Consider the following 142106-nt stretch of genomic DNA (forward strand, 5'->3'; position numbering starts at 1 on the left):
TCACATCCAGGTAGGACAGAGCGGCTCCCCGACGCTCACCTACACGCTTAGAGCCAGCCCTTCCCGACTGATGGCAGTTAGTGTCAGAGCCGTGAAGGTGACGGCCGCTCGTCCAGAGGCGGGGTGCCCCGCCACTTTTTTTAAGTAACCTTTTTTACAAGTTTTACTTATTTTTAAACATTTGTTGGCTGTACCCTTCAGCACGTGGAAACCTTGCTCCCCGACCAGGGACCAAACGCACACCCACTGCATTGGAAGCGGGGAGACTCCACCACCGGACCGCCGGGGAGGTTCCCCTGCCACCTCTTAAGACGGTGCTTTCCCACAGTGACGTGGAGCCTATTCACTCGGTAACATTCGGCTGGAAATAAAGAAGTCTGTATTCGGACGGGGGCGCCCCCGGCAAGCCCAGGGTGGACACGCGGGGTGAGGTGGGCTGTTCTCTCTCTCTTCTACATGAACAAGCATATTTTTATAACCATAAAAATGCCAATTAAGAAAGTTTTACCAAAACACCCTCTCCTTCATCCGTTTCAGGCTGCAGGGCCCAGAAGGAAGTGGGCTGACGGGAGAGACGGGGACGATTAGGGGGTGATTCTGGGGCCGGGTGAAGGCCAGGCCAGTAAGGCAGAATGCCCACAGGTCGCCCCACCGGACTTTCTGTGCCTGGGGTCTCTCTGGGCAAGAAGGCCAGATGGCAGGCTCCAAGGGGCACAGAGAAGGTTCCAGAAGCCTAGACCCTTGGCGTGATCTGCTGCAGGCCTGTTCTTAGTGAACAGAGAATGGAGACCATGTCCCGCAGGGCCCACCAGCTCCGCCACGCTCTCCTTCCCACCTGAGAACTGCAGGAGTTCGGGATAAAGCTGCTGGCTCCCACATGCCAGCTGGCTTTAAAGCACCCCTCTCGTCGGATTCACGCTGTTAGGTGTCCTCATGTGCGGCTTTTCCATAGAAGACCCACTGCTCTGGCCTCAGAAGGGCCGTGGGGCCGGGGCCGGACGCCCAGCAGTGGCCAGGCCTCGTGTACTCAGGTTTCATACCAATGACAGCCCCTGGGTCCTCAGACCCTTGCATACTTGAGAGTGAGGCGGAGATGCTGGCGGGCGTGGGGAGGTGAGTCCGCCTGGCTCCCCCGCAGGGGTGGCTGTCCTGCACCAGGCCAGATGCTGCACAGGGGCTTCTTCTCCCCCAAAAGCTTTCAGTCCATGTAAATGGCTGGGGTGACCCGTGTGCCGTCTCAGTGACCAAACACTCGCTGTACCTATGTGGACACCCCCTCTCCCCACGGATCTGGGGGGAAAGGAAGAGCTTATACACAAAACACCAGGTTGGGATCTGAGCACCTTCATGTCTTCCATACAAATGAAGATGTCGATCTCATTTTGAGAAGAGAGAAGCAAATTAACGCATTTTAAAAACGTCTTTTTAAGGCCTCGAATCTCAGCTCCTTCTCTCCTGCGGCCTGGACCTTGCTTCATCCGGTCACAGCTCTGCGAGCTTATTTGGGGTTCACTGTCCAGTGGCTCCAAAAACGCTGGGGGCAGAAAATGCTTTCCGTCCTGCGGCCTGGCAGCACCCTGTGCCTGCAGGTAATCCGTCCTACAGACGGGGTTTGCTCATCTCCTTTCTGCAGCCTGTCTTCTGGCCTCGTCTGTCCAGCCTGAACCCCTCGCCCATGACTGCACACCACGATCGCCTACAGATCAGGCTTCTGAATGTGGATGCTGCGGGCCGGCTGCTGGCAGAGGACACGGCCACGTGGACGGCCCAGGAAACACGGAGAGCTGGGTGGGAGGGGAGAGGGCCTGTGAACAAGCTGCCACCTGGGGTTTCGCTGGGACCCGTCTCGAGGTGACAAGGGCATCCTGGAGGAGCCTGCAGACCCCAGGGAGCACGCCAATCTCCACAGTCAGACCAGACACTGAAAACCCGAGAGAAGATGAGAAACTCCCATTTTAATATAAAAGTGGCCCTGCACCTGGTAACTTCAGTTGGGGAAATCACACAGAACAGATTGGATGCTAACATTTAGGAAAATTCAGTGTAAAATTACAGAGCATTTTCAATATAAAAATAAGACTTTTAATTTAAAAAAGAGCACATAAGCAGCTCTGGATACACCCTCAAAACAACAGAGAAGTACGGAGCTGGGCTTTCCATTTGGACGTGGACTCTCAAACCGCACACGACGTTTGATGCCGGATACTTTCAACTCTCAAATAAAGCCATGACCTTCCCCAGCAGGCTGCGCTGGGAAGGCAGCTGCGGGAGGAGCGAGGTCTGCAGGCTCTCTGGCTCTGGAGTGAGGAGGCGGGACCTCCCGCCGGGAGCATGGCGGCTGCTGTGGGGACAGGGGGTGCCAGGTCCAGCCAGGGGAGCACATCTGCCACTGCACGAGGGCTCGAAACCATGACTGCGCCCTTCCTCTCCCGGCGCGGTCCTCTACCGGTCCTCCGTGTGGTTAAAGTGTCCCTACAACGAGAAAACAGGGTGTCGTGGGAAGGAACCTACCTTGGCTTCAGGTTCACAACACTGAGCTCTGCCTTTCAATCGGCTGAGCTGACACACACTCTGAGCTAAGCACGTATTTACAGAACATATATAAAATACCATAATTAAGATATTTAAAGTGCTTCCTACAGTGCTTGGCACATAGAATGTTCTCGATAAATGTTACTTCTCTTCTCTCCTACAGTTCTATGAGAGGGGAAAAAAGAGAATGAAAGAATCATTTATAAATCCATAGTTTTTTTCTAATGACATCTGAATACTGAATATGGATTCAGCACAAGTGCACTGCAGCAGGCTCCTCGCAGGGGGCCCGGGGCGGGAGGTAACCCAGCTTCGCGAGGATCCCACTCGGGCCTGGCCTCCCTGCCCCTGGAGCAGACTCCTGCCTCCCCACCTTCACGCAGAAGTGCTGAGATGTCTCGTTGAGCCAGCCCACCCCACCCCACCCTGCCTGGACGGGGTTTGTCTGGAGACACACTGGAGGCAGAACAAACAGGACACGGGACAACCAGACACACGGACACATCAAAGAGAGGACCAAACCTAGACTCTCCTCCACAAAAGAACCCGCAGGAACCACTCACTCAAACCTCTCACCCAGTCTCCATCCCCTGACACGACCGCATTTTCCAAATCCTCAGGCTTTTCTCCCCAGGGCCCAGTTTGCCGATGTCCCTCTCCAAGCTTAGACCCCTGTCCCTGATGCAGAAGTGAGGTCTCGTGTCCCCAGACTCTGAGGCGGCCACTGGTGGGGACCAGCCACTGGAGCCACGTCCGATGGAGGGTCTGGGCACTGAGCCCGATCTGATAAAGTCACGAAGGAAGAGGACAGCTGTGCCTTAGACGTCAGTCTCACTGTTGGCAAGCCGTATGTCCACTGCCTGGCTGAGCAGGCTTGAGAAGATATTAACGCAATGGTGGGAAATACGACACTTCTGATAAAACAGTTTCAGTATTTTTCCACCAAGCAAGAGAAGAGTGTTTTTTTTTTTTTATTGAAGAGAGTTTTGTTTTGTTTCTAACACTGGGATCAAAAGAGAGTAAGGTCCAAAAAGACACCTAGGTACTTTAGAGTAACACTGTCAAAACCCAAGGAGTCTTGAAAGTGGGAACAAAGAAATGCCACATCAAGCTGAAGGGATCCTCAACAAGATTGACAGCTGATTTCTCAGCCCAATTCAGAGTGCTGAAGGTCAACCAAGGATTTTGTATCCAACAAAACTATCCTTCAAAAATGAGAAATTAAGACACTCCCAGATAAACAAAAACAAAAAACCTGTCGTTAGCAGACCTACCCTACAAGAAATACTGATGAGGCTCTTTCAGGTTAAAACTAAAGGACCTTAGATGGTAACTCAAGTCCACAAGAATCCATGAAAATGGCATTTTTCCCCTAATTACCACCTATGAGTCCCCCCTCCACTGAACCTGTCTCATTTCAACAGCACTCTCTCTGCCTTGGGTCGCAGCTTCTGAAGGACCTCCTCTGGCTGCACCTCTCCATGGACGCCCCCCGCCCCACCCTCCAGGTCCCGTCCCCTCCGGAGCCTGTCCCCTGGCTGGGAGAGCCTCCCCACCAGGTGTCCTCTCCTAAGATCAGAGACCCTCTCTGACACACTTGCTGCAGGCTGAAAGGTCCACTGCTGGGAGGTGGGAGTGGAATGCGGATGGGAAAGGACCCGTCTGTGTGCCTAAGGCCTCCTGTCAGTCAAGACAGGGCCTGGGCTGGGAACAGGGTGGGCCAGGGGCCAGCTTTCCCTCACTGCACCGGATCCCAGCATGGAGCTCCAACAGAGTCCACGATTCTCTATTTGAACCTCGCCTTCCACCTTGTTACGAAGGCTTGCTGGTCAGTGTAAGTCTGCAGCAGCTGGAGGCGTGCAGAGCACACACCAGGGAAAGAGAAGACTGGAACCCTGAGGGCAGGTTCTGCCTCCGCGCCGGACGGTCCTGACCCTCCCAGGCGCTGGAGCCCGTCCCAGCCCAGTCCACAGACAGCCTTCTGGGGCGGAAGTGGATGGTGGGGACAAGGCTTAGGACTTATCGGTGCCCAGCAGCAGCTTCTGGCGAGCAGCTCAGAACAGCAGCCAGCACGCTGTTCTCAGTCTCCTACCAAGTATGTCCAAAGGGATCAAGCCTGGGAAGCGATGCATCTCGACCAGGGGAAGGACACGTGGGTGGCACGGGAGTCAGGGGGAGGTGGGCTGGAGCAAGGGGACACCCCATGACCGTCTCTGCTCCTCGGAGGCTGAGTCAGGGGCTCAGGCTGGGAGGGAAGAGGAAAGCACGAGCCCAGGCCCGGGATTCTGAGGGGTGGGCCCCCCTGCCACAGTGCTGTGATGGGCAACACTCCTGCCCCAGACACGCAAGGATCAAGAGCTTCACAGAGGAGCTGTGGACAAACAGGCAACTCTAAAAATAGGGTATAAACATGCATGTATATTCCAGGAAAAGCCTTGAGTTTAAAACTAAAAAAAAATTGTACACACAACTTTCCTGGACTTCCAAGGCAGGCCCGGAGGACACTCTCCAAAATCCACTCAGGCTGTTCTTGTGCATAAATTCGTGTTATCTCAAACTCACCACCGTGGGCTGGAAGGGAGGGACGGCCTGGCTCCTCAGCAGAGATGCTGACCCTTAAGAGGTCTGAGGACCCTGCTCTGCAACGAGTCTGAGGGGCTTAAAGGGCCCACTTACCCGCTGCTGCCGCCGCTTTTAAAACAGATTCTTGTTGCTGTTTTCATTTTTACCTTTTGACTCCCTTCACCAATTGCTCCCACCCCTCACGCACTGTCGCTGGCAACCACCAATCTGTGAGCCTTTTTTTGTTTTGAAGATTCCATGTATAAGACAGAATCTGTCTTTCTCTGTCTGACTCATTTCATTTAGGACAACGCCCCCAGATGCCATCCACGTTGCTGGAAATGGCAGCATCTCCCTCTTTTATGGCTAATATTCCACTGGATAAAGAGCACAATTTCTCTATCTCCTCCTCCATCCTATTTTTGCAAGCTCATCTTATGGTCAACAATCTTGCTGAATATTAGTTTTAATAGTTTATCTGCAGATTTGCTTGGATTTTCTATGTAGATGATGTCAGGAAATAACAATTTAGTTTTCTTCCCCTTCTAATTCTTATAACCATTGTTTCTTCTTCCTTGTTTAACTGTCTGAGTTAGAAACCCTACTAAGCAGAAGTGGTGATGGCAAACAAATCTGCTTCTCTCTTCATCCAAAGAAACACTCCCCCTAAGTGCAGAGACCTTTCAACATCACCAGGATAAGCCCTCTATTTATGGTTTTATCTTGAGTGGGATTTGGAGTAACTGAGCAGTTGCTGCCTCTATTAAGATGACAGTTTGATTTGTTTCTTTTTTTCCTCCTTTGATCAAATAATGTAGTTCTTTTTCTAAAGCAAGTCATCTGTATGTTCCTTTATGTAGAATTTCTTTTAAACTATAAAACCATCTGGGATGGTAGCTTTTGAGAACTTTCCCAAATTATTCCATTGGGATTCTCTCTTCTGGAGTTAGTTCTGGCAACTGAATTACCGTGAGGGCAAGGGAATTCCCACTGCACTGGTCTCCCAGCTCTGAGCATGTTACAGACACGTATTCACACGGGACAGTCCCCTTAGCATCGCAGAGCATTATTCCAAGGTCCTTGGCGTCTGTGACTAACGGGTGGTCTGCTGCCACTCAAAGCACTGTTCCCTCATGGCCATCAGTGGTTTCTCTCCAGCAGCTCTCCAGAATCCTCTTTCACCATGATACATCAGACATGCAGATACATCAGGTCCAAGACTCACCAGGCCTTTTCAGGAATACAAAAAAGTATAGACAGCAATGTAACAAATATACACGAACCATCACGTGGCTTATGAGATAAAATGCCACAGGTGAAATGTCATCCATTCTCACTGAAGTGTATATTTACTGAATAAATACATGCCAATCCACTTACGTTGGCTCAGTTGGTAAAGCATCTGCCTGCAGTGCAGGAGACCCAGGTTTGATCCCTGGGTGGGGAAGATCCCCTGGAGAAGGAAATGGCAACCCACTTCAGTATTCTTGCCTGGAGAATTCCATGGACAGAGGAGCCTGGCGGGCTGCAGTCCATGGGGTCACAGAGTCAGACAGGACTGAGCGACTGAGCCACTTATCTCTTCTCCTGACAGGTGTGGATGTGGTTTCTGGCTTTCTGCTAAGCAAACAGCGCCCAAGCGTTCTGCACACATCTCTGCGGGCCGACTGTAGGACCAAACCCAGAAAAGCCAAGTCCTGACAAAGCCTCAGGAGAGCACGTCTGCATCTGCTGTCCTGCTTCTCTCTTCATTTATGACATGATTAACAACGTACTTAATGTCCTTATCTGTAGCATACATTAATTTAGTCCCACACGCTTGCAGGAAATCTAAACTCCATTTAAAAAAAAATATTAGCTTTTCTGTGAAAATCCGTTTCACTGTCTCCTCATAGTATAACATTTTATCCCCAGAGAAAAAAGTTTTAGTTTGGTTCTTTAGTCACCTGAAGGCTCTCTACTCCTTCAGAACCTGAAATGATCTCAACAACACAGTAAAAAAAAAATTTTTTTTTAACTAATTTTCTGGCATCCATATTCAGAGGAAACATTTATTGTCAGAGATTCTATCGGAAGATTCTGTCGGCAAGTCTATGCAAACTCCTCTATTTGACTACACCAACACAGCCAGACTCCTCCTTGGCCCACTGCCTCTCCCACCGTCTGGAGGACTCAGCCCTGTCTTGGCCACAAAGCCCTCACGGTTCTGGGAAGGACGTCCACGAAGCCCTGCGGCCTCACAGCTGTCTGAGCGCATCAGAGCGGGCCGCCGCCGTGCCCGGTGCAGAAGTGACGGGGCCACAGACCAGCCGGGACAGCGGGCACAGGAGGCCTACACTGCGGGCTCAGGGCCCGGCCTCCCCACTGACCACAGCGTGGGGCGGGCCGGTCACCCGGCCCCGTGGACCGCGTTCCTTATCAGCAACCTGACCGCTGACCGCTGGGGTCCCTGCTGAACCTCGGGGAAGTGCACTGGGCACTCTGTTTCCTAAGGAATGATCAGTGAAATTCCCGGTGATCCCTCTGTGACTGTTGTCTTCTCTCAGGACGTATGGATAAAGGGCTGATTAGATCTAGCTGCTGCTGAAACAGAGAGAGTGACCTGCTGCACACGCATCTGTGTTAATCCACGTCAGAGTCTGCCGTGCCCACCCCGGCCCTGGCTCTGGGCCTGACCCCCAAGCCAGGTGGCACTGCCCCCATCACCACAGGCAGGGGGACAGAGACTCCTGTCTGCACCGGCTTCTCCCCCACCCCTGGGTCAGGGCAGTATTTATAGATGCTGCGGATGCAGGGAGCAGTTGCTAATGAGACAGACAGGTAAATAAAATAGAGCAAATACTTTAAAGGTCACCTGTTTGGAGATAAGATGTAGTACAGGGGAAACAGGCATCCATCTGGAATCAGAATGACCATCCTGGGGCACCTCCCTCCGCCCCCAACGGTAGGCTGGGGACCCCTCCCCGGGACCACCCCTCCCGCCCCCCGCCCTCCACTTCTGTCCCCGCATCGCCCACCTCTCTTCTCCCAGCCCTCGTCAGCACCCCTTTTTCTGAGTGGCACCTCCCGCTGGTGTGCTGCAGCTCCTCAGGGAGGGGCCACCCCCAGACTTCACGGGTCAGCGGGGCAGTCACCCTTGGCGCCGTTCCCTCCCCTCGTCTCCCCCGACCCCAGGCAGCCTCCCCGCCCCTCCTTCCAGGGTCCCAGCTCCTGAGGACTTGGCCCGTTGTCAGGAAATGGGTTTCAGTGTCAAAAAGGGAATAACGTAGAAGCTCACTGAGATGCTCCCCTAGTTTTTGCCCTCAACACTAATGAACAGGCTGTTAGCCAAACCAATTTGTTGGGGATTGGGAGCAGCGGGGTCCCCAAAACCAAAAACATCATTTTGCATGTTGGCTCTCACGTAGTAACTCACTATCGGCTTGGGTAAAAACTCAATCAGATCAGATCAGTCGCTCAGTCGTGTCCGACTCTTTGCAACCCCATGAATCGCAGCACGCCAGGCCTCCCTGTCCATCACTAACTCCCGGAGTTCACTCAGACTCACGTCCATCAAGTCAGAACCTGAGATAAACTCCAGCAGAGGGGACCGGCTCCCAGATGCTGAGCTTGCTGGGCGACCAAGACCCCAGGCCTAGTTAAAGACTGCAGGCTTTCTGTTCTCAGGAAGATCTGTCCACTCCTTAGCTGGTTAGCCCAGGTGGGGTCCAGTCAGAACAGAGACTCAGGTGAGGAATGTGGGCTTCAGCGTCACAGATGACGGAAGAAAAGAGGATCCACGGGGGCAGGGAGGCACGTGTTCCCCCAGGAGGGGCCCCCCTCCCAGCCTGGGGGCAGCTGGGAGGATAAAGGGAAGAGATGGGGTGACCGCAGAGCCCGAGGGCTGCCACCCAGAAAGAGCTGGGAGCGAGGGGGCCAAGTCCTCAGGAGCTGGGACCCTGGAAGGAGGGGCGGGGAGGCTGCCTGGGGTCTCGGGAGACGAGAGGAGGGAACGGCGCCGAGGGTGACTGCCACGCTGACCCATGAAGTCTGGGAGTGGCCCCTCCCTGAGGAGCTGCAGCACACCAGCGGCAGGTGCCACTCAGAAAAAGGGGTGCTGACGAGGCAGCACTCCCCCTTGGCCAGCATCCTGAACCCGTTCTTCCTGTGGCTTCCAGCCTGATAATGCCCCTTCCAAGCATTTTCATGTGGTTATCCTGCAGACCTCTCACAGCCTCACGAGGATGCATTTAATGGGAAGAATTTCTAAGAAGAGCATGATTTCATGGCACACTTGGCTACCATGAGCCCCCGGGCCAAGACTGCTGAGCTGAGCAAGGAAGGAAGTAGGCTGCATGGCAGGCCCAGCCTTGGGAGCACTCAAGGAAGGAAAGGAGCCTCCTGCAGGTGGAGACCAGCGCCCTGACCCTGTAGTCTGGATGGTGCACAGCAGAGGGCCACCCACCGGGCGGCAGAGCGGACACCCTGAATGACATAACACCACGTCCCAAGAATCAGGGATGGCCTCACCCCAGCTGTCAGTACCATGAGCGGGGTGACGAGGAGCTGCTTCTTAATAATAACGTGTACTAGGAGCTGAACCTGAACACTGATCACCCTAAGACATCATCAGTGAGCTGCAACGGGCCAAATGGGAGGTTCGTGTGTCAGCCTGGGGAGTGAGTTGGAGAAGGTCTACAGGAAAAGTCCTTGCAAGGACTCACAATAACAATCAGGAAAAGCTTCGTGGGAGAAAGACAACAGGCCCAGGCGGTGAGCTGAGACGGCCACGTGAGAATTCTGAGCAGAACCAACTGGGTCAGCTGATACCTGCTGCGGTCAGAAACACAGCAGAGAAGGGGGACCCGAGGAGGTTCTCAGGGAAAAGCGTCCAGCTCACCGAGAAACCAAAGCAAGCTTCCTGTCAGCGACTCCCCGTGGGGTTCTCAGGGGCGCCATGGTGAAGAATCTGCCTGCCAATGCAGGACACGTGGGTGCAATCTCCGGGTCGGGAAGACCCCCAGAGAAGGAAATGGCAACCCACTCCAGTATTTCTGCCTGGAGAATTCCATGGACAGGGGAGCCCGGTGGGCTACACTCGCTGGGGTCACGAAGTCCGACGCGACTGAGCACGCACACACAGGGCTCCCACACAACCCCCAGCGTGACCCCTGCTGCTCTCTGAGCCAAGCTCACCAGCGGCATCAGCCACGGGAACGGCGGGCCTGGACAGGCAGGCTTCCGTGTGAGTAGGGCGCACCCGTGAGCGGAACCCCTCGTTTAATGAAGTCTTCTGAAATTTGGAATTGCTGCCCATTGGTGATTTACTGTTAAGCGCTTCTCCCTGGGATCTTGCATTTCTAAAAATACTATTTGCTTTTTATTTAACACTGAGCCTCTTGATGTTCTGGAATACAAAAATAGTGTCTTATTATTTTAAAAGCTTAAGAGAGAAACTAGCCATATTATTAGAAAAAGAAGATATATGCAGCTATAGTCTGTTCAAATATCAAGAGGTGTGACTTTTCAAATTCACATTTCAATCTTTATTTACATAAGACTTTTAGAAATAGTGGGTGTAAATATTAAATCACCCAAGCCTGGGTGAAATTTTATTGAGAATAACTACAAATAAAGGGAAACTGATTTTTTAAAGTCACTTTCTGAAAATTTAGATGAAAAGAATATCGAGCATTAGAGAGAAAAATTATATATTTACATATCAATATAGGTTTTCCACGCACAGATTCATCTCCTAGGAAACATACAGAGGCAAGCTTGGGGAATCACAAGGGAAGGAAAACCCTAATCAAATAGGTGCTGTTGTTCAAACAGAACATTAGCTTAAATGATCCAATCAGCTGCTTGAGCCAAATTTTTTTTTCCTTTAAGCTGTTCATGCCAGAAGACAACCTCTTGGAGCATTAAGAATCCGTATTACGTTCCAACTGTTTGCCCAACAGATGGGGGATTTGAAAGACACATTCCATGGAAATGTGACGAGAACGAGGAAGGTTTGGAGTTAGTCACCAGCATAATGCACTCTACCCATAGTGGGGTCATAATATTAATTATCACAATCCAGGGCACGTTTGGCAGTTACATGAATCAACCGAAATACAGTTTACGTTGCTGGATCTTAGTTTTAACATTATTCAGGATTATTGGTGGCTCAGTCGTTGAAGAATCACCTGCAATGTAGGAGACCTGGGTTCGATCCCTGGGTCGGGAAGATTCCCCTGAAGGAGGGCCTGGCAACCCACTCCAGTCTTCTTGCCTGGAGAAGCCCATGGACAAAGAAGCCTGGTGGGCTACAGCCCACAGGGTCTCAAGAGTCAGACATGACTTAGCAACTAAACCACCACCACCTCCACACCACGAAATGCAACAGGACCTGCGGAAATTTTCCTGAGGATGGAGTACGAAAGCAGGAAGGCACATCTCCATGGGCGGGTCTACCTGGCCTTGGTCTTCGTACTTATCTAAGGACTTCAAAGGCTCCATGTTGGCTGGCCTTTGTTTAAAACAAAATCACTGCCTCCCCTACAAAACAGTCACCCACAATGCACCACATGAAAACTCTGCAATTTACTGACTCAAATGTTTGCTGATCAAAAGCAGCACAGAGTTTCCTCTAAAGATCTTTAGGGGGAAATCCTGAAAACACTCACTCACACACACACACACACACACACACGCTCCTGGTTTCTATGTGGAAATTAAACACAATTCTATTTTATTGCAATATGAAGACTGCAAGCTTAAAATTAAAAAAAAAAAAAAGAATTGTAGAGGTTTCAAAGCTCTTATTATTAGAACAAGCCCAAATTTAGGAACAAAGGTATCATGATGCTAATGTGAAGGACAGGAAAGCTTGGCGTGCTCGGGGTTCACAGGGTCGCAGAGTCAGACACGACTTAGCAACTGAACAGCAGCATCGTACACTTCCTGATCTTCTGCCCAGCACAGGGGACTGAGAATCTGACTCTGGCGACACTAAGACGTCCCATTCCTTTGAATTAATGGTGTGAATGCTGTTTATCCTTCTGAAATTTTGGGTTTATGTGAAGTGTATGCAAATAGGAAAGAAAAGCTTAAGGAGGGGAAAGAAAAAGCAACACCGATTCCCATTTGGGTAAGTAAATGAGTTAAGGACATTTCTCTAAGATGTCCGCAAATTAGCTCTATTTTAACCATTTCCAGGACCTGTTCCCTTCTCTAAACCCTGTTTTTAGAAAGAATTTAAAATGTATATTCAATTTGTAGTCTCAGTCTGAAGCTGGAAGAACATCAGTTTGCAGCCGAGTAGAATGCTCAGAAAACCAACCTGTACCTTTCAATTTACACCCCTCTTCCTTAGGAACGAAACGGCCGTTTCTACCACCCTTGTCCTACGGATCCAGGATTTAAGGACAGGTCTTTCACGTCACAGCGAGCAGGGGAATGCACTTACAGACTCTCCTGCGATGCACCTCGGGCAAGGCTGGGCCCGGATCCTTCCGCCATCCAGAGGACCCTGTTCAACAAATCACAGCCACGGATGAGCCAGGGCAGCGGTGATTCACACTGAGCAGGTAAAGGCTGGTCTGGTGGGAGCAGGAACCTACCCCCACGCCTGGTCGGCCCTGGCCGCTGTCGGGCCATGGTGACAGCAGGCGGCCTCTGCGCTGGGCATCCAGGCACTCGGGCTCCTCGCTGCCCCCGGACACTGGGATGCGCACCCTCAGCTGGGGGCAGTCCCGCTCGGGCACCGCGGCGTCCAGCCTCCTGCACACCCGCTTCTGCAACGACAGTCTCACTTTAGATGGCCTCGGAAAGCACACGGCGCTCTGACTGAATCTGCCTCTGAGAACCTCGCTGCAAACACAGACCCCCGAGGAGCTCAGAAAGTTTACAGGATGTTGGGAGAGACAACTTCCAACTTTATCTTCCAGGAATAACCACCATCACTTAACCTCATTACTTCCAGCACAGTCTGATATTTACTTAGCTTTACAAGTTTAAAATAATCATTTGAAGCAATTTTGGTCAAAATTCTTATAATAAACTGTTGTGACTGGTTTATCAATATCGAGAATGTACAAAACCTATAAATTTTTGTTCAAGAATCTAGTCATGCGCTTCGATACTTTTGCCAGGTAGGTACTTTCTTAACACAATATCAAGCTATGTGCTTCCTTAATACGATATGAATAATCCCATGTGGATAATTCTTTGTCTTCCTGACACTGAGGAGTGGGGTGGTTTTATTTATTTCACAAGCTGCACACACAGCCCATAAGGGATAACCTGCAGGAAAGGCATGTGACGTTGGCATTCCCGTGAACTAAAGACGAATTACAGAAGCAGCCTTCCAAAGCTGAAGGAAATGGCTGACTCTCCACGTTCCCAGTCTGTGCTCCGCGGGGTAAGGATGTGTTCCGCGACACAGAGCAGATGGGTAGGAGGCCTCTGTAGGGGACAGAAGGTCCACCCTGTCCTGGGTCCCCGCTGCTGGGCGGTGCCCGCCAGAGTCAGGAAACACCCCTGGTTCACGGGTGGTCCCACACCCTCCTCAGTCACCGGCAAACCATCGTCATGATTTGCACCAAATCTGTTCACGATCCATTCCATTATATTCATTATTTTCTAAATGGGCTTTTTATTTCATGGATTTATCTAATATAGAAACCTGGTGTCGAGTGCTAGTTTTACTCCTCCCTAACTAACATGTCTTAAGATAGATACCTGAGGAGGAAAATGGTAAATGCTGACCTCTGAGCCCCCAAACCAGAGAATATGCCCTGGGGTAAATACAGTGCAGGCTCCGGGAGGCTGAGACAAGGGCAGGGCAGCCAGTCCCCCATCACCCAGCGCCACAGTCCTTCCCAAACATAAGGAAGTCCAGAAAGGTCACAGTCACTGCTGCAGAACCACACCCGGGCACAACCTGAATCGGAGAATGCAGACATTGGAGAATATGGCCAGGGGGACAGAAAAGCCAGGATCCCAGCGCAGGTCCCCTCCGCTCCAGCCCACACCTCCAACGTGGCCCTGCCCTGAGAAGGGCAGGAGGAGATGCTGTGAGCGGGACAGGACAGGGTCACCAGCGAGGGAAAGGCGCCCGGATGCGCAGCGAGGAGGAGCCCGAGCCCCCAGAGCCCAGAGGCGGGCAGGGGCTCCAAAGTCTGCACAGTGAAAATGGACAGAGCACTTACAGAGGTTCTCCTCCGAATTCAGCTCCTGGGAGGGGCATGGGCAAAGGGGCGGGCCAGTGCCCCTGGGGCTGGGTGGTGGCGAGGAGAAAGAGAGAGAGGGCAAGTTTGGGGTCTGGCAAGTGAGGGTGCCCATCATACCAGGGGGCTCACCGCCACCCCGTCCACCAGCAGACGCCTGCTCCACCTGCGCTCAGCCACACCCACAGCGGAGGTGCCTAACGGCAATCTGTAAAAAATACCCCAAAACACAAAAACTCCTCCTGAAAAAGACATGAGTCAAAAGGAGATTGTAATACTCTTAAAAACATAATTACACACTCAAAAAAACATGTGAGGATATGAAAAACCACCTTGAATTAGCGATGTAAAAACAGAAAGGACAAAAATGGGGAGAAGCCAAGAGAGACTTGGATGATTCGGGAAAGCAGTGGAGGGAAACGAGGTATAAACTATAAAGTGCACTGAAGGGGATAACTTCAAGTGAAAACTAACAGAGGACACCAAAGAAGGGCAGGAGCACAGTCAAGAGAAGGAGAACGGCATAAAGAAAACAGGGGGGCTAAAAAAGGGCAGCAGCAGGAAGGGAAGAAAAAGCAGCAAGAAATGTTCGCTGAGTCAGAGTTCCGCAAAGAGGAAAGCAAAGTAACAGCAAAGCTAAGGCTGAAAACTGTAGCCCGAGAAAGCTTCGTGGAAAGAGGAGACTGACTGAAGCTCAAAATGGAGGCTCACACGGCGCCTGGGAAAATTAACCCGGAATGAGCAACACGGAGACGTCCTAATAAAACCAGGAGACTTCAAAGATGAAGACGAAATCCTCAAAGCCCCTGGGCGCGCAGGTCCATGAGGGTGAAAAGGAACTGGAACGGCATCAGGCTTTCCAAGGCAACACGTGAGTGAGACGATGGAGAAACACGCTTTTCAAACTCAGTGAGAGAAAACACAGACCAAGAATGTAAAATCTACACGCTGTCCTTCAAATGTCAAGGTTACAGAAATAGCATTTCAACATAGGTGAATTTAGAGACCACTACAGCCGTGAGCCCTTCCAGAGGATTCTATGTGAGGGTAAGCTTCATCTAACTAACCAGTGATGACTGGGGAAATTCCAGGGTAAGGATTTTTCGTAAGCATCTGAAGGTACTAAGATGTACATCTCAGACTAAATTTAAAATAAAGGTGGAATTAGGCTGACAGACAAATGTGCAAACGTTATGTCCTCTAACATGGTGGAAGTAATTCCACTAAAGCACGAGAGATGAAGGGAGAGGGAAAGTGGAAAAATTCTGTAGTACAGGTCAATACTGTACAGTGACAGTCGTGTATCAAAGGGCACCAGGAAAAAGATTAGTAAGTGTTAAATGAATGAGGGAAAGACAAAATCATCATGAAGTAAACACACAGTGAAATGTATTTTAGGCAAGATTTACTAATAGATGCTAACTCAGAAGGCAAAGGCTTAAGAAGAAATATGCTTTCTCCCCCAAGGTATTTATTAATTTACAAAGTTTCAGTTTTATACATAAAACTGTTTTACATATAGTTTCAACAAATATTTTCATGTTTCAACGTATCTCCCCCAAGGTATTTATTAATTATAATAAATAATTATAATAGTTATAATTTAATTTATAAATTAAATATAATTTAAGTGCAGTTTCAACATATCTCCCCCAAGGTATTTATTCATTATAAAGAAAAGACTGGTAACTTTACAGGGTATGAAACCATCTTCATCCAGAGACAAGGTCAGCATCACGGTACTGAGACATCTCGGCATCACAGTCCCCATAAGATGCACGAAGAAAGCATAACATCACCTCGCGATACTCGTGCCAGAAAGGACGAGGTCTTAACCTCATCACAGAAGATGCTGGACAACCCACATGGACGGAGAGTCTTCTGCCAGATAGCTGACCGCTGCTCCGTAGACGTGCCAGGGTCAGGAAACCAAGGACGTGTCAGTGGCTAGAGGGGTGAGGACTCAGCACAGTGTGGAGTCCTGGAGGGACGAGTCAGTGACTAGAGGGGTGAGGACTCAGGGCAGTGTGGGGTCCTGGAAGGACGCATCGGTGACTGGAGGGGTGAGGACTCGGCGCAGTGTGGGGTCCTGGGAGGACATGGTGACTGGAGGGGTGAGCAGACTCCGCGCAGTGTGGGGGGGTCCTGGAAGGACATGTTGGTGACTAGAGGGGTGAGGACTCGGCACAGTGTGGGGTCCTGGAGGGACGCGTCGGTGACTGGAGGGGTGAGCAGACTCAGCGCAGTGTGGGGTCCTGGAAGGACAGGTCAGTGACTAGAGGAGTGAGGACTCGGCGCAGTGTTGGGTCCTGGAGGGACGCGTCGGTGACTGGAGGGGTGAGGACTCGGCGCAGCGTGGGGTCCTGGAAGAGATCCAGGACAGGAAAAGGGTGCGAGCGGGACATCAGGCGAGGCTGGAGTATGGCTGGAGGCCGGGCGACGGCCGGGGACGAGGCGAGCCTGGCCGCCTGCCAATCGTACTGTGCCCACGTACGTTGTTCACGTGAATTCTCTATATTACAGTTGCTTTTCCCCAACCTTTCTGTAAGTCTAAAACTACTTGGAAATGAAGTTTTAAAAATGAAGATAAAAAACCTCCTGCACCTGCTTTAGTGTATACCACACATCTAGAATGTGGATATAAGCCAAGTCACCTTTCCACAATCTTAATTTTTCCCTCCCAAGTGACATAAAGACTGACGTGTGTAAGACAAAAGTCCTTCCCACGTGTGAAGATGGTTCTTGGATACCTCTGAGGCTGCTTCTCTCCGACCAAGCATTCCTGCTCTCTTTCACTCTCCCATATCCGAGAGGCTTTCCAGAATCTTCCTCTTCTAGACACCATGTCCTAGAGTTTCTAAATCGTCATTATTCCTCCTGAAATGAACCATGTAAAATACCCCCAACACGCTGTCACCACCGCGGAGGAGAGCAGAGCTCCCCGCTACCTCCACGACGTGGTCCCAAGTCCGCAGGGAAAAACTCCGGCTGAGGGGCCCCAGCAACCTGCCACCTGGGTCCACACGAGGCCGGCACCCCCCAGCTTACGTCTGTCTCCCCTAGAGGACGCACAGCCCGTTCCTAGGGACCACTGAGGGTCCTTCTGGTTTAAGTTTAACGCCAGGCTCTGCTACGTAACCCTGACGTTGTTTCCAGGTCCAATCTGATTTCCTTGCTATTTTCCAGTATCAAAGCACTGCCAAATACCGCCATCACCACACGAATCGCCTTCGTAATGGGAAATGGTGCCGCCTTCTGCGTTCCGCCTGAGTCGGATGGAAGGGTTGAGGAAGAAAAGACCAAGGACCACGACCTCCGGTTACTCAGGATCTGCTCAGCCTTCACATTGCAGAAAGGGGCATGCTGTGTAAAGGGGTGTCCTGCCAACTCCCAACTATCTGGGCGGGACTTGCCTGGTGGCCCAGTGAGTAAGCCCCTGTGCGACCACCGCAGGGGGCCTGAGTTCCATCTTGGGTCGGGGAATAAAGATCGTGCATGCCACGCAGTGCGGCCAGAAAAAATCGGGCAAAGAGAAGTGGGGATACTGGCTGTGCCCCGCGTCATCCACACGCAGGATGTGACTCTCCTGCGGTCACATCACAGCCCCGTGCTCCTTTCTGAGGAACATCGCTTGCCAAACAGGAGGGCAGAGGGGCGTGGACGGGCAGGAAGTGTGCTTCTAGAGAAGGTCTCACACTCCATGTTTCTTGATGAGTTAGACGGATTCTAACTTCTTTGTGGGGTCAAACAACACCTGGCACAGCGGGTCAGCAGACCTGTGGCCACCCACAGTGGACACTCCTCAAGAGGCTCCGGTGGCGGGGGCTGGGTCCCCACGTGGTGGGGGATGGGGAGCCACACTGACCAGTCAGTCATTGAGGGCTGGGCTCCTCCAGGGAACATGGGGCCCTCCGCTGGCCGAGGGGATGAAGTCATTCATGTTTTCTGCTTTAAACAGGGATTAGTGAAAGCTGGCTATATGTGACACTGACTCACATATTTACTCGGCAAATATTCCAATTACCATGGACTGGCCTGGACCACGGGAAAACTGGGGCTGAGAGGCACTGAAGTCCAGGACGCGTGTGTTACATGCCTCGCTCTCCCCCACTCCCTTCTAGAGACGCTTCAGTCAGCCTTCATCAAGGCACGTGAAGATTTACCATCTGGCCGCAGACAGTGACTGCAGCCATGAAATTAAAAGATGCTTGCTCCTTGGAAGAAAAGCTATTTAGACAGCGTATTAAAAAGCATAGATATCACTCTGCCGACAAACATCCACCGTCAAAGCTATGGTTTTTCCAGTAGTCATGCAAGGATGCAAGAGTTGGACCATAAAGAAGGCTGAGCACCGAAAAATTGATGCTTTCGAACTGTGGTGCTGGAGAAGACTCTTGAGAGTTCCTTGGACCTGCAAGGAGATCAAACCAGTTAATCCTAAAGGAAATCAACCCTGAATATTCATTGGAAGGACTGATGCTGAAGCTGAAGCTCCAATACTTTGGCCACCTGATGCGAAGAGGCAACTCAATGGAAAAGACCCTGATACTGGGAAAGACTGGGGACAGGAGGAGAAGGAAACGACAGAGGATGAGATGGTTGGATGGTATCATCAACCCTATGGACATGAGTTTGAGCAAACTCTGGGAGATGGTGAACGACAGGGAAGCCTGGCGTGCTGCAGTCCATGGGGTCGCAAAGAGTCAGACATGACCAAACAACAACAAATGGCTCTGGCGCCGTGTAAACAAAATTCAAATCCTGAATAAACACAAAGACCCCGTTACTTAATACCTACAGAAGATCTATCAAGCAGCAATCTCGCCAGAGAAGAGCTGAAAAAGAAACACAGCTGAGTAAGAGAAGACCCTTGACAGGACCCCCCTCTGGAAACCCGTTTCCCGACTTTGCACACAAACAGAACGTGGAGGGTAAAGAAAGAAGAGGCCAACTTCCTTGAGTGCTTTGACAGAAACACCCTGTGAATTCTCTTCAGTCGGCACAGCAAGGAAGTGGCAGGTTCTTGAAAAGCCTTAAGTCAAGCACTTGTAATATATACGCTAATATATGTTAAGCACATATACTCTAAGTTAGAATACCAATGTAAATTGTCAGAGTTGGTAATGCAATTAAAGGTAACTCTCCAACTACACACATACACGCACAATAATCTCATCTTTCATTTGAAGGTATTTTAAGGATTTTTATTGACCAGTGGAATTTATTCTAAAGATCACTTGCATCATAAATGTGTGATGCTGACTGAGTCCCAGTTATCAGAAAGTTGCTGAGTGAGGTATTCTAGTCTAGTTTAATCTCTGTCACAGTAAAGAAAGTTCACTTTGGCTGGAGCAGCTGACACGGACATCCACCAGCTCTGAGACAGAACCGCTAGGGCTGAAGAGCAGGATTGAAGAGGCCTGCAGACTGTTGCCGAGAAAGAAAGCGTGCAGAGATCCCCCCTCGGGGACAGTCGCTTGGAAATGACCTTGCGCTCTTGGGGGTGTTGCTTTCTGCAGCACAGACCGAACCACAGAAACCAGCAGAAGCAAGGGTGCCTACTCTCAACCCCGTGTGGCCAGGTGCCCTGGGACTTCAGCCACAGGGACCATAATGTCGGGACGCTGTGCATCATCAGCTGCCCTTTCCAGGAGACTCCTCCCCGTCCCGGGCATGGACCTGCGTCCACACCCCAGACCAAGTCCTGCTCAGGAAAGAGAAAGCAACCGATGAGGAGACAAGCGAGGTAAGCCGTGGGCACCACTGTGACTCCATGAAAGCTGGCTCCCCAGAGGAAGGTGGTGGAGGAGAGCGAAGAAAAACCACTCTTTGACTTCCAATGAAAATGAAAAGACATAAACACACACTCTAGACTGAGCACTAATTTTGCATGCATGATTTACAAGGACAGTATAAACCTAAATTATAAAAAAATCTATTTACCACAGGTGGGACCTAGTAACTGTCCTTGCAATGATTAAAAAAAAACTACAGCATGGAGTGTTTCTATATTTGTTATTTCAGTAGCAAAGTAGAGCCCTGTGCTGCCAAAGCAGGGCATTTTACTTCTATTCTGCACGTGAAGAAGGTGAAGTCCACCAACCCCAGCTAACTTGCCTGAAGTCCAATGACTGGAAATGCCAGACCTGGGGCTCAGCGTGCGTTAAGTCAAACTGGGGAGACAAGACTGAGACATGTATTAAAGAAGCACTAAAAACTGAAAAATGCATGAAAAATATATCAAAGCTTAACATAAAGCTACAGTAATCAAGATAGTGCAGTAACGGCACAGGACACACACAGAGACCAATGGAACAGAAACGAGAGTCCAGGATAAACCCTTCCGTTTACCGTGAACTAACTTTTGACAAGGCTGCTGAGACAACGCAACGGAGAAAGAAGAGCCTTCATAAGAAGTGGTGCTGGCGTAACTCTATCCACATGCAGAAAGAGGAATTCAGGGCCCTAACCACACAGAGATGAACTTGGGATGGATCAGAGAGCTAAATGTAAGAGCAGAGAACATTAAATTTTTAGAGGAGAACATAAGACAAAATCTCTGTGATCTTGAGCTTGGCAAAGATTTTTTAGATACGACACCAAAAGCATGACTCATAAAAGAAACAAATTCATAAACTGGATTTCGTCAATATCCAAAACTGCTTACTGTATGCACGCTAATGGACTTGTCTCCAGAATATATGAAGAAGTCTTTCAACTCAACAAGATGGCACAATTTTTTAAACAGGCAAAGGATATGAATAGGAATTCTGCTGACAAAGATATACATATGGTCAGTAAGTACATGAAAAGATGTTCAACATCATTAGTCATTACAAAAATGCAAATCAAAACCACAACGGGATACCATGTCCCATCCACTGGAATGGTTATAATCCAAAAAAGTGTTGGCAAGGACGTGGAGAAAACAGAACCCCCATTTGCTGCTGGTGGGAATTCAAATAGGGCAGCTGTTTTGCAGAGCAGTTTGGTGATTCCTCAAAATGCTAAGCACAGAGTTACCTAATAACTCTGCAATTCCACAGCGAAACACCTGCCCAAGGGAGATGAAAACACACGTCCACACGGAAAGCCTGTACCTGGATGTTCACAGCAGCCTTCCTCAGAAATCCCTGAAGAGCAAGCAACCCGAACACCCATCCACGGAGAAATGCTTAAATAAAACGTGGCATTATTCATACAATGCAATATTTAGCGACAAGAAGAAATAAAATACTGATATGTATTTCAATATGGATGAACCGCTTACGTTAAGTGAAAGAAGCCAGTCACAAGAGACCAAATATTGTGTGGTTCCATTTACATGAGATGGCCAGGACAGGACAGTCAGCAGAAGACAGAAAGTGGACTGGTGGCTGCTCAGGGGTGGGGGAGCAGCAGGACCGGGGACCAGGCTTCTTTTGGGGTGATGAAAATGTCCTGAAATCAGGTTGTGATGGTGTTTACACAACTCCATACTACACTAAAACCACTCATCTGTGCACTTCCAGAGTGAACTTCACTAGGATACAAATCTGCAAAACTCCCATTTATTATATATATACTTATTTATTTATATAGGTATATATGTCTAGTCAAGACTATGGTTTTTCCAGTGGTCATGTATGGATGTGAGAGTTGGACTGTGAAGAAAGCTGAGCGCCGAAGAACTGATGCTTTTGAACTGTGGTGTTGGAGAAGACTCTTGAGAGTCCCTTGGACTGCAAGGAGATCCAACCAGCCCATTCTAAAGGAGATCGGTCCTGGGTGTTCTTTGAAAGGAATGATGCTAAAGCTGAAACTCCAGTACTTTGGCCACCTCATGCGAAGAGCTGACTCATTGGAAAAGACTCTGATGCTGGGAGGGATTGGGGGCAGGAGGAGAAGGGGACGACAGAGGATGAGATGGCTGGATGGCATCACTGACTCAATGGACTTGAGTTTGAGTGAACTCCAGGAGTTGGTGATGGACAGGGAGGCCTGGCGTGCTGCAATTCACGGGGTCGCAAAGAGTCGGACACGACTGAGTGACTGAACTGAACTGATATGTATATAAAAAATACGTACATTACACACAGACACACACACATATATACAGTCATTCAGGTGACCAAAATGTATTTTTAAGATACATCAGGTTTCTGGACTGCAGGTCCCCAAACCCCTGGAATTTCTAAGCAACCAGGACAATGGGGGTATTTTCTGTCGCAACACGCAGTCTCTAGTCCTCGGTTCCTGAGGTCACTTCAGAGCCATAAAGGTGAATGGGTGCCCTGTTACTCACGCGAATGAAGTGACTTTTGGCAGGCACCTGAGGGGGTTGGGGGGACTGGCTGCCTGAGGAACCAAGAGGAGCTGCTTGGGACTTTCAGTGCCACCCTCCAATTTCTGGGGAGTGGGGAGGGGACAGAAGCTGCATCACAGAGGCCGCCGTGCAACCCAAGAAAGAGGGGTTCCGCGTGCTTTCAGGACAGGACCGGGAGCCGGTGCGGCGTGTGGCCGGGCCCCAGGAGGACAGAGCTCCTCTGGGCCGGACCCCGTCTTCCATGTGCCTCCCACGGCTGTGGACTCACATCTTTCGATACCCTTTACAGATAATTCATCATCTGGTGAGTCGAGGGCTGCCGCAGTTCTATGAGCGGCTCCAGAGGTCACTGGATCTAAGGAGGGGGTGGTGGGGACTTCTGACTTACAGCCGGTGGTAACAACCTGAGCTTTGAGAATACTGGAGTGGGTTGCCATTCTCTTCTCCAGGGGAACTTCCCAACACAGAGATCAAACTCAGGTCTCCTGCATTGCAGGCAGATCTGAGCCACCGGAGAATGTATGTTAAAGTAACTCCTTCAGGAAGAAAACCAAAAATTAAACCAGATGGAAATAAGAATATACAAAAGACTGAAGTGCACTGGAAATGGTAACTCTGTGGGCAACCAGTACTCTGCCCAGAGAGCCTACTCTTTACAGAGCTTTTTTGGAAAAAGAGTCTTTAGGGAGATAGAATGCTGAGGCGTAGACATGAATTTTTGGGCGTCTGGGTTGACATTTCTATTCTGAAAGGTGCGGTGAGTGTGGTGGTTAGGGACTGCAAGGAGCCAGGCACTGGATGCCCAGTCACAGGGTCAACCTAAGCAAGGCCTCACTTCTCTTCTTCCAGAGCCTAGAACAGTGCTGGTACACAGTAGGTGCTCAGAAAAAGAATTTGTAAAAAGTCTATGCAACAGAAAGGATAAGCACTACTGCTATGTAACTGCCACCACATTCACTGACCTCACCATCATCAGGACACTCCCCAGAGGACAGGAGAGACTCCTGGCCCTGGCTCATGAGAATCCTCATTCCAGAGACGGTCCTGGTGGCCGCAGCTCCTGGTCTCTTCTGCTGGCTTTAGCACACCGGGTGCAGAGCCACTGGGCTGTCACAGAGGTACGAAGGGACTCATGCTTCCCGAGTAACCAAACTCTGAACAGGTGTGTATGAGAGAGACGGAGAACGAGAGTGGAAAATGGAGGGAAGAACATGGCTACTTTATGAAGCTCAAGCCAGATTGTCAGATCAAAAACTAGGACAAAAACAATGTTGCAAAAACAATGCAACGTAAAGGAGGACTCTATCAGGTCAGGAGACAGGACACACCCCAGCACTGCACGCCCTCATCCTGTCTGGTAACAGTCTGGAAGTGCTGGAGCCTCAGCCTGGGCACCTCATCCCACCAACTTCAACCTGAAAGATCACTCAAGGTTTCCTCTACTAAGCCTTTCCTGTTTCCTCAGATCAACAGTGACCTATGGCTCCCATCCCTGACAGTCCGGCGCATCATACCTTTCATCAGTTTACGGCCAACTTTGGACTTCGTTTTCAAGTCTCACGTTGTAGTTCCACAAGCCCCCGGAGGAAGCTGTATAGCCCGGTGGTTAAGAACACAAGCTCTGGAGGGCGCTGGTGGGGTTAGGGCCTACGACCACTTGCGGTAGTTACAACTGCACTCACCTCACACGCTAGTGACGCCATGCTCACAATTCCCCAAGCCAGGCTTCAGCGGTATGTGAACCGTGAACTTCGCGATGTTCAAGCTGGTCTTAGAAAAGGCAGAGGAACCAGAGATCAAATTGCCAACATCCGCTGGATCATGGAAAAAGCAAGAGAGTTCCAGAAAAGCATCTATTTCTGCTTTATTGACTATGCCAAAGCCTTTGACTGTGTGGATCACAATAAACTGTGGAAAATTCTGAAAGAGATGGGAATACCAGACCACCTGACCTGCCTCTTGAGAAATCTGTATGCAGGTCAGGAAGCAACAGTTAGAACTGGACATGGAACAACAGACTGGTTCCAAATAGGAAAAGGAGTCCGTCAAGGGTGTACATTGTCACCCTGCTTATTTAACTTCTATGCAGAGTACATCATGAGAAATGCTGGACTGGAAGAAGCACAAGCTGGAATCAAGAGTGCCGGGGGAAATATCAAAAACCTCAGATATGCAGATGACACCATCCTTATGGCAGAAAGTGAAGAGGAACTAAAAAGCCTCTTGATGAAAGTGAAAGTGGAGAGTGAAAAAGTCGGCTTAAAGCTCAACATTCAGAAAACGAAGATCATGGCATCCGGTCCCACCACTTCATGGGAAATAGATGGGCAAACAGTGGAAACACTGTCAGACTTTATTTTTTGGGGCTCCAAAATCACTGCAGATGGTGACTGCAGCCATGAAATTAAAAGACGCTTACTCCTTGGAAGGAAAGTTATGACCAACCTAGATAGCATATTCAAAAGCAGAGACATTACTTTGCCAACAAAGGTCCAGCTAGTCAAGGCTATGGTTTTTCCTGTGGTCATGTATGGATGTGAGAGTTCGACTGGGAAGAAAGCTGAGCGATGAAGAATTGATGCTTTTGAACTGTGTTGTTGGAGAAGACTCTTGAGAGTCCCTTGGACTGCAAGGAGATCCAACCAGTCCATTCTGAAGATCAGCCCTGGGATTTCTTTGGAGGGAATGATGCTGAAGCTGAAACTCCAGTACTTTGGCCACCTCACGCGAAGAGTTGACTCACTGGAAAAGACTCTGATGCTGGGAGGGATTGGGGGCAGGAGGAGAAGGGGACGACAGAGGATGAGATGGCTGGATGGCATCACTGACTCGATGGACGTGAGCCTGAGTGAATTCCGGGAGTTGGTGATGGACAGGGAGGCCTGGCATGCTGGGATTCATGGGGTCGCAAAGAGTCGGACACGACTGATCGACTGAACTGAACTGAACTAACCACCACTTGCTAGTTGATTCATCTCTCTGTACCTCAGTTTCCTCGTTGGTCATATGGGCATCCCAACAGGCTGTTGTGAAACTGATAACCACATGGTGGCCACTGGAGGACTGGCAGAATCTGCCACACCTCAGCTAAATGTCTCCAAGATGTCCCCTCCTGCGGTGACAGCACCACTGCACACCCAGGAGCTCGAGCCACAACCCTGGGGGTCACCTGGACTCCCCCATTCACACTCCCTGCCACACCCACTCACCAGCAAGACCTGCCGGCTCTTCCTCCAAAACCCACAGCCACGTGTGTGTGCTGCCATTACACTCCCCTCAGGCTGAGCCTCTGACACCTCTCACCATCTATATATTGTGCCTCCCCTCTGACCACCATCCCCTTCATTTCCCACAAAGCTGCTCTGGGGAAAGGGTGGCCCTTTAAATGTCAGGATGATCGTGTCACTTTCCTATTTACTTCCCACCGTCTGGAGGATGGGGCTTCCCAGGTGGCTCAGTGGTAAAAAATCCACCAGCCAATGCTGGAGACACAAGAGACATGGGTTCGATCCCTGGGTCAGGAAGATCCCTTGAAGCAGGCAACCTACTCCAGTATTCTTGCCCAGGAAATCCCATGGACAGAGGAGCCTGGCGGGCCACAATGCACAGGGTTGCAAAGAACGAGATACAGCTGAGAGGTTGAACACACACGTGTCTGGAGGACAGGGGGCTGCTGAAGCCACGGACAGAATGAGACTGGGTGCGTGGATGTCTTTGATCTGGGTACCACTAGAAGGCATGAGGAGAAGGGGATGACAGAGGATGAGATGGTTGGATGGCATCACCGACTTGATGGATGTGAGTTTGAGTAAACTCTGGGAGTTGGTGATGGACAGGGAGGCCTGGCCTGCTGCAGTCCATGGGGTCGCAAACAGTCGGACACGACTGAGCGACTGAACTGGACCGAACTGTTCCACTGCCCTGGGCTCACCTCCATACTGCTATGCACAGAACCAAACTCCCCTCAGGTCTGAGCCGGGATGGTGTGAAGTCTCCCTGTTACAGAAGCTTAGCCTATGCCCTGAGGTGGCACCAGGTGGAGGGGTGCTGCATCAAGAACATAAGTGAGACTAGCTCACGGTCAGGCAGCGGGCAGCGAAGAAAGAGGCTTCAAGGGAGAAAGCGCCTCACTCCTGACAGGCTGTGCAAAACACTGGAGAAAAAGGTTGCCTGTACTAACTGGGAAGGCACACGCCATGCTTATGGAGCCGGGAGGAGTCGAAGAAGAATATAAATAATTCTGTTGCTCGGTATGGCGGCACATGGCTGCTGCTCTTAGAGGGATCCCTGAAGTAAACAAGACGAAATCAGAACCGGCGATTCGCAGGCAGAGTTGTTGGACAAGAGCGCAGCTCAGAGGCTCTGCCCTCATCCCAATCCCACAGGGCTTCTGTCGGTTCCCTACGTACTTCCTACCCACACTAATTTTCCCTTCAAGCCTCGCATAGTCTCGACGATGCACCCACCCCGAGCTTGATTAGGGACCCTCCCATTACCCATCACCTCTTACCCTGCTCTTTCGCAGCAAACGACTGGAGTGTCGGCTGGCCTGGCACCCATACTACACCCAGCCCAGCGCCTGCACGTGGCGGTTTGACTCAGGAACAGCTGCGCGCAAAGGCGGGAGGACCCTTGACTTTGGACACTGAACCTCTGAGGCCTCCGCTGCAGCCCTGAACCATGTGACCAGCCCTGGGTTTCCAGGACACCAAGGTGCCCGGGTCTGCATCTCTGCGCAGGCGCATCCTGAGGGGCGACCCACCCAGGCCCCGCCCAAGCGGGCGCACACCGCCCGCCCTGGCCCGCATCTCTGCGCAGGCGCAGTCTGAGGAGAGGGCCGCCTCATCCAGGCCCCGCCCACTGCACTCCGCCCAAGCGGGTGCGCTCGGCCCGCCCGGGCCCGCAACTCTGCGCAGGCGCGGCCTGAGAGGCGGTCGGCCCCACTCAGGCCGCGCCCACTACGCTCCGCCCAAGCGGGCGCGCGCAGCCCGCCTGGGCCCGGCCTCCTCCTGCTTCAGGCGCCAGTAGTCGCCAGACCCGGTGGGCGTTTGCCCAGCGCTGCCGTCTTCCCTTTCGCAAGGCCCGGGCCCCGGGGGACTCACCGCGTCCCCCGGGACCTGCAGATCCTCAGGCCTCCGCCGTCGCCATCGGCCCAGCGCCAGGGTGTCCATGCGACCCCAGGCCCCAGGCGGCCGGGCCTTCCAGCCGCCGATAGCGGTCAGGTGCCGCCCTCCCGGCCCAGCCCGGGCTGCCGAGGCCACGCCCTCTTAGCGCACGTGCCCCAAGGGAGCCAATAAAGTGCTGGGGGCGGGGCGCCGCCAGGAACTCGCGAGCTCTGGCTGGCGCGGCGACAGGCTGGAGTAGCGGAAGCCAGAAGTTTGAGGCGATGAGGGGATTTCCTCCCTAGGTCGTTGGTTCTGTTACTTTTCTAGTCACTGTCACTCCCCTAGGTCGTTGATTCTGTCATTTCGCCGGTCACCGTCACTGCCCTAGGTCGTTGATTCTGTCTCTTCTCCGGTCACTGTGTCGGCCTTGGGGCTCCAGAGAACCTGTTTAGGGTTTCGCCACGATTCGACTTCGGGCCTGCGATCGGCAGGAGGAGCGCCCGCCTCTCCTCTTGTGATTGGTCCCTGAGCCCCGTCTGCTGTCGCTGGTTGGCTGATAGGTGGCGCAGCGGACCTGTCAGAGCGGAGGAGCGCTGGCGTCTCTGGGAGTTGTAGTCCTTGGGAGTCCGCCTCGCTTCCGGGCGGGAGCCACGCTTCAGCGCGTGGTGTTCTCCAGCCTGGTATTGCCCGGTGCACGGTGGCTTCTCGTCCAGAGGCGCTGGGAACACCCTCGGTTATCTGAAGCCGCAGCTCTGAGCTGCCGGGGCCCTCGGGCCGTGCGGAAGGAGCAAGCGAGGTCGTGCTTCCCGCGGCCGTCGTGCGGTGTGGGATTCGGGTCTTGTGCCGTCCCACCCGCGGAGCCCTGGGCCTAGCTGCGCCTCCCTCTTCTCAGAGGGCCGAGGCGCAGGAGTCCGCCAGTATGTCCAGGCTGGACCGTGCATCCCACCGCGGAGCCCCCGCTACGTTCTGCACCAAAGCGTCGAGCCTGAGATCCTTTATGCTTCATTAAAGTTGGTATAAGCTAATCCTTTGACAGTGATGGGCTGATGGGTCTGTTGGTGCACGGCTGTCTCTAGGACAGATGTTCTTCCCTGTTTAAAGAGGGATGTGCCCCCAAGGTCCCCCACAGTCTATGTACTGAGCTCTAACTGACTTTTACTGTTCTGTTAGTTTACTGTGTACAATGCAATGATCTGATATATGTATATACTGCAAAATGATCACTAGAATGAGGTACAGTTAACATATCCAACACCTCACACAGTTACAGTGTGTGTGTGTGTGTGTGTGTGTGTGGTGTGAAATGGTTTAGAACCTACTTTTAAGCATCTTTTAAATACACACTACAGCAGTGTTAACTATAATCACCATGCTGTATATTACAAGCCCAGAGCTTAATCACCTTGTAAAGACCGGGAGCTTACTGTGGCACGGATCATGAACTCCTTATTGCCAAATTCAGACTTAAATTGAAGAAAGTAGGGGAAACCACTAGACTGTTCAGGTGTGACCTAAATCAAATCCCTTACTATTATACGGTGGAAGTGAGAAATAGATTCAAGGGATTAGATCTGATAGACACAGTGCCTGAAGAACTATGGACGGAGGTTTGTGACATTGTATAAGAGGCAGGGATCAAGACCATCTCCAAGAAAAAGAAATGCAAAAAGGCAAAATGGTTGTCTGAGGAGGCTTTACAAATAGCTGTGAAAAGAAGAGAAGCGAAGGTCAAAGGAGAAAAGGAAAGATACACCCATCTGAATGCAGAGTTCCAAAGAGTAGCAAGGAGAGATAAGAAAGCTGTCCTCAATGATCAATGCAAAGAAATAGAGGAAAACAACAGAATGGGAAAGACTAGAGATCTCTTCAAGAAAATTAGAGATACCAAGGGAACATTTCATGCCAAGATGGGCAAAATAAAGGACAGAAAAGGTATGGATCTAACAGAAGCAGAAGGTATTAAGAACAGGTGGCAAGAATACACAGGAGAACTATACAAAAAAGATCTTCACCACCCAGATAATTATGATGGTGTGATCACTCACCAGACATCCTGGAATGTGAAGTCGAGTGGGCCTTAGGAAGCATCACTATGAACAAAGCTAGTGGAGGTGATGGAATTCCAGTTGAGCTATTTCAAATCCTAAAAGATGATATTGTGAAAGTGCTGCACTCAATATGAGAGCAAATTTGGAAAACTCAGCAGTGACCACAGGACTGGAAAAGGTCAGTTTTCCTTCCAATCCCAAAGAAAGGCAATGCCAAAGAATGCTCAAACTACCGCACAATTGTACTCATCTCACATGCTAGCAAAGTAATGCTCAAAATTCTCCAAGCCAGGCTTCAACAGTACGTGAACCGTGAACTTCCAGATGTTCAAGCTGGATTTAGAAAAGGAAGAGGAATCAGAGATCAAATTGCCAGCATCCATTGGATCATCAAAAAAGCAAAAGAGTTCCAGAAAAACATCTACTTCTGCTTTATTGACTATGTCAAAGCCTTTGACTGTGTGGGTCGCAACGAACTGTGGAAAATTCATCAAGAGATGGGAATACCAGACCACCTGACCTGCCTCTTGGGAAATCTGTATGCAGGTCAGGAAGCAACAGACCTGAACGTGGAACAACAGACTGGCTCCAAATCAGGAAAGGAGTACATCAAGGCTGTATATTGCCACCCTGCTTATTTAACTTACATGCAGAGTACATCATGAGAAACGCTGGACTGGATGAAGCACAAACCGGAATCAAGATTGCCGGCAGAAATATCAAACCTCAGATATGCAGATGACACCACCTTTATGGCAGAAAGCAAAGCACTCAAGAGCCTCTTGATGAAAGTAAAAGAGGAGAGTGAAAAAGCTGGCTTAAAACTCTACATTCAGAAAACTAAGATCATGGCATCTGGTCCCATCACTTCATGGCAAGTAGATGTAGAAACAATGGAAACAGTGACAGACTTTATTTTGGGGGGCTCCAAAATCACTGCAGATGGTGACCGCAGCCATAAAATTAAAAGACACTTGCTCGTTGGAAGAAAAGTTATGACCAACCTAGACAGCATATTAAAAAACAGAGACATTACTTTGCCAACAAAGGTCTGTCTATTCAAAGCTATGGTTTTTCCAGTTGTCACGTATGGATGTGAGAGTTGGACGATAAAGAAAGCTGTTCAGTTGCTCAGTCGTGTCCTACTCTTTGCGACCCCATGGACTGCAGCACGCCAGGCCTCCCTGTCCATCACCAACTCCCAGAGTTTACTCAAATTCTTTTCCATTGAGTTGGTGATGCCATCCACCCACCTCATCCTCTGTCGTCCCCTTCTCCCACCTTCAGTCTTTCCCAGCAGCAGGGTCTTTTCAAATGAGTCAGTTCTTCACATCAAGTGGCCAAAGTATTGGAGTTTCAGCTTCAGCATCAGTCCTTCCAGTGAACACCCAGGACTGGTCTCCTTCAGGATGGACTGGTTGGATCTTCTTGCAGTCCAAGGGAGTCTCAAGAGTCTCCTCCAACACCACAGTTCAAAAGCATCAATTCTTCAGTGCTCAGCTTTCTTAATAGTTCAAAAGCAGCTTATGAACCAACCAAAACCAGCAGCCCACCAATCTTCAGATTTCTTGTCTCATCTCTGATATTTGAGTCACTGTAAGTTTACTATTCTGCAGTTGGAAGCTGTTTTGTTACAAAGACCTATCCTTATCCATTGTGGTGAAATGCATGAAGCCCTACTCAGCTGGGCTACTTGCTACATGATATTCAGCAGATTAAATAGCTAATTACCTCAGTTTTCTCGTTTGTAAAAGAGGATGGGCTTCTCTGGTAGCTGAGTTGGTAAAGGATCTGCCTGCAGTGCAGGAGACCCAGGTTTGATGCCTGGGTTGGGAAGATCCCCTGGAGAAGGAAATGGCAAACCATTCCAGTATCCTTGCCTGGAAAATCCCATGGGCAGAGAAGCCTGGTGGGCTGTAGTCCATGAAGTCGCAGAGTTGGGCACAGCTGAGCCACTAACACTTTCACTTTCACATGGTATTGGGAGGATTAAATGAGGTACTTACATAAAGTACTTAGAACAATGACTGATACAAACTAAATACTCGATAGTACCGGTAATATTTCTAGGACTACTAGTTAATCCTGTACCAACAACCATTGGGACCTTCCAGTGACGAGGAAATTAAGTTCTGGGCTTGTAATATACAGCATGGTGATGGTATGGTTAACAGTGCTGTATTATATGTTTCAAAGATGCTTAAGAGTACGTTTTAAAACATCTCACACCACACACACAAAATGTAACTCTGTGAGGTGCTGGATGTGTTAACATACCTTGTTCTAGCAATCCCTTTGCAGTATATACGTATATCAGATCATTGCCTTGTACACAGTAAACTAAGAAAATAAATGTCCACTGCTGCTGCTGCTAAGTCGCTTCAGTCGTGTCCAACTCTGTGCGACCCCATAGGCGGCAGCCCACCAGGCTCCCCGTCCCTGGGATTGTCCAGGCAAGAACACTGGAGTGGGTTGCCATTTCCTTCTCCAATGCATGCAAGTGAAAAGTGAAAGGGAAGTCGCTCAGTCATGTCCTACTCTTAGCGACCCCATGGACTGCAGTCCACCAGGTTCCGCCATCCACGGGATTTTCCAGGCAAGAGTACTGGAGTGGGGTGCCACTGCCTTCTCTAAATGTCCGCTAGAGCTCAGTAAATATGCGTGTGGGGGACCTTGGGGCCAGATGTGGTTTTGGAATTCAAAGTTTTTTGGATTCTGTTTTAAAGGGCAGTATATATACAACAAGAAACTTTCAGTGGGGTCTGGAACCACATATAATCAAAGACAGTATTTCTGTAGCAAAAATGTGTGAATAGTCACAAATATTACCCGGAAATGGGATATATAAAGGCTGTAAATAGTCTCAGTCTCCATGTTAGTTCAAATGAGTTTGCTCCAAACTTAGGGCCTCCCTTGTGGCTCAGCTGGTAAAGGATCTGCCTGCAATGGAAACCTGGGTTCGATCCCTGGGTTGGGAAGATCCCCTGGAGAAGGAAAAGGCTACCCACTCCAGTATTCTGGCATGCAGAATTCCATGGACTGTATAGTCCATGGGATCGCAAGGAGTCGGGCACGACTAGGCGACTTTCACTTTACTTTCACTTAGGGGAAAACTTCTAAGTCTTAGAACGTTTTGCATTTCAGAATTGAAAGTAAAGTAGTATTGTAGACCTATATTACTACCTCTACTTTAAAAGCTTTGTATGTGTCTTGCAGTTGAGATTAAATGACCTGCTTGGTCGTTCAGTTTCACTGCTCTTTGCACCTAGGGCTGCTTTTTCAGATGCTTGATCCAAACGTTGGCTAATAGGGGCACAGAAGCTTAGTCCCTGAGGAAGGAACAGGTGGTCTCCTTGACCAAATTCTAGTCAGGCTTCTCTGAATCCTCTTATCAACTAGGCTGTGACCTTCAGGCTCCCAGGTTCACCCCTGCATTTTCCAATTTTGGCACAAATTCTGCTGAGTCAACTTAGCTGGAAGCCCTCGCCCCTGGTCTCTGATCACCCTTGGTCTCTGATGGGGCTCCTCATCCTCCACCGTCCCCCAGGGGATGTCTGATCATGGTGCTCTGCGTTCAGCAAGAATGCTGCTAGGTTAACTTAGCCAGAACCTCCCCTTATACATGATGTTTCCTCTTAGAAAGTTTCCATCCACAACCCCACTCTCCCTACCATGCTCCTTGGCTATAAATTCCCCCTTTCCCTTGTGTTTAGCGTTGAGCCCACTCTCTCTGCGCTCACAAAATTCCATTTCAGTAGTCCCTATACCTGTCCCAGTGGTCCCCCTGCATTAAGGCCGCCTTATTCTTTAACAAGTGTCACGATTCTTTTTTCCTTTAATACAATTGGTATGTTTGGAACGACACAGTTTCGTGTAGCACACTACCAAACACGGGCCATCTGGGTACCAACCAAAAGATGTGCACTAAACCTCTCCTGTTATTTACCTCATATATTTAGATTCTTGTATCTTAAAACTTAAGACTTTAAAAATACAAAGTATCTAAAAAGTGATAGTTTGAAGTATTCACTATTCTAATGTATTATATACAATAACAGAATAAAACAGGAGAAAGCTTCATGACATTGGATTCTTGCATATGATGCCAGAAACAGTCAATAAAAGAAAAATTAGGTAAATTGAACTATATAAAAATGTAAAATTTTTGTGAAAAGATGCTATTGCACAGTGAAAGGCAACCCCCAAAATGGAGTAAATATTTGCAAATTATATATTTGATAAGGAGTTAATATCCAAAACACATAAAGAACTCCTACAACTCAGACAACTTGATTTAAAAAAGGACAAAGTACTGGAATAGATGTTTCTTCAAAGGTAATATACAAACGGTCATGAGAAGATGCTCAACATCACTAATGATTAGGGAACATGCACATCAAAACCACAATGAGATACCTCTTCATACCCATTAGAAGGGCTATTATAAAACTAATAAGTGTTGGCTAGAATGTGGAGAAATTGGGGCTGTTGTGTGTTACAGATGAGAATGTAAAATGATGCGGACACTATTAAAAATAGTATGGTATGTCCTTAAAAAGTTAAAGATAAAATTACCATATCATGCAATTCCATTTCTGAGTATCTACACTGAATAATGAAAAGCAAGGAGCAGCACCACTCACAATGGCCAAGGGGTGGAAGCAACCCAGGTGTCCGCAGGTGGGTGAAGGAGCAAAACGTGATCCAGCCATACAATGGAATATTATTCAGTCTTCAAAGAAAGGAAATTCCAGCACCGGTTTACAACATGAATGAACCCTAAGGACATTATGCAAAATGAAATAAGCAGGTCACAAAAGGTCAAGTGCAAAAGAATTCTACTTCTGTGAAGTAGTAGAGTAGTCAGACTCACAGAGACAGACAGCAGCGTGGTGGCTTCTGGCGACCAGGGGAGGGGGATGAAGAGTTTAACTGGGGCAGAGTTTCAGTGCAGTTCAGTCGCTCAGTTGTGTCTGACTCTTTGCAACCCCATGGCCTGCCGTACCCCAGGCTTCCCTGTCCTCCACTATCTCCCGGAGTTCGCTCAAACTCACGTCCATTGAGTCGGTGATGCCATCCAACCATCTCATCCTCTGTCATCCCTTTCTCCTCCTGCCTTCAATCTTTCCCAGTGTCAGGATCTTTTCCAATGAATTAACTCTTCAGTTTATGCATGTGTGCGCGCGCGCACGCGCGCACGCGTGTGTGTGTATTTGCCAGTTCATGGCAAATAGAAGGGGAAAAAGTGGAAGCAGTGACAGATATTCTTTTCTTGGGCTGCAAAATCACTGTGGATGTCGATTGCAGCCATGAAATTAAAAGATGCTTGCTCCTTGGAAGGAAAGCTATGACAAACCTAGACAGTGGGTTAAAAGGCAGAGACATCACTTTGCTGAAAAATGTCCATATAGTCAAAGCTATGGTTTTTCCAGCAGTCATATATGGATGTGAGAGTTGGACCATAAAGAAGGCTGAAGTGAAGTGGAAGTCACTCAGTTATGTCTGACTCTTTGCAACCTCATGGACTATATAGTCCATGGAATTCTCCAGGCCAGAATACTGGAGTGGGTAACTTTTCCCTTCTGCAGGGGATCTTCCCAACCCAGGGATGCAACCCAGGTCTCCTGCATTGCAGGCTGATTCTTTACCAGCTGAACCACAAGGGAAGCAAAGAAGGCTGAGTGCCAATGAATTGATGCTTTTGAATTGTGGTGCTGGAAAAGACTCTTCAGAGTTTCTTGAACACCAAGGAGATCAAACCAGTCAATCCTAAAGGAAATCAACCCTAAATATTCATTGGAAGGACTGATGCTCAAGCTGAAGCTCTAATACTTAGGCCACATGATGCGAAGAACCAACTCACTGGAAAAGACCCTGATGATGGAAAGATTGAAGGTGGGAGGAGAAGGGGTGACAGAGGATAAGATGGTTGGATGGCATCACCGACTCAATGGACATGAATCTGAGCAAACTCTGGGAGATAGTGGAGGACAGAGGAGCTATGCGGTCACAAAGAGTCAGACGTGACTTAGTGACTGAACAATAACAATCGTGTGTGTGTGTGTGTGTGTGTGTGTGTACTGTCCCTTCTGTAGTGGGGCACTCTGAGTTTACTGTGAGACCCTGTACAGTGCCCAGCATGATGTGTGGTACTTGGCACGTTTGCAGTTCACCGTGGCTGGTGGGAGGAACCTCTAGTCTTTCCTAGCCAAGCACTGGATCATTCAGAGTCCAGGAAGATTCTGGAAAGGTTCTGTCTGCTTAACTAGTGAGGTATGTTGAGAGGAGCATTCACAGCCTCAGTCTCCTCATCTATAAAATGGGAGTAAAGCCTCTCAGGGATGTCAGGGCTTCATGGAGTAGCTGTGGGTTGCCTTTGATAGCATGCTCTTCACAGTCTTTCTAATGGGTGGGAGGTTGTGTGCACACATACATGTCTTGTGTGTCTGTATATGTCTTGTGAGAAGGGGGTGAGAAACTTTTGATTCACCTGTTGCAAAGTCATTACTTCTACTTTTCCACCGACTTAAACTTCCTCCTTTAAATCTTTAATGACATTTGTAAAAGATAATACTGCAGTGGGTGGCCATTTCCTTCTCCAGGGTATATTCCTAACCCAGGGATCAAACCCACGTCTCCTGCACTGGCAGGTGGATTCTTTACCACTCAGCCACCAGGGAAACCCTGTTTTACATACTGATGGCCAGAAGCACAGAGCCTGGCTCATAGTATTTAATAAATGCTCTTTCCTTTCTTCTTGCCCTCTTATTTTAAAAAATTTCCCAGAACTTCCTTGGGCACTAGTATAGATTATTGACTATTTCATTCCTTTGAAATTCACAATTTCTTTAGATATTCTGTGACAATGCTGTTTATCATCTTTGCCTGGAAAGGCGTCTCCCTAAAGGGCAATAGCTCTCCTTATTTTCCGTTGCTTGAGGAAACCATCCCCTGCTGAGAGAAGCTAAGCCCCACCCCCACGCCGTCTGCCTGACTCCAGCCCCCAGGACAGTCGGCCCTGGGGAGCGAGCTTCTTTCTTTTCAGTCCAGTGATGGTCTCTGTGTGCCCCCGGAGGGCTGGCCTCCCCGGGGCGGAGCCTGGCCAGCAGTCGGCGCTCGGGAAGTCCCCGCCCATCGGTCGTTAACCATCTTTAGTGGTCACTCCTGCACCCTTGATTTGCTTGCTGTCATTCTCGCAGCAAGGCTGCATATTTCCCTGGTGGCTCAGACGGTAAAACGTCTGCCTACAATGCGGGAGACCCAGGTTCCATCCCTGGGTCGGGAAGATCCTCTGGAGAAGGAAATGGCAATCCATTCCAGTACTCTTGCCTGGAAAATCCCAAGGATGGAGGAGCGTGGTAGGCTACAGCCCATGGGGTCGCAAAGAGTCGGACACGACTGAGCAACTTCACTTTCGCAGCAACGCTGCAGGTCTGTCTGCAGGTTCGGATAAAGAAAGAGACGTCAGCCTCAGAGACTCGGCTGCACAAGGTTGAAGGGCGGACCTGAATTCAGACACAGCTCCGTCTGGATGTCTTCTCCTGCCCTGGCCTTTCGTTCCCGTGGAAACCCTCCTCCTTTTGTCGCAGGTCTTCCTGAAGCCCAGTGAGTTTGGCCAAGCAAACCACAGCAACAGTTCAACAAACAAAACAGCTCTGCTAGTTGCCCCAGGGGCCTTGATGTCCCCGCACGAGGTTCCAGGCACGGCTGGTGGGTACAGAGCCCCCGTGGGCTTCCTCAAGGGGTGCCTCTGCTGTGCACGGACATGAATAATCTTTATTCTGACCCACCTTTGTGCTCAAGGTGGTTCGCGCGTGGGAGTGTGCGGCCAAGGGCTTCTCTTTCTAAAAATCTGTGTCCCCAGTGCCCAGCACAGAGGAGACCCAGCGAGGGTGCTCAGGGCTGAGCCGATGAATGAATGCGTTCAGCAGAGGTAGTTGTGTGGGGTCACCTGCCCACTCTGGGCTGTTTTCAGCTAAAGACAGCCGACGTTTCTGGGATGTTAGGTGGGACAATGAAACAATGGGAATGCACAAGCCATCCACTAGCTCACTTCTTGTCTTTGTGATTTTATCTTATGCTTCCATGCCCCAGTCAAAGTGTTACTAAAGAGTGGCTGGTCAGGACTGCCTACAGGGCCCCACGGTCAGCCGCCTCTCCTGCCTTGGTCTTCAGGTGGACAGCACATGGGTAGCTCTAGGGTCCCATTCATCATGGACAGCTGCTCCATCCCAAGGCGATTAGAGTCCGAAGGATGCCCGTCTTTCTAGAAAGTCAGCACATGTTCGTCTTCCTAAGGGTCATGGTTTTGTCTCCACATTATTTTCTCTCAGGTTATTATTATTTTTTTTATGGCAAGACTCAGTATAAGATTTTTCTAAATGCAATCCTTATAATGATCCAGGTTTATTTCATTAAGGCAAATCATAATGATAATAACAATAATAATAAACCACCATTTTCAACTTTCAAAATAATGCCCCTACATGGAGCCCTTTGGGATCTAAGCCATTTCCCTATATTATTTCCTGACATTGTACATGTGCTCTTCAGGGATGATCAAAAATAGAAAATTATTTGAAAGGCTTTACAACTAGTGCAAATTAGAGATTTGTACGATATTGTAAAACATATGTGCCTCCATCCATCCCATAACGGGACTGTAAAGACTTGCTACATACAGTGGGCAGGGATTTTATAGTCTGTCATTTTGCATTTTCTGCATAGGTGCTGTAGAAAAATTAAAATATTAGTAAACCACATATGTGCTTGAAAAAGTATTAACTTTAGATTTGAACATTTTATCTCATTCTAACTTACCTCTGCTTCTAATTGCTGCATAATGATTGTCAAATGCAGACACGAGTGTACTTTCTGTGCTGTGCTATGTTTCGGCAGTAGGTGGAAACTTTAGCACGATGTTATATATTTCATCCTAAAATTTTTTTATTTGCAAGCGTATGAAGCCACATTGGCTATGTTTGACAATCCATTTTTGGCATGTATTTTCATATAAATTATAGGGTGTTCTTGCCTCTCGGCTCTCACAACATAGTAAGGAGAAAGCCCCAGGCTGTGGAAATATGACTGAGGCTGCGTTAGCATGTGGGTTGGAAATAATAAGGATTATAAATGACTCGGTAGGTAGAGAAAACAAGGGGAGAAGACTTATTGGGGAGAAGTAAAACAGCTTGCTCTGTTTATGCGCAGCTGAAAGAAGGCTCCCTGAAAGATATATCACTAGTCACCTTTTTATTTCTGAGGGGCTTTTATTAACCCCTTTTTATCAATCAAAATAAATTGATTGCCAGTGAATGCCATCTTTTCTGACTGTTTGAAATTATAAAACAAAAGCAAAGGCACACAAACTCACATACTACATCTTTCGGTAAAGAAGAGACAAATCCCTCCATAGGGATTGCTAAATAGTGTTAAATCGCTGTCCTTAAAACAAAACATCTCATTTAGGGATCGGAGTAGGCCTCGGGATTCTTCTAAACTCAACTCCCCTAGCTGCGTCAGTGGACGGGAATTCCAGAACACTGTTATTTAATATTTATGTCCCGTCGTAAAAGGACATGTTTCTGTAGGGTAAATACAGTTATGCCAAATAATAACTCGGTGCGGGGTAAGACCTGATACAAGGGGAGAAAAAAAGCAAGGTGGCCAGGAATCCCTGTGATGCGCATCTGGTCATTTCTAGCTGTGAAGCCGCGACAGAGGATGTGCGGAAACTGGAAAACCAGCCTCTCATCCAGGTGGGCAGGAGCCCCCTGCGGGTCCTCACCCGTCGGAGAGAAAGGCCTGAGAGTTTGGGGCAGTGGGCATCCGACACAGCGGTGCAGGAGGAGGGGCTTCCTGGGGGGAGGGGCTGGGGGCGTGGCGTAGCAGGACCTCCCTGAGGCCCCCGGAGCCTGGCTTCGTCCTTCTCAGCCTTGGGGACGCTGCGGCCTGACTTCTGAGGGGCTCGGCGCCTGGCAGAGCCAGGGCTGGGGGCCGTGTTTGCTTCCTCCCTCAGGTCCACACCGTAAAGGGCTGGCAGCTGGGAGGTCCCGACTTCTCCTCTTATCTTAGGAAGGAGACCTTCCCCGCCGTGTATCTCAACAGACCACGGACTGAAAAAAGAACGTGTGTCATAGCTGGAAAGTCTGAAGGTCATGTGGGCATCGACATGTTTCTATGAGATATTTATTCTGATTAAAATAGTCAAGCTTATTTCATAAGGTTTCTGCTTTGCTCTGAAGGAGGTTTGGCTGCTTTATCATGAGAACGTGAAATCCTGACCCAGGTTTACTTTTATCTTTTCAGACTTTTGTGTTTTATTTCAAAGGTTGAAATAAGACAAAATAGAGGTCCACCAAGTCATAGGGAAGGAACATGAGGATACCGAGGGTCAGGAAAAGGAGAATGGTGGCATTGGTACAGACATGGCAAGAGCATAGAACTCGAATCCCCTGGATAAAGAAACAAATGGGCAAAATGTGTTTTGAATATAAGTTAAGCTTACTTGCTGTTCAAGGTGATAAATGCTTGCAAGAGAGCACTCACCACCCCCAAAATGTGTGTGTTTGGGAGGGCGGACACTAGTAACGGGGCAGGAACCGACCCATTTATTTTATATACACACTACAGGGGACTTCCGTGCTGGCTCAGCTGTAAACTCAACTCCCTAGGTGGCTCATTGCAGGCTCAGCCTGCAATGGGGGAGATCTGGGTTCGATCGCTGGGTCGGGAAAAGAAAAGGAGGAAGGAGAAAGGAAAGGCTGCCCACTCCAGTATTCTGGCCCGGAGAACTCCATGGACAGAGGAATCTGGTAGGCTACAGTCCATGGGGTTGCAAAGAGATGGACAGGACTGAGTGACTTTCACTTTCACAGGGCAATAGAGCCTAAAGCATCATTTAAAAATCATTTGCTTTTCCCTTTCTTGTTTTGTACTAGAGGAAGAAATTTAAAGTCAGAAATTTTTCTTTCTTTTCTTTTTTCTTTTTTAACAGAAAAATCATCCTAGCCATTGTAATCTGAGGTGGGTGAGCCAGTCGAGAGACCATGGGAACTGGGAACGCTTTCAGAATCTGATGCAAATCCAGGTCTGTTCCCTTCACGCGCGGTTATTGTACTATTATACCACCTTCCTGGAGTTGCCCCTGAGCTGCAGCAGGAGCAGCGGCTGCCACACTGTGGGGCGGGGGGCTCCCACAGCTGCTCAGCGGGAGACCACCAGCGTCCCTGCCTGTCCTGCCTGCTGGACTCCAGGGGGCTGTGGCTGGCCAAGGCTCACACAGCCTGCCCGACAGCACTGGAGAGGTTCAAGAATACAGATTTCTGAGTCGTATTGATGGGTGGCAAAAACCATCACAGTATTGTAAAGTGATTATCCTCCATGTGAAATAAATAACAGAATACAGATATCAGATGATTAAAAAAAGATAGTTGGTGTTCCTTTGCCCTACACCTGGAGGAAATGCCACCGTTATTGTTTAGGTAACAGAGAGGCTGGGAAGAAGGCCTTTGTAGGTGTGGCAGACTTGTGAGGCATTTTGTCGAACATAGGATTGTTGTGTCACTGGTTAAACCAGCTAGCTCTCCCGGTTGGGACGGCTCTGTCCTCGTGTGGGAGAATCACCGACTGGCCGTGGCTTGGCCCCCAGCACTGTACAGGAGGGTGTATTCTTTAAGGGGTGTGTGTTTTCAGCATACCCTGAATTCCTTGCACAGGTAGGAAGGGCCAGCTCTGCTCACGGCGCTTGCCGGATACTCCAGACATCGGCTCTGTGAGGAGAGAGCTAAAGGCAGAAGTGGCCCTCGAGAGAGCCAAGGTCAGTGGGACGGAAGGCCTGTGAACTCCAGGGTGGAAGGGTCCCCTCTGAGACAGGACATCTCAGAGCCACATAGCCCCAAGGGGCTTACTGCTTAAGACTTCTTAGCTCGCTTTAGAATTACCTCGGATTTTACGAGGGATCTTGTTTGTGACAGCAAAGCCATTTATATCCTTAAACAAGAATTACAAACAGCAACAGAAAATTAACTCCAAAATAACCTGGAGAATAAATACACAGACACACCCGCACACACACACACACACCACTGTTTATATGTAAAATGTTTGACTCAAGATTACACACAGCTGCGGACAAACGTACAGTGACTCTGTACACTCATGATCAACAAAGTGCCATTACAGCTGTATCTGGGTGGTCACGCAGAAAACCAAACCGTCAGGTAGACAAAGGTGTGCGTAGCAGCGTGTGCGTGAGTTTCTCTCCCCTCTCACCGCACATCCCAGCCCCGGCCCCCGTACCAGCCTTTTTCATCTGTACAGGACAGACTCAGTACATTTTACAGCACCTCACATACGCTGCTGGTTGAACTGAGAAGGCAGGAGAAGGTATTAAAAATTGGCAGGTCAGGGGTGAAGCATGTTTTCGGAGGATCGACAGAGCCTCTACAGATAGAGCATCAAGATAGGGCATCAGTTTGGGTTAGTTCTGAATTGCGGCGTCTCCAGGTTGAATAAAGGAACCACTCAACAAAGGATGCTCCTTCCCCAGGCTGAAGAAGCGGCTGGTGCCACCTACAGCCTGGAAACCGGCTCTGCAACCCGCACCTGCGGCCCTGGCTGGTCCCCGAGGAAGACAGATTGGAGCCGATGCAGGGGATGGAAAATGGGCTGTCCGCTCTCAAGACAAATTTCCTCTGATAAATTGCTAACAACTAGAAGTGTGTTTAAAAATGATTTTGGCTAAAGAGATTCTGAAGATTGTAGCAATTAGATCAAGGTTTGTGAACTTCATTTCTTATAAATATATTTCTTCTAAAGTGCGTCTTATGAGATGTGGTCACATCTTTTTTTTTTTTTTTTTTGACATATAGCACTCCCAAATCATTCAGCCTAGTCCTGGATTAGGTTAGTGGGCACATACGTATCCACACTGTCCTACCTTCTTAGGGGAAACGGGATTACTAGGAAACCATCAGAGAGCACACACTTCTGAAAAGAAATGAAATGTATTTTTATTGGCGGAGCCAAGATGAAGTATGTCTTGAAATCTGTTTTACAAATAAACTTGCCCATAAATTGTCCATTCACTGCTTCGAAATCTTTTTTCACACTTGAGGAGCTGTCACAGGGTCCCTAATAAACATGAGTCTTATTTAGTTTACTGGATATGTAATTCTTCTTTTCTTTGAAAATAATTATTTTTCAAGCAAGTGCAGCAAAAATACAACCAATAAAAATCTTGCTATGGCAGCATAAACAACCTTTATAGCCAGCATATACATAGAGTTCTTCCAATAAAAGCAGTTCCTGGTAAGGAAGGGGACAGAAAATTGGCCAGACTTTGCCAAGATCGCGTGCAGGGCTCCCAAGGGTTGACAGAGGAAACCTCACACCCGTTTCCACCTCCCTATCCCAGACTAGTTCTTGGCTATGAGGATGACAGTTGGAGCATCTCAGTTGCCGAGGAGGCCCTTGGGCCACAGAGAACAAGGGGTGGTCACTTGGTGGGACCCCCGTGTGTCCAGTTTATCTCAACATCATTTGTGAGGCAACCTTCCCAAGGCCCATTCTCAGAGCCCTCAAAGCTGATGGATAGTGGGGTGCAATTCCCTGGGGGCTCCCAAGGGGCAGAACACAGACCATCCACCTCTTAGTTACCTCATTCTCATTCCAGGCCCCTCAGCAGGATTGTGCCCTGGTGGGTGGCAGGGCTGGGGCCGTCCAATGGGGGTGACCCTTTGGGGCTCCTAGGGAGGAGCGTTTGCTCAGCCCTCCCAGGCCTGCAGCCAGCTGTGGTCTGTGGTCACACCACCACTACCCCCCCACTCGGGGCCACCCCAGGGGACAGCCCCAGTCCGGGAAGATGCCTCCCCGGGAGCAGAGGTGCTGGTGCTCATTTATGCCTTTTACAGTAGCTTGAGAAGATGTTATCGCAGCTTGAGAACAGAAATTAAAGCATGTATCCTTCAGGTGCAAATCTACTGTACTTACAGCTTTACTGTTTCTCTGCAGGGGGGCTCCATTAATCTTGTAACAGTGAAATTCCTGAGGAAATTAGTTTCCTCCAGTTGGGTTATCCTCAACTGGTCTTTGGGGGAGGAGTAATTAGGATTTAAGACTCCCTCTTAAAGCAAAGGAAGTATTGGCCATTTTACCAGAGTAACAACACTTTTCAGTGCCATGCTTTGCCCATTAAAAACCTGTGTGTCTCTCAGCTCCTCAACACAGGCTCTGCAAAGATTTAGCCAGGTGGGAACCCAATTCCAAGTCCTCATCTATCGTGACCAGGTAGGTGTTTTTCTCCACCTGGGTCATTTGTGCCCACCTAGCACTCAGCACTCTGCCCTGCTGGGGAGTAACCCCTGGGCCCAAGAGGGAATAATGTGCTCTCAAAAATGGGATGGCTAAAATGCGTCCTCACCTACTCAGAGGCGCTGAAATGTTAGCTGTCACCAAACAGAATTACACCTCAGCCACACCCACGTCTCTCTTTGAACTGGGCTCAGTTCACAGACGCAGGGTGCCGCACTTTTGCTTCAATAAATGCTGCACTTTTCTTTCCCCCACAAAGAGGGGGTGTAGATTGGCTACCTGGGGCCGGTAGATGGGCTTTACCGTGGGCAGGCAAGCGGACCCAAGTCTGGTTAGGTATCGCAGGCAGTGATGTTTTTGCATCATGGACTGGAAAGAGCAAGGGCTTTGGAAGTCTGAAAAGCACCCTGTAGCTGTGTATAACCTTGTCTGCCTGTAACTCACATGTGACAAGCCCTGGTACATGATTAGGGCTCAGGGCTTCGTGGAGTGGTTTTTATTGCCAAGCTCAGAGATTCACCTGCTGAACATTAGACCTGTTGATGTCAACAGTGGTAACTGCAAAAAAGGAAGACTATTCCAAGGAGAGGACATCCCCGGTGGTCAGAGGCTAAGATTCTGTGCTCCCAATGCTGGGGGCCTGGGTTCGATCCCTGGTCAGGGAACTAGATCCCGCATGCTGCAACTAAAAATGTGTATGCCACAACGAAGAGCCAAGATCCGCTGTGCCACCACCCCGGAGACCTGGCACGGTCAGATCAATAAAAACTAAAACTCCCCTGCTCTCACTCTCCGGGAGCAAGCTCTCCTGACTCCTTGGGGGCACATCCTTCTGAAGACGTTTTCTTTGCTACATTCACCTATATAGTAATATGTCGTATTTATCTAATTCTGTTTAAAGTTGGTCATCAGAGCAAACATCTTGTGTTGCAACATGCTGTTTTCTCCCCTCTTGTTGCATTTTTCATAGTAATGTCTAGATTTTATTTACTTTCTAATAAAAATAATCTTTTTATTTAAAAATAATTGTAGGGTCACATGCAGTTACAACCCATTCTGGTATTCTTGCCTGGAGAATCCAATGGACAGAGGAGCCTGACAGGCTACAGTCCACAGGGTTGCAAAGAGCTGGACATGACTGAAGCGACTCAGCATGAAGACAGTTATAAGAAATAACACAAGATTCTGTGTATGTTCTTCCCCAAGGACAGCATCTTGAAACACTGTAGTATAATATTGTAATTAGGATGTGGATATTCATACAATCTGTCCATCTTTCCTCCATTTCCTCAGCGTTACTTTTTGTGTGTTTTTTTGTTCTATGCTATTTTGATCACATTCAGGTAATTTACCATCTTCAGTTGCATCTTCTCAGGCGGAGGCACACGTGTAACTAAAGGCCCCTTTCAGTCACTGGCACAATGCTGCCCAAGAGAAAACACGAAGTGAGCCTAAAACGAGTCACCTGCACACTTTAAAAATCTCTAGCAACCACGTTTAAAGGGTGAAAGTGAAAAGTGAAAGTTGGTCACATAGTCATGTCCGACTCTTTGCGATCCTATGGACTGTAGCCCACCGGGTGCTCCGTCCATGAAATTCCCCAGAGTATTGGAGTGGGTTGCCATTTCCTTCTCCTGGGGACCTTCCCAACCCAGGGATCAAACCTGGGTCTCCTGCATTGCAGGCAGATTCTTTACCAACTGAGCTACTAGGGAAACCTCATTTAAAAGGTAGAAAGAAGTAAATCTAATTTTAATAATACATTTCACACAACCCAGTATATTTCGACAGGCAATCACTGTAAAGACTATTCACCGGATACACTGCATGAACTTCTTTTGGCAATGAGTCTCCGAAACTCCATAAGTCCACTTCACCCCACCTCCCCCTGGTCCCAAGTAGAGAACATGGTTCACAGCACCTAGGACGTGCCGGGCTCTCACTCAGGCTCTGGGATGGAGACACAGCTCCCGCCCTTGATGCGAGACCACAGACGCTTCTAACACCGTGAGGTGTGCCCGCAGCCCAAGGCGTGCAGGAGCCCTGAACACCTGAGGGCGGCTCCACGGGGTCTGTCCTCCAACCCGGTACAGAGCCAGAAGAGCCCAGGAGGAGCCCCACGTGTCTGGGTGGAAGCAACGGCGGTAGTGAACCTGGGATCCAGGAGGAGGGGCGCTTTGGAGACAAGGCCGGGGCTGGTCTGGGGGGAACCTTAAAGAGACCACCCCTCCCACCCCCGGCCCTCCCCCAGCCATGGGCACCGGAGGCAAGGGAAGGCGCTCTGCGCGAGGTTTCCCTGGAGATGGAGGCTACCGGGACCATGGACAAGGTCACTCCAGGAGAGGAGTGCGAAGCACTGGTGGAAAGGTGGGAGGGGACGCTGCCTGGAGCGCCAGCATCAGGAGGTGCCGAGGGAATCCGGGGGAGGACTGAGGTTAGAGGGGCGCGGGGCATGGGCGAGCGGGTCCTGGAGCCGGGCCTGACCTCTCAGTGGGTGATGGTGGGCCACATGCTGACGTGGCTTCAGGTTCTTCAGGGCCCAATTCGAAACTCCTTGTCAGCGTTGAGGTTCGGAGAGGGCTCAACCTCCCTTCCCCCAATCTCCCATTCTTCCATCCCTACCTTTTGGATTAAAATTTCAGCTTGTTAAATACACGTTTCCCTGGTGGCTCAAATGGTAGAGCGTCTGCCTGCAGTGTGGGAGACCTAGGTTTGATCCCTGGGTAGGGAAGATACCCTGGAGAAGGAAATTGGAGAAGGAAATGGCAACCCACTCCAGTATTCTTGCCATGGAGAATCCCATGGACAGAGGAACTTGGTGGAGAGAGGAACCTCGTGGGCTGCAGTCCGTGGGGTCGCAAAGAGTCGGACACTACTGAGCGCCTTCACTCACTCAAATATACACTAACATCACACACACACACACACACACGCGTACATCCTTCTCCCAGCTGCCTTTGGAGCTTCTAGGATCGCAGGAAGCCCTGACTTGCAGGAGCTCCGGAGGGGAGCTTCCTGAGAGTCCAGAGCCCCGGGGGTCAGGGTCCTAACTGGCCGGCCGGACGCCGCAGCCCCAGGGTGTTCACCAGCTCGGGGCTGGCACGCGGCCCTGGGGGGCGGGGCGGGGCAGGAGGCGGGGCCGCCGGGACGGCTGGGGGCGGGGCTTCCTGCGCCACCGCCCGCGCTCCGCCCCCATCGGCCGCCCGCGCTCGATTGCTCTTGTCTGGCGGCGGCAGCATGGCGGCGGGGGCGGCTGAGGCAGCGGCGGCGGTGGTGGAGGTCGGCTCAGCTGGGCAGTTTGAGGAGCTGCTGCGCCTCAGAGCCAAGTAAGCGAGGCGGCGGGCGGCAAGGGTGAGGGGACGCGGCGGGGGCCGGCCTCACGGGCGCACTGCTCGGCTCCCTCACGCGCGGCCCAGCCTGGGCGGCCCGGACCCTGAGTCCGGGTCCCCGCCCCGGTGAGGGAGCAGGTCCACCGCAGACCCAGGTTTCGAGGCTCCGGGCGCCCCGCGGCGCCAGGCCCGGCGGCCCCGGGGGGCGGTGACGCGGGGCCCCAGCTCCCGGCCGAGGGTGGGCGCGGAGACCCCGGCCCCTCGCCGCGTCGTCCCGGGCGGGCGCTGCAGGGAGGCCGAGCGGGGCGGCAGTTGGCGTCTGAGGGCGCTCGTGGTCGGGCCGCGCTGCCTGCCCGGGCGCTGGACGGGCTCTCCCGCCTCCTGAGCGCACTCCGCCGCCCTCGGTTCTGGTTTGGCCCGGCTGCCTCTCGCCTGGGGGGAGGCGTCGGAAGGAGAGCCGCGGGGTGCGGTGGGCCCGTTCGGCGGTACCCGGAAACACCGCTCCCCGGCCCCCGACTTGCGGGTCAGCGCCGGCGGGCGCGCGGGGCCTCGGGGCGGTCTCTCCGCCTCGGCTGAGTCGAGCCCTCGCCTGGGCACCCGCCCGGCGCTCAGCCCCCTGCCAGCCCTGGGCCGCCCCTGCGCTCGCGCCCGGGTCGGGCCGCGGTGTCCTCTGCGGTGAGAGGGGTCAGGGCCGCGGGCGGCGCGTGGCCGGCGGGCGGGAGCGCCCTCGGAGGCTCCGGGGGCAGAGAGCCTGCGCGGAGCTCAGGGCGGTGGGGCGTGCGGACCTGATGCGGCCCCGAGTTTGAGCTGGAGGCCGCTGGGGAGCTCCCTGGGAGCGTGGCAGGGGGCGGGTGCCGAAAAGTGTTCATCAGAACTGCTGCTTCGGCGTTTCAGGTTCACTTGGTAAATTGTTGAAAGAGGTGGGCCCGGGGAGGCGGGTGCGTGGGGAATGACGTTGACTCATTGATGAAACGGGATGCGGCCCGGAGGCGGCCTCTGGAAGGAGCCGGGCTTGTGTGGATCTGTCCTTAATAAGCGGGCTTCCCTGGTGGCTCAGACCGTAAACTGCCTGCCTGCAATGTGTGAGACCTGGGTTCGATCCCTGGGTCTCCAGATCCTCTGGAGAAGGAAATGGCAACCCACTCCAGTACTCTTGTCTGGAAAATTCCGTGGACGGAGAAGCCTGGTAGGCTACAGTCTTTGGGATCGCAGAGTCGGACAGGACTGAGCAACTTCACTTCACTTTACCCATCTTAAGTAAACAGCGCCTGACGTCATGAGGACAGAAACCCGAAGCAAACATAAACGCGGTCACCCTCTCCCGGTGAGGATGGAGACTATTTTGCTGTTTGTGTGTTTGGCATTATTGATCCTGTGTTATTTTTTTTTTTTAACGTAAAAGTCCTTAAGACGTCGCAGTCGGTTAAAATGTCAAGTGTTAATACCGTTTGGATGCGTTCTTACCACTGGCCTGTAGGTGACATGATCCAAGTACAGAGCAGTGGCAAGAACGCATCCAAATGGTATTAAGTGAAATGATGCCTTTAGATGGGCACGTGGGAAGTGGTGCTTGGCATCTGGGGAAGGAACAGATCTCTGCTCCTTTTGGTGGAAATGGCAGCATTTCAGAATATGAAGTAGTACTTGTTAATGCTATTTAACGTCTGTTTGACAGATCATTGCTTCTCAATTTAAAAATTTCATGTGAATTGAAAATGTATTTTGCCTAAGTTATCACATGACTTAGGTTTATATGTTTATATGGTTTATATGTTAGTCTACACAGTTGGGAATAATTAAGGTTTGCAGAATAATTAAGGTTTTGCCCATTTGTAAAATATTTAATATAGTCTAATACTACATGATTTTAATACATGGTAGTTAGTGTTATCTGTACAGGAATAACTTCAGGAGCAGAACATCTGAAATAACAGTGAGACAGCAGTTTATTGACCACTAAATATTTTACTGACAAAGAACGGAGGTTCATTACATTGTTTAAAAGCACAGTAGTTAGGATTTGAGAAGGCAGTGGCACCCCACTTCAGTACTCTTGCCTGGAAAATCCCATGGACGGAGAGCCTGGTGGGCTGCAGTCTGTGGGGTCGCTAAGAGTCCACACGACTGAGCGACCTCACTTTCACTTTTCACTTTCATGCATTGGAGAAGGAAATGGCTACCTACTCCCGTGCTCTTGCCTGGAGCATCCCAGGGACGGGGGAGCCTGGTGGGTTGCCGTCTGTGGGGCCTCACAGAGTCGGACACGACTGAAGCAACTTAGCAGCAGCAGTTAGGATTTGAACCTCGTCTTCTCTTAAAGGTTTTTCCTTAAACAGTGCACCCTGCACATTGAGCTGTCCCTGAAGATGGAGAGAGCAGTGGGCCATCAGGAGAGGGTGACAGCATTTATTTGTTTCAGGTTTATGTCCTCATGATATTAGGCGTTGTTCACTTAATTGGAAAGTAGAAGTTAAGCATCTAAATTTGAGAATAACGTGGATAATTTAAAAGAACATTAATATCATTCTTTAATATTTTTAAAGGGCTTACATATTTTTGTTTGATCTTCCCAACCTCTCAGGGTATTATTGCTGTTTCACAGACGTGGAAGTTAAATTACTCTTCAAAGCCGCGTTAGTAATGATGGAATTTAAGTTGTATATGTGTACTTTTTCTTTTTACTTACGTTGGCACATACTGTTAAAAAGTTTTGTAACCTATTTAATTTTTTAAAAATGTACTCGTTGTATTTTCCCATGTTATTAAATGTTCTTTGAGATACAATTTTTAATGACTATAATATTTTATGACCATTAAGAAAACTATGTTGTTGAATAATAGATTTTTACAGTTATTTGCTATGTAAAATACTGGGGAAGTAGTCATATACATACATCTTTGTCTCTTTAATGACTTCTGTAGGATAGATCCTTGAAAGTGGTACAAGAAATTTCTGAAAGTTTCCAATTGAACTTTTACCAGTGGGATATAAAAGTGTTGTCTCACTTTATTCTTTTTATCATTGAATATTTTGATTTTAAAAATCATTTTTCAGTTTGATAAGAAGTGTTAATGTAGTCCAGCTTCACGCGTGAGAGGAAGAGGAATCAGTAACTGGTGAAGTATCAGCAGTACTTCCTCCATAGTCTCTGCCCATGCGCCGAAGCTCCTGAGTTCTAGCTACAGTGGGGCCCGTGGAGTGGGGGCCTGACTATGTGTTTCTCTCCTGCCTTCGGTGGCTCTTCCTTTGGAGCGTCCTGCTTTCTGTGTCCCAGGCAGCTGTCCCTTCTTCCTCTGTCCTGGCTGTGGCCCTTGTCCTCTATTTTCCTTTGTTTCAGCACAAGACCTTGCTTCCTGCCTGGGAAAACAGGACTTCAGTAGCCTCATCAGGCTGCTGCTTCTACTTGCCCCTCCCCCAACACAACAGATTTGCTTGTAGCTTTTCCCACTGTAGGGGCTTCCTGGTGCCTCAGACGGTAAAGAATCTGCCTGCAATGCAGGAGACCCAGGTTCGATTCCTGGGTCAGGAATATCCCCTGGAGAAGGAAATGGCAACCCACTCCAGTATTCTTGCCTGGAGAATCACGTGGACAGAGGAGCCTGATGGGCTACAGTCCATGGGGTTGCAAAGAATTGGGCACGACTGAGCAACTAACACTTTCTTTCACTTTACCCATTCTTGATTCCTTTGTTGCTGACCTAGAGGAGACTGTCTTCTCGTGTTGAATTCTTCTCTGCTCTAGGTTTCCCTGTCCTGCCACCTCTGAGAGCTTGAATCTCATGTCTTCAGCCTCTCCCTCTCACTTGCACTGTCCCCTCACAAAATAAACTATGAAGATGTTCTTGCATTGATAAAAGCCCATCCCTTGATCTGTCTGGATCCTCGCTCGCTCTCTGTTAACAGCCCAGTCTCTTACCTAGTAGGTTCCTAGCAGTTCCCTTCTTCATTCTCAGCTCAGTGGTCCACACACTGCTTCTCTCACCTGCTGAAATGACTGCCCACTGCTGGTCACTCTTCCTGCTCTGTTTGATGGTTGTCCCCCTCCCTTCCTGACTCCTGTGAGACCCCTGAACCTTCTCTGGTCTACTGCCAGGACTCCTTTCCCTCCGTCGCTCTTGACTTGGTGGTGACGAGCCCCAGAGGCTCTGCCCTTGGCCCCTTCTTTATTCTCCGGCGTGGATGAGGGTGGTGCCCGCCATCTCTTGATTCGGAGATCTGCGGATCAAGCGTGGACTTCTCTCCTGAGCTTGACTGTCACTAAGAGCCCACTAGACTTCTTTCCTCCCAGGTTGCCAGCTTCCGGACTGTGGATCGTGGCGAGTGCCACCACGACCTAAGTCACTAAGCCAGAAGCTTGGCGGTGCTGGGCCCCTTCTTTCTCAGCTGTGTTGTTTTAGTGGTTTAACGGTTGATTACTTCTTTCCTTGCCCAAGTTTAATTGTCCTTGTTTTTTTCCTCCTTGTAACATATTTTTCAATGTGTTTTCCTGAGTTTTCAGATTTTTTGTAGTTTAAAGTGAAAGTCACTCGCTCAGTCGTGTCCTAAGTCGGGTCCTACTCTTTGCGACCCCATGAACCGTATAGTCCATGGAATTCTCGAGGCCAGAATACTGGAGTGGGTAGCCCAGCCCTTCTCCAGGGGATCTTCCCGACCCAGGAATCGAACCGGGGTCTCCTGCATTGTAGGCGGATTCTTTACCAACTGAGCTATGAGGGAAGCCTTTTTGTAGTTGAGAGAGATTGTATTTGAATTTGAGTTTCCCACGTGGCGCTGATGTTAAAGAACCTGCCTGGCAATGCAGGAGCCATAAGAGACTCAGGTTCTCTCCCTGGGTCGGGAAGATCATGGCACCCACTCCAGTCTTCTTGGCTGGAGAATCCCGTGGACAGAGGAGCCTGGTGGGCTCCAGTCCATGGGGTCACAGAGTTGCACACGACTGAAGCAACTGTTTGAATTTATAATTCTGTAAAAGTGAAGGGTTTTTCAGTTGAGTATGAGGTTAGACTTAAAGGTATCTTTGCCAAGGTAGTTTTATATGAAAATAGTTAATAGATGTATACTGAGATTTCTAAGGATTTTATCAACAGTTTATTAGTCCACTATTCTGTCTGTTCATACTGTCAGTTTTTAGAAAATACTTTGTAGCATAAGAAAGTTTGTATAAAAAGCAGTTCTATTTTTTTCCTTGTTTTCTGCTTATATACTTCATTTGCCCCATTTTATTCCTATTCCTATGATCACTTCATCACAATACCATGTTTAAAAATACTAACATTAATAGTAGTAACGCATATATAGTCATTTTTCACAAACATTGTGCCCTGACTGCAGAAATCTAGTTTCCACAGGGTCTCAAAATAGAGTTAATTTACATGGCTGGTAGTTGAGGTGGATGAATATTCAGAACCACTTCATGTGAGCTAAGTATTAATTCAAAAAATGTCATTAACTTGAAAATTCATCCAAAAGAAGTCCTTGAAATCATATTTCAGCCTGTGTTTAATACAAGATTCTAGCAGTACAAAAACAATTCAGGCGGTCCTTGAAAGGTTTCTTTGGTAATAGAATTTATCCTCATTTGCTTATTTCTAAAGCTACTGTGTTTTCAAAATCTGCGTTTTACGGATTTACAGGTCCCTTCTTGTGGTCCATTTCTGGGCACCATGGGCTCCTCAGTGCGCTCAGATGAACGACGTGATGGCAGAGCTCGCTAAAGAGCACCAACAAGTTTCATTTGTGAAGGTACTGTGTTTTCAGTGTCATGTCTTAGGGATTTAATTCTGATTTATGGGTTAGACTACATTTTATTGACATAGAAAGGAGCGGTGGTGTGGGATTCCTCATATTCATAGGTAGTGTTGGAATCTGTTATTTTCACAGTAGATTATTCTTAAAAACCTTAAAATGGTTTTATATTTTTCAAGCAGGGAGTGGTGTAAAACTCACTACCCTTTCCTGAATACAGGCTTGGGTGGGAGGACAGGATGGGCAGTCAGGAGAGGGTTTATGTGGGCACTCGCAGGTGAGATCATTCATTGTGGGTAATTGTGGTTTTGTACAGTAGAGATGTTAACAAGACTTGCTTCATTGAAAAGCTAAGTGGGACATGGAAAGTGATTCAAGAAAGGTGTGTGAGGGCTGCAGGGAACAGGGGGGTAGGGGGAGCTCGCTGCCAGGGGTCCGGTAAATGCAGGCCTGCAGGGAAACCAGAGTCTCTCTGTCGCGCTGGGGAAGCAGAGGGAGAAGGAAGCAGCCTGGCTGCCTTTGTTTTCATTCACTTTGCGTGTAGCCTTCTTTGTCCTTGCTCTGGTGCTCCAGCCTCCTCATTCCTGGTGTCTTTCTTGGGTGGGCAGGGCTAGGATAATGAGAGTTACAAAGGACGAGCTCACTTGGTTTTAGCACATTTAATGTATCAGTCAGGACTTAATTGAGGCAACATGGCCAACATGTGAGTTGAGTGTTTTAGAAATGAACTTTTGGGAAGGGAGGCATACCCTATATTCAGAAGCTGAATCTTTAGGTTTTAAAAAAGCAGACAAAAACCCTATTTTAAAAAATAGCTAGAGGATATGTTGGCAAGTATATGGAGTTAAAGATGATGTGAACTGTATTTGTATGTGTGCCTCTTTATGTAGACTGAAGACCCAGAATTCTGACACATTAATTTATTTGTATAGCAGCTGATATACTTTTCAGACAGTTTCCGTTTAAATATGTGTCCTTTGAACAGGTATTGATTGTGTTTAGATGGTTCAAAATCAAAACACTGCAGGAAGAAGTCCATTGAGAAGGCCCAGCCCACTCCTTCTCGCCAGCCTTGCCGTCCCATCCCATAAGTAGCTCTTGTATTAATCTTGTATGAATTCTTGCAGTGTTTCCTTAAGCAGATAGAGCATGTATGAATAGTTAGCTTTTTAAAGTTTAAGGACTTATTTAAAATTCCAGTGAAATGTGTAATGTAACCTTAGAATACAACCTTAAAATGTCCAATATAAATAATAGAAGTGGACATTAAAACTGCATGTTTGGTCAGTGATAAAAGATAACGATTACAAGTGAAATAAATGATTAAACATTTCAATCGTAAGATTAATCAAGACAGTGGTAATTGTTGTAAGTCTGCTTTTATGTGTATCACGTTACTGGTTTAGGTAACGCATTGTTCTTAGCTGCCATTTGAATGATTTATTTAAAGTGACTATAGGATTACTTCTCACATCAGTACCAGACTCGGCAGTGAGATTTTAAGTTGTTCAAGTGCTTAAATGTCTCGGCAAGCCAAGGGTTGGGAGCCCTTATCTGCTGGGGATACCTGACCCCGACTGTACCTGCCGTTCAGAGAGGGTGACAGGTTTCCATGGGTCGTTTGCGCAGGTGTTACTTTCTGGGAAGTCACTCTGTGGCATAGTTTCCTTTTCTTAGACATCTTCAGAGGCAAAGATCATTTGCATGGAGTTCGGAAGGTAGGTGATTTAAAGGGCACAGTGCTGAGCAGTAGCCAGCCTGGGAGAGGTGAAGTACTTGAGAGCGGCGGTGGCATTTTCCAGAGGAGGGGCATGTGGTTCAACTAAACACAGCTTACTCGGTGAGAGCTCTGTGACTCTTCCAGTCTATAGAAGCGACATCCTGGTACTCTCTGTTTCTCACAATTTGATTTCTTGGTCTTTTTGTTTTTTTAACGACTGCACATTTTTGACTTGAAGTATAGAGATTAGTTCATTCTATGACTTAGATTTACAGAACCATTGCATAGAACGATCTTAAGCACTGTGTTTTTAATACTTTAATTCTAAAGTTTTGTGATCATCAATTCCTTATTTTGTAGAACATGGTAAAATACCATCTGAGAAAACCTAGCATACATTTTTTTTGTTTTTTAATCCTAGTAGTTTGTGCCCATTGGAATAGGTTGCTGAAAGGCAAGGTTTTCACTTACTGTGTTTGAATCCCCTCACTTCCTGGACTGATGATACGGCGATAAAGAATGTGTGCTCCTTACTGGTGCCACGTTTAGGCTGCCTGCCGTTGTGTTCGCCTGCATTGGCTGCCCCGTCGGTCGGGTCCTGGGGCTGGGTTCTTCCCTGACTTCACACCTCCAAGGGCTTGGAGGACATAGGTTAGTTATGTCTGTTGCTTGAAGTCTCACAGAAACCTTACATTTATTCAGAATAAGATTAAATAGCTAATTAAAATGTCAAGTGTCTTTGCATTTCAAATTATGTAAAGTCAGTTTGTTAGCACTTTAACAACAATGGGATACACATTTATCATTAAATCAAAATTGTTTGGTCAGTAGACTATTTCAGGATACAATGTCTGGTGGTGGTGTGGGAAAGAGGAAGAATAGTTTTGGGTGGTGAAATTGGGGCCACTGGTCAAATTCATGGTCCAAATCAAAGCCATTTAAAAAAAAATTAAATTCTTATATTTGGTATTATTATTACTTTTGCTTTTAAAGTAAAGATTGTATTTAAAGTGTACAACGTGATGATTTAAATCAAACCCATTTTGTGTGATGTCTTTTCTGTGTACCCCCGTGACTTTTTTTTCCCTTTCTTCTCTGAGCTTAGTCTGTTCCATTGGCTGGACTGTCAGGGAGTCTCTTGTGTTTTCATCGGCTCTGTCCTTGCGTTTTGTCCCTGTTTTGTCCCCTTCTTGACTAGGTGGTGAGACGCTTGAGGGCGGGGCCTTTACCTGGTTTGCTGTGTTTAAGTTGCTTTTCTTTGTGCAGGTGGCTCCCACCTCACGTGCCAGCCCTTTCTCCTCTTTATTCCCTCCCCCTAATTCTAGCTGAGGCCTACTAGGCTCTGATACTGAATGTACCATATACTGCACTTTGGTACAGAAATTTATTCTTGAAGTCAGACTTAGCAACGACCTGGTTGGTGAGATTTAGTATTATTGTATTTCATTTAGTATTAATCTTGTTTGTATGGTAGCTGTTCTTGCATTTTATGTGCATGGTATCTTCAGATATGAAATCAAGAGTACAGAAGGAATTATATACTTACTTTTTTTTTTTTTGATTCCTTAAAAAGGAATCTTTATAGTTTGATATATTCTTAAATGTGCCACCATCTTAAAGAACAGCTTACACTGTAATTTCTAAAGGTCTGTACAGTTAGTATAGATAATTTCTGTAGCTTACACTGTTTAAATTCAAAATAATCTTTGTGAACAATGTGTTTAAGCAGAAAATGTAGGGCAGTCTCCAGAAGGGTGCCAACTAGCTGTAAAACTAGGTATTGGCTAACTGGCTGTATAATTAGGTATCGGCATCGGCTAACTGGTTGTATAACTAGGTATCAGCTGAGTATCTGAACTTGTTTTTTTTGTGTGTCAGAATATTGATCAGTTTATTTAGTGTCTTACAGAGCATATGTAGGATTCCATTTTTTAGGAACTATAGAAATGTCTCTCAGATAATTCTAGTAGGATGGTTAAATCTTAAAAATAACCTAGTTTTAATCTGTGCTGTCTTGGTAAAAAAAACAAAACATAATTAACATAGTTTATTAGCTGTTACTGGGTAAAGTTTGGCAAAGTATTATAAAAAGTTATTAGAAATGTTCATTTAAATACTATTTTGAAATTTATGTTTGACTTTCTGGCAAACAAAGAATTTGACTTTGAAAAACTCGCCTTTCGTAGCACGTCACAGAGTGAAAAGAAGTCCTGTGTGAGGCGTGACAGAGAGTCCCAGAGTGTCAGGCGCTTTTGTTTGCTTGCTTGTTTCCTTGAAGTCTAGTTGATTTATGTTGAAAGGTTGAGTTTTCTCATCCTTGCCTTTACCTTGGAGCCTCTGCCGCCACTGGCAAGTAGTCACTTGTGTTTTTGGCTTAGGAATAGTGACTACTGTTCAGCATTCTGTTTCTTGGACACTCAATTGTATGCCACACCGGATGCTAGTTACTGGGAATGCAGGACAGTAAGGGTGTAGACAGTAAATGGGTAACACAGTGCCAGGGTAATCTCAGGTGGTGTGAATTTCAACAGAAGAAATAAATAGGCAGGCTGTGAAGAGGGGTCTTGGGTAGGCGGGGTGCTTTTATGTAGGTTGTGCTGAAAGGGTGTATCTAACAAGTGAGAGTTAAAAAACGCAAAGATGACAGTCACTGGAAGTGCTGGCAGAGAGCCTTTAGGTAGAGGCTTAGCAGGTGCAGACCTCAGAAGAGCAGTGGGCGGCCAGCGGGGCTGGAGAAGAGGGAAGGGGTCGAAGCCCTGACCGGAAGCTGCAGAGGCAGGGAGGGCCACGTGGCCTTGTGACCCATGGTCGAGTTTTGGTTTTATTGCAAGTGCAGTCTGATGCAGTCTGATTCCTAAGTCGATTACTGTGGCTGCCACATGGAGAATGGTTTGAAGTGGGTAAGAGTACAGACTAGAAGCAGGTCTACCAGTTAGGAGGCTGTTTCACTAGGCCAGGTAAGAGATTTCTTGGACATTAGTGGGGAGATTGTTGAAATGCTGTTATTGTCTGCGTCGGCTTATGTTTTAGAGGGGGCACCCAGGAGACCTCTTGATGGATTGGATGTCAGGGTGGAGGAAATAGATCAGTTAAGATTGTCTCCTTTTTGATCTGAGTAGCTTGGTGGATTAAATGAGATCGGGTCTGCCCTGGGGAGGAACAGGTGCAGTGGGAAATGTCTAGTGGGGATCTGCGGGCAGATGTCGAGTGTGTGGCTTGGAGGTGAGAGGAGAGGTTTGTCCTAGGTAGAGGTTGGGTGGCGGTGCCATACTGGAGTTCCTTAGAGCCAGGGTGTTGCCTGAGACCACTCTGCTAGGAAAGTGAGTATAGGTAAGAGAAGCAGGTGCAGAACCAAGTCCTGGGATGTGCAGCAACATCGTGGTTGGCAAAGGTGAAGGAAGAAGCCAGATACTCAGGCCAGGAGTTAGAGGAAGAGAAGACACGGAAAGCCAAGGGAAGGGAATCTGAGAAGGCAGCTGTGGTCACGCTTACTGAGTGAGACTGCAAGGTCAGTAAAATGAGGAGACGAGGAGGAACCGTTGGGTCTGGTGAGCTGGTAACAGGGCTGTGTAGAGTGGACTGTGCCTAGAGCCAGACTGCCTCACCTCCCGCTCGGCAGTGAGGGACCTAGAAACGGGCTACGATGATAGCACCCGCCGTGAGGGCCCCTGCGGGGGCTCAGACGGTGAAGATCCTGCCCGCGGTGCAGGAGACCTGGGTTTGGTCCTTGGGTTGGGAAGCTTTCCCCAGAGAAGAGATTGGCTACCCACTCTAGTATTCTTGCCTGGAGAATTCCATGGACAGAGGAGCCTGGCAGGCTACACTCCATGGGGTTGCAAAGAGTCAGACATGACTGAACGACTAACGCTCACTCGCTCACTCACCGTGAGGATTAAATGAACTCAGTATGTGAATGCACTCAGAATGTTGTCTGGCTTAGAGTACACCATAGCTCTTAGCCATTACCATCATGGTGGTCTTTGGGGACCCCTGATATATCAAAGGAGATGATGGAGATTCCTTCTGTCTGGATTCATCCTGCTGTAGTAGAGCTCCCCTGCCCTCCTCCCCTCTCCACAGACACACAGCACCCTGGGTGGGAAGGGTCCAAGTTTGAGATTGACGGTGTAGGAAGCACGTGGTTCCCCCAAGGCATTCTGGCTGGGAATCCATTCTGGAAGTGTCCATGTCTGTCTGGTCCTGAAGTCATATATAATCCTGTCTTTTAAATTTGCTGTTTCTTACTTGTTGTGGTAGAAAAGGTAACCGTAGCATAATGAGGAAAGCACAGGGTTTGTCGTCAAACAGACATGGGTTGGTTTCTCAGCTCTCCTGCTAATTAACTGTGTCTGGAGTGACCTCTGTCCTGGCCCCTGTGGAGCTGAGATGATAACGCGGGCCCTGCTTTCCAGTTGTGACAAGTCTGGTGTACAGCACAGAGCAGGCCTCCAAGGAAGGTAGCTCTTATTGGCCATCTTTGGTCTCTTCAGAATGTAGAAGAAAATTGAAATTAAAAGTTTTGAATATGTATGCATTTATCTTCTACTTCCATTGTTATAACTGTTATGTTGCTTTACATCCATCAGAAATATTTCCAAGGAGTTTTAGTGCTGTGAAGGTTTTCGGACTTCAGCTGCCCTTGCTATTCTGGGGAGCGGCTTTGCCTTTAATGGCCCTCCTGGTCTGGACTCAGGAGGATTTGCCTGTCACTGTTGCCTTTGTCTTATTAAGCTCCGTCTTCTGGGAGCTCATTTGAGGGGAGGCACGTGTAGTGATCCTCCTGGCTTCAGCAGGAATTTTGAGAGCATCATTTGCTTCCCAGAAGAGTTGTCAGTAAGGGGCCCTACTGGAAACCAGCAGACATATGAGAAGAGATCAGCTTTTAAAAGCATATAGGAATTTGATTTTATGAGTCAGGATGTGACTTGTTTTGTTCTGTTTAAGACTCTGTTATCTTGCTTCTACTTAGTAGCACCTGTTTTTTGATTCGTATTACTTTTCTGTTAGAATCCCGGAGTGCGAGCGATGGGGATCTTCACTGAGCCTGGCCCAGTGCCCAGAGTGTGGGGGGCACTTACCAGACGTTAGTGCTGCCTCGGTCACCACCTTTCTGCTCTCCTTTGGTCTAGTGTGGAGTTGTCTGAAAGAATATGGTACAGAAGTTCCTTAGACTTTAGAAAGAGTGTCTTCTGAACAGCTGTCTCCAAATGCTTAACCTTCTCTCTGTTCTTTTTTTCAGTTTTATTGGACAGTTGACATTGATTTTAAAATATATGTGGTTTCTTACATTAAAAATGAAAATAATTTAAAGTATTGTTTCAAAAGGGTGTTCTAAAGAAAATAGAATTAAGGTGGTAAAAGAGCACCCAAGAATATACGAGATGGACGATACAAGCCACAGACATGGGATAGCCTCCCCCTGTGTCATGGTCATTTTTATGGATAGAAACAGTGGATTGGTTAAAGCTCTAGATAAAGATAGTATTTTAAGCCCAGTGGAAATCTTTTACTCTTGGAAAAACACAGTGTATATATTTTTAAAACTCTTTAATAACATAATTTATCAATAAACTTTATTTCCTATAGGTATAATGTGGATACAGATTTTTATTGGTTTTAAAAGTTTGTATTAGCATTGACAGTCCTGTGAGGGAAAAACACAATATATCTTGGTTTTTCTCAAAGTATCTAAAGTCCACATAAAAAGCTTATAGTAATTTTATTCTCATTTAGAGAACGTGTTACTAATAAATATGTTTATGTGTCAGATATCACATCAGATCTTGTTGAAGGGCTTCAAGGAAATTTTCAAATAGAATGTGGTCATCTTATTTAAAATGCATTTAAATGTATGAACAGACCCAGAAGCAAGTAACCTAGCAAGATATCTATCTGCTTAGGGTTCAGCAGCCTTGCAGGAGTTAAAAGTAAAATTTATCAGACATCAATAGTTTATTGAAGAAATACTCCTTTTTGCTTCATAATTTGCAGAAGGCTGCAACTGTCAGTCATGATGTACTGCCTCTTGAAATTAGTCAATAGAGCAAACAGCAAGAATTGCTGTGGGCAGAAAATAAGCACTGTAATCATGACATAACTGGGGTCAGTGATTTATGGATTTCAATATAGTAGTAGCTGCATATGATTGAAAATTTACTAGGTCACTAGTGCACCAAAAATTTTATTCACAGCCTCCAGGCATCTTTTGAAATGTGCAACAAAATAAAAACCTCTGAACCTGTTTTGACACCGCAGACTCAGTGGATGACATGCCAGCCCAGTGAGTCTCATTTAAATGTAAATGTGTCATAAACTTTTGTACTGTGCTCTTTTAAAAAACGTCAACTACCTGAAGGGATAATGCATGTGAAACTGATTTACATGTGAAGTAGTTAAAAAGAGAAGACCTTTTTATAATCATGCTTAAATTCTTTTATTTTAAAGTTGGAAGCGGAAGCTGTTCCTGAAGTATCTGAAAAATATGAAATTAGTTCTGTTCCCACCTTTCTGTTTTTCAAGGTAAGGCTAAAGACGGTGGAAGAGATTGCGGAGTACCGCGGGGCTGCCTTCGCCGGTTCCTTTCCCCTTTCCCCTGATGCTGAGCACCAGGTGTTTGCCTGCTCCTCGCCCTGACCTGTCTTGTAGTCTCACTGCTTGCTTGCCCTTGGGGTCCTGGGAAGGTGACACGGACTGTGGAGGTCCACCCACCAGAAGGCATGGCTGTAAACCCAAACTGTTCCCTGAGTTGGGTCAGAGGTTGGTTGGTTGGGGCATGTGCTTGGGTATGATGAAACATCTTGCTGCTTCTGGTTTGATTAGTGACTCTCTTAGGAAGTGGGTGCAAATCTGTGTTTCTGGGCACCCCTGGGTGTCACCAGAGTTCCCCAGGTACCTCATCTGTACTTCATAACAGCTTGACCGCAGCGGGGGTGGGGAGAGCCTGTCTGATCTGGTTTCAGGAGTAGTGCTGCCTTCCCAGTGTTTCCAAAAAGGAAAAAAGAAACCAACTATTCATTTCTAAAATTGACATGCGTGGCAAGGCAGTTTGTAATCCAAATTTCAAAAAATTTCTCCAGTGATAGTGTTGACCTCTTTAAATACTGGCTAGAGCTATGGACTTGTGCTTGTTATAATTTTGGAGCCTAAAATAGATGATGAAGAAATGTACACATACTCTGAATGACTTCTTTAACTTTAGAATTCTCAGAAAATCGACCGATTAGATGGTGCCCATGCCCCAGAGTTGACCAAAAAAGTTCAGCGACATGCGTCTAGCGGCTCCTTCTCGCCCAGTGGTAGTGAGCACCCGAAGGAGGACCTCAGCCTGCGCCTGAAGAAGTTAACCCACGCCGCCCCCTGCATGCTGTTCATGAAGGGGACGCCTCAGGAGCCGCGCTGCGGTAAGGGCCTGCTCCAAGCTGCGCCACACGTGGCTTGGGCTCGAGACCACGTGCTCTGTGCAGACTGCGCTGGACACCTTCTACCGATGCTTGCGATCAGACACCCTTAGAAGAGCAGAAAGGTTGTAATTTCCAGTGGACTCAAGTTAGGTGACGAGAACTTGTTTGCAGTGTAGACTTGGGGAATGTTGAAATCAAAAGACATCTTGGAAATCATCTAATTCAAAACCTTTGTTGTCTGCCTAATTCCCAGTGAAGGCGATTTGCCGTCACTGAGTAGCAGAGTTGGGATTGAGTCCTGGCCACTGTATTGCTGTCTCCATTAATAGGCTTTTGGTCTGTTCAGTTAATCTTGCTCTTAACACTTACCTTCTCTTTCTTGGCAGCCTCCTTTTATTCGTATGGTTCAGATTCAGCAGTTCAGAAATGCACAGAATTACGGTAGTGTTCCAGTGTCCACCCTGTATGCTTTTGCCTCCTGTTGTCTCTCAGTGTCTGATGACACTGTTCACCCATTGCTGTCATTTCCAGTTCATTGCTTCTCGGGATTTAAAGATTGCTAATTCTGTGGCTGACAGTCACTCTTCCCGTCTTGCCTCAGATGTGCATGGAGTGTTGTCCTTAAGTAACTTTCAGAGTCATTTGGCCCCTCAGGTGTTGGATTCATATTGTGTTCTTTTTACTGTGCCTCGTGTAACATTATTATGCTGCATAATCGAGCATTTAATGCCTTTCGATGATGCTGTTGAGAATCTAAGAATGTTGCTTTAACTGCGCAGGAGGGATTTGTTAAAGATAGTTGGCAGGGAAATTAAATGTGTTATTGATGTCATTACTGCATGTCCAGTGTGACTTTATAAATACAGCCAAACTTCCACTATAAAGTTAGTTACAAATTCTTCCCTGTATAGTTAGCAAATTACCTATTAAATTATGAAAAAGTCTAGTTTTAAATGTAAAGTTTCATGGTGAATTCTGTCTTAGAGAAAGAAATGGTTCCTTTCTTTCTCAGTTCTGCTTGAAAATTTTCCTTGCCAGCAGTTACGTGTCAGATGCCTGCTGTGTATATACTGAAGAGCTAACTTAGTCCGTGTGAGAGTTAACCAGAGGGAGCCGCAGAGAGGCTCTGGGTGTTGGTGGTTTGTTCTTGATGGATGCTGGTTCGCCTCTCCCCGTCAGGCAGGGGCGCTGTTTCTGGCACTCTCTGTGCTGACCTCATGACAGCAGTCCCTCGGGTCCCAGTCAGGACCGTTATCAGGCTGTACGGCGAGGAGCAGCCTGCATGACAGGTTATGCACAGTAGGCCCACAGTAAAACCAGTAGCATGGTATCTTCTTTGGGAGCAGAACACTGATACTCTCTTAATTAATCTTCTGAATGAAGAGCTTCCCCGGCAGGTAAAACTGGCAGTGGTGAAACTGCAGTCGGGGAAGGTGGTCTGAAGCGGCAGCGGGGAGGGGTGTCCTGGGATGCCTCGCAGACCGGATGCCGGCTGGCGGGCCGCCTGTGACTGTGCTGCCCTGACGCTTCCAGCTTCACGTCGGCCACCCTCCTTGTGCCTGCAGTTCTTTCTTCATAGTGTCAGAGGTTGGAGTCAGCCTCGGAGAGCCATCCAGATGCGGAATGAGTACTCAAATAAAATAGAATTACACTTAGAAGTAATCATTTTTCTGCTTACCATTTACTTTATTAGGCTGAATTTATGAGGTATTTCTAGCCGTCTTTATATTAACCGCCTGAGTGGCATTTAGAAGGCTGTACAAATAATGAGTTAGAATGAAAAAGAAGCTTGGAAACATTGCAGAGCAATATATTATTGCTTTATATTATACACTATAATATACACTATATTATATACATTTAGATAATACTTGGGAGATATAAAAAAGATTTTTAGATACATATGATAAACAGTTTCATTCTTCATTATTTTTATATATATGTTATATAGAATGTTTATAACTACATTTTAGTAGGCTTTTCTGTTTCCCAGTATTTTGGTTTCTGTGACAGCATGTCTTTCTATCACATATAGTAAACAGATTATTTTGGAGTATTGGTATTCTTTACAAAAGCATCTAGTTAAGGCTTAATCGGGAGTCTTCTGCTGTGACTGTGCCCTGCTGCTTCCTTCACCGGGGCTGCTCTCTAACTGCTTGTCCTTGTCTGTGTGCATGGCTCCATACACTGTCTTTATCTTGAAACTGTTCTCTTACAGGAACATACACAACTTTTACCCTCTGCCTTTCTGAGCTCGTTTGGTGGAAAATTGCTTTTGCTTTTCTGATGGTACATTAGAGATGAGGCCTAGGAAAACTCTTCTTTATCAAAGAATGGCCATCAGCTCCCATGAACTCAGGTGGCTGGTATTTCCATACTTGGCACAGAATTCACTTTGAAGCACTACTGTCATTAACACGCATTACTCCCTTTGGACTCCCTTTGGGAGTAGAGCTACACTTGGTTTTTGATTAGCGGGTCCACACCTTGCATTCAGTAAAACAGAAAACCGTGAATGAATAACACTTAAACTTCCTATCAAGGAAACCTTGAAAGCCGTTTCAGCGTCTGCCCTGGATTCTCCTTGGACTCAGCCCAGCCCCTGCACACTGCACATCTGTCTTCTCAACCCTAACTTTTGGGCTCTACCTGTAGTATGCTTAGTGTCTCAGGAGCCTGGCATGCTGATAGGGTCTCAGTCGTCAGAGGATTAGACTGTCCTTTTTCTGTGCTGCCCAGGAGGACAGGAAAGAAGGCTGTCGTGCTGTAGGATGATTTTTGAGGAGCACTGAGATGCACATCTTTTAAAACAGAATGATACATCCTTGATCTTGCAGGATAATTAAGTTATCTGGGAGCTCTCATGTCTGTTTGCTCTGACAGCGCTTTTAGTGAAGCAAAAGGTATTTGAACCACAGTGCAGATATTTTCCTGCAGTGAGTCATCTAATTGGGTTTTACTTTTTAAATCAGACATGGAAACATTACAGATTCCAAAGCATTCTTTAGGGTTTTATTGTTGGTAGATAGTGATGAAATGTGGCAGTTAGGCTCCTTATTCATGTCATCTGTCATGAGTGGAAATGATTGTGGAGAAAAATGGTGGTTCTATAACCGTTAAACATGGTTTTTCTATTTCTAAATAGTTTTACTGCATTCATGCATTTTTCTTAAAAAAATGTGTGTAAATATTTTGTTATTAAAACCTTCTATTTTATCCTTAAGCATAACATTTCCAGTCTGTCACTTTAACCCTTAAAAATGAAACACTACCAGTCAATCTCTCTAGTCTGCATGTAATTGCCTAAAGCAAAAATAAAGCTTTTTCTCAGTCAGTTACAGTAGAAATGAGTTAATATATTGGCAACAGAATAACCATCAGCAATCAGCCGTTAGCTGTTTACTAATGAACTCCCAGATGAATGAAAAAATTTCAGAATCAGTGTTTTACTTCAGGCTGTACATGAACTTAACACTTCAGTTGTGGGAAAAGCAACTTACATGCTATACAAATAAACACTGGTGCTTCATCCCAGTGAATGGCAGATCTCAGATGTCTGGAGCTCAGTTATAGATCCACATTCTAATAGTAAAAGTGCTTTTGCATGACATCAGGTAAAGCCTATTCATGATTTGATTTTATTTAAAAATAATTGCAGATGCTATTACCTTCTAGGAATTTTGAATCTGAAGAGTAGTTTATTTTCCAGTGGATTACGACTGTATTTGGGAAGAAGAATGATGGAATGTGAATGAGTGGAGTACAGAGTGTTGAAAAACAATCAGGAAGAATTAGCTTATAGGAAGAAAAATACCCTCTTTTCAGACAAGACTAAATAGGTTTATAAAAGACTGATATGCACACTCTTATTCTTCAGTACTAAGGTCATAGTAAGAAAATGGTGTCAAAAAAGCACAGAACAAAAATGTGTCACAAAAGTGTAATAAAATCAGGGAACATGAGATCGTCACTACAGTGTGGTTAAAAAGAAATCACATTACGTGCTTTGGGGAATAGAAATAGTTTTAGAAAAGAAACTGTCAAGTAATGACACGGGACGAGAAAGGATACTGCCAGTCTACTGACAGTTCATACACAACATAGAGGAGATGGCTTTGAAATTCAATGTGCTATGTCATTTTAGACTAAAAGAGAACATATTGCTTTCTTGATTTTTGATGTATTTTATTTAGGGATGATGAAAATTGAGAACTATTGAAATGGATGCACAGGAAGTCGTAAAAGGACAACAGAGACCAGACAGAGTTGGGTTTCCCAGTGTGGTCCAGTCGTAGTGGAGAATAGCAGTTGTAGAGTTTTCTCTTCCACCTACTGCTGCTTTTCACAGATTCACAGAACAGCAGAGCTTGGGGGCGGGGGCACTGGATGGGTGCCCGGGCCAGTCTCCCGATTGATAGCAGAGTGCAGGAGGGCGAGGTGGCCTCCAGGCCTGCACAGGGCCTCTGCTCGGTGAGCGCAGCTGGGCGCCTGGGCTTGAGGTCTGTGTTGTTGGGCCGGCACCGTTTCCTCTGCTATGAAAACATACCTAACATTGAAGAGGAACTCGAATAAACACACCTAAAAAAACTGGTTCAAGGCCAGAGAAGGGGTTCTTAGAATTGGTTTCCTCCTTACACACTAGTCAGCCATGCTAATCATCGGTAAAACAGAGGTAGATTGTCTGTGTTCAGTAGGTAGTGTACACTCTGAATTAACATAAAATTGTGTGTACGTGAGAGAGAGAAATAAAGTTCTTTATTTTCTTTTTCTGTGTGCAGGTTTCAGCAAGCAGATGGTGGAAATTCTTAACAAACATAACATTCAGTTTAGCAGTTTCGACATCTTCTCAGATGAAGAAGTTCGTCAGGGCCTCAAAACCTACTCCAGCTGGCCCACCTACCCCCAGCTCTATGTTTCTGGAGAGCTCATAGGAGGACTTGATATCATTAAGGTTAGAAGTGAGAAGACCATTGTAAAGAATTTTCATGTTTATTGTTGTTTAGTTGCTAAGTTGTCTCTGACTCTTTTGGGGCCCCATGGACTGCAGCCCACCAGGCTCCTCTGCCTGTGGGATTTCCTAGACAAGAATACTGGAGTGGGCTGCCGATTCTTCCTTCAGGGGATCTTACCAACTCAGGGATCGAACTTGTGTCTCTTGGAATGTCAGGCAGGTTCTTTACCACTGAGCCACCAGTTTGGTATTTTCGTATTTAAGCGTACTTTTATAAGTGCTGTATTAAATCAAAAGTATACATTTTTGTAGAATCTACATTTATGAATCTGGAATAAATACAATATTTCTGATTCACTCCTGTAAATTCACTAATGAATTTACTAATAGGTGATACACTGATATTATGGTATGACTGAGGAGATTTGTTACAATAAATGTATAAATAAACATATGTGTTTATTTTAGGAGCTAGAAGCATCTAAAGAACTAGATACAATTTGCCCCAAAGCCCCCAAGTTAGAGGAAAGGTAAGTGTGTTTAAAGTTTCAGTTTGCTATTATTTTAAAAATATTTTTGAGTTTTCAGTTTTTGTATTACTCTTTCCATATGGAAATCAGAGGTTTGCTATTGTATGCCCAGGTCATAATTGTTACATTGTTACAAAGTTAACCGTGCAAACTTGGAAAGGTCTCATTTGGACTAGAGAAAATGTTGCACCAGTTTGATGATTATGTGGAGGATATTCTTGGTTTTGTAGAAACGTCACTGTCACCATGCAGTGACCAAATTGCAGTTCTCCTCTGCATTTTGGAGCTGGGCTCCAGTCTTGGTGGTAGGTTTTAGCGACAGTTCTGCTCACGGCTTGAAGCTGCTCATGGCTTGAAGCTCACGGCCTCGGGCTGGCTGCTGTCTCCATCTTGGTAGAGCTCTGTGAGACGTGTTGAATGTGGAAGGCAGAGGCTGTGCGTGGAGGTCATGTGGAGACTCTGGGATTTCTCATTGCTGTTCTTAGGACCGTAGTAACTTAAAATTGAAGGAGGTTTTGTTTGGAGCTGTGAAATTGCTTTGTCTTATGAAGGGTCTCAAGCTGCTTTTAGAGATTCTGTCTTGTAGAAAGTTTGGACTTGGGTCTGTAGGATTTTAATTTTAATAAATATTAATTGTAGTAAGTAGTTATAATATTAATGTAGAGGATTAAAAAGCAGTTTATTTTGAAATACAGCAGCGTATCAACCATTCATAGTTGGGGCTTGAGTTTATAAGGTAAAACTTTGTCTCGTAATTAATTTTCTTCTCATTTAACATTTTGGGATTTTCTGCACATGTTCACTTACCTGTTTTGGGTAGTACAGTGCTCCTCATAGTTGGCGTGTATGTCGAGCTGACCTGGAAGTGCCACGTGCTCCCAGATGGCGTGCACCCTCAGGTGGCGTGCACACTCAGCGTGCACCCTTTGTGCCTTCGTGGCAGGCAGGTGCGGCTCCAGGCCCCTGTGGCACTCTCGTGTCCTGGGCTAGGGTTTGCTCAAAAGCCTGGGTGGCTCGACGAGGGCCGTGGCCTCGGAAACCCGTCTCCAGATGCGCTTGTGTTTGCTTAGTTTACTTCCCGTGTGTTGAGCGCACCTTTGCTGTTGTTTGGGTCCTTGCTTCCATTAGGCCGCTCTTTCCTAATTTGCTGTGTTCAGGCACTGGAAGATGGCTGGCTGGAATTATATAGAAGGTAGCAGGCAGTACATTTTGAGTCATAATTTAAAGGGCTCCTGGAAAGCGCGGTGTCGGGCCCGAGTCCCTGGCCTCGGCCACGTCTCTGTGGCACAGAGGGGCCTGTTTCGGTTCCCTGGATCCCAGTAGTTGGATCTCCAGGTGAGGGAGTGGGCGCTTCCTGAAAAGTGGCTGCTTGCACCATGTGAGAGCGTGTGTCACGCAGCTTTGTGCATGATTTGCGTGCTTCATTTGTGAGACCATTTTCCTCTGAGGAGATTCGGAGCCGCGAGTGTTCCAGAGTGTGTGGAAGGAGGAGAGCGCAGTGCTGTGACTCCCGCGGGGCCCCTGGTCCTGATGGAGGTGGGCCCTGAGAGCCACTGTGGACTCTAGGGTGTGTGCAGATGGTCAGCGTTCGGGACAGCAAGCTGGATCAGGAGGTTTGAAAGATGGTATAAAGTTGAGAGGAGAGCATTAGACTTCAGCAACTGATGCTGAGCGTGTCTCCCTGCGGGTGGGACCTTGTGGGTGTGAAGAGTGTGGGGCTGTGCTGGCCTCATGATGGGAAAGGACACACGAGTCTAGCTCTGGGAATTCCGGGCGGGCTCAGCCTGTACGTCCCTTATTGAGCAATTCCTTACTGAGTTGGTTATTATTATTTTTTTAGTTCTGTGAGTTGATGGGCTTAAATTTGCAATTTGAAGGCACATTCGTTGCCTTAAAAAGCCATATAGTGCTTTACAGTGGCTTAGGGAGATGGTGAAATAAGGGGAATGTCAGTGCGTTTGCTTGTTTAATACACTCAGTGCTGTGAACTCTCATCCTGCCGTCCCTCAAATGTGCACGCTATCTGCGAAGCGGAGCGAAAGTGGTGTTTAATAATTGAGCTGAGCCCTTTCATATCAATTTTCTCTCTTCAGGCTCAAAGTACTGACAAATAAAGCTTCTGTGATGCTCTTTATGAAAGGAAACAAACAGGTAAAGAACTCAAAAATGGTTTTATTTGTAATTTCTTTTGATGTTAACATCTGCAACAAGGGGACACTTAAATCTTTTTTTCCTAGCTGTAGCTAATGAAGCTGTAGTGGTAGCAGGAAGTTATCCAGGCCTTAATTGGTGCTTATGGAGATCAAACAAAGTAATCTACATTTTCCTTGACTTTATCATCAACATCTCAGCGGGGTGCATTTCTTTCTGCTGCCAAACTTTGTCAGCGGACGTGGTCAGCACTGCTAGCACTGGGCGGTTCCGTTAGCTGCTGTCTACTCCCAGAGCATGCACTTCGGGGCTGGGAACCTCATGGTTTCTTGGTTTGCAGCCCTGGACCGTGGTCTAAAGTGCTGGCACTGCAGAAGGGAGCAGGGCTAAGAACTTGCTTGGTGGATGCGTGGGGCGGTTTGACAGGTGTGATTTGTGATTGGGTGGTTCTTGTTGCTCTGATGGATGAGAGTTGTGTTGATTGTGCATCATTCTGAATATCAAGTTTGATAGCTCACCCCTACTGATAGGGTGATCAGAACCATCTATCCTGAGTATCTGAATCAGATGGGTGATCTCTAGAAGCCAGCCCCTGTTACCATCCTTTGTTCTAACCAGGCGCTGAGGCGGGCAGGGTTGGCAGAGGACAGGTGGATCTGGAAGGCTGGGCGGAGGCGGTCAGGACACTGCCGATCGATCTGCCTCACCTGTCGAGTGGGGTGTGTTGGGCAAGCCACTCGCCCCAGAGCTGCAGTGTCTCCTATAGAAAAGACAGTGTCCCCAGTCTTTTCTATAGGACTGGGATTTGGGATCCTCTGGCATGAAAAAACCTGTTAGACTTTTCTATAACCTCAGAAAAGTTTGGTACTCCATAATGTAAACATACGTTTAAAAAGTGAAACTAGGAAAGGGATGATTCCAACCACTTAAGAAAGGAGGCGTTGTGGCTGTGGTCTGTGTGAAGTGGAGCAGCGGCAGCAGCAGCGGCAGGGTTTGACTTTGGAGGTTTTTGATCATGAGGTGACAGTGTCAGAACACATCTCCAGTCGTGACAAGCCCAAGTCAGGCTGGGGGCCGTGCGCCTGGGGTGACGTCTGGATGGGTCCTTCTTGAAGGGGCGGGTCTCATCAACCTACCGGCTCTGGTACGAGGAGGCCCTGGGAGCCGGCCGTCTTCTGCAGTGCCGTCCCCCGGATAGAGCCTCAGACAGGGCCGTGCTCGTGGGCTGTGTTGGCATGCAGTGCATCCTAAAGTTTGTGTTTTTTCCTAAATTTAGGAAGCTAAGTGTGGCTTCAGCAGACAGATTTTGGAAATACTAAATAGTACTGGGTAAGTAAATCTCATTTTCAGAGGGTATATTTAAGAAATTCTAACTTTTCAGTTCTGACACTGATTCTTCTTAGTTGCTATATCTTTTCATGTATTTTTATCTATTTATTTTTGCTGTAGCATTTTGTGAATGCTTTAACGTAGACCACAGTAGAATTTTTTGACCAATGTCAATGTATTGGTAACATAAAGGAGGTATTTTGGCAGACATTGAGATAGCTATTTGTCTACTTTCCCAGAGGAAAATTAATAACTGAGTTCTTAGCATGCATAAAGATATTTTAGCGAAAGTGTATTATAGGTTTTTAATTTTCTTTAAAAAAAATATTCTAGTTTCCGAATAGTTCGTGAAACAGGAAGCACATGAAGGTCTGTTATCTGGATCTGAGAGGTGGTGGGTTAGACTGTGGTGCTCGTGCTTTTGATCTCAGTGATCTGCCAGGTAGGAAAACTGGAATTGTGGTCAGACCACTTTAGAGATACTTCGCACATGTTCTGTGTTGCGCACTGTTTTTGCTTATTTTTCTTCCTTATTCTCAACTGCCTCTTTTCAGTATTGTAAGGATTCTAACTGCAGCTTTAGATAGACTCGCCAACCCTATGACATGACAGGGAAAGTCACCTTTGAAGTGTGTGGGCATTCTTGGGCTGGGCTGAGTAACACAGCCCCAGATGCAACTTTGGGGATAAAAGAACAGTCATTCTATTCAAGTGACTTTGATGCTTCACAGAGGAGAGACAGGTCGCTGTCGTGCTCCAGCCTCCAGCTGCCCTGTCCTCACCCTGCCCTGGGCTGCAGGAGAGGCTGGCTCGGCTCTGGTCACTTTCTTCCCTTTGCCACATGTCCTGTGAGTCACCCTCAGGCCACCTGTCCTTAGCGCCAGCTAGTCCCCTGGGGTTCTGAGACCAGGATGGGACAGTTCTGGGCCCATTACAGCCTAAGTATTTGGTGGAAAGTCTCCATCACTTACTTTCTGTCCCATGTCTGTGTAAGCCGGATTGGGTTGGAAGCGCCAGTTCCCCCAGAGCAGGGAGCTTCTTGGGACAGAGTACCCTCCCGACTCCAGGCTGGCTGCACACCTCCTAGGGTCTGCTAACGTGGAGGACTGTGATCCTGCTGGAGCTGTTGGAATGTAGGGGGCGCTTCTCGCGCTCTATTCCTTTCCTCCATCCTTGCTCTTGTCTGTTCCTTCCATAGAAAAGACATGTGCCCCGAGGGGCTGAGCACCCAGTGTGCATTGGGGTGTGGGAGGCGCCCTTTACAGGGAACTTCAGGAGGCGTACTGGCAGCTGTGACTCGGTATACCTGTGTACATGTAGGCCCAGCGCTTCTTAGATCCCTTATATCAGTGGGCAGTTCCAGAACTCAGGATTTTTATGATACTGTGTCAATTAGGAGATCTGCCTCTTTAGTTCAACTTGAAGGGAGACTTAAACTGTGGTTCTGTTTTTCTTTTTTTAATCTCTTTTGCTCTTCTTGCAAACGTTACATTCTTGATGCTTGTTGCTGATGTATCCTGTCAAGTTCTTTTTCTGACTCTCTCCTGCCTTATGGACCGTTTTCTTTGGAACTTGTGTGTTAAGTAAACAGGATTTCCCTCTGAAAATGGCTTTGGTTTTATGGACAGTGAAATTCATTTTTTCATATGTGGCATTTTCTTTGGCCAGGTTTTGAAATTGCACGTACACTCAGTCTTCCTGCAGGGATCCAGTCATATATGCTTACTAATTCCTTGACCACCTTGTAATGAAATCCTCCTGAGTAGATGTGGTTGAATTTTCACTCATTTATACAAGTAGCGTTCATCACACAGCATAAAGCCACAGCACTTGCACTGGTTGTGTGCGTCGTGGAAATAGCACGTGTGTTCTGAAGTAGGTCATGCTCTGTGGAAGGCTCATTTCCAGAGGGGAGCTGGCTGGGGGTGTGTCCCCCAGCTGGTGAACTCCCAGCCTCCATCCCTGGGCGCCGCAGGGCTGCTCCCTCCTGCTCCCAAAGCAGAGAAAATCCAGAAAAATTTGTATCTTGGGATGACTTATTCTGTCAAGTACAAGACAGATAAAGAAGTAAAATAATTTGTTTTCCCCCAAATTTTGTTAGCAACAAAATAGTTTTACTTTTCTTGACTGTTTTTGAAACACCAAATAGAGTTTATAATTTTTGTCTAAAACTGTATTTCTTGTTAAAATGTTTTCTCCTTTTTGTAGGATTGAATATGAGACATTTGATATATTGGAGGATGAAGAAGTAAGTTCTGTGTTTTAGGTTTTGTCTTTTGTCTTAGTTTTAACCATTAGGATTGTCATTTATTCTAATCTGATAGGGCCATTTCAGAGTTCCTGTTGTTTCCATAGGTTCGGCAAGGATTAAAAGCTTACTCCAATTGGCCAACGTACCCTCAGCTGTATGTGAAGGGCGAGCTTGTCGGAGGACTGGACATCGTTAAGGTGAGGTCAGGAATCACTGGGAGCCTGTAGGAATGAAAGCCTGAGCGTGTATGAAAACTGTCGTTTCACTGGACTTGTCCTGGGCCTCGTGTCTGATTACTCCAGCCCAGAACTACCATCTCTCCGACAAGAACATCTTGTCTCTTACCTCTCACCTGAGCCAGTCAGAATCCGCCCCTCACTGTGTGGCCTCTCCTACCCACTAGGCCCTTTGCTCTGGCTCTGAGCAGCTGCCAGCCAGGGTCCCCAGAGAGACTCAGCACTCAGAGCAGCTCTGGGTGTGCCCAGTCTCCAGCCCTGATTCACTCACACTGTACTAAGTTCTCCCATGTTTTAGCTTCTTTCCACCCTGTCTCTACTTTGAATTTCCTTGCATAGTCCATATTTAAGTATGCTTTCTGTATCCTTCAGGCTCGTCTTGTCTGTGAATCTTAGATTTTTTCAGCCAGAAATGTTTGTTTTGCATCTGCTTCTGAAGTTCTCCTGCCCTGTTACATTTCTGTTACTATAATTTTATTACTTTCTGGTGTCATTTCAGTCGCCTTACTCACATGTACTCGGTGACGGAGTAGAGAGTGTCAGGCCAAGGGCCGGGGGCCTGGGACACAGTGCTGGCCTGGCCCTGCTAGCTGTGCCACTGAGGCCTGAGGTCACTGACCTCAGGACTGCATGAGGTCATTTCCAGGTCCCCCACTGGTTCTCAAATGCTGGGAAACTGGAGACCTGTGTCAGCTTGTCAGTGTATTTCAAGGACTCTGTTTCTTCTATGTGTTTGATGATGAATTTCCTTGTTTGGTTGGCTTTCAGTTCAGTCACTCAGTTGTGTCCGACTCTTTGGGACCCCATGGACTGCAGCACAGCAGGCTTCCTGTCCATCACCAACTCCCAGAGCTTGCTCAAACTCATGTCCATTGAGTCAGTGATGCCATCCAACCATCTCATCCTCTGTCGTCCCCTTCTCCTCCCGCCTTCAGTTTTTCCCAGCATCAGGGTTTTTTCCAAGGAGTTAGTTCTTTGCATTAGGTGGCCAAAGTATTGGAGTTTCAGCTTCAGCATCAGTCTTTCCAATGAATATTCAGGGCTGATTTCCTTTAAGATTGATTGGTTTGATCTCCTTGCAGTCCAAGGGACTCTAAAGGATCTTCTGTAACAACACAATTCAAAAGCATCAATACTTTGGCACTCAGCTTTCTTTGTGGTCCAACTCTCACATCCATACATGAAAACTGGAAAAACGATAGCTTTGAGTAGATGGATCTTAGTCGGCAAAGTAATGTCTCTGCTTTTTAGTATGCTGTCTGTGTTGGTCATAGCTTTTCTTCCAAGGAGCAAGCATCTTTTAATTTCATGACTGCAGTCACCATCTGCAGTGATTTTGGAGCCCAAGAAAAGAAAATCTGTCACTGTTTCCATTGTTTCCCCATCTATTTGCCATGAAGCAATGGGACCAGATGCCATCATCTTAGTTTTCTGAATGTTGAGTCTTAAGCCAGCTCTTTCACTTTCATCAAGAGGCTCTTTAGTTCCTCTTCACTGTCTTCCATAAGGGTGGTGTCATCTGCGTATCTGAGATTATTGATATTTCTCCCTGCAATCTTGATTCCAGCTTGTGCTTCCTCCAGCCCAGCATTTCTCATGATGTGCTCTGCATAGAAGTTAAATAAGCAGGATGACAGCATACAGCCTTGATGTGTTCCTCTCTCAATTTGGAACCACTCTGTTGTTCCATGTCTGGTTCTAACTGTTGCTTCTTGACCTGAATACAGATTTCTCAGGAGTCAGGTCAGGTGGTCTGGTATTCCCATCTCTTGATGAATTTTCCACAGTTTGTTGTGATCTACATAGTCAAAGACTTTGGCGTAATCAATAAAGCAGAAGTAGATGTTTTTTTGGAACTCTATTGCTTTTTCTATGACCCAACGGATATTGGCAATTTGATCTCTGGTTCCTCTGCCTTTTCTACATCCAGCTTGAACATCTGGAAGTTCATGGTTCATGTATTGCTGAAGCCTGGCTTGGAGCATATTGAGCATTACTCTGCTAGTGTGTGAGATGAGTGCAATTGTGCGGTAGTTTGAGCATTCTTTGGCATTGCCTTTCTTTGGGATTGGAATGAAAATTGACCTTTTCCAGTCTTGTGGCTGCTGCAGAGTTTTCCAATTTTCCTGGCATATTGAGAGCAGCACTTTGACAGCAGCATCTTTTAGGATTTGAAATAGCTTAACTGGAATTCCATCACCTCCATTAACTTTGTTTGTAGTGATGCTTCCTAAGGCCCATTTGACTTCACATTCCAGGATGTCTGGCTCTAGGTGACTGATGATACCATCGTGGTTATCTGGGTCATTAAGATCTTTTTTGTACTGTTCTTCTGTGTATTCTTGCCACCTCTTCTTACTATCTTCTGCTTCTGTTAGATACTGGCTTTAAGTAAATTCTAAGTGAATTTTAAACAGACATGACTTTGCTTATAGGATTTCCAGTCCAGAATGTAGGGCACCCCACCTGGTAGCATGCATGTGTTCTGGAGCTCTCCAGGGCAGCCCAGGACAGCAGGGGCAGCTGCAGCTTCAGCACCATGGACGCCTCCCTGGAGCCCCCTCTGGAGCCGCAGTGCGGGAGTGCGGTGGCAGCGGCGAGGCTGCGGGGCGGCCTCATGGAGAGGGGAGGATCGTATCTGAGGCCAGGTTCTTGATGTTGTAAGTGGAAAGCATGGAGTAAGTGCTGCTGCCTCTGGTTGTCTTATAACCTGCTGTCTGGTTGCTGTTGCCTCCCTACGTTTTTGACTTAACGCTGTCGTCCCATGAAGGAGCTCTGGCCCAGCCCTGGGGGCCTTCAGCGCTGAGTGCTGGCAGCTTTTCTGAGTCACAGAGCTGCAGTCCTGCGGTTTCACTGCCCAGGTTTTGTCTCCTGCTGAGTTCCAGGTTTGATGTCACACTTCTTGAGGAAGTCAGTGAACCATGTCCCCAGTAAACTCTCATTCCTGGAGGGAAGAAAACATACAACATAGCAGCTGAACAGCCCCGAGGCAGCAGAACTCGGTCTGCATTTGTTGTTCTGTATCTATTTGTGTTTGTGTGAGACACAGGCAGCGTGTGGAGCCCAGACGCTCCAGAGCCTGTTCTTGTCTGAAGGTCTGTAGCCTGTCCCTCAGCCACTGCAGCTCTGGGGGAGATGCAGTCAAGATGTCTCATTTCACCCTGAAGCTGAGCTGCGTGGGCAGCTTCTTTTCAGGTGTGTAACAGTGTGTGTTACATGACTTCTTGTGTTCACCTGCTAAGAACTTACATGTCTGGAAATTTGTGATATTGGTAACAGTTTTCTGTGAGAAGGTAACGGGTTTGATGTTATGTTGCCATGTTGGTTTGTTCTGGCAGAGGGCAGCTCTTCATCTTTATGTCACTTAAGCCTTAGCTGTGTTGCTGACGGCTCACCCCTGGCTTCCTCAGCAGGAGCCGTGAGTGCTGGTTTGGTTGAATGAGTGATAAGTGAATGGATTATCTGGTGACTGAGTGACTGCCATGCTGATGTCTGGAGAAAAACATCGACTGGTTAGTATAGATGCAGAGAGCTAACATTAGCTCTGAAGAGTGGACAGTGCACCACTGCAGAGTTTGGGACGCAGAATCAGTTGAGAGTCAGGTGCTTCCCATAGGTCACTGCCTGACACCATCCCAGCAGGTGAGGAAACAGACGGAAGTTAGGGGAGTGGTGTGCCCCCTCCTGGCCAGGGAGCCGTTGAGTCCCAGTCTCATGTCAGGACCACCACCCACCCAGCCATCGAGCTGCACGGCCTGCTGCCTCCAAGTCGTGTGCTCCGAGGAGTCGTGCATGGCTTCTTGATGTCACCGGATGTGTGCTTGTTAAATGGGTACAGGATCCCAAGACCTGCCTGTCTGGGTTTAATCCAGAGAGAGTGCCAGTGGGTTTTAGTGGTTTGATTGATTGATGTTCATGAAGCTTAAGAATAACCTGAAATGTCCTGTCAAATTGTTTATATTAAACTAGAAAATCTTATTTATCCTCCACCATCACATTTTAAACTTGATGGCTGTGTTCCAATTTTAGATCTGAAAGATAGGCACAAACCCTTTCTGAATACTTAGCTTTTTAATGGTTTCTAGCCTTTACATGTACATACCAGTGCCTGGCTTTTCCAGGTTGGGTTGAAACCAAGAAGCCTCGTTACTGCCTGTTGGGCAGCAGGCGTCCTGTGCATTGTATCTGAGTGGACCTGATGTTCCTTCAATCACTTAAAAGTTCATTTTCCCTGTTAATTGCTATTGTTTACATAGGAAGCTTCACTGTTTTGCTCCAATTGCTGTGTTTGCTAATGCTGAAAAATCTGTGGGTTTTCGAACATCTTTTAACTCTAATTTTGTAAGGTGATAGTGTACCTGCGGTTTTTATGGCGGTGCCCTTAGTCTGAATGTGCTGGTGGACTGGAGTTTGCATCCAGTAAGGTGTTTCTTCAGGTTCTCTGATACAGATGCAGTCTGCCATTGTTTAGATGTTTTCATTTTCTATCTATACATATGCATGATATGGTTTCATTCTTTATTTTTAGGAACTGAAAGAAAACGGGGAGTTGCTGCCTATACTGAAAGGAGAAAATTAATGAACAGTAGACTTGGTGCCCACCACTGCAGGAAGGCTTCCTCCAGCGGAGCAGTTCATGATTTAGTCCTCAGGAATGGACTAGGAGGAGAAAATGCTCATCCCCGGTTATGCTTTGTGTGTTTCACAAGGCTGTGCTAAATAACGTATGTGACCTTTTTCCACCAAAAATAGAACGCAATAAACATCTTCAAGTTCAATTAAAAATAATTGTGTAAAAAAGTGTGTCTTTATAGTGATGTTAGGTTTGTAGTTACTGTAACTCACCCACTTTTCATCTCTTTTTCATCATCTGTGGGCATCTTGCAGTTAAGACATAGTCTTCAGAGAGTGGGGAACTTGAGAATCTGAACCACATCAGCATTTAGAGCCACTCATAGAGCAAACCAATGGCTCCCCTCACTGGCCAAAGATCTTTTTACAGCTCAGAAAATCCTGCTGCAGGCCTTTTTCTGAGCATCACTGAGCTGGGCCCTGGTGAAATGGCTGGGTCCACGTCGGCGTCTGTAGCCTCAGGACCTGTGTCAGCTCCAGCAGCGTGGTACCTGGGAGCCTCCCGGAAGAGGGGGCTTCTCAGTGGGGTGTCAGCAGGTTTCTTCCATAACTTGTCCAAGGATAAGGTAGCCTGGCAGAGAGCAGGACGGTGGTGTTGGGTTGTGTTACGCATCACAACATACTCTAATCTTTGCACTAAAAATACTGGTTTAGTCCTTAAATAAGTTGAGAACATCCAGAAGTCCATGAACATTTCAGTAGTATTTTTGATTCTGAATCTAACATGCTGAAAAAACAGTTGTTCCTTTAGGTCTCTGCCGTGCATGCCTTAAACAGATGGCTGAGTCCGTTGCCATGTTCTTAGACTCTGCCGGTACCTGAGGCACATGTTATCCTCATGGAGTTTTCCCTGCCTGTTGAGCTGGGTGGCTAAGGCTCCAGAAAATTGGTGTTTGTAAGGAAAGGGGCGCAGCAGCCAGCAGTTGGGGTAGGAGAGACGGGAGGAAGCTCAGGTAGTTCCGGCGCAGGTAAGGCTTCGCTCACCAGGGCGCTGGCATTTCCTGTTTCTCACGCGGCAGGCCGTCTCCCTGCTGTTGCATCGTGCAGAGAGGAGAGACGTGCTCCCGTGTGTCACACGTGGCCTTGCTTCCTGCCAACGCCCCTCATGGCTTAGTGTCTTATTGCCACTGTGTATAATTAGATGGGGCTCTTTTGGGCTCTTTTTTAGTCTATGAACTATGTTTTTCCACTTTGAAAATAACTGTATAAGCAAAACCTCTAAAATGCAGATGGAAATGCATTTTGACTGAAATTTTATTAAGCCATTGGCTCCATGGATGTGCGTGACTCATGGAGGGGCCCTGATTTCCTTTATCCCAAACCCAAACCGTCTAAGCCCCATGCCGCTTTCGTGACTTCTGCGCTTTCCATGGGCGCTGCCTGCCCTGTTGTATTTTCTACTAAGTCAGATTTTAACCTCACCTTATCCCAAGCAAAAGTATCTGCTGTCACAACAACGTGAAAAGACTTTTTTTTTCCTCCTCCTCTTGTATATTCAAATAAAATGCGTAACTTTTGGCAAAAACTCTGACCTCCAATTAGGGAGCCACCCTTCTGCTCAGAGGTGTTACTCTGATAGTGTAAGATGCCGCATGCGTTTTAGGACAGACTCCCTTCAGGGGACTCTTGCCTGATGAAGAGCTCTGGCATCGTCCTCGGTTGAGCATCCGGTTTGAGTTGGAAGAGTTTTTGGGGAGTTGTCCCCGTGCTGAACATGAGGTTGACCTCTTGAGCCCTGTTAGCTGTTGGCTCCGTGGGCTCCAGGTATGTTGGAGTGACACTGGGGCAGATTTCTACCTTGCAGGTGTTTCTGGCTAGACGTCGGGAAGGCCAAGAGACCTTTGTGCAAACTGAGCCATTCCTCGCTGACTTCCTGGATGTATTTTGGGAGTAAGGCAGGTGATTCCTGTGCCCAGTGGAACTTCACCTTTCACATGTCGACCCCGATCAGACTGCCTAACAGTCGCGCCTGCCCTAGTCATCACCTTTTGTCAGAGTTGTTGTCTTCTCTCTGGAGACAAAGTAGTTCCCAGCATCCGAGAGATGTCAGAAGGCGACAGGGTGTCATCCAGATGCTACCTGAGGCCGAGCTCTGTTGGGAGCAGACCACGGGCTGGTGCTGTGTGAGGGCTCTAGTGAGCTCACATACTTGGGGAGCTGGTGTGCATGTGGATAGAATGGAGCAAGTCTATCCATTGCTGTCTGCCAGGGAGCAGGGGCCTCCCCACAGGCCGGCTCCGCCAGCTCCTCGCCTGCACAGTTCCCTGTGCTTGAGTTCACTTGGGAATTCGGGGAGGCATGCTGGGCTGAGGGCTCGTGCCGGGCCAGGGGCTGGGAGTGGCAGGTCAGTGCACAGGTGCTGAGGCCGCTGGCAGTGACTGCTGCTAGGACTTCATCTCTGGACCCTGGGGAGCCAAACCTCCCGTCGTCCGGGTTGCTCTTCCGGGAACCAGGAGGGCTCACTAGGGAAGGGCAGGCAGCTCCGCTCTACCGTGTGTCCCGCCCTGAGGTAGCCTCCTGGTGAGGGTTCCTGGGGGATTGGTATCCACTTAGGGGAACAGCTTGCAGGAATGGACTTAAAAAATCCCAATAGGATTGCTTGATTTTTTAAAGGAGTTAGGAATTCAGGTGAGGAACTCAGGGAAATACGAGACTTATTAGCTTCAGGACCCAGTGCAGGGTTGGGCTTTTACATATGACTCCAGTATTGTACGACCCCTGAGACCTGAGGCTCGCCCCTTCCATGAGGCCGCCCCACCAAGGTGGATGGAATCAGACTGCCTTTCTGCCTGTGATGAGAAGTCCGGGGTGACTGGCCAGCACGCTCCGCTCTGGCTGTCCCTCTCCTGAGGCAGTGCGTCCTCAGGGAGGCAGTTCATCCCACCTCCTCCTTCATCGCTGTCACTCCTGTAGTCCAAGGACTGACCTGAAGAAGGCTGTAGGCAAATGCGTTGAGACTTGCTCTAATAATGTCAGTGGTCCTTGGCAGGTTAAAGGACGGGGTGACCTTGCCCTGTGGTGACGGAGACCTCCTGTCATTCTGGGTCAGCGGGGCTCTTGACCTCTATCAGGAGCTTCAGGTCCCGCCCATCTTGACTGATGGAAAACTTGCTCAAGAAGGAAGAATTATTCTCCATTTTCAGACACCTACTGATGAGTTTGAAATAGAGACTAAATTTTTAAAAAGCATATTTTTATAATTAGAAAATCTCAATTTTTGTTTTTTAAGAAAACAACTTTCCAGTCATGCAGAGCAGTTACAGTCAGTCAGTTGAGTCGCTCCGTCGTGTCCAACACTTTGTCACCCTGTGGACTGCAGCACGCCAGGCCTCCCTGACCATCACCAACTCCTGGAGTTTGCTCAAACTCACGTCCATCGAGTCAGTGATGCCATCCAACCATCTCATCCTCTGTCGTCCCCTTCTGCCTTCAATCTTTCTCAGCATCAGGGTTTTTTCAAATGAGTCAGTTCTTGACATCAGGTGGCCAAAGTATTGAGCTTCAGCTTCAGCATCAGTCTTTCCAATGAATATTCAGGACTGATTTCCTTTAGGATTGACTGGTTTGATCTCTTTGCAGTCCAAAGGACTCTCAAGAATCTTCTCCAGCACCACGGTTCAAAAGCATCAATTCTTCAGTACTCAGTTTTATTTATGGGCCAACTCCCGCATCCATACACAACTGGAAAAATCATAGCTTTGACTAGACGGACCTTTGTCGGCAAAGTGAATGTCTGCTTTTTAATATGCTGCCTAGGTTGGTCGTAGTTTTTCTTCCAAGGACCAAGTGTCTTTTAATTTCATGGCTGCAGTCACCATCTGCAGTGACTTTGTACCCCCCAAAAAGAAAGTCTGTCACTGCTTCCATTGTTTTCTCATCTATTTGCCATGAAGTGATGGGACTGGATGCCATGATCTTAGTTTTTTGAATGTTGAGTTTTAAGCCAACTATTTCACTCTCCTCTTTCACTTTCATCAAGAGGCTCTTTAATTCTTCTTCACTTTCTGCCATAAGGGTGGTGTCATCTGCATATCTGAGGTTATTGGTATTTCTTCTGGCAATTTTGATTCCAGCTTGTGCTTCATCCAGCCCAGCATGTCTTATGATGTACTCTGCATAGAAGTTAAATAAACAGGGTGACAATATACAGCCTTGATATACTTTTTGCCCAATTTGGAACCAGTCTGTTGTTCCATGTCCAGTTCTAACTGTTGCTTCTTGACCTGCATGGAGATTTCTCAAGAGGCAGGTCAGGTGGTCTGGTATCCCCATCTCTTGAAGACTTTTCCACAGTTTGTTGTGATCTACACAGTCAAAGGCTTTGGCGTAGTCAGTGAAGCAGATGTTTTTCTGGAATTCTCTTGCTTTTTCGATGATCCAATGGATGTTGGCAATTTGATTTCTGTTTCCTCTGCCTTTTCTAAATCCAGCTTGAATATCTGGAAGTTCTTGGTTCATGTACTGTTGAAGCCTAGCTTGGAGAATTTTGAGCATTATTTTGCTACTGTGTGAGATGAGTGCAATTGTGCAGTAGTTTGAATGTTCTTTGGCATTGCCCTTCTCTGGGATTGGAAGGAAAACTGACCTTTTCCAGTCCTATGGCCACTGCAGAGTTTTCCAAATTTGCTGGCATATTGAGTGCAGCACTTTCACAGCATCACCTTTTAGGACTTGAAATAGCTTAGCTGGAATTCTATCACCTCCACTAGCTTTGTTTGTAGTGATGCTTCCTAAGGCTCACTTGACTTCACACTCCAGGATGTCTGGCTCTAGGTGAGTGATCACACCATCATGGTTATCTGGATCACTAAGATCTTTTTTGTACAGTTCTGTGTATTCTTGCCACCTCTTCTTAATATCTTCTGCTTCTGTTAGGTTAAACTTCTGCAGAGAAGTTTAGTTGACCTCAGAAATACCTGTAATGTGTTTAAAGCACTTGACACAGGTGATCATTACCTGCCTCATTGGAAGGAATTACAGAAATAAGACCAATCCTGTGGCCAAATCTGGAGAAGGAAATGACAACCCACTCCACTATTCTTGCCTAGAGAATCCCCTGGACACAGGAGCCTGGTGAGCTGCTGTCCATGGGGTCACACAGAGTCGGACACGACTGAAACAACTTAGCATGTATGCTTGCATGGCCAAATCAGAAGTTCATAGCTTAAGACCAAAATATGAAACATGATTTCTGGCTTAATTTTTAATGAAAGTCAGTTTTCTTAAACTTGACAAAAGATACATGTTACCAAAATTCAAACATTTTTTTCCCCTGAAGGTGAAAGTGTTGACTCTTTGAGACCCCATGCAGCCCACCAAGGCTCCTCTCTCCATGGAATTCTCCAGACAAGAATACTGGAGTGGGTTGCCATTCCCTTCCCCAAGGGATCTTCCCTACCCAGGGACTGAACCTGGGTCTTCTGCATTGCAGGCACATTCTTTACCATCTGAGCCACCTTGCAGATAAATTCATTTTTTATACCACATGTCAGATGGTGAGTTGTAATGGATATATAAGTTGTTGCCTCATGCACCAAAATGGGTAATTTCAAAGACAGGGTTTTATAGTTCGTAGCCCCACACTGGTTTCAGAATTCCAGGGGCTTTTGCATAGAGGTCTGTCCGTTATCTATCGATGTTCAGATCCGGAAGATGTGAGTTCAGCTGGCCACAACAGGGAGGGTGTGTGTGGGGCATTGCTGGGCTCGCCACGCACCAGCTCAGCTGAGAACTCAGCATCCTCTGAGGTTGACTACAGGGTGTCTAAGTCACTCTGCAGGGGTCGGGGGCTGGCAGTGGGGTCTGAACCAGGAAGATGCTGACTCCAGCCCTGGGAACTGTGCTTTGGGCATCTTGATATGACAGCTTCAGCCGGAGGTCTTGGGCTTCCAAAATGACAGGACTTTTACATCCATCAAGAATACTGTGGGTTTTTAAAATTAGGGGCCAGGACTCAGCACTTAGGACCAAAAGGGCCTCTCCTGTGCTCCCCCACCTTCATCTAAATGACTACCATTTGTAGATAATTTTTAATTATCTCCTAAGACAACACATTTTGTGTGAGTAAATTACAAGTTTCTCGTATGAATCCCTGGAGGTCAGAAGGGCAGACAGGGTTCCTGGTCACGTGTGGCTCTTAGAACGCCATTACCTTCTTTCTGTGTATGAAGTAAGTTGTGGTCTGACTGGAAAGCATGGCCTCGGGGCTGTGGGGTCACAGGTGTAACACGCACCCCTGCGCTTGCTCTGAGTCTTGAGGGCGTCCCGTGCATGGGGCACTGGGATTCTATGCTGTGTATGAACGGGGGGCAGGGGACATGTATGAATGCATGTCGTGGGTACCTCCTGTCCATACACATACGCTTGTCCTGTAGGACTTCAGTCGCTCAGTCGTGTTCAACTCTTTGCGACCCCATGGACTGCAGCACGCCAGGCCTCCCTGTCCATCACCAACTCCTGGAGTTTACTCAAACCCATGTCCATCGAGTCGGTGATACTATCCAACCATCTCATCCTCTGTCGTCCCCTTCTCCTCCCGCCTTCAATCTTTCCCAGCATCAGGGTCTTTTCCAATGAGTCAGTTCTTCATATCAGGTGACCAAAGTATTGGAGTTTCAGCTTCAGCATCAGTCCTTCCAGTGAACACCCAGGACTGATCTCCTTCAGGATGGACTGGTTGGATCTCCTTGCAGTCCAAGGGACTCTCAAGAATCTTCTCCAACACCGCAGTTCAAAAGCATCAATTTTTCCGGCGCTCAGCTCTTGATAGTCCAACTCTCAAATCCACACCTGACTACTGACTATACATACAGGACTATAGTCCAACTCTCAGATCCACACAGGACTTCACTTAGCAAACCCAAGTCCAAAGGTACAGTGATGAAAAATTTCAAGGTGACGGGAGTGTTGAACAGTCTGGGTTCCCTGAGGGCGGGCCTGCCAGGGGTCCCTGCACAGGCCAAAGAAGCCTTGGGCGTGTGGTCTGTGGGGGATCAGTGTTCTTCCCTAGGGATCCTGTTAAAGAACCACAGGGTAACCACCAGCCTCGAGTCTTCTCTTTGAACTTTGAACTGTTCGCCAGGGAAACACAGCTTACCTTCAACATGGTCACTGGGTCCTGCCTGGCTCCTTGCTCAGTGTGCATCCCTGAGTTAGTGGCATGGTGTAATGACAGCTAGCCCCCACCCACCTGGTGCTGATCACATGTTGAGTCCTGTCCTATATATTTGATTCCATGAATCACTACTTCTCACAATAACCCTGTGAGGTGGGCATCATCAACCGCATTTTATACTTGGGGAAACAGCACGGAGAGGGTAAGCCACCTGCTCCAGGTCACACAGTACCCGGTGGAGCTGGCGTTTGGCCCTGGGTCACCTGGCCCCAGAGCTCATCCTACACATAGTGGAGTCACTGAGTCAGCTCCTTCCCCCGTGACGCAGAGGGAAGCCATTCATGTTTCCAGGCGTCCAGAGGGGACTGAGCACAGGGCAGAGCGCTGGCCTGCTGAGTGGTCCTGCTGCCCTAACAGGGTGGAGAGCTGGTGTGGGGTGGGGGTGGGGGGGTGGGGAGAAGACTGGATCAGAGGAGCTGCCTCCGTGAAGGCTAGTCTGTGGGAAGCCTGGGGCTTCTCGTGTAGAAACTGCTGAGGACTCGGCACAATGGGTGTCACAGGTGTCGTTTTTGTCGTGGGGGGAACAGGTGCAGAAATTTGCCAAAGTCTCCCCTCTAAGTGGGTGGTTGAGCTCCTAGGCCCCGCGCCTCCGGACTGCAGCACAGGGTCATCACCAGCAAGTGCTGTGCTCAGACTGGGCTCCCGGCCAGTAGCCCCTTGGCTCTCCAAGAGGCGGCTGTCGGCAAGACACCGTCTCTGTGCAGGGCGAGCCCCTCTCTGCCCAGTGGGTCCCGGCCGGGCGCGGTCACCCTGGCTGGGGCAGCCTGGGGAGCAGCAGGTGCTGATGGAGCAAGGCTCCTGCCCTCTTTGCAAACACTCAAGCGCTATATCTAGGGAACACAGCGTTACTGTGTGTGTTCTCTTAACCTGATACACATACCCAGCCAGTGACCCGGAGGCCTACCCTTGAATTAGCCCTTGGAGAGCTGCTCGGGGGTCGTGGCAGATCGCCCCGCCCGGCCGCCCACCCTGTTTCCCTGTCTCTCCCACCCTGTTTCCCTGGCCATCCCAGAGGGCCGGTGCCCGGACTTGTACAGGCCCTGCCCCCGGCCCAGAGGGCCGGTGCCCGGACTTGTGCAGGCCCTGACCACCCAACCCGGGACGGGTGTGCGCCCTTGGGGGTGCACGGGGAAGGGGCACGCTGAGCACGTGCGGGGGGGGGGGGGGTAGAGGGGTGCCGCACAGACAACTTTCTGGAGGGCTCGACCGCAGTGCACCCCGTCCTGGAGAGGTCAGCCCCAGGCGCTCCCTGCCTCTGGAGAGGTAAGTCCCGGTGAGCCCCTCTTCTTGGGGGGTGGGTCCCTGTGCGCCTGCCTTCTGGAAGGGCCGGCCTGGGCGCGTCCGTGCTGGCGGGGTTGGTGGGTGGGTGAGGGGTCTCCTCGCCCCTGGGGACGCGCAGCCCCTGAGCCTGGCCGGGGGGCCGCACTGCCCAGGAGGCCGCGCGCAGATACCGGCCCTGTAACCAGAGGTCGGAGAGCGTGGCCGGCTCTGCCTGGCTGGGGCGGGTCCCTGCCCCCGGATCCCCGTCCCCCGCCCCGCGTGCCGCGGTCGTAGCTCTACAGGGACGCCCCTCTGCTCCAGCCACAGGGCCCGGTGACCGCAGGCGACACCCAGGGCCCCGCGTGACGCCCGGGCGGCCTCGGGGGGACCAGGCCGGCACTGATGGTCACAGGCGCCAGGATGTCCTCCAGGGGCTCTCACGCGTCCGTTCTGCCGCCTGCAGAATCGCCCAGGCCGGCGCGCTCGCTCTCTAGCCGCTCCTGGATCGCAGGGCTACGCGCTGCTCAGCTGCGGGCGGTTGGGCCGGGGGAGTGACGTCCACGTGGGCGGCGGCCCTCCGCGCGGGCGGAGACGGCGCGAGTCCACGCGGGGGCGCTGCTCTCCGCGCTCGGGGTTGGTGCGCGCCGCCCGCAGGGCCGGCCGCCGGGCGCCAGGGGGCGCGCGAGGACCGAGGCGCGCGTGGGAGCGGGTCCGGGAGCGCGCGCCGGGCCGTGTGCGCACGCGCGCGCGGGGGTTGGGGGAGGCACCGGAAGCCGGAGACTCGGCGCCTCGCGCACTTGCTTGTGCAGGTGTCGCTCGTCGGCCTTAACTCTCTTCAGGCTTCCGCCCTGGGCCCGACCGTGGGCCTCATTTCCAGGCGAGCGCACGGAGGCCGCGGTGCCCAGGGAGCCGGGACGACGACGACTCAGCCCCGCTGCCCCCCCGGCCCTCGGGGGTCCCAGGGACCTGGTCCCTCGGAGGCCTCTGGTCGGGGCGCCAGTGTCTGGGGAGCAGGGCGCCCCCACAGGGCGGGCACCTGAGACCTCCGTCCTAGGGGGTCCTTGGGCGTCCCGGGGTCTGCACCTCTGTGGGGGAGCACCCTGCGACCCCTCCTTGCCCGGGTGGCCGCGGGGAGCCCCAGCCGGCACCCTCACAGCCCACCTGGTTTGTCCAGACGGCTCTTGGAGGGTGGGGCGCCTCGCTGCTGGTGACCCACAGGGCCCTCCCAGGTGTGCTGCAGCGCGCAAGGACGGGCCTGGCTGGCCTCACCGCACACAGACCTCTGGCTGTTTTGGGTCAGCTTCCCCCGCCCTGAATCTTGTGTTTTAGCCTCAGAAGACCTTCCCTGTCCTACAAAGGGGGAGCTGAGGGACCTGGGGGGACAGTCGGGACCATCAGGGGTTAGTTGTTTTTTTTAAATTAATAGGCTTGATTTTTTTCAGACTAGTTTTAGGTTTACAGAAAACTGGGGCACAAAGTCCAGAGGGTTCCATATCCCCGTCAACACCCTGTTTTCTGTGTTATTAGCGTTTTACACCAGTATGGAAGATTTGCTATAATTAATGAACCAATATTGATACATTATTATCAGATATAAGTTCATACCTCATTCACATTTTCTAACAATATGGACTTAACAGAAGCAGAAGATAAGAAGAGGTGGCAAGAATACACAGAACTGTACAAAAGAGATCCTAATGACCCAGATAACCACGATGGTGTGATCACTCACCTAGAGCCAGACGTCCTGGAGTGTGAAGTCAAGTGGGCCTTAGTAACCATCACTGCAAACAAAGCTAGTGGAGGTGATGGAATTCCAGCTAAGCTACTTCAAGTCCTAAAAGGTGATGCTGTGAAAGTGCTGCACTCACTATGCCAGCAAATTTTGGAAAACTCTGCAGTGGCCACAGGACTGGAAAAGGTCAGTTTTCCTTCCAATCCCAAAGAAAGGCAATGCCAAAGAATGCTCAAACTACCGCACAATTGCACTCATCTCACACACTAGCAAAGGAATGCTCAAAATTCTCCAAGCTAGGCTTCAGCAGTATGTGAACTGAGAATGTCCGGATGTTCAAGCTGAATTTAGAAAAGGCAGAGGAACCAGAGATCAAATTGCCAAATTCTGTTGGATCATCGAAAAAGCAAGAGAATTCCAGAAAAACATCTACTTTTGCTTCATTGACTACACTGAAGCCTTTGATTGTGTGGATCACAACAAACTGTGGAAAAGTCTTCAGGAGATGGGAATACCAGACCACCTGACCCACCTCCTGATAAAACTGTAGGCTGGTCAAGAAACAACAGTTAGAACTGGACACAGAATAATAGACTGGTTCCAAAATGGGAAAGGAGTATATTAAGGCTGTATATTGTCACCCTGCTTATTTAACTTCTGTGCAGAGTACATCATGCGAAATGCTGGACTGGATGAAGCACAAGATGGAATCAAGATTGCCAGAAGAAATATCAATAACCTCGTATATGGTAGTTGACACTATCCTGTGGCAGAAAGCGAAGCAGAACTAAAGAGCCTCTTGATAAAGATAGGCGAGTGAAAAAGCTGGCTTAAAACTCAACGTTCAGAAAACTAAGATTATGGCATCTCGTCCCATCACTTCATGGCAAATAGATGGGGAAACAATGGAAACAGTGACAGACTTTCTTTTCTTGGGCTCCAAAATCACTGCACATGATGACTGCAGCCATGAAATTAAAAGACGCTTACTCCTTGGAAGAAAAGCTATGACTAACCTAGACAGCATATTAAAAAGCAGAGACATTACTTTGCCAACAAAGGTCCATATAGTCATGTACGGATGTGAGTTGGACCATAAAGAACTCTGAGCACCAAAGAATTGATACTTTTGAACTGTGGTGCTGGAGAAGACTCTTGAGAGTCCCTTGGACTGCAAGGAGAGCAAACCAGTCACTCCTAAAGGAAATCAGCTCTGACTATTCATTGGAAGGACTGATGCTGAAGCTGAAACTCCAGCATTTTGGCCACCTGATGGGAAGAACTAACTCATAGGAATAGACCTGATGCTGGGAAAGATTGAAGACAGAAGGAGAAGGGGGTGACAGAAGATGAGATGGTTGGATGGCATCACTGACATGAATTTGAGCAAGCTCTGGGAGATGGTGAAGGACAGGGAGGCCTGGTGTGCTGCAGTCCATGGGGTCACGAGTCAGACAGAGCTGAGTGACTAAACAACAAAGTTTTTACCTAGTGTTCTTTCTCTGTCCCAGGGTCCCATCCAGAATCCCACATTGACTCTTAGGGTTGTGTCTCCAGAGGCTCCTCTGGGCTGGGCAGTTTCTCAGACACTCCCTGTTTTTGATAAACTTAGCAGCTTGAGGAGTGCTGGGCAGGTGCTGCCCAGGAGTGCCAGGCAGGTGAGACATGTCTCTGTTGGGATTTGTCTGAGGTTTTTGTTGTGCTGAGATGAGGCTAAAGGAAGGGGGTGACAGAGGATGAGATGGTTGGATGGCATCACCGACTCAATGGACATGAGTTTGAGTAAACTCCGGGAGGTGGTGATGGACCGGGAGGCCTGGCGTGCTGTAGTTCATGGGGTTGCAAATAGTTGGACACAACTGAGCAACTGAACTGACCTGAGATGGGGCTGTGGTAGGAAAACCAGAGCCAAGTGTGCTTCTCATCATGTCCTACCTAGAGTATGGTCTGCATGTAACGCTGCTGATGGTGACTTTGGTCGCCTGGCTGAGGTCTGTCACGCCTCCACAGTCAAGCCACGGTTTTCCCTGGTCAGTGTCCTCTGGGAGAAAGCCATCTGTACGGCCCATGTGTAAGGGGTGTCGTTAGGCAGAATATTGGAGTTCTACAAGGAGATTTTGGGAGATTTGTCTCTTTTCTCCATTCATTAATTTTTCCAATAACATATTTATGTCGGTGTGGACTCGGGTATTTATTTTACACTTAAAAGGGTAGCGGGCAGTGTGATTTAAGATTGAGAAAGGCTGGTGGCCTATACATGGCTTTCATTGTATGAGCCACTGTTCTTGTCTGTTTTAAATGTTTCAAGTGAAGTGAATGGGAGATGAGTGTAGGGCTGATGTCCTGGGGCTGAACCAGGCTGGTGGACAGTCACTTCCCCATGTACCCCCTTGGCAAGAATGATTGTACCCGCCCCTTCTCCCTGGCCCTGCCCCTTGTCTGTGGTCACGGCCGGGGTGACTGGGATGCAAGCCTGCTGCCCCTTGGCATCCAGAACCTTCTGTTTTCAGGGTCCTCACTCAGCTGACACAGCTTGAGAGCGAGTCTGGGCCCTGCCGGTCCAGGCCGCCTCCCTTCCAGGTGCCCTGACTGGGCACTCGCCCTACCCCGGCCTGGTCTGCATGGAGCCCGTGGGGAGCCGTGTGGCCTGGCAAAGCCCTGGGCTGGACCCTGTTCCTCATATGATCTTCGGTCAGGTCTGTGTGCCCCAGCTGGAACCTCTGCCAGGGTTTGGGCCATACGGCATCCTGAGTGAGGCGCGTCTGCAGGGGCCTGGCCCCTCTGCTGAACCTCCCGCCTCACTTGGATGGCTGCCCGCCTGTGCTGAAGGATGTGGACTCATTATCTTGTCTGTCTTGCGGGATGGTGTTAGCTTGGCAGTTAATAAAGGATTTTAATTAAAGAGGGAAGAATCATTTTGGCAAACTAGCCTCATTCACAAACTCAAATGACCCGTCAAAGTTATAAGTTGGGTTCATTTCCATCTGAGCCTCTGCTGTTTGCGGGGAGCTCAGCACAGAGCCTGGGGGTGATGCGGGCACCTGGGGGAGCCCGACCCTGCCTCCTCCGCCCGAAGCCCAGGCAGCCATGCCATCCTTGCTGCTCCCGGCCTGTGGCCCCCGGCCCCCAGCAGGCCCCCACCTGCTCATCCCTTAAGGGATCCATCCTCCCTGTAGCCTTTTCTCTGAGTGCTGGCCGGCGGGGCTTTGACAAAACTGGAGATAACGGTAGGCTCACGAGCAAGGGTAAGAAGTAACAGGAGTCCTGGCTGTCCCTACCCGCTGCCCACGCAGGGTCAGGCTGATGGCCGCGACTCCGCCCTCTGACCTCCATCAGATCTCGCCTGTCCGTGTGCCCTGCTGTGTGCCTGTGTGTGTGTGCTCTTGGGGGCCCCCGTGCATGCATGCGTGTGTGTGGGCACGTGCACGTGTCTAGTTCTCTGCCCTTTACCACACGTGTGAACTCATGCACCCATGCCCACTGGCAGGACACAGAACAGCCTGTTCCCCACGGGGCTCCCTGCTGCTGCCCCTGCGTGCCCAGGGCCACCTCTCCCGCCCCCCTCACCTGGCCAGTGAGGCCCCTTCTAAGCAGATCACTGCCCTCCCCAGCTCTCGCCTTCCTCTCCTGACCCTTGATCCTCCTCGGCTCAGCCCATGGCACTTGGTGATGTGACAGTTGCAGCCCTTGCCTCTGCGCTGACCAGGGGGCTGGGCTCTCGCCTACCTGCCTTCCTGCCCCGCCCCCCCTCCCCGCCCCTGCTGCCTGCAGGAGGGGACAGGAATGAGCCCGGGTCCGGGTCAGCTGCCCCTTACGCCTCGGTGCCTTTGCCTGTGTGCCCACTCCCTTTCTCCCGAGCGCTGGCTCCACTGAGGCACGAGGCACGTCCTGCTTGTCTGTGTCCAGCATCCGCGCGGGTCCCTTGGGTAAGTGTGAGGCTGGACCTCGACCACGCAGAGGGCCGGGGAGCCCCAGAGGCCACTGGACAGTGGCCTTGGGAACTTCACCTCTGCTGAACTAGATGGGCCTGGGAGGGGAGGCAGGGGGCGCTATGCCAGGGAGGCTGGCCTCAAGGAGGCTGTGGTGGGAATCCAGGTGTGGGCAGCTGGACGTGGCTGTGGACAAAGCGATGGAAGTGGTAAAGACCATGCTCAGGTGTGAGCCCAGGTTGGACAAGACCCCAGGGGCCGTCCTCTCAGCGCCCACGGTGGGGGGCGGGTTGTGCATCAGTGTCCGATGGTGCAGGCCCACTCCTTGCTGGGCGGGCGGGTCAGAGGAGGAGCCCGCTTCCTCATCCGGAGGAGAGCAGCTCCCTTCCGGTGTGGTTCTGGGCAGCCTAAGTGTGGTCTCCTGGCCCCGCTGTTGCAAAGCCGCGCTGGGCCGGGCGGCCGTTTCCTGGTATCGCGGCAGGACTCTGGTTTCAAGGGCAGGGAGCCCAGCGTCTGACGAGACTCCTCCCTCCTGCGCGCCGCTGGATTTTGGTTTCGCTTTCGTGTAAGTTGCACGGTTGTTGGTGTCACCGCCGGGCCAGCGCGCACCCCGCCCTCCGCCACCCGCTCGGGGTCTCTGGTCCCGCCTTGGCCTCGGCTGGGGGTGATGGGTCTCACATGCATGGAGTACGTGGGGTCGGCTGGGGGCTGCCCTACGGGGCCCCTCCTCACCCCCCTGGCCAGCCTAGGCTTGTCCTCGCGGTGGTCACAGGGCAGAGACGGCGGGCAGGCGTCTAGTGCCTCCGGAACCCGGGCTGGAGCTGTGTCCTGTCCCTCCGCAGCTGCAGAGCCGGCCCGGGGGTGGACAGAGGGGACCTGTCTTTTCAGTGGGGCCGCTGGGCAGGGTCCACCGTGCTGACCCGGGCAGCTGAGCTTCTGGGGGGACGGCAGCCCAGGGTCCCAGGCACTACCTAGGGAGACAGGCCGGTGCGTGCGTGGGTGCACGTGTGCGTGTGTGGGAGTGCGTTGTGCCCACAGGCGTGTGCACACACGCTTACGCATGCAGCTGTGTGGGAAGACGCAGCCCGTTTCCGACCCGTCTAGTGGGCCTGCCGCTGCCCTGGGCCGTCTTGTGGGGACGGCATCTGCGTCCAGACCCAGCCGGGCAGGAGCTGCCGGCCTGGGCGAGCGGCCCCCCAGGGCGCGGTCCAGCTTGGTCGCCCAGGGAGCCGGGGCTGCTCGTGCACGCCCCCTAGCGGTGGTGTTTCTGGGAGCGCGCTGGAGTGACCGTGCTCCGTGACCGATCCTCCAAGGGTTTGTGGGCGCAGCGGCCGCAGGTGCTCTGAGCCCTGGCTTGTCTGACTCTGCTTGGGTCGGCGTCCGGTTGCCCTGTCCTCCCCACTCTCTGCTCGGGGCGTCTGGGCCCCGCCTCCCTGGGCTCCGGGCAACGCTGACTGGGCTGCCTCTTCTCAGTGGACGGGGCCTGTGGGCCCTGAAGTCGGGGGGTTGGGGGCGGGGATGGTGCCCTGACCCCCACGCCGCCCGCCCGCCCCACATCTTCTGTGTCGGCTGGAGTCAGTCGGGTTTGCTGGAACTTTCTTGTCCCAGCCCAGGGAAGTCGTGGGAACAGAGAGGATCTTTTATGAGGAAATAAAAACGGAAGCGATTTCTTTCAGTGCCTGTGGCTGAGACCCTCGGCATAGAAGAGGAAAGGGGTAACCCTGCCCCCAGCTTCTCCACCACCCCTGACGGGAGAGCAGTCTTCTTAGTGTGGTCGCCCGGCTCTTGCAGGGTGACTTGTGTGGCCCACGCGGAGGAGCTCCTCCAGGTGGTTCAGGGGTCAGAGCAGGTGGCCCACGGGGCGGGATGCTCTTGACCACAGAGGGCAGTGTCCCAGGGGGGTGAGTCTCACAGCCTAGTATGAGGGCTACACACTCTGCCCTGGACGGGCTCTCTTGTCCTTGGGGACCATGCCCTGAGCCACCGTTATCATCATCGCCTGGGCAGGAAGGGGGTGGAGAAGCCCCCGGGACCCTTCATGAGGGGACCCCTTTCCTGTGCCCAGCAGGACATCAGACAGCTCCCTGGACCTCAGCCAGATGGGAGACGTGGCCCCTGAGTCCACCTCTGGCCCTGGGGAAGGGGTCCCATGAAGGCAGTGGCCAGTCTTAACTCAGCTTCAGGGCACGGGGCTCCCTTCCTGGTCAGGGTTGCCCAGTGAGCGGCCTGAGCTGGCCAGAAGGAAGGGGTGCCTCGGGGTGTGTGTGTGTGTGTGGAGCCACTTAGAGGAGAGGGGCTTGGGTGTGATGGGGGCAAAGGGGAAACCAAGGCCCGGGAGAGCGGCTGGCCCGGGGCTTCCGGGAGCTGATGGCGGAGCTGGGTGGGCTGGCCACCCCGCCCTGCGTGGGAACCAGTCTGGAGGTTGGGGGAAGGGGATGGTTGGGTGCAGTCTGTCCACGTGGATCGGCGGGGTGAGGATGAGCACGCCTGCCCTTGCAACGTTCCCGTCTCCTTGAAGCAAGAGCTTTGTCTACACTGGAGAAGAATCAGAAAGGCAGCTAAGATCATCAGGGTTTTGATGCAGAGGTGTCGTCCACGTCCGTTCTGAACCCTCAGCCACTTTCTCCAGCCACATGCACAGGATTCCGGGTGGGACTCTGAGTTATCTGTACAGCTCAGGGTCCGTCTGTGTGCATGGATAGTCTTACTCAAGGGTTTCACCCTCACGTGCCACAGGGCTCACAGGATTCCAGTTTATGGGGCTTTTTCAAATGTGGACGCCACGAGAACAAACAGTCCTGCCCCCATCCTCCAGGCTTCCTCCAGGCCGGTCCCCTCGTGGCCCATTGCGTGTCTGCCTGTGTTGTGTGAAATGCGCTTCTGTCTGAGTGGGTGGTCTTACAGCCTTCCGCAGCCAGGCCACTCAGCTGCAGAGGAGGTCACTGGCCCTGGCAATGGGCAGAAGGGCCAGCTGGCGAGAGCCCAGCGCCAGTACCCGTCGCCCATCCACTGTGCCAGCCGGGGCCCCAGAGCTGCGCTGTTCCCCCTGAAAGGCCACCCAGAGATGAGCACCATCTTTCAGAATTAACTTCTCCTCCCAGTGAGTGTCAGAAGTCCCATAACTTCATTAGGAGCGATCGGAAAACTCCATTTGCTTTTATTAGTTTGAAAGCTGCTCTCAGGGCCAACGTGCGGAATAGCCCGGGGGACAGGGAGGCTCCCAGCACAGAAGGAGAGTCCAGCCCAGTGTCAAGGTCACGGCTGCCATGACCTGTGCCCCGGCCCGTCGGATGCCTCTGACCTTGAGGCCACCTTGGAGGCTGAGGATCGCGTTCTGTTTTGTAAAACCTGCCTGCCTATGTGCAATGGAATATTATTTAGCATTAAACGGAAAGCAGTTCTGACACCTGCTACCACGTGGATGAACCTTGAGGACATCCGGCTGAGTGAAGTAAGCCAGACACAAAAGGATAAGCAGCAGGTGATTCCGTTTCTGTGAAGTATTGGAAATAATCACATTCGTAGAGACAGGAAGTAGATGGTGGGTGCTGGGGCCTGGGGGAGGGGAATGGTAAGTTAGTGTGGTTTTTTTTTGGTAAGATTTTTTTTTTCTTTTTTGGGTGTGGACCATTTCTTAAGTCTTTATTGAATTTGTTACAATATCATTTCTGTTTTGTGTGTTTTTTATTTTTTGGCTGCAAGGCATGTGGGATCTTTCCTCCCCTGAAAGTTCTGGAGATGGGCAGTGGTGATGTCATCAAGTCCAAGCTTGTAGTCCTCGCTGTATGATAGGCCAGTTGATGGAAGATGAGGTGTCGGGACAGCAGAGAGTGGCTTTATTCAGAGGCCGGCAGACCGAGAAGGTGGCGGACTAGCGTCCCAAGAACCATCTTCCCCAAGTCAGAATTCAGGCTTCTTTTATACTCAGAGGGGAGGGAATGAAGGTCTGCTTTAGCTGGACTCTGGAGGGAATATTAATTTCTTCCTTCCTGAAGCCTTCACAGGTGGGTCTGGTCAGAATGTTTCCTACGAGCTAAGCAAGGGTATTTTAGCTTAATGCTCATTACCTGGGATGTAGGACTCCCAGAGATGGGCCATTATGAGTAATTTAAGCTTGTAGGCACTATCCCTCTAGTGATGAACTTGAAATAGGATATGAAGGCCCTTCCCTGTTTTAGTGACAGTTACACGGCCATGAGAACATATTTCATACTGAACTGTGCACTTAAAGATGATCCATTTTATGTTCTGGATTTTTCCCCATGATTTAAAGGATAGGAAATAATGCATTCTCTTCATCCTTGACCACTTGAGCCCCAACTAAACCTGGAAATGCATTAGCATATGTAATAAGCCAGCCTTAGGTCTTGGACCAAGCTGCAGCGTGGGCACGGAGAGCTTCCGCTGCAGACGTCCAGGCTGCCTGGGCCGTGAGCCTGGGCACGTCACTGGCCCATGAGCCTCTGACCTCCTCCTGGGACGGGGTCGGCCCCGTCAGTGTCTTAGCAGACTCGGAATCTGCATCAGATGCGCCTTTTCTTCTCAGTCCCCAAATTCCCAGGTGGCATTCCTGTAACCAGGGTGACCACATGTCCCAGCCTGGCTGGCCCATCCCAGTCCACACCAGCAGAGTGCTGGGTGAGCCTCTGGCCGTCCTCCTGGTGCAGGTGACGTCGTAGGGTCGTCCTAACAGGAGGTGCCTGAGTGCCCTGGCTCCTCTTGGGGTGCGAAGGTTTATGCCCTGGCTGCTGGGAGGCTGCAGCCAGTTCAGCCCTCTCCCGGAAGCTCACTCTGTCCGCCTGTGGTCACGGCAAGGGGAGCCAGGTCTCCGTCACAGGGGCTGCTGGCGACGTGACCTGGGGACCCTCCTAGCTGAGCTGGAGAGATTGTGAAACCACCTCCTGGAAGTCAGCAGAGACCTGATGCCCCCCTGCGAGTTGGTGGTGTCCCTCTGAAGGCACACGGAGTCCCGGGGAGCAGGCAGTCCCCATGATGGGGACGGGTTAGTCCCGTCTGAGCTGGGGACTTGCATTCCAGGGCAGGGGTAGAAGATGCCAGAGCCACCAGCGTCCACCCTGGGGGCTTGGACACAAGCACTCAGGCTGTGACCCAGGAGGGCACTGGGTCAGCCAGGATGAGATACCACCGGCCGGTGAGGGAGATGGCAGACCCGAGGAAGTGAGGGGACCTGAGGAGGTGAGAGGGGGACCCGAGGGGGTGAGGGGGACCTGGGGGAGGTGAGGGGGACCTGAGGAGGTGAGGGGGACCCGGGGGAGGTGAGGGGGACCCGGGGGAGGTGAGGGGGACCTGGGGGAGGTGAGGGGGACCCGAGGGGGTGAGGGGGACCTGGGGGAGGTGAGGGGGACCTGGGGGAGGTGAGGGGGACCTGAGGAGGTGAGGGGGACCCGGGGGAGGTGAGGGGGACCCGGGGGAGGTGAGGGGGACCTGGGGGAGGTGAGGGGGACCTGAGGAGGTGAGGGGGACCCGGGGGAGGTGAGGGGGACCCGGGGGAGGTGAGGGGGACCTGGGGGAGGTGAGGGGGACCCGAGGAGGTGAGGGGGACCCTAGGGAAGTGAATGGGGGGACCCTAGGGAGGTGGGTAGGAGGGGACTTGAGGAGGGGAGGGAGGGCGGTGAGGCACTGACGGTTCAGCTTGACCACTTCCTGCTCCCGAATCTTTTGATTTATCGTTTAAGTCGTAACATGCACACAACCTGAGCTGTATCCTCTTAGCCGTTTCGAGTGTACAGTGCAGTGATGTTAAGTATGTAATACTGTTTTGCAATCTTTGCCCCAAATCTCCAAGGTCCCAAGGTCCTGCAGGAGCCCCAAGGCCTCGGTTTTCATAACTCACTGTCCCATTTTGCTGGCGGCTTTGTGGGTCCTTGATGGTCGGGGAGAAAGCCGCAGCCTCCTCCTGGCTTCTCCACGTCTCCACAGTAACCTCCTGCAGTTGAGACCCACAGTGACCATTAGCTCGTAGGCCTTAATCGGTTTTTAACACATGAATCTTACTGTGACCCTCCCCCGAGGAATGCTCAGCTTTTTAGAGAGCTCCCAGAAAGTCAGAATAATTCCCATTGGTTGTTTTTAACTCTCTTGTTATAGGAGTCGCACAAGGAATAGTCAGCAGTTGGATGTAGTTTTTCTTCTTCAAGCCCTGGGGCTGTGTCAGCCCTGGAGAGCCCGGCCTGTCCACCGCCCCCTCCCTCCCTTCCACTCCCACCTTCTCCCCTCTCCCTTGCCTCCCTGGGTCAGGGATTGCAGATGTGAGGCTAATACACACGGCTCTTCACGTGCCGCCCTGTGTCTTGTGCCCGATGCCCTGAGCAGCAGATGTTATTAAATGCTGGCTGTGGTCCAAGCGCTGGTTGGTGGGTGCCCACTACAAGGCCCAGGGGCAGACCTGTGCTTTGGTGGCAGCTCTCAGCCTCTGTGCCTGGCTCGGGCCTGCCAGGCGGGCTCAGGGTTGGCGTCTAGTAGAGGATGTCTGTCCAGTCACAGCGGCCAGAAGCCCAGCATCCTTGGTGGGGCCTGGAGTTCAGGTGGTTTTCTGGACCATTGCCTCATTCATGAAAGCAGGTCCTCCAGGCCTCCGGCCACAGTGGGTGATGACCAGGGCCAAAGGCATCCTTACTGTTACGGGCACAGCCTGTTGGCAGCCTTGGGCTCCCAGCCATGTCCGGTGTGCCTGAGGACCCCTGGCCTGGCCCGCGTGGGGTCCTGCTCCAATCTGCCCTCAGATGAAGATGCTGTGGTACAGGGCTTCTGGCTGCCTGTCTTTCTGACCTTGGCTCCAAAACCCATTGAAACTCTTAAGTTACAAACTCCTTAAATACTGTTATTTTATGTTGAGAATGCTGGCCAGGAGACTTAACCAGAGTCTTGAAGGTCATAAGGGTTTATGAAGCCAGTGTGGAAAGGTGCTTGTGATGAACACAAACTTCCTGGACACTTTTCTGTTTCTTGTGGATTTTCACTGTTCAACAGGCAATGAGATTTATCTCACAGTTTTGTTCTCATTTTCCTCTAAAGATAATTATGTATGATACACTTGGGTGTGCTGCGTTCCCCTTTCTGTGTTCCCTGACTTTGAAATGTGAAGGTGTTATAAATTGTGCAATAAAAAGCTGATTCTGTAGCGAATGAAACAGAAAGACTCTCTTTCTAATTGTATCTGTTAATCTCGTACACGTCTTCATTAGGGGTTTTAGTATATTGAAAAGATGCATCAAAGTTGGCAATTAAGGAAGCGTCCTCATCAATACGGGTTAGTACATTTTTCTGTGTCGGGGGCCAAGGGTAGGGTTGCACCCAGGACACAGCTCCAGTCTGCACGCAGTCTCTTCCGCACTCTCGGCCAAAACGAGCATCCGCTTCTCGGGGTGCGTGGACCAGGGGCTTGGAGCCGGGCACTCATGTGCACATAGCCTCCCAGCATGACTAAGTGCTCACCCTGACTGTTCTGCAGACAGGGGAGCAGGTTCAGAGAGGTAAGGAAAGATGCAGAGTGCAGGTGCGGATCTGAGCCCAAACCACAGGCCTCCCTGAGCCCGGCGGGTACGTGCCCCAGAACAGTCAGGAAGCAGGGGGTCTGTGAGTCGTGTCTTAGTTCTGCTTTCCCTGCTGGGGACTCACGGTCCACGGCTGCCTCTGGTCCCCCAGCTGGTCAGTGGAGGAGCTGGCTCCACGCCAGGCCCTCTTCCGGCAGGTCTGTCCAGCACCATGGACAGAGGCAGGGCGAGGCGGCCCCCTGAGTGGGTGTGGAAAAAGACCAGGACCAAGAACTGAAGACCTGCTGCTGCTGCTGCTAAGTCGCTTCAGTTGCGTCCGACTCTGTGCGACCCCATAGACAGCAGCCCATTTCCTTCTCCAGTGCATGAAGGTGAAAAGTGAAAGTGAAGTCTCTCAGTCGTGTCCGACTCTTCGCGACCCCATGGACTACAGCCCACCAGGCTCCTCCATCCATGGGATTTTCCAGGCAAGAGTACTGGAGTGGGGTGCCATCGCCTTCTCTGAACTGAAGACCTACTTGCTGCTAAATGTAGACATTTGGTTTCAGGGTCTGAGAGTGAGGAATTAGGAGAAGTTTTAAGGGAAAAACACTTAAGTAACAGTTTATGGGTCTAGTCGGGGAAAGAATGATGGGAATTTATTTTCCTAAGGAGCAGTTATTTAATCAGAGGCTGATAAACAGGCTCAAGTCTGACTTGGAATTTTGAGGGGCTGTATTTTCCTCCCGCCTCTGCCATGGTGAGCGGCTTAGCTCATGGCTTAGCTCATTCTGTCTTTCTCATTATTTTCATTCTGTTAATTAACTCAGCCAGCCAGATGTGACATTTATAAAAAGCATCGGGAATGTTCTGTGCAGAAGACATGCCTACCTGTGAAGGCGTTTTGCTGTAAGCAGGGGGTGGCATTTTCATGGAGAGGTGTCATGAAGGGGCCACGCGCTTGCCCCCACAGGGCAGGGGTCCTGAGCCTGGTGGGCCGAAGCTGGGTGTCCAGGCAGGGGCCCCCTCCTCTTGCGTCAGGGTGGGCAGTGCAGATGTGATGTGTTTTCCAGCAAGAGCATGCTTCTGGAAGGAGCATCCTTGGGCCTGGGAAGTTCTGGAGGAACTTAATGGTCAGCATAGATGGCGTGTGCTCGGCCTGCCCTTGTGCAGCTGGACCACTTGGGAACTGGGTGGGTGGGTTGAGTCCTGATGTGTTACCAAATGACGGACACCTGCCACCTAGTTCAGGCAGTAGAGGGGGCCACTGTAGCAAACACACGTGTACTTAGGCTGCATGTTCAGACGCTTCTGCGTGGCCAGCACCGTGTGCAGTGTCCTCACGCGTTCTGTGCTTGCTGTTCAGTCGCTCAGTCGTGTCACATGACTCTTTGCGACCCCACGGACTGCAGCACCCCAGGCTTCCCTGTGCTCCACTATCTCCCGGAGCTTGCTCAAACTCATGTCCATTGAGTCGGTGATGCCATCCAACCATCTCATCCTCTGTTGCTCCCTTCTCCTCCTGCCTTCAATCTTTCTCAGCATCAGGGCCTTTTCCAATGAGTCAGCTCTTCGCATCAGGTGGCCAAAGTATTGGAGCTTCATCTTCAGCATCAGTCCTTCCAATGAGTATTCAGGGCTGATTTCCTTTGGGATGGACTGGTTTTATATCCTTGCTCTTCAAGGGACTCTCAAGAGTCTTCTCTAGCACTACAATTCAAAAGTATCAGTTCTTCAGTGTTCAGGCTTCTTTATTGTCCAACTCTCACATTAGTACATGACTGTTGGAAAACCCATAGCTTTGACTAGACGAGGTGATGTCTCTGCTTTTTAATATGCTGTCTAGGTTGGCCATAGCTTTTCTTCCAAGGAGCAAGTGTCTTTAAATTTCATGGCTGCAGCCACTGTCCACAGTTAATCCTCAAAAAATTCTGTGAGGTATTGTTCTTTTTCCCTTTTCCAGATTTTCTTTTTTCTTTAGAAATATGTACTTGTTTCTGGCTGCGCTGGGCCTTTGCTGCCTTGCACGGGGTTTTCTCTGGTTGTGGCGAGCGGGGGCTTCTCTCCATTGTGGTACGTGGCTCCTCGCTGCAGCGGCGTGTCTCATTGCAGAGCGCGGCTCTCGGTGTGCGGGCTTCAGTAGCTGTGGCTCCTAGTTGCCCCGAGGCTTGTGGGGTCTTCTCGGGCCAGGGATGGAGCCCTTGTCCCCTGCATTGGCAGGTGGATTCTTAACCACTGGGAGCCAGGGAAGTCCCTGTGAGGTATTGTTCTATAAGATGAGAAAGCTGACACTCAAAGAATGTAAGAATCTTGATCCAAGCCATGTAACTAATAAGCCAAAAATCCGGGACCCACAGATATTCTAAGTAATGGGCTTAACATATAATGTACATCAGTGAATATGTGGAATGCATTTGAGAACATACAAGAATGTGTTTATTGAGTGTTTTCTAATGTCAACTATTGTGGGATTTTCAGGAGCAAAGGTGAATGAGGCCCGGCCGCCTGGCCCTCAGGCCCCCATAGGACCAGGGTGGATGTGTGTCCGCTGGGGTGTTGGGGACAGCCCGTGAGGGAGGGAGGGCAGCTGCTCTGGACACTGGACAGCCCCGTGTACCCCAAAGTCATTGGCACAAACAGGCTGCAGATGCCCTCTGCAGGGCAGGGGGTGGGCGAGTGGGCTCTGGGCTGGGCCTGGATGCATGCCCTGGCCAGCGTGGCTCTTGCCGTGTGGCCTGCACAAGTTCTTGGCCTGTCTGTGGTTCTGCCTTCCCGCCCGTTACAGGACGTGGTGACAGTGGCTACTTTGAGTCTCAGTAATGTGGGCACCTGGCCTCTGAGCACAGGCCGGGAGGCAGCACACACACACGTGGGCACCTGGAGCTCTTCTTCGTCTGCACATGGTTTTGGAGACTGTTTCCCTTTCCTTTCTAAATTACAAAAGTAACACATGCTCATAAGTTCCAACACCATTTATTTAGTCGCTAAGTCGTGCCGTGAACTGTAGCCCACCAGGCTCCTCTGTCCATGGGATTTCAACTATAGATGTATTTTATTATAAAGGTCTGCCCCTTCCAGAGGGGAAGACCATTGTCAGCTGTTGGCAGATAGCTTCCTAGACCTTTTTTCTAGGTGTTTACAAATGTGGATCCACCATGCGCATTTACATCGTTGGAACCCCTCAGCACTCATTATTCTGCATGTATCGCAGCATATCCTGGACTGGCTTGCGTCATTTGACATGCAGTGTGGACATTTACAAATGTTACCTTTTCCGTGGCTTAAGTTACCTCAATTTTTTAAAATTTACCTTTGGCTGCAGTGGGTCTTTGTTGCTGGGCACGGGCTTTCTCTAGCTGTGGTGAGCAGGGGCTACTCTGAACTTGCAGCGTGCGGGCTTCCCGTTGCCGTGGCTCCTCTTGTTGCAGAGCAGAGTCTGAGGTGCTGGGCTCAGTCGTTTGGTGCTTGGGCTTTGTTGTCCTGCAGCATGTGGAATCTTCCCAGACCAGGGATTGAACGTGTGTCTCTTACGTTGGCAGGTGAATTCTTAACCACTGGACCACCAGGGAAGTCTGCCTCAATTTTTAAATCACTTTCTTACCTGATGGACATTGAGGTGTCTGGCCTGCACTCTCCCTACCCCCATATTTCATTTAGAAAGAACTTTGCATCAGTTGTCCCTGTATGTCCATCTTTCAATTGGAGGAAGATCTGCATTCAGTGAAAGAAATACCAGCACATTCAGTGTCTGCCCAGTGGCCCAGGAATCCGCCCTGAGCGGTGCTCCGTCTCTGAGATTGTCCAGGGGGCAGGCTGGCCCTCTGTTGGTGAGGTCCTAGAGGGGACTGCTGGGCTGTGGTCCAAAGCTCTTTGCTCTTGGGAGAATTTTGGCAGTGAAATTAGGCATCTAACTAGACTTGTCAATGGTACAACAAAATGGTGAGAATTATATTAAGAGAATTAAATATTAATTGACAAATGGGAGTGCATCCAGGGGAGGATTTCCAGGCTGGTGAAAGATTTCGAAACTGTATTTTCACCAGCAGGGATGTTCAGCCTGAAAAGCATGGGGACCACCATCAGGACCACCAATCAGGGATCACCTACTGGAAGGACAGAAGGAAACCTTTCCTCTGTGGTTCCAGAGGATGGAGCTAAGGCTAATGGATCCAACTTACAGGAGGCTGACTTAGACTCAAAATGCACAGACCTCTGGGCATTCAGATATCTCTGCAGAAGCCCTGGGCTGAAAGTCCAAGCCCCAGTGGGGTGGAGGGAGTGGTGGATCCAGGCATATTCCCCTCTTCTCTGCTCCTGACTCAAGTGCCTGAGAAGTGAACTGTTAAAAAAATAAACAAAGGAGCCACGTTCAAAAGGAAGAGGAGAGCTTCCAGCCCCAGGAGTGGAGAGAAGTCCAGGGAGAGCAGAGGCTGGAGCAGCGGGTTCAAGGGAGGTGGACTGGAGGGAGTAGTGGGACCAAGGCTTTTGAAGCCCCAAATGCTTCTTGTAAGATCTGCTTTTAACCACACAACCTGCAGGCCAGGTTGAGGCAACTGCAAAATCGGGTAAGAGGGAAAATGTCCAGGGCATGAGTTGCAAACAGAATTACAAATCACAGGAAGAGACTCAAGAAGCAGCCAGGAGACGACACATGTGGGAGAATGTGCGCTCCGTGAAACAGAAATAACAACCGTCGGAAAACACTTTAAGGCGGAGGGTTCAGAGTCAAGGAGACCGAGGAGGGGGCCGTGTTCTGTTCCCTTGAAATGGAAAAGGAGGCTGTTGGGCTAGGTCTGGTCCAGTTCCTGGGAGGCAGACTCTGAGAGGAAGGCTTCTGTGCAGGGCGTTTATCTCAAGGGCTCTCAGAGCGATACCTGTAAGGGTTTGAGGGAAGATGGGACAGACGGAGGACTTGAACGCTGACGGCAGCCACAGTGGAGGCCACACACAAGCCCACGGCGGTGGTGGGAGCTTTAGAGCTTGGGCGGCTCTCAGAATTGTCCTCAGGGAGGCAGGGATGTCTGTACCCCTGGGCAGGGTGACTGTTCAGCCAGGCTTGGGGCTCAGGGCCTGGTGCTGGCAGTGATCTGGGGGCGCTGACACTGCTTCTTCAGTGTGGACACTTCCGTGGCTTTGGGTAGGTATCTAGGGCCCTGGTGACTCAGACGGTAAAGCGTCTGCCTACAATCCAGGAGACCCAGGTTCGATCCTTGGATCAGGACGATGCCCTGGAGAAGGAAATGGCAACCCATTCCAGTACTCTTGCCTGGAAAATCCCATGGATGGAGGAGCCTGGTGGGCTACAGTCCATGGGGTCACAAAGAGTCCAGCAGGACTGAGCGACTTCACTTTCTTTCTTCCTTTCTAGGGAAGATATCTCATTTCTTTGTTGATTAATACAGTACTTTTCCTGGTCCAGATGTGGTGATGAGATTTGTGTTTTTTGCAAATGTTGTTTCTCTCGTGTTATTACCTAATCAGATGGCTCCCAGCTATACAACCCTTTGAAGCAGTTATTCTAAGTACGAGGAAATTTTTCTAGCTAAAAAGCCATGCACGATAATGCTCATGTATATTTCATCACTATTGTTGTCTGAAATCATTCACAGTTAAAAAAAAAAATAGAAATCTGTTGCTTTGAAGAGGTAACAGAGCCTGAAACCAGTGGCAGCATGGAAGACTCTGTTTGCTTCACAGAGAGAACTGCAGGCCTGGTGCCTGCTGGACTGTTGGCGAAGTGGAGCTGGCCCTGTGGTCTGTGGTCAGCAGTGGGCACAGCGGGGGCAGGGCCGACACACAGTGTGACCCCCGCCCCTCATCCCCTTGCCAGTTCCAAATTCCAGAGAACCAGGCTCCGTGCACATCGTGTGAGCTCAGGTCGTCTTAACTGCGTCAGGTCCACAGTCGGGTGGCTCTGAGGGCCCTGTCCTGTGGGTGTGGAGACTTAGGGTAAGTGGTGCTCAGGTTCAGTGTCGGCCTTGAGAAGAAGCTCTGGCCTGTAACCCACAGAGGTCTTGTTACGGAACCAAGCTCGAGTGCGCTCACCCTTGCTGCAAAGCCCATCTGCCGCCCAGGCTGTGGGGAAGGAAAGTGCAGATTTCATTGCAGGCCCCAGGCAAGGAGTCCAGGCAGCTCGTGCTCAGAAGACCTGAACTCCCTGAAGGCTTCAGGGGAAAGGCTTTTAAAGAGAGAATGAGGGAGGGGGTCTGTGGGGGTGGGGACAGCTCATGGACGCTTTTCTGACTGGCTGGTGGTGAGGTCACTGGGAGTCACCATCCTCAGCCTTCTGGTTCCAGCAGGTCTGGGGTCTGTTGCTGGTGGGCAGCATGCAGTCAGCTTCTCCTGGTGGGGGCTTCAGTATCTGCACAGCAGCTCATGGGACGTGGCTCAGAATATTACCAATAGCCCTTGCGTGTGTGTGAGTGCTAAGCCGCTTCAGTCGGGTCTGACTCTTTTCGACCCTGTGGACTGTAGCCCGCCAGGCTCCTCTGTCCATGGGATTCTCCAGGAAAGAATGCTGGAGTGGGTTGCCAGTTCCTGCTCCAGGGGATCTTCCCGACCCAGGGATTGAACACGAGTCTCTTACGTCTCCTGCATTGGCAGGCGGGTTCTTTACCGCTGGTGCCACCTGGGAACCCCCTGTCGCCCTTGAGGGAGATCTAAAGGCCCTTGGTTTGTTTAACAGCTGGGCTATTAGTGTTTTGTCTTGCCTGTTTTCCTTTCTTGCTGCATTTCTCACTTCTCTGATAACGTTTATTCTTGGGAACTAGGGGAATGCTTAGGAGGCTGAAGTTTCTGTACAGACAAGAGGCAGGTGGAGGACGTGGGGGGTGGTGTCTGTCCCCAGAAGGCCCCAGCAGGTCCGGCTCTGTCACACTCTGAGTCTTTGGATCCTCTGCTGTGCCAGGACACTTCTGTCTCCCACACCTGCTCCTCTAGGGACGGTAACGCTGCCCCGGTGGTTCAGGAGAAACAGGCTTCTGTCGTCTCTCTCCTCTGTGTGGCTCTTTTCCCAGGTGTGCTGTCAGGGCCGGAGCGTGACATCTGCTGTTTGTTTGCCTGCTGGCCACACCGACGCTTGTCAGCTGTGTGAGTTTTCCGGGGGCCACGGCAACGAATGGCTGCAGACTGGGCGGTGTAAAGCGCCGGGAGTTCGTCCTCGCCCCGTCCGGAGGCCAGAAGTCTGCAGGGCCACGCTCCCTCCCCAGGCTCTTGCGCGAGGAGGGGCGTCTTTTCTTCCCTCTTCTGTGTCGGGAGGCTCCGGGTGCTCCTTGGTTCGTGGCCACGTGGCTCCCGTCTCTGTGTTTCTTCCCTCTTCTGTGTCGGGAGGCTCCGGGTGCTCCTTGGTTCGTGGCCACGTGGCTCCCGTCTCTGTGTCCATCTTCCCTGTGTCTCCTCTTCTTCTGTCTCTTCAAAGGACACTTGTCACCAGATTTAGAGCCCTTGGATTGCAGGGAGATCCAACCAGTCCATCCTAAAGGAAGTCCGTCTTGAATGTTCATTGGAAGGACTGATGCTGAAGCTGAAACTCCACTACTTTGGCCACCTGAGGTGAAGAACTGACTCATTGGAAAAGACCCTGATTCTGGGAAAGATTGAAGGCAGGAGGAGAAGGGGACGACAGAGGATGAAATGGCTGGATGGCATCACCGACTCAATGGACATGAGTTTGGGTAAACTCCGGGAGTTGGTGACTGACAGGGAGGCCTGGCATGCTGCAGTCCATGGGGTCTCAAAGAGTCAGACACGACTGAGTTGGACACGACTGAACTGTGATCATTCAGGATGGTCTCATCTCTGATGAGATCCTTGAATTAATTACATTTGCAAAGACTCTATTTTCAAATCAGGTTAGCCCACAGGTGCTGGGATTAGGGTGTGGACACGTCTTTTGAGGTCTCTGTGTTTCCACTGCGTCACCCAAGATGCACGTGAGGCTGTGGATGTGAGTGCACCCCGGAGTCTGAGGGCTGTTGGTAGTTTCATGGTCGAAGGACGAGAAGGACACGGACTTTCTGGGCCAGGAGGGTCGCTTGGGCTAAGTGTGTGAACACAAGGATGCAGAAAGGGCTCACTGCACTGGCCGAGGAAGCCCGCGGAGGTGTTGAGGGGGCGGGGTGGGCAGGACTGGGACGTCCACCATGACGACGGTGCTCCGGTGGCTCCGTCCTGAGTCGGACTCGACGGCCTCAGCTGGGTGAGCTGGGGGCGGCGGAGGAGGGGTGGGCCCTGCCTCCCAGAGCTGGGTGCGGGCAGGCCTCTAAGCCTGCCCCGACTAAGGCTTGGCTGGATTTGGGGTTGATGTCCCGGGTGGGAGGGCTGCCCATCAAGGTATCTGTGTGGACAGTTCCCTCCCTTTATTTCCAGCCTGTGGCCTTGAGCTGGGGAGCTTTTCCATGGCTCCTGGGGGCTGCTGTCCCTCCAAGGTGGCCGCTGAACTGTGTGGGGGTCTCGTGGTGTGAGGAGGGGTGGAGGCCATGGGAGGCAGTGGCCACAGGTGGCGAGAGCTGTGTCAGGGTCCCTGGAGATCCAGGTGAATGTCGGAGGGTGTGCTCACCTCCAGCCCCTGGGCACGCCCATGGAGGACTGCTCTGCCTGATCCCTGCCCTCTCGGGAGCCGGCTCTCCAGCCCTGGGGCGGGGGTCTCATCACCTCTCACCCGGGGCCTCCCGCCCCCTAGGGAGCCGTCTGGCCAGGGTGTGCCCACTGGTCCCCATCTGTCCCTTCTGCAGGGGCTGCACTGGGCTTCCCTGGGCACGCGCACCCTGGACTTTGTGGCCCCTTCCTCGGCAGAAACATATTAAAATTATATTTTACCACTATGGCAACCCATTCCACTGTGCTTGCCTGGGAAATTCATGGACAGAGGAGGCTGGCGGGCTACAGTCCGTGAGGTCGCAGGGACTCGGACAGAACTGAGCGTGTGTGCACACACACACGAGTTGGTATAAAGGCGAACGGAATGAAGAAGTGACGACTCTTGCTTATTGGGAGAAATGGAGTGATTCTGCGGGCCCTGGCCTGAGCCTGTGGCGGCCTCCCCGCCTGCACCTCCCGCGCCCGACTCGGGGCTCCTTTAGCGACTGGACGGCACTCGCGAGCGCTGGCCCCAGCCACCCTCTCTCCCGCCCTGCGGGGCCCGGCAGAAGCACTGCAGTTTCTTTTTGTTTTTAGGTTGAAGTGTTGTTGATTCACAATGTTGTGTTGGTTTCAGGCGCGCAGCAAAGTGATTTACTCTCTCCAGAGATACACACATCGTATATACGTATATATGTATTTCGAGTGATTTGCCACTATAGGCTGCTGTAAGATATTGAACATGGCTCCTTGTGCGCTACGGTAAATCCACGTTGTTGTCTGTTTTATGCAGAATAGTTTGTGCCTGTTAGTCCTGGACTCCTGGTTTTCCCCTCCCCGTCTCCCTTTCCCCTTTGGTAACCATGAATTTTTCTATGCCTCTGAGGCTGTTTCTGTTTTGTGTATAGATTCACTTGTTTTATCTTTTAGATTCCACATATAAAGTGACATCATGTAATATTTGCCTTACTGTGTCTGACTTACTTCCCGGGTAGCTCAGTTGGTAAGGAATCCACTGCAATGCAGGAGACCCTGGTTCGATTCCTGGGTCAGTAAGTTCCCCTGGAGAAGGGATAGGATACCCACTCCAGTGTTCTTGGGCTTCCCCGGTGGCTCAGATGGTAAAGAATCTGCCTGCAATGTGAGAGACCTGGGTTCGATCCCTGGGTTAGGAAGATCCCTTGGGTTGGGAAGAGGAGGGCATGGCAACCCACTCCAGTATTCTTGCCTGGAGAATCCCCATGGACAGAGGAGCTTGGCGGGCTACAGTCCGTGGGGTCACAAAGAATTGGACGTGACTGAGTGACTAAGCATATATATATGTATATGCCACGTTTTCTTTATCCGTTCCTCTGTTGATCGACATTAAGGTTGCTTCCTTGTCTTGGCTATTGTAAACAGTGCTGCTGTGCATACTGGGATTTTGTGTCTTTACCAATGTCAGGACCATGGTTTTCTCCAGATACACGTCCAGGAGTGGGATTGCTGGGTCACATGGTAGCTCTGTTTAAAGTATTATTATTATTATTTGACCAGCTAGTCCCCACTTCCAGAGCTTCACCGGCTCTGCTTCAGCCTGCAGTTGCGCTGGCCTGCTCCCCTAACTGTCAATGCACGGCAAAACCCAGCACACTACTGTAAAGTAATCAGCCTCCACTTAAAATTAATTAATTAATTAAAAAAAGAAAAGAACCCTCCATACTGTCTCCACAGTAGCTGCACCAATTTACATCCCCACCCACAGTGTAGGAGGGCTTCTCTTTCTCCACATCCTCTCTGGCATTTATTTTTTTTGGACTTTTTGATGGTGGCCATTCTCACGGGCGTGGGTGATATCTCACGGTGGTTTGGGTTTGCGTTTCTCTAATAACTAGCAACGTCGAGCCTCTCTTCATGTGCCTGTTGGCCATTTGTGCGTCTTTTGTTGGCTTTTGTTTCTGGCTGTGCCACAGGACATGTGGGATCTCAGCTCCTGTTGTTGTTTGGCCACTCAGTCGTGTCCGACTCTTCACCACTCCATGGACTGCAGCACGCCAGGCTTCCCTGTCCTTCACCGTCTCCCGGGATTTGCTCAAACTCATGTCCATTGAGTCGGTGATGCCATCCAACCATCTCAGCCTTGTTTATTCTTGACCAGGAATCAAACTCATGCCGCTGCAGTGGAAGCACAGAGTCTTAACCACTGGACTGCCACGGAAGTCCTTGTATGTCTTCTTTGGAGAAATGTCCATTCAGATCTTCAGCCCATTTTTTTTAACTGGGTTTTTTTTTGTTTTTGTTTTTTTGGTGCTAAGTTGTATATGCTGTTCATATATTTTGGATACTAACCCCTTGTCAGTCACGTTGCTTGCAGATATTTTCTCCCACTCTATAGGTTGTCTTTTCATTTTATTGATGGTTTCCTTTGCTGTGCAGAAACTTTTAACTTTGATTAGGTTCCATGTTTGTTTATTTTTGCTTTTATTTCTTTTGCCTTGGGAGACTGACCTAAGAACACACTATGCTTTTGAATAAACAAATGTCAGAATGACTCCTGACCCCAGTGGTTCAGGCGCCCACCGAGGTTTCCCAGTGCTCGTAAGTCTAATGATTTTATTACTCTAGGAATTTGCATCGCCCATTACCGGAGCAGTTGGGAACTTAATCGGCAAAATTAAGGACACATACTTCAGAGTGTGCAGTAAATATTCACTGATGGATTACCTTGGGCCGGTCCTGCTGGGGCACTGGGCACAGTCACCACTTTCCTGCCTCGATGTTTATCCTAGCGTGGGAGGAAGCTGCAGGGCAGCTGCCTCCCTGGGGGGGACTTTCTCTGGCCCTGAGAGGGGGGTGGCTCTAGGGAATGGGTGGGGGTGAGTGGAATTTGAATCTGTGCAAGCAGGAAGGGGAGGGCACTGAACTTAGTCCGTCATGGGAGCATCTGCGTGAGAGCCCAGGTTTGGAAAAATGAAACCTGCCCTTGCTGACACCCTGATAAAGATACGAGTGGGGGGTGATGGTCCAGGGAAGCCGATGGGGCCTCCTGCTAACATGGCCTGGGCACTCGCCATGCTGCGGTCTGTGTGCCCGCAGAGCACAGATGGCACGGAGGTGGCCTCCCCAGTAAGCACGCAGACCCTCGTGGGGGCGAGTGTTGCTCTGAACAGTAGGCCGGATTACAGGGCACTCCAAAGTTTCTAAGTCCATTTGCCCTTGAGAATTCTGAACTGACCTCCAGTAGAAGGAACACCAAGAGGGTTTTAAAAAATCGAGCAGAACCACAAGGACCTGTCCGTCGTGGTCTTCTTGATTTATGCTCTGGGCACTCACAGACCCCCATGCCCACGCTGGGCAGAGCGTCTGAAGCAGTCTTTCCTGCAGGGTCCTCATGGGGTCCAGCAGTGGGGGCCCAGCCAGGTGTCCGGTCCCTCCAAGAGCAGCTGCTCCCCCCAGGGGCCTGCAGAGGGATTGTCCTCTTTCACACTGTGGACCCTTCTGTTTGGGGTTTTCCTGTGACGGGTGAGGAGAGCAGTAGGTGAACAGGATTGAATCTGCGGCTGAGCAGGGCAGGTGGCCCACCCAGGCCCTGGACGTTCACCTTTAAGATGGGTCCTTTTCCTGAGCGGGTCAAGAAGGGCCTGGAAGTCATCGGTACAGTCATCAGCCCCATTCCCTGACCCAATCCTGCCCGACTGTAGCCTGACGTCTGGACCAGGTGGAGTGGGAGCGTCCTGGTGTAGGAAGGAGGCTGTTCTCAAGGAAAAGCTGCCTGATCAGCCTCACCCTGTGAATTCTGAGACAATCCCATCGCTGCATTTAGAGTCCTGAGGCCTGGATGTGGGGAGCTGGCTCTTGGGAGCCATGTTTCATGAATTTGTATTTCAACGTGTTTCCCTTCTAAAACCCAGTTGGTCATGTAGTTGATCGATTCTCAAAGGGGCCAAGCATCAGAGTCACTGGAAGAGCTTAAAAATGAGCATCTCTAGGCCTGTCCCAGGGGCTCTGAGGGACCTGATAATCTAACACAGAGCAATCTTGTCACCCTGGGCTACCCTGTGCCTTCTCAGTCGCTCAGCCGTGTCCGACTCTTTGCGACCCCATGGACTGTAGCCCCCGAGGCTCCTCCGTCCATGGGACTCTTGAGGTAAGAATACTGGAACAGCTGGCCATTTCCCATTCCAGGGGATCTTCCTGACTCAGGGATCAAACCCACATCTCTTGCATTGGCAGGAGGATTCTTTATCACTGAGCCACCTGGGAAGGTGGCTACTCTGTGTCAGAGATCAGATCAGATCAGTCGCTCAGCCGTGTCCGACTCTTTGTGACATGAATCGCAGCACGCCAGGCCTCCCTGTCCATCACCAACTCCCAAGTTCACTCAAACTCATGTCCATCGAGTCAGTGATGCTATCCAGCCATCTCATCCTCTGTCGTCCCCTTCTCCTCCTGCCCCCAATCCCTCCCAGCATCAGAATCTTTTCCAATGAGTCAACTCTTCCCATGAGGTGGCCAAAGTACTGGAGTTTCAGCTGTAGCATCATTCCTTCCAAAGAAATCCCAGGGCTGATCTCCTTCAGAATGGACTGGTTGGATCTCCTTGCAGTCCAAGGGACTCTCAAGAGTCTTCTCCAACACCACAGTTCAAAAGCATCAATTCTTCAGTGCTCAGCCTTCTTCACAGTCCAACTCTCACATCCATACATGACCACAGGAAAAACCATAGCCTTGACTAGCCGAACCTTTGTTGGCAAAGTAATGTCTTTGCTTTTGAATATGCTATCTAGGTTGGTCATAACTTTCCTTCCAAGGAGTAAGCGTCTTTTAATTTCATGGCTGCAGTCACCATCTGTAGTGATTTTGGAGCCCAGAAAAATAAAGTCTGACACTGTTTCCACTGTTTCCCCATCTATTTCCCATGAAGTGATGGGACCGGATGTCATGATCTTCGTTTTCTGAATGTTGAGCTTTAAACCAACTTTTTCACTCTCCAATTTCACTTTCATCAAGAGGCTTTTTAGTTCCTCTTCACTTTCTGCCATAAGGGTGGTGTCATCTGCATATCTGAGGTTATTGATATTTCTCCCAGCAATCTTGATTCCAGCTTGTGTTTCTTCCAGTCCAGCATTTCTCATGATGTACTCTGCATAGAAGTTAAATAAACAGGGTGACAATATACAGCCTTGACGAACTCCTTTTCCTATTTGGAACCAGTCTGTTCCATGTCCAGTTCTAACTGTTGCTTCCTGACCTGCATACAAATTTCTCAAGAGGCAGATCAGGTGGTCTGGTATTCCCAACTCTTTCAGAATTTTCCAGTTTATTGTGATCCACACAGTCAAAGGCTTTAGCATAGTCAACAAAGCAGAAATAGATGTTTTTCTGGAACTCTCTTGCTTTTTCCATGATCCAGTGGATGTTGGCAATTTGATCTCTGGTTCCCCTGCCTTTTCTAAAACCAGCTTGAACATCAGGAAGTTCATGGTTCACATATTGCTGAAGCCTGGCTTGGAGAATTTTGAGCATTACTTTACTAGCGTGTGAGATGAGTGCAATTGTGCGGCAGTTTGAGCATTCTTTGGCATTGCCTTTCTTTGGGATTGGAATGAAAACTGACCTTTTCCAGTCCTGTGGCCACTGCTGAGTTGTCCAAATTTGCTGGCATATTGAGTGTAGCACTTTCACAGCATCATCTTTCAGGATTTGGAATAGCTCAACTGGAGTTCCATCACCTCCACTAGCTTTGTTCATAGTGATGTTTTCTAAGGCCCACTTGACTTCACATTCCAGGATGTCTGGCTCTAGGTCAGTGATCATACCATCGTGATTATCTTGGTTGTGAAGATCTTTTTTGTACAGTTCTTCTGTGTATTCTTGCCATCTCTTCTTAATATCTTCTGCTTCTATTAGGTCCATACCATTTCTATCCTTTATCGAGCCCATCTTTGCATGAAATGTTCCTTTGGTATCTCTGATTTTCTTGACGAGATCCCTAGTCTTTCCCATTCTGTTGTTTTCCTCTATTTCTTTGCATTGATCACTGAAGAAGGCTTTCTTATCTCTTCTTGCTATTCTTTGGAACCCTGCATTCAGATGTTTATATCTTTCCTTTTCTCCTTTGCTTTTCACCTCTCTTCTTTTCACAGCTATTTGTAAGGCCTCCCCAGACAGCCATTTTGCTTTTTTGCATTTCTTTTCCATGGGAATGGTCTTCCTATTTCTAAAAAATCAAGGAATTTTTTTTTTTTTTGCCAGATGAATTTAAAAAGGAAGAAAGAAAAAGAGAAGCAGCGGAGACACCAGCAGCTTCCCTCTTTGAGGGATGTAATCGCCCAACTCAGGGGTCACCTGACCCACCTGAGTCCTTGTTGAAAAATGCAGGTTCCAGGGCCTCACCTTGGAACCACTGAACTGGCCTGACCTGGGGTGGGGGTTAGAATGTGTGTTTCTGACACACACCCAGGGATTCTGGAACCAGTGGCCCCTGGAGGGGACTCACATCAGGTCACGGTAGCTGTGAAGGTCTCATTTGCGGCAGCCCTAAGCATTTTCCCTAAGCCAAAGTTGAGATTTAGCTGCCAGGGCCCTGACAGGGACCAGAGAATGCCCTTTGAATGTGGGCAGGATGGAGCTAAGAGCCCCAGGTTTAGCCCGTCTCTCCTGCCTCCTGGGTCCTGCCAGCCTCCTGGTCCTCCACCCGGTGGCCCACGAGATGCTCACCACCCTGCAGGGGCTGGGAACCGACAGTGGAGACATGGCCTTCATTAATAATGCAGTTCAAAGGTCAGCTGCAAGACCACCAATTAAAACAGGATCCTGCTAACTTCTGACACAAAATCAATGCCATGAGCCTCAGCAGGAGCGGTCTGGGCAGGGGGCTCTGATGTGCCCCAAGGGCTGGGCCAGGTGGCCTGATCATCGCAGCTCTCTGTGCAGACTAGCTCCGGCTCCATGTGGGCCTAGAAGGTCCGGGAGGGGCTGTCCCTGTGAGTCCTCTGTGGCCTGGCCTGGCCTGAGGCCATCTCTGCACACGTGGAGGCACAGCCCCAGAAGCTTGGTCCCCTGGCCTGGGGCAGTGGGTCTGCACTGAACGTTGGCTCCATGTTTACAGCAAAAACCTATCAGCTTTTGTGCTGACAAGCTCAGAATCCCTGAAGGTCTGAGTTGTCATGTCCCATCTGAGTTGCCTTCATTTCATATCTTTCTTCACGTGCATCTATTTAGCAAATTTATTTGAGGCAAAGGTGATTTCCTTTTAGATGCCACACACTGAAACGAAAGTGAATGTTTAGTCGCTCAGTTGTGTCCAACTCTTTGCGACCTCATGGACTGTAGCCCACCAGGCTCCTCCATCCACGGGATTTTCCAGGCAAGAGTACTGGAGTGGGTTGCCATTTCCTTCTCCAGAGGATCTTCCCGACCCAGGGATCGAACCCAGGTCTCCCACACTGTAGGCAGATGCTTTACTGTCTGAGCCACCAGGGAAGTCACGCCGAGGTGGAGTGTAAACTGGGGTGACTTTCTGGAAAAAAGCATGCGTCAAGCAACCTGTGCAGACACACCCCTTGCCTGATCATTCCTCAACTAGGAATGGGTCAAGCTTGGGCTCGAGGTGCAGCCTTCAGGATACACATCTCTGCTGTGCTTGTGATACTAAAAGCAAGCAGGCAGCCTCAATGTTCTCTGTTATGAATTAGTCCAAATGGAATGTGATCAAGCCATGTAATGTCATGTTCTACAGCCAGTAAAATACAACATTCAAGAAGAAGAGTTAATCAAATGGGAGATTTTGTAATAAGTGACATTTAAAAAGGCATTAAAAGAGTAGATGAAGTAAATCTCATTTTGGTGATGATGAGAAAAAAAAAATATACTTGAATGTGTCTCCATGCAAATGTGTGGATGGTTCTCTGGAATGTGTGCACACACGTGTGTGTGTGTATGTGTGTGTCTAAGGGGAGGACAAATTCTCCTCTATCTTCTTTGAGTCTCTGCTGGTTGGACCTAAGAATTAAGTGGACATAAGATAGACTGACAGGAGAAAATGTTACTGAATTTGTGCCTGTATATGAATCTTCGCCAGAGAATGAAGGTGTGCAGAAGGGACCAGGCAGGAAGCTTTCACAGCTTTTAGTCGAAGAAATAGGAGGTTTGTGAAGAGTTGACGGGACAGAGGGGTCTGGGCTGGGGTTGTAAAGCGTGAGATGTAACTAGGAGCCAAGGCCTTCCCTGGCGACTCGGTGAAGAAGCCGCATGGAATTCAGGACCGCAGGTCGGAGCCCTGGGTCAGGAACATCCCCTGGAGAAGGAAATGGCAACCCTCTCCGGTACTCTTGCCTGGAGAATTCCATGGACAGGGAGCCTGGTGGGCTACAGTCATGGGGTCCCACGGTCAGGCACGCCTGAGCAGCTAAATGACAAGGGTTCATCTGACAGGTTTGTGTGTCCAGGCCTCTCAGCCCCTGGTGACACGGACGCCTCCCTTCCCGGGGGCGCGGGGGGGACCTTCCAGGAGCTTTGTCTCCTGATTCCAGCAGAGGACAGAGGGTCAGTGTCCTCCCTGCCCTGGGTCTCCGTGCTCTGAAGTGGCGTGTTGGGGGCGGCGAGCCCTGCTTCCCTTCAGTCTGGAAGTGCTGTCGTGTGCCAGAATGAATTGGGTCATTTCTCGGTGGCAGGGTCACTGACTTCAATTTTCTTCTGTGTTTTATCAATTTTCTTTTGTGTTTTAAATTTTTCTATAATAAAAGTGCAGATTTAAAAATTGTGATGCAAAAACAGCCCCAAGTAGTTGGGCCAGTCCCTTTTGCTCTGGCAAATGTGATGATGGGGGAGGGTAGTGGTGTTGGGGAGCCACGCTGGTGCTGATGAAGGGAGGGGCCAGAGACGGTGGCTGGAATGAGTGTCCTGTGACCATGACCACCCCCCGCCATACTCACAGTGGGAAGAGGGGAGACCCTCTCGCTGGACCAGCGTGGCTGCACCTGCTGCTGAGCCCCATTTTCGTGCTGATGTCCAGTGCCACCCCTTCTCCTGGGGGGCCTTGGGGATCCTCCCAAGCCCCCCACTGGGAGCTCTCCCTTTCACTGCCCCCTCTGAATCTGCATCTTCTCTCTGGCTCACGTTGTCTACTTTCCTCTTCCTCCTCTTGTCTTGTCCCCCCACCTCTGTTTTCTTTCTTTGTTAACAATTGTAAAATATGTATAACATAAAATTTAACCATTTGAAAATTTTGACCATTCTTAATTGTACCATTCAGTGGCATTAAGCACATTCACATTATTGTGAAGCCGTCACCACCATCATCTCCAGATCACTTTCTGTCAGACACTTTGCCCCCATTAAACACAGCTCTCCGTAACCTAGATAGCGTATTAAAAAGCAGAGACATCACTTTGCCAACAAAGGTGGATATAGTCAAAGCTATGGTTTTTCCAGTAGTTATGTACAGATGTGAGAGTTGGACCATAAAGATGGCTGAGTGATGAAGAATTGATGCATTTGAACTATGGTGCTGGAGAAGACTCTTGAGAGTCCCCTGGACTGCAAGGAGATCAAACCAGTCAATCCTAAAGGAAATCAACCCTGAATATTCATTGGAAGGACTGAAACTGAAGCTGAAGCTCCAAAACTTTGGTCACCTGATATGAAGAGTGGACTTATTAGAAAAGACCTTGATGCTGGGAAAGATTGAAAGCAAGAGGAGAAGGGGGCGGCAGAGGATGAGATGGTTGGGTGGCATCACCAACTCAGTGGACATGAGTTTGATCAAACTCCAGGAGATGGTATAGGACAGGGAAGCCTGGTGTCCTGCAGTCCATGGGGCCACAAAGAGTCCGACACGACTGAGCGACTGAACAACAACAACCCATCCCCCTACTCCCCCCCCCCACCATCCACCTTGTGTCTCTGTGAGTCTGCCTCTTCTATGCACCTCAAACAAGTGGAATCTCAGTATTTGTCCTTTTGTGACTGGGTTATTTCACTGAGTATAATGTCCTCAAGGTTCTTCCCTGTTGTAGCAGGTGCTAGAATATCATTGATTTTTAAGACTCAATAATATCTTAGGTTGACTGCTTGACACATGATCCGTGAGCCACTTTGGGGAGCTCACATTGATTTGCATCCTTAAGGATGTGCTTGCAGAGGACAGGTGTCTCAGGCCAAGTCTGAAGGGATGCAGAGAATAAACTGCATCCTGTTGATGAAGGGAGCCCAACCTGGAGGGGTGGGTGTCTATTGGAAACACTCTCAGCTTCTGGCCCCGCTGGCCTGGGCCCTGGAGGATCGTCAGTGGCCCTTGAGCATCCAGTGAGCTGGCCGTGAGCGGCCTCCACGTGTGGTTAGTGAAGAGCTGACCACGTGCTGGACACAGTGACTTCTGCGATGGTTGGGATTGGTGAGCATCACGGGCTCAAGGGGCTGGTTTAGGGTCTTTGAGAACTGGTCTGGTGGGCCGGGGCCATGGGCGGAGTGGATGGATGGGCCAATGAGGGCTTTGAATTTGGATACCTTCCTGTAGCAGGCCTGCCAGCGGCTCTGTCATCCATCACCTCGGCAGAGAACTTTCCGAAGCAAATATCCATCTTCAAGAAGAGCAACTCTGGGCTCCCTGACAGCATGTAACCAGGGAGACATTTGTTCAGGGCTTAGAAAGTATTCATGCCATAAACTTCCTGCAAAATCAGGGGCTGTTACAGACTTATCGCAAGGTGTATCTTTTTAATAATGTGATGATGTTCAGTGATTCTCTGACTTGGCTGCCGGCCCTCGTCCTTGGTGCCTGCCTGCTTAGGGGGTGGGGTGTCCTGACAGTCAGAGCTCAGCACAGGGCTTCCCGCCCGCAGCTCAGGGTGGCCAACGCGCTCGTCAACAAGAGGTGCATTTTGGCAAAACCCGGACCTTTGGCCAGTGAAAACAGGGGAAGCAACACACATTTCCACCAAAGAGAAGGAGGAGGGGATGTCTGCTTAGGTTTCATTTCATGAGTCGTCGGAGATGCTGAAACAGGGAAGAAGGTAATGGGCCGGGTCAGGGACGTGTCGTCCAGGCTTCCACTTCACCTGTGGGCACTGGGGGTCTGCGGGAAGGCCGGCACCTCTCACGTGATCAGAGGCGAGTCCGTAGCAGCATGGCTGTCCTGGCTGTCTTCCAAGTCACAGGTACCGTCGATGTGCACTGTTCAGTAGCCTTGACTTCAGAGTGCTTGAGGTGCATGAGCGTCTCATGTGTGTTTGTGTGTACATGTATATTTATATGTGTGTGTGTTTGCATGTGTGTTAAGTTGAACAAACACTCAACAATTGAAAAGTGAAAGTGTTAGTCACTCAGTCATTTTTCAACGCTATGGACTGTAGCCCGCCAGGCTCCTCTGTCCGTGGAATTCTCCAGGCGAGAATACTGGAGTGGGTAGCCATTTCCTCCTCCAGGGGATCTTGCCGACCCAGGGATTGAACCCGGATCTCCAGCATTGCATTCTTTACTGTCTGAGCCACCAGGAAAGCCTGTTGACCTGCAGAAGCCACAGTTCCCTATGGTTCAATCTAATGTCTCTTTGCGAATGGGTGTATTTTATATCACATTTCAGAAACATTTGTTTTTCTGACTATGATAAAAGCTGTTGTGAGAGTCTGGAAAGCAAAGAAAGGTTAAAGGAGCAAATGAAGGTTGCCAGCCCCCAGCAGCTTGTGTTGTCGCCTCTCACCTTCTCTCGTGTGTTTGTCCTCTTACTCGTGTGAGATCGTGGGGGGATCCTCCGCTGGCTACAGCTTTTAATTCCTGGGCGGCCCGTGGTTCTCCGTGCTCCCCCAGCGGTAGTTCTCCACCTTCTTTCGCGTCCCCACCCCCCTCTCCTCCTCTCTCTGCCCTCTTGGGGCCTCTGGAGGCGGCCTCTCCTGGGTCTTCTTCCCCTATTGGCTGGTTTTCACTCAGGCTCAGCCAATGAGAGGCCAGCAGGAGAGCGGAGGGCGGGGGCAGAGAGAGGTCCAGTGTTTCTTGCGGTTCCTTCTTTGCTTTGGTGCCGGTTCCCTGGCAGCGTCTCCCCGGAGCAGCCTGCCCTCCTCACGCCTGGATGTCACCTGGCCCCTCCTCTCGGGTGATGCGCGTGCTGAGTGGTGGCCATGGCCCGCCTCTGGGTGCCTCGCCATTCTCTATTTGACCCTGTAACTAGTAGTTACATCAGAGACTCTTCATTTGGACCTTGTGGGGTGAATTCTCTCTCCTGGTTGACACGGCCCTGTTTCAGATGCTAACCCATCCGGACGTCACCACCACCCAGGGTCACAGCGTCGTGGAACTTCTCCTGCTTGTACTCTGTCCCTGCGTCGTTCACACCTGCCGAGGCTCTTGGTTCAAGGAGAGGTCGTGTCAGCATGATTTGAGCTGCAGGTGCGCTGTTCTGGCTGAAACCCCAAACCGCAGCACAGACCTGGAAGAGTTTTCGTGGACTGTTGACCTCTGAGAGGCGGTGATGCTTGGCAGCTGACAGCCACATGTCCTGTGGAAGGACTGTGAGCACATCAGGGGCTGGGATGCTCCACACCCCCAGGGAACGATCCCAGCAGTTTTCCGTGAACCTAGAGCAAACTGCCTACAATCCCGTATTGATGGTCTGGTTTCATAGATGTGGTAACGGATGCTCCTAGAGTTGAAGTGACAGTACTCAAAATGTGATTTGCAGCCAGGCAATTTACATTTTATGTCTTTTAAGAAAGTACTCCGGAGTGCCGACTGTACGGTCGGTCGTCCTCGGGTCGGTCGTCCTCGGATCGTTCCCATTCCCCTGGTCGCATGTCCCATGTGACGCAGAGTCCCCGAGGGCCTCCCCGTGTACCTGCCCGAGTGCCTGGTCTGCGCCTCTGCGTCCCCCAGATTCGCAGCCCCCAGTGGTGGTGTCAGGAGGTGGGGCCTTTGGGGGTGATGGGATCAGTGTTCTCGTAAACGCGGCCCTGGGCAGCGGACTTGGGGAGGAGGCCGCCGCCTGCAGCCAGAAGGGGGTCCTCACCCAGACCGGAGTGCAAGGGCTGCGGGTCTCAGACTGCAGCCTCTGGATTGCTCAGAGAGAACTGTCCTTCGTGAGCCGCCCGTCTGCGCTGTTCGCTGATGGTGGCTCCCAGGGGCTGACACCCATCTTCCCTGGGAACGAGGCCTTGGCCAAGCCATCTGCAAAGGTCCAGAGGACTGGGTTAGTCCAGTAGGTGTCGGACCTCCCAGTCTTTACTAGTGGGTTTACTTATTTGAATATATATATTTCACAAAGAGTTCCATCTGGTTGCTGACTTGGATTCTGGCAGAACCAGAGCCCGTGTGAACACTGCCTAGTGACCAACACAAAACACCTGGAGGAGGAGGCGGCAGCTGGAGGCAGAGGGGCTGAGGGATACCCTGTGAATTACCTCGTTTGGTGCTCATGAGCCACAGAAGAAGGAACGGCTCTCGGCAAAACCGGCCTTGGAAGGAGTCCAAGGATGCCCACGCTATGTGCTTTTTTTTTTTAAAGAAAATGTTCATTTTGGAATAGTTTTCTGTTTACAGAAAAGTTACAGAGATGGCACAGAGCATTCCTGCGTGCTCCTTGCCCTGTTTCCCGTGGAGCCAACACCTTATGCTATGTGGTGTTTTTTTAATCACAACTCAGAAGCGAGCGCTGGCACGCTACGAGTGACTGAACTCCAGGCTTCGCTTGGCATTCACCTGTTTCCCCGCGGGTTCTTCTTCTCTTCCGGAATCCGGTTCAGGACGTAAGGGTAACACTGCCTGTGGTTGTCGAGTTTCCCTGGGCCCCTCTGGTCTGGCGCGCTTTCTCTTTCTTTACCTCGCTTTTAGTGAGCTCCCCAGTTCTGAGGACCTCGCTCATGTGTTTTGTGCTTTCCCATAAGCCACTATGGTTTTTGGGATAAACACCACTCACACTAAGCACCCGTCCGTCGCATTGGAGGGTGCGTGCTTTCAACACGGCCTCCCACTGCTGATTTGAGCCTCGATGCGTGTTTACAGGTGTGTTTGCCAGGCCCTCCTTGGCTGCCCCCCGCCCTGGTCAGGTCACGTTCCCTCCCATTCAGACTCTATTCTGTGGGAGCATGTGGGCTCAGAAGCACTCTCTCCTTTCTGGAGAGGGAAGTAACCACATAAATTACCTGAACTTATGTAAGGAAGACGTCTGTCTTCTCCCCGTTTATTTATTCAAACGTTTCTTTACATCGGTTGGGACGTCTGCATATTTAGTTTACACTTTGGTTATAGTTCCATTTTGCACTATCTATTTCATTCCTCAGGTTGGTGCAGCTTCGGCCACCACCTGTTCCAGATGCCGGGTGAAGGGGTCGTGCACACGGCACCTTCCGGTCTGGCTTCTCTCACCAGGGTTGGTGCAGTGGGCATGCAGGTCAATAGCTTGTCCCTTTCTGCCCCTGAGCAGAGTCCATTTGCAGACGTGCCTGAGTTTCTTCATCCCGCCGTTTATGTGCCAGTTTTTGGAGATTATGAGTCAAGCTGCTGTAAACACCCTGCAAGGTGTCTTTGCGAAGGTCGGTCCTGGGTTCTCTGGGATAAATGCCCACCAGCCCAGTGCTGGGCTGTGCCTTTCGGGGTTTGAGGCGGCTTCCATGGCGGCTGGAGAAGTTGTGAGGCACAGAAGAGGAAGGTGGCTGTGTGTGAGTGTGTGAGTGTGAGTGTGTGTGTGAGTGTGTGTGAGTGTGTGTGTGTGAGTGTGAGTGAGTGTGTGTGTGAGTGTGTCTGTGTGAGTGTGTGGGTGTGTGAGTGTGTGAGTGTGTGTGTGTGAGAAAGTATGAATGAGTGAGTCTCTCTGTGTGTGAGTGAGTGTGTGTGTGTGTGTGAGTGTGTCTGTGTGAATGTGTATGTGAGAGTGTGTGTGTGAGTGTGTGTGTGTGTGTGAGTGTGTGTGTGTGAGTGTATGTGTGTGGACACTGTCCCGCTCAGCCCCCAAGACTGAGGCGAGTGGAGGGCTGTGACAGGTGTGGGGTCACCCTAGGGCGCCCCTGGAGGAGGAGTGGGCAGGCCTGATGTCCTCCTTGGTGGGCATGACCACCCACAGTTCCTGCCGGGGAAACTGAGGCACAGAGTCTGGTCACTCACCAGGTCTTGCTCCTGGTGAGGGTGTGGCTGCGGCTGAGCCAGATGGCTTGGCGTGGGGTTCACGCCCTCTCCAGCTCATCCTGCCACCTCTGGAGGCCTTGGTGCCGGGCCTGGGGCTCTGGAGTTGTCCCAAAGGGAGGGGGAGACCTTTTCATTCCGGGACGAGCATGACTGTCTTTGCAAAGGGCCTGGTGGGTGGCCGGACCGATAGGAGGGGGTGCAGGCTGAGGGGCCCGTGCAGGGCAGCCACGGTCGTCCACGTTGGCATCAGGGCTGGGCTGGGGGGTGGTGGGTGGGTGGTGAACGTGTGTTGGGGGTGAGGAGGGGTCACTATGAATTCCTCCAGGCCAAGACATGTGTCCGTTTCCTAAGATTGCAGGTATGAGGAATTGAGGGCTTCCCTGGCAGCTCAGTGGTGAAGAATCCACCGGCAATGCAGGTGATGCAGGTCCAATCCTTGGGTCGGGAAGATCCCCTGGAGAAGGGAGGGCAACCCACTCCAATGTTCTTGCCTGGGAAATTCCACGCACAGAGGACCCTGGCAGGCTACCGTCCATAGGGTCGCAAAGAGTCAGACACGACTGAAGCGACTTAGCACGCATGCGTGAAGAGTTGAATTGATTTATGCAGCCTGGCTGCATAACAAACCAGAGGCTGGGGGGTTTAATGCCACGGTAATGGATTTTCCCATGATTCTGGAGGCTGGAAGTTGGAGGTCAAGGTGTGGGCAGGCCGGGTCCTCCTGAGGCCTTGCTCCTTGGCTGACAGTGTCTTCCCGTGATTCTCCCCGTGTGTCTGCATCCTCATCTCCTCTTATAAGGACTCCAGTCATAGCGGATTAGGGCCACCCTAGCGACCCTGGTTTACCATGACCTCTTTAAAGACAGTGTATCCAAATGCAGTCACACCATGAGGTTCCGGGGATGGGTGTTAGTCAGCAAGTCATATCTGACTCTCTGACCCCGTGGACTATAGCCCATCAGGCTCCTCTGTCCATGGAATTCTCCAGGCAAGGATCCTGCAGTGGGGAGCCTTTCCAGTCTCCAGGGGATCTTCCCAACCCAGGGATTGAACCTGGGTCTCCCGCATTGCAGATGGATTCTTTACCGTCTGAGTCACCAGGATAAGGGCTTCAGTGTGAATCTGGGGACGCTGTTTATCCCCTGACACTTAGGAATGGGGTTCGAGGAGCCTGTGGGACACGTGGTGGAGATGACGGAGTGGAGTCATGGTGGCTGTTCAGGCCTCAAGTTGAGGACAGAGGTGGGGCTGGCGACTTGGGAGTGGGCGGGTCACAATGGGATGGAATGGAACCTTCCAGCAGATCCTGGACCACAGCCCTTCCGTCCTCACGGTACGAGGTGACCCTCCCGTCGAGAGGTGGGCTGGGTTCTCTCTCCTCCACCTTGGGTGGAGCCATGGTCCGATGGAAGTGGCACCCATGACTTGTGCGGCCGTGTCATCACAGTGGCGCCCTAGCTCCTGGCTCCCTGGGGGAGGTGCTCCGGACACCCCGTCATCCTGCCGTGGAGGCAGGGAGGGTGTGCGGGGAGCCGCGCCCTCCAGATGCGTTGCTGAGAGCCGTCCAGCTCTGCCCTCGAGAGAGGACGATAAATCGGGCTGTTGTCTGGAGCCCCTAGAGTTGGGGCTGATTTGTTATGCAGCGGTGGTGGCTGGAAGCACTGTTTTCTCTCCAGCTTCAAGGAATGAAGTAAGATTTATTGTCTGGTGCTTTTAAGCTTAGTTAGGCCGAGACACAGAAGAAATGAAATATGATCACTTGTGCGTGGTGCGTGCTTTTCACACTCCTGTCACTTCAGGGACAAAGTGCAGCCAACACAGCCCGGGTTTAGAAATGGCAGAGTTTTAAAACGCGATGCTCATTAATCAAACCTGATGGTCTCTGTACTTTTATGTGAGTCTCAGAATTCAGTTTTGCTAATTGTCTTCTTTTTAATTTGTGATTCTTCTATGGAAGTTAGTCAAATAATCTCACCATCTATGGTTGGAATGAGACCCTTTGGTATACAGATTTCTTAAGTATAATTTTTAAAAAAAGCACATGGAGGGAAGTTTGATTAAATAGACTTTTATAGCCTTGGTTTTCTAAACAACAAAAGTTAATTACAGCGGGGTGTTCGCACTTGCACAGAACTCTTCATCCGCAGAATTCTGAGCAGTTTACTGAAACTTGAAATGTTAGTCTGGCATTTACTCAGTATGCAAATAAAGTATGTAAAATATTCCATCAAGCACTTTAAATAGTCAGCCAAACATATCTTTTTTATTATTAGATCAGGAAACTCAAATACAGTTACTCTTTATTGGTTTAATTAACATATTGAATATACAATTTGGTATAAACCTATTCTTTTCTCATCAGAGCTTGGAACACCGGCAACTGTTTTGTGGGATTTGAAATTCTATTCTTTAAGGTAAATAGCTGTGTTTTCTATTAATGACCTCGTTATTTATTTAGATCAGACAGGAAGGCAGCCATGGGATGAAAACATTCATTTAAAGGCCGGTGGTGATTTTCTGTTTGTTTGATGCTGAACTAATATTGGCCCTCTAAGAAGTTAATTTCATTCTTTCTGTTTTGATAGAAACCTCCAAAGCAAATTACCGTGGGCTGCTTCTGTTCTTGAAGGGCGTGATCATACTCTCAAGGTCTTAGCTGTGGAAATCCCACACCTGGGCTGCCTGCGCTGGGGAAGGGGGAGGTCCGGGGGGCAGTCTGTCAAGGGCATTTTGGGTCCTCCAGGGGAATCAGCTCTGGGCAAGGAAGGGGAAGAGATATGGGGGCAGAGGGCGGGTCCGGGCATAAAGGAGGCCCCCTCCCCGGCCACGGCCTGTCTGTCTCAGACACCAGCACACGACCTACTCCCACGGGAGGTTTATTCTTGGGATCTGGCCAACACTGTCCCCCCAGCTTTTAAAAATGCAGGCTATCCTCGGGGGACTTTGTGCTCGTGTCGTTAACACTCCCTGGGCCTGGAGTGAGAGAAGAGGGTGGCCTAGAAGTCGGCGGTCCTGGAAGGGGCCTGTGGACGAGGGGGCAGCGGTACGCATGCTGGGGCAGATCATGCCAGGCTCGCCCAGGGCCAGATGCCCACGGCCGCACCTGCCTCGCCTGTCCCCTGGTGGGGTGGGCACACCTGGCTAGGGAGGGTCCGTGATGCTCTGTCCTGACCCAGCCCCAGATCCTCCCCACAGTCTCCCTGAAATCCCACAGCAGATGCCTTTGGGTCCCCGTTGGGGCCAGGTGGGTGGGCGGACACTCCCCAGCCCTACCCATCCCCGTGTGCTCCACCTGCTGAGCGCCCCCAACTCTGGACCCAAGACGTGCTGGTCCAGGCCACCTGCTCACTTGCTCAGACATGTCTCCCTTCCAGCTGCGCGCCAAGCTGATGTTCCTGTGAAAACCACTTAAAGGAGACTTTGCCTGGAAGCATAAACCAGGTGGGGGCGCCCCAGGTGGCGCCAGCGGTGAAGAACTCGTCTGCTGATGCAGGAGATGCAAGGGATGCAGGCTTGATCCTGGGTCGGAAGATCCCCTGGAGGAGGGCATGGCAACCCACTCCAGTATTCTTGCCTGGACAGTCCCATGGACAGAGGAGCCTGGAGGATCAAGGTCTTGGCTGTGGAGTCCCACACTACAGTCCCTAGGGTCGCAGAGTCTGACATGACCAGAGTCACTTGGCACGCACACAGAAGCCAGTCAGGCAGTTAACGCTGCTTTCATTCAGGAGGGGTGCCAAAGGGTGCCGGGCCTTGCCTCTCCCTCCCTCCCTCCACTGCTGCTGCTGCTGCTGCTAAGTCACTGCAGTCGTGTCCGACTCTGTGCGACCCCATAGATGGCAGCCCACCAGGCTCCCCCATCCCTGGGATTCTGCAGGCAAGAACACTGGAGTGGGTTGCCATTTCCTTCTCCAATGCAGGAAAGTGAAAAGTGAAAGTAAAGTCGCTCAGTCGTGTCCGACCCTTAGCATGGACTGCAGCCCACCAGGCTCCTCCGTCCATGGGATTTTCCAGGCAAGAGTACTGGAGTGGGGTGCCGTTGCCTTCTCTGCCCTCCCTCCACAGCGGACCCTAAAGAAGTTTCCAGATACTGAAAACGCCTGGGGACGAGTTATAATTTTCTGTGTGCTCTGTAGCACCTGACTGTTTCCCAGGACTCTTGCAGACATGACTTGTATTTTGTTGTTTCTCGAAATAGAACTCAATCTGGTTTGGCTCCTAATCACCTGGTTGGCAGGTGGGAGGTGGAGTGGGGTCTGGGATTTCTGGAGGCTCCTCCCTGTCCCCTCGGATCTTACCAGAACCTGGGACAGGGGAGCCCCCCTCCTTCTCATTCCCTTCTGGGATCCGGGGCTGCTTACTGTTCAGGCGCTCAGTCCGGGCGAGGCGCCGGGGAGGCAGCCCCTGCCCCCTCCTCCATGACCCCGGGCTGAGGATGGGCCGTGTCGTTGGTCCTGCACCTGCAGCCCTGCCCACAGGTCACCACGGCCCCATCCTCCCACCTCCTCTCCGGGGGCTGGGGGCACAGCCTCTCAGAGTCAGGAACCGCAAACCTCAGCCGTGCCATCCCGGGACACTCCGGCTCTGTCCTCCCCGGCGGGCTGGGAGACCCTTGGGGGGGAGGGGAGGGGAGGCTGTCCATCCCTGGACTAAGCAGCACGACAGATTTTTGTGTTAATATACTCATTTCTGGTGGCTGCAGTAACAGACTTGGAGGAGTGACCCCACAGAGATTATTGTCCTAGAGTTCCAGGTGGGTCAGAGTCCCACGTGGGTCGGCAGAGCAGACTCCTTCTGCTGGTGACCACCGGCTCACTCCTTCTGCTGGTGACCACCGGCTCACTCCTGCTGGTGACCACCGGCTCACTCCTTCTGCGGGAGACGGCCGGCTCACTGCCTCTCCCGGCTCTGGAGGGGCCGGTGGGCCTCGGCCGACGCCCCAGAACTCTCCAGCCTCTGCCTCCCCGCGTCTCATTATCTGGCCCGCCTTCCCCTCTTGGGAGGATGACGGCGTGCACCCCGCCACCGCCCCCATTCCCCCCAGGGAATCTGAGAGCATCTCCCGGTCTCAACGCTGTTGTCTTCATCACATTCGCAAAGTCCCTTACGCCGTGTGAGGTCTGTCTGGGGGCCCGGCCGGGGGCTTCCCCTGGGGTCTTTGTTCTGCTGACCACATCACTCCTGTGCACCTCAGCCTGTGACGCGCCCGCCTTCCGCCTGCTCCCGGGGGCTCCGTCCCTGGCTCTCTCTGCACTCTGTCTGGACCTGTGGCCTCCCTGGGCCCCGGGTGAGTCCCGACTCCAGGGCGTTGCCGGCTCCCTTTCTGTTGGATCCTTGCCCATCCCTTTCCCAGGTGGGTCTCATTTGGCCCAGCCTGGACCTGGCCCCTGGCAGGCCCCTGTGCCTTCTGGCAGCACAACCAGGCCCCCTCTGGCACTGCTGAGCCCCGGCCTGGGCCCACCCCTCACTGGCAGCCTCTCCTAACTGGATCTTAGGGATTTGGTTTAGGCGGGATGGTGGCTGGAGAAGCGGAAACTATCCCGAGAAGGATCTTGACATGGAGGCCGCCAGCCTTTTCACCTGCGTTTTGATGACAGGACGCTGCAGGTTCAGGGAGGCTGTTCAGCCGCTGGGGTCCATCTGGGACTTCGGGGCTGGGGGAGCCAGGTGTCCCTGCCCTGGCCAGGCTCTGGCCCCGTCCGCTTCCAGGTGCCCGGAGGCGGCCGCGGCCCCGCTGCGTGAGCTCAGGCAGGTGGCAGGGCGTGACTCAGTGTGACAAGGCGACTTTAAGGACCACGTTTTCTATCTGCTGGAACTCGCTTCTCTGATGTTCTCATGTCAGATTTGTGTCAATGAAGCCCTTGCATTATTTATCAATCAACTTTCGATTCTTAATCATGAAGGAAGAGGTAATCGGAATTTTTTTTTCCCCTGGGGTCATTCATTCTGGTTTTCAAATTAAATACATTTTTCAGCTTAATCCAGAAACCAGGAGCTTGCATGAGCTGACCCTCGTGTCTGTGTCTGGTTCTCAGAAACACAGGGTCTGGGCTGATTTGGGGGCTGGGGTCAGGGCAGCTCCCCTCCACTCACTGCAGAGAGAGCCAAGGCCTTCCTGATTTTTTTATGTCCCCTATTCTGGTGCGTCCCGCTGACCATCTGTTTTTAGAAGTTAACACTGTTCGGTCCAGTTATTTAGTGATTGAGGGAAAAAAATAAGCACCGGCCCCAGGAAGATGTGAACTCAAAACCCTTGGTTTACAAGCGTTAGTCGCTCAGTCGTCTCTGACTCCTTGCGAACCTGTGGACAGTAGTCCACCAGGCTCTTCTGTCCACGGGATTCTACAGGTAAGAATACTGGCGTGGGTTGCTATTCGCTTCTCCAGGGATCTTCCAATCCGGGGATTGAACTCGGGTCTCCTGCCCTGCAGACAGATTCTTTACCGTCTGAGCCAAGTGGCTTACAAGACCACTGCTCTAACCCTTGAGCTGTGGCTCAGTAGGGATACTTAGGCTTTTTTCGAGGCTGTGCTCTGCGTTCAGAACGTCAGTGTCGTCTCCTCTTGTTTGGCGACTGTGCAGCTTGTTTTTCTAGTGGCTCGAAACCGTGTTTTCCTTGTCCTTTGCAATACATTTCTTGTGTTGGAGCAGGCACCTCTCCCCAGCTGGCGTGTCTCTGTAATACAAACAGAAGAGCTTTTAAAATTAACAGGACATCAGAGACTTAGGTTTGTTGTAAAATTTCTCCAGGAACACAGTCTGCATACAAACGCCCAGGCTCCAGATTTGGCAAGCATCCTTTGAACACGGCCGCTGTGCCAGCCTGGCTGTGGGCGCTTGGTACCCCCACTCTTTTCACCCCGGGGCGAGTTCAGGGTGGTGGGCACAGGTATTCTGTTTCCCAGGGGGTTGGGGCAAGGGCCCTGCAGCAGAGGCAGAGGCGGGCTTGGAGCCGAGCTGGAGCTGACAGCACAGCTGAGCACCCTGTGAGCTTCACCCGGGAGGGCAGGATGACTTCTCTGGGGTTGAACTGCTTTCGTAGTTAATTTTTCTTTCCTTTTACTGAGATACAGTTGACATATAACATATTAATTTGGGGTGTACAGCATAATGATTCAATATTTTTATGTATTTTGTTTTATCTCTTGGGCTTCCCTGGTGGCTCAGATGGTGAAGCATCTGCCTGCAATGCAGGACACCGGGATTCAATCCCTGGGCCAGGAAGATCCCCCGAAGGAGGAAAATGGCAACTCACTCCAATATTCTTGCCTGGAGAATCTCATGGACAGGAGCCTGGGGGGCTACAGTCCATGGGATCACACAGAGTCAGACATGACTGAGTGACTAACATGTCCACTTTCATCTTATCTCTGCTGCTGCTGCTAAGTCGCTTCAGTCGTGTCTGACTCTGTGCGATCTCGTAGACAGCAGCCCACCAGGCTCCCCCGTCCCTGGGATTCTCCAGGCAAGAACACTGGAGTGGGTTGCCATTTCCTTCTCCAGTGCATGAAAGTGAAAAGTGAAAGTGAAGTCGCTCAGTCGTGTCTGACTCTTAGCGGCCCCATGGACTGCAGCCCACCAGGCTCCTCCGTCCATGGGATTCTCCAGGCAAGAGTACTGGAGTGGGGTGCCATTGCCTTCTCCGCATCTTATCTCTACTATTTGCTTATTAGTTTTCCTCTTTCTTTTATTTTTCATGATTGCTCTATGATTTACCTATAGTGTAAGAAAAAAATTCCTTTCTTATGGCATATTTCTGCTGGAGATGAAATCTGTCAGCTTTTGTTTGTTTCAACGTCCGTATTTTACCTTTCTTTTCAAATATATTTTTGCTGCTGAGTGTAGAATTCCAAGCTGACGTTTTTCTTTTAGCAATTCACTGAAAGAAAAATCCACTCTGCTCTGGATTTTATAGTTTTTGATAAGAGCTTGACCATCATTCTTACCTTCATTCCTTTGCCCATGGGTCCCCACCACCCCCACCCTCCCCCGGCTCCTTTTAGGAATTTTCTCTTTGGAACTAATTGATAGCAATGTGATTACCACGTGCCTGTGTTATTTGAATTAATTAATTGCTTGTTTATTTATTCATTTATGTTTACTCTGTTTGACGCGTGTCCAGCTTCTTGAAACTGTGGGTCTATACATGTCACCTAATTTGGATCACTTCCAATAGTGATTCCTTCAAATGTATTTTCTGTCTCCCTCTCTCTCCCCTCCTCACTGGACCCCGTCACACGTACATTAAGCCACCTTTCTATTGTTGCAGGAGCCGCTGAGCCTCTGCTCACGTTTGTTCTCTGGGCTCGTTGTGTGGATTTACTGCTTTGTAGCGTATTCAAAAGCAGAGGCGTTACTTTGCCAACAAAGGTCCGTCTAGTCAAGGCTGTGGTTTTTCCTGTGGTCATGTATGGATGTGAGAGTTGGACTGTGAAGAAGGCTGAGCGCTGAAGAATTGATGCTTTTGAACTGTGGTGTTGGAGAAGACTCTTGAGAGTCCCTTGGACTGCAAGGAAATCCAACCAGTCCATTCTGAAGGAGATCTGTCCTGGATGTTCACTGGAAGGACTGATGTTGAAGCTGAAACTCCAGTACTTTGGCCACCTCCTGCGAAGAGTTGACTCATTGGAAAAGACTCTGATGCTGGGAGGGATTGGGGGCAGGAGGAGAAGGGGACAACAGAGGATGAGATGGCTGGATGGCATGACTGACTCAATGGACGTGAGTCTGAGTGAACTCCGGGAGTTGGTGATGGACAGGGAGGCCTGGCGTGCTGCGATTCATGTGGTTGCAAAGAGTCGGACACGACTGAGCGACTGAAGTGAACTGAACTGAACTGAGTCAAGTTCACAGATCTCTTCTTTGGTGTCTCCTCTACTGTTTGCTTCGCCCAGCGTACTTTTAAAATAGCAGATGTTGTGTTTTTTCACGTCCAGCAGTTTTACTAAGATCTTTAAAAGTGTCTTCCATGCCTCTTCTCATTGTGTTCCTGGTTTCCTTCACTCCCTTGAGCGTGTGGAGCATGTTGATAACCGCCGTGTTAATGTCCTTCCTGCTGATCCCATCTTCCCGGTGTTTATTTCTGCGGATGGATTTCTCTCCTTGTTATGGGTCACAGTGCTCTGCTTTTGTGTATGTGTTGATTTTTGCTTGGGTTCTGGACGTTTTCTGCTGAATGCAGAGTTTCATTTCATTCCTTTAGAGAGTGTTGGACTTTTTCTGGCTGGTATTTAAATTACTTGTGGATTGAACCATAAAGAAGGCTGAGTGCCAAAGAATTGTTACTTTCGAACTGTGGTGCTGGAGAAGACTCTTGCGAGTGCCTTGGACAGCAAGGAGATCAAACCAGTCCATCCTGAAGGAAATCAACCCTGAATATTCATTGGAAGGACTGATGCTGAAGTTCCAATCCTTTGGCCACCTGATGTGAAGAGCCGACTGATTGGAAAAGACCCTGATGCTGGGAAAGATTGAGGGCAGGAGGAGAAGGGGACGACAGAGGATGAGATGGTTGGATGGTGTCGCCGACTCAATGGACATGAGTTTGAGCAAGCTCTGGGAGATGGTGATGGACAGGGAGGCCTGGTGTATATACTGCAGTCCATGGGGTCACAAGGAGTCAGACACGACAGCGACTGAAAAACAATGGATTAGTGTGACCTTTCTGAGGTTCACTTTTAAGAGTAGGTCTATGCGTCTTTTATTTCACAGCTATTTTAGTTCGATTTTAAACAATGGCCCTCCTGGCGTCTGTGCTGAATGTCCAGTCTTTAGTTAGGTTTCTCTCATCTGATTGGAGACAGTTGGATAATTTTCAACCCTGGCTATGCGATGGGAATTGTTTGTTGGACAGCACCTTGAAATCCTTCCTAGGGTGTTGGTCTTGTCCGGCCTGGTGGGCTCCATTTGGCTCGATGTGGAGCTTGGCATTTAGCTAAAGACTCAAGGGAGCTTGCTCTTGGCATAGCTCCCTCCTCTCTGGAATTCTCGTCCTAAATTCTAGTTGCCTTGTCCTCCAAGAACTCTAATCTCAACTCAGAGAGACCACTGAGCCCTGTTTGGGCTCCCCACGAACATTCTGTGAGCTGGGGTGAGTGTAAGGTGCACCCCACTTGTTTCTCTTCCCTTGGGATCACAGTCTTGTGTTGTCTTTTGTCCATTTTTTTTTTTTTCTTTTCTTTCTCGAAACAGTCGTTTAATGTATTTTGTCTGATTTTCTGGTTGTTTCCGGTGGGAGGACAATTCTGGTAGTAGTTAACCCTTCATGGCCAGTAACAGAAGTTCTTGTTACTTTTGAAAGACTGTTCAGAGTCCTTTATTATCGAAATGCTCTCGTCTTCTGGGGACGGGGGTGGCAGCTGCCAGCGCTGGAAGTGACCTGAGGGCCACAGTCCCAGCAGGGCCGGGGGCTGTGGCGGTTTGCTGTAATGCATTTGGACAGTGTGGGGCTTCCTCCTTGAGTCCTGCAGGCTGTTCTGTGATCCTCAGCGAACGTCCAGGAACCTCCATCGTGCTTCAGAGGAAGAAAATTCAGAGTGGTCTTGGGTGTAGGAAGCTCCGGATACATTACTTCCTCTTTCTTTCTTTACATTTTAGGAGAAGAGAAATGGTGTATTTTCTCCTGAAAATGTGTTTGGTGGCCCTGGTGGCAGCAGCAGTATATTTTGAAGGCTTGTTAACTGCAGAGAAGTGAGAACTAAATTTAAGTACAAAAGCAAGTGATTCTAAAATGCAGCTAGTTTTCTTTTATTGCTCTTATGAAACCCTCAAAGTCAAGTCTGGGTACTGGGTAAGACTATGAACCCAGAATTCCTGCAGTCTGAGTTTATATCTTAGCTTCCCGCTTTACTGGCTGTTTGATCTTGGACTGATCATCTTTCCTGGCTTCAGCTAGAACATCAGTACGATCGGACCCTAATAACAAACACGTCCAGGAGGCTGTCATGAAGCTTGAATGCGCTGGTGCGTGCAGAGTACTGGGCGTGTAGTAAGTGTGCGGTGAATGTGTGCTGGCCACTGCAGACACTGCTGTAGGTGACCACGGATGTTCTATCTGTCAGGTAGAGTTTCAGGATTACTTAGTCACTGGGCTGACTGTCATAAGGAAAGACGGAACACATGGGCCTACTCAGCACGGTGGCTCCCAAACACCTTGCTGGACTGGCTGCTCACAGAACACCTGGGGAGCTTGTTAAAATCCAAGTACCTGGCCCCACATCAGCCCAGCTGGATCCGAAGTTTTAGGATGTGTGTGTTTGTTCCATGGGCGATCCTGATCCATGACTAGGTTTGGAAACATCAGTTCAGTTCAGTTCAGTTCATTTCAGTCGCTCAGTTGTGTACGACTCTCTGCGACCCCATGGACTGCAGCACGCCAGGCCTCCCTGTGCATCACCAACTCCTGGAATTTACTCAAACTCATGTCCATCGAGTCGGTGATGCCATCCAACCATCTCATCCTCTTTCATCCCCTTGTCCTCTAGCCTTGGAAACATCAGTTTACACAAAATGAGTTTTTCTTATTTGTTCAGTGTTTAAAAACAAGTGGAATTTTGAAAGGAAAAAACAATAAAAGATAATACTAACTGCCAGAATTATTAGCACAAAGCCTGGGATGGCAGGATTTCTGTCTCTAGCTATTGGGCATAGGGGACGCATGGTACAATGAGACAGTTATATACTTTCATTTTTGAAGGTGCTTCCTAGCTTTGTTTTCTGCCTTTTTAGATGGTCACTTTGGAAGCAAGCAGCTGGTAGATTTAGGCCAAGAAATCACAAGAGTGGGTAACTTTATTAAGTCTCTGAAACCCACGTGCACTGTGCACAACTTGCCCCTTGTCTTCCTTGCAAACACTCAAAAACTTTTTCTCTGGGAGTGTTTTAGAGCAAATTCCAAACATCCCATGATTTCTCCCATGAATACTTTACTATCTATAACATACAAGGACTTAGAACCAAAATTTCGTTATCACGTTCGGCAGAATTAGCAATGATTTGTGCATATAACTGGTACCCAACCCATGTTCAGTTTCCCCCAAGCTCCTAATATAGTGCATTTTTACAGTTGGCTTGTTTTTAATCAGGAGCTAAGCCTGGTGCTCATGTTGCTTTATCTGCCACGTCTGTTGAGTGACTTGGTAAGTGGCGGCCCCTCTTCCTCCTATCCACCTTCACAGCAGTGACTTTGATGGAGCTGGGATGTTTGTCCCGTGGCACCTCCGGACTCTGGGTTCCGTGATGGTGATCTGTGCTTTTGTTTAAGGCATCCTCTTGTCCTTTTCCCGAGTGCTGGAAGTTAGAGTTGACTTTAGCTCCAGCTTCATGTCTGTCCTTCGGTGAAAAGGAGATTCCCCAGGGGCGCTGTGTAAATCAGACTGGAGCTGCACGTTCCTTGTTCTTGTTCTTCTCCATCTCCTCTTCACTCTCTCACACCCCTTGCAAATTATTGGTTGGGAAAACCCATTTTATTGGTCCTGTAGGGCTTCCCACAGCTTGGGTTTTGTTGACTGCATGCTGTGTGTGTGATATACATTCCCCTGCATTGCCTGTAAGCTGGTAATTAGATCTCAAACTTCACTCACATTCAAAGTTGTGGGGGTTTTCTTGACCAGAGGGAGATGTGGGCACTTCTGTTAAAAGGCGATGGTGTGTAAGTCTCCCTCTTTTTATGATGTGTTAAGCCATCAGTGATCAGCCCAAATCTGTTAACTTACTAGGGATTGAATTTCAAATGGTTAGAGTTCTTCCTTTGTTAGATGTACTATTTCTACAATAAGAAGTCTCATTAATTTTTTAGTTAAAAGAGAAAGTTCATAGAGGAAGGCAGAATAAATGCTTGATCCATTTCCTCTGTTTACTGTTAATATCTTTCCGAATAATGACCTGGTTCTCTCACATGTTCCAAAGGTGACCAGTGACTCAAGAAAATGATCATCATGAGCTCATGGCTTTGAACAGTTTGATGCATTTAACCTGTTGCAGTTGTTATCTTTATTGATTCTGAGATTTGTTCCATCTTGGGACTATGGGAGCATCTTCACGCTGGATTCTGAGTCCTTTTGACCTGACCCCAATCTTTGATAGCATCTTTGCTATCTGCTGACATAAAGTGTTCCAGGCACATCTTGTACATTTTCCATCTCACTGAATCAGATATTTGACAAGAAGGATTGTTTAGTTTTCGTGTGACCTAGTTTTACAGGAAATAGGGTGTAGGAGTGCTTAGTGCTACTGGATTAGTGGTTGTTTTTAGGCTTTTTCAGTAGTCAAGCTAGGAAGCACACAGATGTTTTTAGAGATAAAGAAAAAAATTCATACAATCGTTTCAGTTAAAATTGAAGCCTATAGAATTTTTACGTAACTGTGTTTCTCTTGCGTCTCTCTCTTCCTGTCTCCTGTGCTGGAAATTCCATCGCCCAAGTGCACCAGCGTAATTACTGGTTTACAAGACACGTGCACCATGACGGTCCCAGAATAATACCACCGCAATCACCCTTACCTCCAACACCGCCGCCCCTGCTAACAATACGGCTCCTGAAACCAGTTTAAAAGGTTCTGGTGGTTCTTTTTTCCTTAGACTATATCCCACTAGGAGGTACAATTACCTTGCTGTGACTGAAACTTATTACTTATTTAAAATAACTCCCCTCTAAGAAGTTATGCCATTAACTCAAAACATAGTTATGTTCATATGACTCAACTTTGAATTTTAGGGACTGATTTTAAATTTAATTTTGGTTGATAGACATATGAAGTATCTACTTGTTTTCAAAGTCAAATCTATAAAACCATGTATATTCGCAAAGAATGGACTTCTTTCCTTGTTGCTTCCTCTCTGTTCTGTCTCCCTCCAAAAGTAACCATTAAAAATAGCTTTTAATTTTTAAATGAAATACATTTAGAAATGTATTTATTATCTGTTTTATTTTCACAAAACATAAACTGACTGGATGGCATCACTGACTCGATGGACATGAATTTGGGTAAACTCCAGGAGTTGGTGAGGGACAGGGAAGCCTGGCGTGCTATAGTGCAGTTGGACACGACTGAGCGACTGAACTTATTTTCATATGTTTGAATATATACTTAGATATTTTTAAAAAGGTCTCTACATTTTTAAAGATTTACTTAATTTTTGGCTGTGCTGGGTCTTTGTTGCTGTGCAGGCTTCTCATTTTGGTGACTTCTCTGGTTGCCGAGCACTAACCCTAGAGCACGTGGGTTTATCTGCCCAAGTGAGATCTTCCTGCATCAGGGTTCAAACCCGTGTCTTCTGCATTGGCAGGCAGATTCTTTACCACAGAGCCACCAGGGCAGCCCTCTACCTTTTTTAAAAGAACATACCATATGTATTTTTGTCCACCCTGCTTTTTTCCTGCAGTAATATCCTGGAGATTATTCCACGTAATTATATAGAGAAATTCTTCTTTCTGTTTTACAGGTGTGTGGTATCCCATTCTGTGAATGTATACCATTGTTTAATCAAACAGTCCCCATTAATGAAAATTCAAGTGAGTTTCAGTGTATTCTATTACTAATTGTACTTCTCTAAATAGCTTGGGGCATATGTCTAACATGCATCAGAGTAGATTTATACAGTTGCAATTATTGTAGCAAAGAATCATCGCATATGTAATTTTTCTAAATACTGCCGTACTCCATACCCTCTATAATGTATTGGCATGGTGATTTTTAAAGTCTGTCATTTCTTCTGCACTTACTAACTGGATTACCAATAAAGACTGTTCACCTTCATTAGCTATTTGATTTAGCTGAACTACAGTCCCCACGGAACAGGTAAGATAGATGCTTTATTCTTTCCTTTTTATAAGTTACAGTTCATACAGATGAGTTGGCTTAAACCTCATCATTTTCAGTATTACCATGAACCCATGAATTTATATCTATTGTGATTTAACCCTTCAGAGTCACTTATATTTTAAAATTATACTTGTTATTTTGGAATAATTGTAGGTTTATAAAAAAGTGGCCTAGGGTCACTATACCCTCTTCACACCATTTCCCTAATGCTGGCTTCCTGATGTTATGTGGCCATTAGTCAAAATTAAGATAACAACGTCGGTATGTGATCATGATAGCTAAAGTCCAGATTTTATCTGGATTCCTCTGGTTTTCCCACCATCACCCTTTTTTTCTATAGGATCTAATCTATCACATTGTGGTTAACATTAATCTTTTCGGTGTTCATTCTTTTTCCTATCCAACCAGCTCCTAACATTTAGGTGAAATCCTGGTGGCTTTTGACTGTGTGACTGTGTCTAGGCTGATAAAATGGTCTCCAGCTCATTTGGACGATTTCTTGCTCTAGACCTGGAATGAACTGTTCTTCTAAGGCTCTTTTGTCCTTTTCAGTGAGAAATGGCACTTAGAGACCATAATCTCAGAGCCGAGGGTGCTCACTGCTACTCGCTTGTCCTTCACTTTTTAGGCCTTTTCAACACACAGAATTGAGAAATACATGCTTTTTAGAAAAGAAAAGAAAGTTTATGAGTTCATACCTATATCTACAATTCCAGTTAAAGATCATAAGGTCTTCAACTTAATGACTTGACAGTAATTTTATATTTGTTTCTCTTTTGCACTGAAAATCTTGGTCCTTAACAGCACAATTACTATGTTCCTTATTGTATAGGGGCTTCCCAGGTGGCTCAGTGTTAAAGAATCCGCCTGCCAACGCAGGAGACGTGGATTCCATCTCTGGGTGAGGACGATCCCCTGGAGGAGAAAATGGCAACCCACTCCAGTGTTCTTGCCTGGAGAATCCCATGGAGTGAGGAGCCTGGCCAGCTCTAGTCCATGGGGTCGAGAAGAGCTGGACATAGCCGAGTGACTGAGCACACACAGGCACAGGCTTATGGTGTATAATCATGGAGCTCCTTATTGTGATACAGAAACCAAACAGTGTTAGTGGAGATAAGTTAGGTCACAGTGTGAAACCCCAGAGGGTTGCCACAACAGGGGTTCACTGCATGTTTTCACTCTGCGCCCGTCATGGTTGGCTGTGGTTCTGTCTCACTCAGAGCCCAGATTCATGTAGCCCCTCTTTCTGAAACATGGTTCATTGTTCTGGTGGAGAGAAAACAGATTCCATGGACTACATGCTGGCTTTTAAACTTCTTGCAACATCATTTCCACCTGAATTTTCCAGTTTGCCTCCTCAGGTTGTGTGGCCCATCCTGAGTTCAGCAGGGTGGACCCTGCAGATCATTTAGCCCAAGACTGAAGCCCGTGGGGCAAGGGTGTGAAGTGCAGCTGCAAGGGGGGGACACAGATAATTGTGACTAATCCCCGTGAATGTGACATTATTAAAAAGAATGAGGTGACCGGATGCAGTGTAAGCGTGCCTTTTGTCTGAAGGCTGCTGTCAAGCTGAAGACTGAATGGTCAAGCATGTGCTTCGGGTTCATTCAAAATATTTTCTCTGTGTGGTTGTGGCACCAACTGGATTTACTGTGAAGTTTGTTTCAGTTTATTTTTTGATTTGGGGGACCACTTTTTAACATTTTATCCTTTTATTTATTTTTCATAGGAAGCATTTATGTAGCCCCAAATTCAAAATATAAAACCAGGAATATTGAGGAAAAACCTACCTTACCTCCTTTTCCCCTACTCTTTTCTCTATGTTAGAGCTGATATTTTTTTTTATCAGATACAAAATTAATTCATTTGTCATTATACATTTATAATATATTTGTAGTTTATGATGAAATTAATAAAATAAGGTCATCCACTCATTTTATCATTCCTTTGTTGCTTTTGAAAATGCACGTGAGTATTTTCACCTATGTTTTGGGCATTAAGACTTGAGCCCCAGCTTGGAGGGGACGCTCAGGTCCACCCCGGCCACTACACTTCCAGGCAGCAGTGGGTTGACCGTCACCCTCTGAGTTTCTCAGCAGGGCTGACTCAAAGCCCGGCTGTGGCGTCTCTCTGTCCTGGGGACCATCTGCGGTTCAGCCTGGTCTGAGAGTGCCCCATCACAGAGGCCGTGATCCTGCTTCTGCATCTGCTTAGGAGCAGAGGTTGGTTTGAGGGGAGGGAGTCGAGGTAGGTCTGGCATCATCAGAAGTGGAGCTTCCTGGACGTGTAGCCCCAGAGTCCTGCCTGGACTGGCTCGCTCCAGTTCTTATCTTCCTCGCCCCTCCTGGGCTCCCCTCCTCTAGACCCAGGGCTGCATAGCAACCCCACCCACCGACGCCACCCCCGCTACGTGAGCGCACATTCATGGTGAAAGTGGCTGTCTCCTTGCTTCCTGGAGCTGGAAGAGCTGTGAGAGCTCTGATTCTTGAGACCAAATGCAATCCTTTTACAGCCCAGTAAAACCCATTTATCCTGGATTTGGAGTTCGATGCACACCAAGCTCTAAGAGGGTGGGGAGGTTGGTACAGTAGAGTTTGTGGTTGCTCAGACCGCATCCTGAAAGACCGTGCTCGTTAGTGAGCTTGTTCCAAAGGGACCCTCTTCTGCCATCCTTCCAGGATGTACCAGGAGCTGCCTGGGAGCATCTCCCCTTCCCAGACTGCAGGATGATCCCGGCCAGTCAGATGTGCTCAGAGACAACGTCTGTCTCATCTTCCAGGCTGAGCACAGGTGTCTCAAAATGTCCATTTCAGCCAACAGAGCTGACTTTCTTATTAAAACCTGGGGTGAAGCATTGGCTGATATTATCTTGTTTGTATCACGCTCTCTCTTGAAACCAAAGGAGTAATTTATTTTAACTTCTGAAGAAAGCACTTCTTGGAAAGGCTGGTTACGTTGGAGTGTTAGCAGGCTTACGGGGACTTTGAGATAAGAGCCTCGTGGCTCTGCTAGATTTCATATGGTTCTTACCGCTTTTATTGATGCAGTCCAAGGGGGGTTAGATGTTTGCAGTGAGAGAATTAGCAGCTTCGGACACTGAACCATTTTGTACTGAAATGTTACTGGTCGTGGAAGAGAATCAGGCACTCCATTGCACCAGCAAGGGTGGATTTTGATCGACATTTGTAACTGGTTGCCCACTGACTGACCACCTCTTTGGGGTCCTGATTGCCCCTGGATTGCCTTTGTAGGAGCCACCTCAGCTTTTCGTAGAAAAGTTTCACGGATCTAAGTCCAGGCAGATGCTATATGACTGGACTACCATTATTCTGCATAGAAATAATCTCTTTTTTGCCCAGGGAGTTCAAGAGAGTCTAGTCTATATTTACAGGGAGATTTTACCTAACAGAAAAACTGTGTGTGTTTTGGGGGGGGGTAGGTGGGGGACTGGGTGATCTCGTCTCCTCCTCCCCTTATATAAATTCTGCAGGGACACTGGTCCTGTGAGTTTTTCACCTGGGGTCATGTGCCCAGCATGCTCCATGGCACCCAGTCACGGCAGAGACTGAAGAACTTTTGTGAATAAGTTAAAAAGTTTTCCCACGGTTCTGTAATCCTGAGAGAGCTCCTGGGGCCAACTGCAAAAGCTCCATGAAAACCACTTCCAGCAAATGGTCCAGTGATCTCGCCACAG

The 142106-nt window shown here is 49.6% G+C and overlaps 2 protein-coding genes across 3 annotated transcripts; one reads left to right on the forward strand and one right to left on the reverse strand.

Annotated features, from left to right (window-relative positions):
- Window positions 1-1935: 1935 nt before the first annotated feature.
- C26H10orf143 (chromosome 26 C10orf143 homolog) lies at window positions 1936-27860 on the reverse strand. The gene is made up of 4 exons (XM_019953050.2): window positions 27696-27860; window positions 12681-12854; window positions 12527-12589; window positions 1936-2472 (listed from the first exon to the last, which is right to left on the reverse strand). The coding sequence occupies exons 1-4, from the start codon at window positions 27762-27764 to the stop codon at window positions 2443-2445; spliced, it is 336 nt and encodes a 111-aa protein (XP_019808609.2). The 5' UTR covers window positions 27765-27860; the 3' UTR covers window positions 1936-2442.
- A 19394-nt stretch (window positions 27861-47254) lies between these two features.
- GLRX3 (glutaredoxin 3) lies at window positions 47255-78490 on the forward strand. Of its 2 annotated transcripts, XM_019952943.2 has the most exons (11): window positions 47255-47385; window positions 53023-53131; window positions 61299-61373; window positions 62053-62254; window positions 67033-67205; window positions 67674-67735; window positions 69829-69886; window positions 71163-71215; window positions 73424-73463; window positions 73571-73663; window positions 78231-78490. In XM_019952943.2, the coding sequence occupies exons 1-11, from the start codon at window positions 47297-47299 to the stop codon at window positions 78279-78281; spliced, it is 1005 nt and encodes a 334-aa protein (XP_019808502.1). In that variant the 5' UTR covers window positions 47255-47296; the 3' UTR covers window positions 78282-78490. The 2 variants fall into 2 exon arrangements, with proteins under 2 accessions (XP_019808502.1, XP_070637215.1); XM_070781114.1 differs by lacking the exons at window positions 47255-47385; window positions 53023-53131 and adding an exon at window positions 61065-61134.
- The last annotated feature ends 63616 nt before the right edge of the window (window positions 78491-142106 follow it).

Source organism: Bos indicus, chromosome 26 (assembly GCF_029378745.1).
Source record: "Bos indicus isolate NIAB-ARS_2022 breed Sahiwal x Tharparkar chromosome 26, NIAB-ARS_B.indTharparkar_mat_pri_1.0, whole genome shotgun sequence".
In the NCBI taxonomy this organism is placed as follows: domain Eukaryota; kingdom Metazoa; phylum Chordata; class Mammalia; order Artiodactyla; family Bovidae; genus Bos; species Bos indicus.

What these genes read in the sequence shown, in the direction of transcription:
- GLRX3 (XM_019952943.2), top strand. Translation starts at nt 47,297, where the DNA reads ATGGCGGCGGGGGCGGCTGAGGCAGCGGCGGCGGTGGTGGAGGTCGGC. An exon ending in GCCTCAGGAGCCGCGCTGCG is followed by an intron (nt 62,255 to 67,032) that starts GTAAGGGCCTGC and finishes TTCTGTGTGCAG; the next exon opens with GTTTCAGCAAGCAGATGGTG. An exon ending in TTATGAAAGGAAACAAACAG is followed by an intron (nt 69,887 to 71,162) that starts GTAAAGAACTCA and finishes TCCTAAATTTAG; the next exon opens with GAAGCTAAGTGTGGCTTCAG.
- C26H10orf143 (XM_019953050.2), bottom strand. Translation starts at nt 27,764, where the DNA reads ATGGACACCCTGGCGCTGGGCCGATGGCGACGGCGGAGGCCTGAGGAT. An exon ending in AGGGCCGACCAGGCGTGGGG is followed by an intron (nt 12,590 to 12,680) that starts GTAGGTTCCTGC and finishes TTTGTTGAACAG; the next exon opens with GGTCCTCTGGATGGCGGAAG. An exon ending in GGTGCATCGCAGGAGAGTCT is followed by an intron (nt 2,473 to 12,526) that starts GTAAGTGCATTC and finishes TTCTCGTTGTAG; the next exon opens with GGACACTTTAACCACACGGA.